The sequence below is a fragment of the Labrus mixtus genome, chromosome 22 (assembly GCF_963584025.1).
Source record: "Labrus mixtus chromosome 22, fLabMix1.1, whole genome shotgun sequence".
In the NCBI taxonomy this organism is placed as follows: Eukaryota; Metazoa; Chordata; class Actinopteri; order Labriformes; family Labridae; genus Labrus; species Labrus mixtus.
Window position 1 is genome coordinate 10,054,626 of NC_083633.1, and position 140,380 is coordinate 10,195,005.

The 140,380-nt window shown below is 39.9% G+C and overlaps 5 protein-coding genes and 1 long non-coding RNA gene across 8 annotated transcripts; 3 read left to right on the forward strand and 3 right to left on the reverse strand.

Moving 5' to 3' along the window:
* The first annotated feature begins 2,172 nt into the window (after positions 1-2,172).
* On the forward strand, positions 2,173-36,308 carry gsap (gamma-secretase activating protein). Of its 3 annotated transcripts, XR_009665995.1 has the most exons (33): positions 2,173-2,496; positions 3,182-3,252; positions 4,163-4,219; positions 4,307-4,376; positions 5,373-5,420; positions 5,537-5,625; positions 5,996-6,065; positions 6,181-6,230; positions 6,560-6,670; positions 6,813-6,869; positions 6,978-7,024; positions 7,212-7,297; positions 7,959-8,036; positions 8,153-8,239; positions 8,476-8,568; positions 8,755-8,923; positions 9,345-9,435; positions 11,311-11,380; positions 13,486-13,565; positions 13,732-13,812; positions 14,136-14,258; positions 14,380-14,435; positions 15,839-15,870; positions 18,013-18,074; positions 19,643-19,738; positions 24,081-24,151; positions 24,363-24,463; positions 25,868-25,987; positions 28,790-28,851; positions 31,490-31,594; positions 33,298-33,394; positions 33,604-35,079; positions 35,735-36,308. XR_009665995.1 is itself a non-coding variant. In XM_061029623.1 (32 exons), exons 1-32 carry the CDS (start codon positions 2,409-2,411, stop codon positions 33,702-33,704), a joined length of 2,619 nt encoding a protein of 872 aa, XP_060885606.1. In that variant the 5' UTR covers positions 2,173-2,408; the 3' UTR covers positions 33,705-36,308. The 3 variants fall into 3 exon arrangements, 2 of the variants coding, with proteins under 2 accessions (XP_060885606.1, XP_060885607.1); XM_061029623.1 differs by having other exon boundaries at positions 33,604-36,308; XM_061029624.1 differs by having other exon boundaries at positions 24,369-24,463; positions 33,604-36,308.
* On the reverse strand, positions 20,039-21,222 carry LOC132956274 (uncharacterized). Its single transcript, XR_009665996.1, has 2 exons — positions 20,909-21,222; positions 20,039-20,154 (listed from the first exon to the last, which is right to left on the reverse strand). It is a non-coding gene; the product is annotated as an uncharacterized LOC132956274 (long non-coding RNA).
* A 1,664-nt stretch (positions 36,309-37,972) lies between the features above and the next one.
* Positions 37,973-98,655, reverse strand: ccdc146 (coiled-coil domain containing 146). The gene is made up of 23 exons (XM_061030423.1): positions 98,529-98,655; positions 82,434-82,612; positions 66,576-66,658; positions 65,454-65,669; positions 62,736-62,793; positions 60,796-60,878; positions 60,496-60,589; positions 60,322-60,395; positions 59,109-59,336; positions 58,911-59,000; positions 57,801-57,897; positions 56,542-56,634; positions 55,308-55,475; positions 54,473-54,561; positions 53,216-53,380; positions 52,731-52,806; positions 52,075-52,223; positions 51,744-51,972; positions 42,560-42,670; positions 42,166-42,303; positions 41,540-41,665; positions 39,708-39,830; positions 37,973-38,205 (listed from the first exon to the last, which is right to left on the reverse strand). The coding sequence occupies exons 1-23, from the start codon at positions 98,653-98,655 to the stop codon at positions 38,005-38,007; spliced, it is 2,997 nt and encodes a 998-aa protein (XP_060886406.1). The 3' UTR covers positions 37,973-38,004.
* On the forward strand, positions 70,796-81,318 carry fgl2a (fibrinogen-like 2a). Its single transcript, XM_061029625.1, has 5 exons — positions 70,796-71,645; positions 72,429-72,633; positions 77,787-78,006; positions 79,368-79,538; positions 79,629-81,318. Exons 1-5 carry the CDS (start codon positions 71,052-71,054, stop codon positions 79,942-79,944), a joined length of 1,506 nt encoding a protein of 501 aa, XP_060885608.1. The 5' UTR covers positions 70,796-71,051; the 3' UTR covers positions 79,945-81,318.
* An 8,263-nt stretch (positions 98,656-106,918) lies between the features above and the next one.
* lrrc17 (leucine rich repeat containing 17) lies at positions 106,919-132,497 on the forward strand. The gene is made up of 5 exons (XM_061029353.1): positions 106,919-107,323; positions 117,811-118,194; positions 119,271-119,769; positions 126,790-126,945; positions 131,552-132,497. Exons 2-5 carry the CDS (start codon positions 117,919-117,921, stop codon positions 131,992-131,994), a joined length of 1,374 nt encoding a protein of 457 aa, XP_060885336.1. The 5' UTR covers positions 106,919-107,323; positions 117,811-117,918; the 3' UTR covers positions 131,995-132,497.
* Positions 132,498-133,122: 625 nt separating this feature from the next.
* Positions 133,123-139,618, reverse strand: LOC132956135 (ras-related protein Rab-19-like). Its single transcript, XM_061029354.1, has 4 exons — positions 138,674-139,618; positions 135,383-135,566; positions 134,034-134,137; positions 133,123-133,957 (listed from the first exon to the last, which is right to left on the reverse strand). Exons 1-4 carry the CDS (start codon positions 138,866-138,868, stop codon positions 133,769-133,771), a joined length of 672 nt encoding a protein of 223 aa, XP_060885337.1. The 5' UTR covers positions 138,869-139,618; the 3' UTR covers positions 133,123-133,768.
* Between the last annotated feature and the right edge of the window lie 762 nt (positions 139,619-140,380).

Below are 140,380 nucleotides of genomic sequence, written 5' to 3' on the forward strand. Positions count from 1 at the left end.
TCATTTTGGAACATGATTTATTGTGGACAATTTATAACTTAATTGCCACAGTATGAAGTTTTGTGGAAGAAAGAAAGGACAGGTGACTAATAGACAGAGTTAAAGCTTTGAAGTCCTTAAAAATGTTTTATAGCATTGCTAAATTACATTCCCAGTTGCATTAGGAATAATCAGGGCCGTAACCAGGGTTTAGAAAATAGTGATGTCCAGAATGTTTCTTTTGATGTCGTATTCAAGGAGTTTCAGGGCATGCAAAATTCATGCCCAATGATACCCTCTAATGCAACCCAAGCTATACATCCGACCGACAAAAACTCTGAGCTGCTGTTGGAGCTCGTAATGCTGTGGTTTTCAAAGTTTTTCGCTCATGCCCCCCCCCCCCCCCCCCCCCCCCCCCAAAAAAAAAATAGGCCCTATTTGCTGTTTTATAGTTGGCAGGGTCTGAGGGTCTCCACCAGAACATTTTAAGCACTATACATAATGTTTTCTGCGTTATGATATATTTTGTATGCACAACTTTGTGCATTTCCAGACAACTTTATGATTAAGATCTATTCTTGCTATCCTTTTTGTGTATTTTTCAAATCTCCTTTAGTGTTCATCAGACGCATGTTTGTTTTTCAATGAACACACACACAGTCCCAACCAGGACAGAAAAACAATCTCACACACGCACACACACGGTCCCCACTAGTGTAGAAAAAAAACCACATAGGCCTACATGTACAAACAATCCCAACGTTTTAAAAAAACCAGGATTTAAAAAAAAAATGAACACTCACACAGTTAAGAAAAAAAAAACACAGTTCAACCAAAAACATATAAGGCTCTGTATCTCAAAAGCCGCACCCCAGACCGTTTCATTATCTTCTATTCCCCTCCTGCTCTTCTGTATGAGTATTTCAAAGTAAAAGCGATCTGGCACTTCAAACATTGATTGGTAACAATTTTTGCTGTCTTACTGTTTTAGAAAAAAAAATTACCAAGGTCCAAACCTTAGTAGTTAGGCCTACTGGTTATGACCATGGTACTAATGTTGGGACCTCTTTACCTTAAATGTTCTTTCAGTTGTGTTGCACTGACTGAAACTGCAGCTCCCTCTGCTGCAGGAACATAGTATAACATACATCTGCTTCCCTTATGTGAAGTATAGAGCTTTTACAATTTGAGAACTGAAACTTAGCTCACTGGGTGTTCATTTGTTTACATTCATAGATATTTTTGGCGTTGTTAAGCAGATTTCATGTTCCCAGAATTTAGCCGCATTTGTTCAAACTCATGTTCAGCCTCATTAAAGGCCATACACAATAACAGGTGATTTAGTGTGCAGTGCTTTCTGTTATAGCTTAACACAATAATATATAAAAATGTGTCCCTATACTTTTATTTTCCCAACATCAACAAACCAGAGTTCATGTAATCAACATAGCCTTAGCCTGCATGAGACTATGTTGCAGTTAGATATGTCATTTCTAAAGGGACTCAAAATATTATCAAAAGCATTGACATGACTGAAAATGCAACAATTTAAATATTCAATAGGGCTGCAGTTTGTTTATTTTCACTAGTATTTACCTAGACTCAGGACATTTTATGAATGAGTCCCTTTCATAAAATATCTTAGGAAAAAAAGAAAGTGCCATATGCACAGATATTCCTTCTATGCAATTTTGCCTGTTTTAGTTGACATTTTAACACATTTTCTTCAGACGTTTTTCTCCTTTCTTTTATGTGTTGCTGAGGTTTTTGGTGAGCCACCGGATTTCTACCTTCTCTTCTCGTGTTAAGGTGCATAATGACTAGTCTAGCCTACATATCAACGCACATAGACGCAGCCATTGTTTACGATATGACGACAAGTTAACCCGCATAGGTACCACACACACTTTGCAGAAGCTCAACTTTAGAGTTACTTTATTAACAATTGATAGTCAAACACTGAATGCTCACCAAAGGAAAGGTTGTCTGCATGAGTGTATTATAGGTTTGGCTGTCATAGATATGTCAGAGCGAAGAGCTCGGTAAAGCCTGTATGTGTCGCTCATTCAGCGGGGTGGTGTGACATTCCAACCCGCTGGACTGATACTGTCCTCGGCCTATGGTAACGAATCTCCTCGCTCCTTGGCTCCGGGGAGGAGGGAGGAGCTAACTGTGGGACAGCGTGACATTTCCGCATGTCAATAAAAAATACATTTCTCCAGTCAAGAAGAGGTTTGTCGATCATGTGAATAGGTGCTGTACCGCTTTTACATTTAGCCTACTCAAAGTTACTTTGTAGACTTTCGGTCACATGATGCCCAGCCTGAACAGTCACCAGCTGCCAGGTGCTGCCTCTTCGCAAGCAAACAAAACGCATTTTAAAGAAGGGGTTCTTATCTGAAAGAGAAAGGATCCTGAAAACTTTAAACATGCTGAAGTTCAAGCAAAAGTTCGACCTGCACAGAGAAGTGGAGAGTGACATCCTCAGGAAGGAGGCGTCGGTCTGCAGGGTGAAAGGTGAGGTGTTCAGGTACCCACGACTAACTTTGCTTCTTTATTGTCCTGCTCTGTTGTTGACATACTAATGCTTATCTAATTGCTTGGAAAAATAGGTAGCTAAAAGCCTTAAAGTGTTTGGCCTCTTTAACAATGAGGTTGAGCTAACCTGAGTGAAGTCTATACGGTATAGTGTGTGTTATTAGTTTGAAATGAGTCTCTTGTAAAGTTAAAATGTAGAGGACTTTCTTTGACAATCAGCTTTAGCTTCTAAAAATGAAACTAAATAAATAAATCAAATCCCCTATTTTAAAAATGGCACGTTTTGGCCAGTAGATGGCGGTAGTTACTCTTCATATTTCATCTCTAATTACCATGTAAATAATATGATTAAATCAATCCTTAAAATTAGTAGACTTAACCTACTAAAAGGGAGTTTAATTTTAAATGAAGATAGACTACAGCTCTTAAAGTAGACCTACATTAAATATCTGTTGTTGACTTTAGTACATAACATCCAGTGCTTTAATTGAAAATATAAAGCTGGTGAATGGGACACAATACAAATCCTGCCTACACATTTGGACACTTACACAAGTAATAACAACATTGAGAAAGATATGTTTTTTAATTGTCAGGGCATGTTGTCATTTCTTAAATTATTGTTGGCATAATATTGGTTATTGTTGCTCTGCTGTGCTTGCAGAATACTCTGGAGCGTTGGACATTCGTATCCTGAACATTGAGAGAGACGGGGGCATCCTTTACTCCTGGAAGGTGAGTTTATAGTGAAGGACTTTAAAATCCATCTTATTTACAGAGTCAGGAGGGTTTTTTTTATACACAGTGATATTTTTTGTAATCCCAGATTTAACTCTTATATGTGGAAATTAGGAAAGAGAGTAAAATTCAAAGTGCTAATTAAAAGCACACATTGTAGTAACCTTATCTGTAATATTAACAGAAAAACACCTTAAAACTGTGTTTCCTTCAGTGTGACATCTGGCTCAACTTGACATCTCTAATAAACTCAATGCTCATACTATTCTAAGTAGATGAAACCGTTTGGCAAACATCGCTTGTGTGATGTTTTATCAAACATCTTTAGTTATCTGCTTGCCCTCATTCCCCATTGAAGTTGAAGTGAGTGATCCAAGACACCATTTTTTTTAAACAGCAGTCATTTTTCATCAAATGAAAAAAAAAACCCACCTTATTTTGTTGGGCAGATTTCTCTACGTTCATGATTGACGTATTTGCTCATTTGGAAAACTGTGATCCTTGCTAGAATTTAACGTACATTTTCACTGATAGGCACAACAAGAGTCTGCGGGTTTAGCAGGTTAAAGACAGCATGCAGCCTGCAAAGAGGAAATAATCTCTCTGAAAGTGCAAGGTTCACAGTATTATGCACGCCTTGCTGTGCCTTTAGTGTCAGCATAGATGTCGTTTTAATTTAGAGGCAAAAAAAAAAAAAAAGATGGATTCTGGTTTGAAGTGCAGCAGGTTCAGTTGGGATAATCAGCAGGGTAGGAAGAGGTCAAGCGTGACGTTCCACAGGTATCAATGTGATAAAGTCACTAGTGGGAAAGTATGTCCGCTTCGTCAGGACAGATTAGGATTATTGAACTCTGCGGTTTGATTGATTTAAAGACACATGGCCTAACTCTTGGATTCTATTCTTCAGGGGGCAACGGGGACAACAAGGATCGGGAAATTTGACTCCAACACTAAACAGAACAAGGTATTGTTTGTGTGTGTCTCACCTGTTTTATTTTATTTTATGTATGTGCACAATAGTTCCAATGTGGATTTCTTTTCTCTCCATTAGCTCCTGTACACATTTGACAAGCAAGTGAGTGTCAGCAGCTGTTCCCTGAACAAGGAGGAGACGCTGTTAGGTGAGTCTCTGCAATGTTACAGATAACAAATCCAAATCAGCAGACATTGTATGTACTGAAATACAATACTGTATTTCATCCTGACACCAAATCAGTCCATGGAGTGAGAGGTTCACATTGAACAAACTCTGAGTCTGACCCTGACCTCTGAGTGGATTCACTCTCCGATGGGAAATTAGGGAGTTTCCAATTCCAGCACAGCTGATTTGAGTTCATTCAATCAAATCTGAGTGGTTTCACTCTGAGTTCAGCACGTGCACCACGACTATAAAAAGGCAACATTAATTGAGCCCTGATACGACAATTCACCATGGCAACAGGTGACAAAAAGAGGTAACACAGCTGCAGCGGCAAAGGCCAGAGAAGTGGTTTGGGAGAACATTTCTGCTCAAAGTCAATGCATATGAATGTGGTCTATTCTGGGGCGGCTGTAGCTCAGTTTGTAGGGTCTTGGGTTTTGAACCAAAGGGCCACCGGTTTAAGTCCCCGTGCAGGCTAGGTCTGGAAATTGGCCTGGTAGCTGGGGAGGTGCCGGTTCACTTCCTGATCAATGCTGAGGTTGCCCTGAGTAAGGCACCAAAGCCCCAACAGCTCAGATTTTAGCTTCACAGACTCAGTTACACATGATAAGTGATTCAGCTCCCTCTCTTTCTGGAACAAGCTCGAGTTACCCCTCTTTCTCGGGTTTGAGTGATCTCCCTTTCTGAAACAGAAACCCCAGAGTTTCCCTCATTTCAGTGTTGACAGACTCAGTGTTTCCACCAAACCTGATTTTTAAAACAGACGTCTGACCTGCTAAATTCAGGAACCACCTGCAGGACTTATAACACCACCTATAACAAAGGTGGTACCAACAGGAATAAGGCTACAAACACAGCTTTCACTGCAGCTGGGCAAAATCATAGCTAACTAAAACAGTGATTTAACCACGGTGCTTGGAAAATATATTTAAATTAAGTGCTGTGATATTTTCCCTGTGCTTCTTTTTCCTCTCAGCTGTCAGTTTGGCACAAAACACCAGAGGAGAGGAGCGCCTCAAACCAAGTAACACCTCAGATCTCCTTCCCTCTTTTTCATTCACATTCGAATATAGCCTACTGAAATATTCAACGCGATGAAAGCTTAAATCTAATCTCTTCTCACTCTGTCTGTCTTTGTAGTGTCCAAGTGTCTGACTCTTCTGATTGAGATCCATCCCATCAACAACACTAAAGTCCTCAAGGCTGTAGACTGCAGGGTCAAAGTGCAGGTAGAATTTATGTGTGCTGTCTCGAGCCACTTTCATGCAGGGTTTTTTTTTTTATACTGCAGCAACAAGCTGATGCTGCAGCTCGGGACCATTGGAGCTTACTGTGTACAAGTGTCACAGCTCATTTATTTTACAAGCTAGCTGAAAGTGCATTTTTTCTTTCTCAGTTATATCTATTTTTATCATCAGAGAAACACATTAATTATGTCTCCCAGCCACTGTGGATATTCCAGAGGCTTTGCTTGAATCACAACCGTAAAAGAAATGTTTGACGCTCACATTTAAATATGGAGATCAGCAAGCCGTCATCTGGTAACTCGTTATAAACCCCACACTCACACGCTGACTCGTGTTTTCCTTGCCTCTGTAGTTCCTCAATTCAGAAACTGACCGGAGATCAGTGCTGGAGAGCCACCTGCTGCTGCTGACTGAGGACGGATGTGAGTCGGTCTGCGTCTGCCCTTATGCTCCTTCTTACAGAAAACATTTGCATTCTCCGGTGAGAACATTCCAGAAAGTGTTAGAAATTCATCCACGCTCATCTGTGCGTTCCAGATGTGGACCTCTACCATGTTCTGCTGACAAAACAGGAGGGATACAGGGTGGTATGTTGGACTGTGCATTCACAACAGGTTTCATTTTGAACACCTGCTCTTTTGAGGAAGGTGTCAGTGGATTCCTGCTAAGCACATAAATTGTGTAGTGCATTCAGGATTTGTGGTGGTGGGTTCTCTGCTGATTTCTAGCGGTATACATTATGCACATATTTTATTATTAGTAAGCAAAAATGTTTAGGTAAAGGTACAAGTACATATATAAATACTAACGCAATGCTGTAGTATTCAGTTTTGGCCTCAGTCTCAGGCCGTAAAACAAACTGTCTCGCGTCCTCTTGTTGAACTTTGCATTAAATGAATGCGTCCGTGTGACCCAGGTGATGGCCAATCCAGATCGTTTGATCAAAACAGCAGAGCGGATTGTGGAGGATTTTAACTGGGTCCAGTGGGACGGACACACACAGAGACTCTACTATCTTACTCATAATGTAAGACACACACACACACACACACACACACACACACACACACACACACACACACACACACACACACAAACACACCTTACATTAATCTATAAATATGGAAAAACAGCTTTAGATATTTTAAAAAAAAGTATATATTTTACAGGTCAAGTTCCTCATGCGATGTGTTCAGTTTTACCCCAACCATAACTGTGAGACTGTGGTGAGTCATTTCCACGTCTAGTAATTTAAGAAATGGCCAGTCTCTCTCTGAAGCATAATGACCGAACAATAACTTTAAATCATCTTGCCTTTTATTGCTGCCCCACAGTTGGAACTCCCATTAGACCTGCCTGCTAATCCTTTCTGCACAGTCAAGTAAGGAGACAACTACGAGTACAGAAAAAAATACGTTTTCTCAGCACGTATTTGTTTTTGGTATTCTGCGTTTCTGCAATGCTTCTGACATGCCTCCGCAACTAAAACGAGTCACTGTGCACCTCATGTGCTATGAAACAGTTTGCTGTGCTCCTTCATAACTATGTTTGCTGTGCATCCCCGACAGGTTTGTGAATCTGGGTTTTGACCATTATCACATGGAGAAAGCAGAGCAGGAGCCTGTTAGGATGGAAGTGTTCACAAATAGAATAGGTAACACATTCACACACTCATTTAACCACGGTATTTCTCTTATATTACATGCACTTGTTCTTCAGGACTAATTCCATTTGTTGTTGTTTTTCTTTAATTTCTCTTTGCAAAAAACAAGAAAGTAAGTCGAAACACAGAAACAACCTTTGTTTTGTCTACTATACACTAATATGTATCATTCATGGACACAAACTATGAAATAAGTGAATTTTGTTCTCGAGCACCATAAATCAGAAAATCAATCTATGGGACAATGAAATTGTAAGATTGCTGGAAGAGATTGCTGGAAGAGTTTAATTCAGAAAATCTGCCAATCAATATCAGGAAGTGTTTTTAAAAGGTTTAGAATTGATCACACATCCCTTGATAGTATTCTCATACTACTGAAGGTCCACTCTCAAAAAGGGGAGGAGTCATTTTATTATTTTTGATTCCTTCATGAAATTGTAGATTACATCTTTGATTTCTAACTTCCAGAAAATCTTAACTTACTCCTTTTTCAATCCGTTACTGATTTTAACACCCTAATGAACTGATAGATTTTAGGTATTGATATGTAGATACGTATCAGAAATGATTTCATTTCTCATTGATCGTCATAAATAGATGTGACTTGGATGTGTGTGATCTAATATTGCATTGTCCTGTGGTCTGCTTTTAGGAAGCATGTGTGTATGCTACAGCCAACCAGTCAAAGACAAACAGGAGGTGATCTACACTGTGCTTTTGGTGCACAAAGGTGTGTATTTTATACACCGTTTTATATTCAAATACAGTACAAAGAATCCATTTCTCCCTTATCTGAATCTCTTTACATCCTGTTTTTTGTACTGACATTTCCCTCCTTTTTTGCAGACTGCAGCAGAGCCTTCAGAGTATCTCTGGGCAGTGACCAGACACAGCAGAAAGCCACACAGTTCCATCCACTCTTCATTCCTATAGGTCATTGCACAGCTACTGTATAACACACACACACACACACACACACACATGCATAAGAATCTTCATAAATTCTTAGAGTTTGTCTGCCCAAATGCATTCCCTACTTGTGCATTCAAGACAGATGCACAAATACAAACAAGAGTGTGTGTCCTCGTGCAGCTCGATAAATGTCTGGTGTGCAGACTGAATACCAACATGCACACTGACAGTGACGGCTGTGTTATTCCTGTATGTAGGTTACTTCATCCTGGTGTACCTGCAGGGTTATTTCCTCCATTGTATCAACACCAGGCAGCAGGAGATGCTCTGTCACTCCCTCTTTCTCTCAGGTAAGACGGAGGCTTTTCGCCCACATCATGGGTACGCTGAGCGATGCCTGTGCAGCAGCTTGTTTACCAACTGTAGAACTTTTTCCCCCCCTATGTATGTTTAACAAAATTAGAGCTTTTTACCCTCATATGAAGCCAATTTGTCCTGTGTTTAACGTCATCTCTGTCTGCTTCACTCGCCTCAAGGTCCTGATGTTGATTTGGGCCTGCAGTGTCAGTCAGCTAACATCACAGTGTTGCATGCAGAGGAAGAGTCTAACGGTAGTCTTTTGGACCTGGCTACTGGGAGGATTCACTCTGCTGAGCTTTGCCCTGCATACCTGCTGCAGATACTGCGAGCAGACCCTCCTTCTAGGTGAGTATGATGCAAAGCGAGTATTTAGAAAAGCGCTGTATAAATCTGATTTATTATTATTCGTTATTATAACTCCATTCAGAAATAAAGGATTTATGTATATTTGGGGGTTTAGATGCATAAAAGGGAGCAGAAAGGAAATAGATTTCTCCTTCCATGCACCTGAAGACTCTTTCTAGAATAAGAATGTGCTTGAATTTGAATCCTCGCCTGCAGAAAATGATGCATTAGTTCCCCTTTGCTCTGTTTTTGTACTTTTCATGTGTGCATTTTTAAAGATCCACTTTGTAAACAGCACATGCATCACAGTACAGCATCTGTCTGTTGATTGGCTGCCCGTGCGTCTGCGTTCATGTTCTCCCTGTTTGCGTATGCTTGTGTTGTGTAAAAGTAAATTTGCTGTACGTCACCTCCGTCCAAGGTGTCCCAGCAGCGAGAGCGAACCACAGCGCCTGGCCGCCCTCCACTGCCTGCTGGTTTACATGGGAAACAACCCAAACCTGGAGCTGAAGGTACAAATGAAGCCAAAAAAAAAAAAGTTTCAGGAGGACAAAATTATTGTCACACAAAGCACACTTACAATTATGTAATGTTTAAATTAACATCAGGTTGCATTTTTACCCCAGAGACACAACACAACAACAGGGCCCACAGAACACACACCTAGAACAGTCTTTTTCACACAACACAGTGCCATTACTTATTTGTAGAGCTTGAAGTAGTTGTACTAAATATTAGATTTTGTATCTTTCTTTTTTCAAACATTTATTCCAAATGTATCTCCGAGGGTGAAGGCGATATATTTGAAACAAATGCAATTTTCTGCACTTCCATGGGAATTCAGTAGGTGTCAACCTTGAGTTGGAAGTGAGCCGACCGGAGGGAGAGGAGAGAGAGGAGGCAGGAAGATGCACTGACTCTGAAGACAAGAGAAGACAAGGGGACAGAGATCAAAAGAGACTTGAACACTAACAAAAAGAAAAAGGGACAGATATGTTGTTTGGGCACAGTGCTCACTATGACTCAGCCTTTATTAGTGGTGTTCTTAGATTAAGATGTTCCAGCTGCTCTGATAGATTGTAATAAATTCTCTCTTTAGAGGTTAAATGAGTCACCAGCTTCATTAGTGCAGCGTGCACTGGGAAATTGGACACCACACAGAACTTTTTGTATTCTTTGTCGCCTCCATTAAATGGGGCCAGCGACACAAAAAGCGGACACTTTATCAAAGGTGATTGCTCGTGAATATACTTTGCTTTGTTCGAGGCAGTTTGTAACTTGAAGAGAATACTGTGCAAATTGGGTCCCTTGTTCCTTATCTGTCTTCCTTTTCTTCCTCCTCTCACAATGGTTACACAGTGTTTGAAGAAATATCTTTTTGTCAATGTTAGTTTGAATCTTATGTTCAAACAGATGAGATAATGTCAAGAGGAAAAAAAAAAAAGAGAGGTTTTAGGCTTTGAGAATATCTTAGAGGACATCATCGAAGCTACAACGATCCAAGAATTCTTTTCAATATCAAACTGAACATCCACAGTTTGTTAGCATGCTAATGTTAGCTCGCAGCATGGCTTAAGACTCTTTTTCAGTCTTTAATATGCTGTTGTCCATCTTCACTTAGTGTGCAGGTATGCTAGGTATGCTGCTATGCTAAATGAATCACGTTCATAGACCTCCTTGTAGTGTAAGGTAAAAAGTCATGTGACACCAACCAAGACATAACTGAGACCAGAGTGCTCCGAGACCGTGACAAGACCAAGACATTTAGGGATCGAGACCGGGTCTAGGCCAAGACCAAGGCAGGGCAAGACCGAGACCATAAATATCATTGATCATCATCTTGTTTGGTGGAGGTTTGGAAGGTTGTGGCCGTAGCTAGGGGATGAAAATCTAATTATGAATCAATTGAAGTTATTTGTTCTTTTAGAAAGAGGCATTTTTCTTTTAATCACAATAATGACGTGGAAAAAATAGCCTCTGTGCGGTGGTTTTGATTTAAAATCAAGCCTCTGACCCCACTGTGGTAACAGTTTAGTGACGTCACTCAGGCTTTCTATTGATATTTACAGTCCATGTGTAAAACCCGGGTTTTGTTGACTTGATTCAGTCTTTAAAAAAAAGAGGGGGGGGGGAAGAAGTTGTTTCGATAAGTTACAGTAAGGTTATAAGTGCACAGCCAAGCTAACTGTTGTCCCCTGCTTGTAGTCTTTCCCATTAGAAAAGTGAATATGTCACATAATGTCACTTTGCTCTAAAATGAAACAAGAAGATGTGTCCACTTGTCAATCTAGTTAGTAAGGAAACTGAAAGAGGAACATGTTGTACAGCTGCTGTCCCATCACCTCTGACCCCCCCCCCCCCCCCCCGTGTTTCTGCTCTGCCTCCAGATCATCGAATGGCTCTGTGACAATGTGAACCCGTTCGAGTCCTTTGATCAGATCCAGGAGTTCATTCTGGGTCAGTATCAGCTGCAGCATGGGCGACAAAAAGTATCACATCTTCTTCTTCTTCTTTTTCTCCTTTTAGAGTCTAGCTGCACTCTTGCCTTTTTATGTCTCCCTCTGTGTGTGTGTGTGTGTGTGGTTACCAGAGTGCTTACATCTTGTCTACACAAAACAGAATTCTTTCATCAAGTCTGTTTGGCTTTCACATCGCTTCTCGCTGACTTATGCCAGGCGGAGAGATGCAGGGTCTGGAGAGATAGATTAGAGGATGAATTTAGTTATTTTTAGCCAGCACAACACAGCTGTATGTCTATGAGAGAGAAGGAAATCACTGACAAATGCGACAACATTTTGATTCCATATTTACAAGAAAACAGTTGTCAGCGAGGTGATTAGGTAATGGAGCGCCTTCTGTAGCAGAGAATTCTTTTTTTTATTATTTGAATAGTTTACACGTTGTAATTGAGAGACATGCTTTCTCACACACATACAGTAGGCCCCCGAAATACACGTATGCACAAAAACGTGCGAACATGCATCAGTGGAAAGATGTCCGAGTGGGCAGGAAGCGCGCCAGAGGTGTCGGGGGTTCGGTGCCTTGCTCAAGGGCGCCTCGGCGGAACTCAAGAAGTGTACTGGCACCTCTTCAGCAACTTCCATAATTTTGTCAACCCCCGGGACTTTTATGTTGGCATCCTAAATACAACACAAGTAACCGACTTGTTCTGTATCACTGGTGACAATGTGACAGGACTTCTTCTGAGGCCCCTCTTCACACCATGAAATATTGTTCATAAACATGATTTACAAATTGCAGGTATGCCCCCTGAAGACCACAAGGTATCGTTTTAGCCTTGGATGTTGTGAATATAGACCTCCATAATGTCTCTTAATAGAATTTAGAAGCTTAAATTAAGTGAGTTTCAAAGAGATGAACATAAGCTAGAAGCTAACACATTCTGACATATCATTTATAATATTTTAACTTCTCCTCAGTGACTTTGATATTTGTACGATATTCACATTATATTTTATTAATGACTGACTGGTAGTCGATTTGTCCTGTCCACAGCCTCTCCAGAGACTCTGGACTGGAAAAGGGATTTGATAAGACAAAAAAAAAAAAAAAAACAGGTTGTTCTGGCAGTCACAGTTGCTTTCGCCTTTTCTATTAGTTTATCAAAGAAAAACAAAAAGTACAAAGCAAGAAGTAAAATAACAATTAAGACACTAGAGTACAAACTGAGAGCACGCCCTTTGCATCGTAATGCATCAATAAACAAGACAAAAATCCTCCCACTGTGCTGTTAACAACTTCACAACAGCAGGAATAAAGCTGCACAGCTGTATTCCCGGCTTATCCCTTATCCGAAAATTGGCAGGACTGTTTTTCAGCTACTAATCCAGCATGCCAAACTATAGCTTCTCTGTTCCCCTTCCTCCAACAAGCAGGGAATCACAAACACTGACACACGAAACATTGAGATGCCAGGTAAAAACCGTGATACTGAATTACTGTCACTTGGAAACAAACAAACCCAACACATGTAAACGTTCATCCCTCTGTTTCATACTGTATAAACAACCTGATGGTGACTGAGAAACAGTAGACGGACAAACGACAACAAAGATCCCTGTTTGGATTCATCTGTGAACTAGATTTGAGGATTTCTTTTTATTTCTCAGCAGCTTAGCCTTTAAAGACTGCAGCACAGTATCTCACTTGCTCTTATTCAGAAAAGGACACACATTCACCTTAACTATCCCAAATTCTGCAACTAAAACAGCTTCCTCAAATTCAAATTCTCAAATCATAATTGAGCTTTTGTTTTTAGATTGATGCTTGTTGTGTTTTGTTTTGCCTTAAAGAGGCACATTAGGAACCCCACAGTGCAACAACACGGGTACACACATAAAAACATTCTTTACCTCTAAACCTGCTGTTTGGCAAAACAACTGTCGTCAATGTTTGTCTTGTTAATGTTGAGTGCCTTGTTTGTCTCGTAGTCATTTGATGATTGAAATGTTGCAACCGATGTATGGAACAAAAGCCTGACTGTTATGTCTCTATCTCTCTCTCTCTCTCTCTCTCTCTCCCACACACACACACACACACAGCCTCTTTGTACAGGATAAGCTATGAGAAGTCTCTCAGCCTGGATAAAGTCCTGCCTTACTCCTCTGTGTGCGACAAGAAGGTACAACATACACACATGCATAGAGCATATGTTTGAAGCTCTAATTCTTTTATGTTAAACACACACACACACACACACACACACACACACACACACACACACACACACACACACACACACACACACACACACACACACACTTAGTACGTGTCTCTTTGTATTCTAGGAGATACCAGTGTGTCTATCAGAGGTCCCTGGTGTGTCATGTACCATCAATTTACATACTGAATCTGTGTTCAAAGGGAAGGTAACTGTATTCTTTAAATACTTGAAACACATTTTATTATCACAATCAAACTGCTTTATATAATATGTCTGTTGTATTTGTTGTAAGCATACAGAGTTATTGAGCTACTTTTACGGTTTCCTGAACCAGTGCCTCAAACTAAACCAAGACTAGTGTGGTGGGGTCAAGATGAAATGAAAAAAACAGTAATAATGAAACGTGTGATTTTTAAACTAACTGTGTGTGATTGAACTTCATTAAGATGCAACATCCTCAGTTATTTGTTGCAATGTCCTTGCTGTGCCACTTTGGGATTGTGTGTGTGTGTGTGTGTGTGTGCGCAGGCCAGAAGTCTCCAGGGTTTCTGGTTAGAGCTGCAGTGGAACACAGAGAGGACAAAATGTCTGGATGCTGGGCCTAACCCCAGATACAGAACGTCTCACATACGAGGCGACTGGGACGAACTGGTGAGTGTGTGTGTGTGTGTGTGCTCCCAATAAGAATCACAAACAAATGAAGAACACATTGTGTAACTGTTTTGTATTAAGCTAACAAAGTTGCTTGTTTTTTTGTTTTTTTGTGTGTCAGAGGTCGGAGAGGAAACCATCCAGCCACATGACTCACATGCAGGAGAACACAAAAAAGTAGGTCTGCCTCCCAGCGGAGCTTTTGCTAAGAAAAGTAGACACACAGACCTGAAAGTGGAAAGACGACTGCGTCTATGTCTCAGTGTTTTCAGTGTCTCTTTGGTGCAAATAGTTTCATTTTCCCAAGACCTAAAATGAATATTGAAAAATGCTTGGGGTTTAGAAACATTTCTGAATCTGTACTTTTTTTAAATCAACCACAGCCACGTTACTGCTAAACAAGCTCAGCGGTCATTTCTGATTACATCGATTTCCCATAAGAGGAGGTGTTACAAGAGACTGATTTTACTCAGCTCTAAATCCACTGGTTGCTACCGATGGTGTAACTTTTAGATGATAAAAATATGAAATTGCTTTTTGATTTTTCTACAAAGAAAAATGTCTACTTCTTGAGAACTATTGTCAGCTGTGGATTATTACACATTTCGGAGCCCACGTCGAGTATTAATAGCAGCAGATGGTGTTAGCAGCATGAACTTAGAATACACTGTATTGACTTGGAAACATAGGAATCTCTTATTAGTTGGATTGAGTCATTAGTCATCTTTAAAAAACAAAACAAAAGCCTTATTCTCTAACTATGCTGGAGTGCATTAACACCCTATATAGATGTTTGAGTGATTAAGTTGCTTCTTAGCTCAGATATGTTGAAAGTATGATTGAAGAATTAAACAGAGTCTAAGAAATGCTACCCAAGTACTTTTCAGTGTAAAACGACACATTAGTAAAACTCTCAGATCTGCTCCCCCTCCCCGCCCCCCAGATAATTTGATATGTCCTGTCTGGAACCTTAATTGAGCTCATACCTTAATTTTCATGACCTGTTGGGAGCCCTGATAAGTATGCCTCCACTCACTCTCCACCAACGCGTTGTGAATAATAATGTGCATCAGGATTGTGGATGGCATAAGTTAAGTTTCCATTACCAAAGTCAAACAACACAGAAAAAAAGAGCACAAAATCCAAGTCCTCACTAGTATACAGTAACAGGTTATGCTATTAAACCCTCAATACTTACATTGAAAAATACATGATAAGGCGACACTGAGTAGTTTATGATGAAATTTCTCGATGATGGGCACGTACCTGAACGCACCACAGATGTAAACCTGCTCTGAATTACTCATACCTCTCCCCTGTTTGTACTCATGATCAAACCAACAGCTTTTTTTGTTCATAATTAGCCTCCCCTAGGCCAAACTCCAGCACCTGCAAATAAAAAGAAAAATAATAATAAAAAGGTTCTCTCAAAGTTTAGATATATTTTTGCTGCCGACCGCAGCAGACGAGAATTATACTGCCTCTGCTTCCAGCATAAAAAGTAAGACTCTTATTATAATGCTGGCTGGAGGGATTTGTTTTTTTCACTCACAGCTTTCTTCTTTCTTTTTTTTCTGTAGAGTTCTATCAACGGTGGACACCTGGTGTCTGGGTAAGAGACGGCACCAAACACACACAAACACTCAGACGTAAATCCATAGATGCCCCACTCACACATACACACAACACAAAGAGAGTGAGTGTCATAAATCACAAAAAAGAGGTTCTGGCTCGTGTGCTCCACTGAGGTCACATACTTCACGGCCACTGGAGAATTCAACTAAACAGAACCACCACGTTAATTTATCTTGGAGCGAGAGAAAGGGAGGAAGAGAAGAAAGGAAGAAGAGAAGGAGGGAGGGTTGCTACAATTATATAACAGTGTTGAGATGGGTACTTCCTCCCCTTGTCTCCTTCGTTTTCATTCTCTCCTTGTTCATCACGCTCGCTCTCATGATTACAGTGAAGCCGTTATGAATCAAAGACAACACGGGACCTTCCCTAACCTCAGTTCAAATACACATGGATGAGCTCATATATCCACAGACTGCCTCCAATTACTTATGAAACAAACAGTCTCTGCCAATTCAATCACATATCTTATCACTGACAAGACGTTTACCCCTGGTTTTCCAATACATGTTGCATCCCTTGCTGAAATAGTTATTTACAACCCAAGACTCAAGCGGTATATCGTGTTACTTGCAGGCTGTAATTTGATCACATGATAACATGCATGTTGCTGCCCCAATGATGTTCTCATAAATTCACTGGATGCATACATTTAGGTTGAAACAGACATCTTTGTTAATACTATAAAGTCTAAGAAACTGTCACAATGTGTAGTGCAGATACTGTAGGAAGGTGTGCTGTGTTGATCTGCATAGCTGACTTACAGGCAGGTGTGATCAGGCAGGCAGGTCCAGGACTGGTGCACAAAAAAAACATCCATTACCAATTCTATCATTTAAAAATAGCAGACTAACAAGGATGCTCTTGCAATTTAACAGTAGAAGGAATCCAGTGTGCACGGAGTGAGGATACACCGTGAGCGTTTTCTTAAGTGATTTAGTGCCAGCAAAAAATAACTTTTGTGATTAAGTGATATGTCAATATTTTTGCAATTCCAATTGTTTAGTCTGTCAGATATAGGAAGTAAAATGCTTAAAAGTCTTATGTAGAATTTTGCATGATAACATTTGCTTCTTACAGTAGTTCCTTCCCTTCGAGTAGTCAGAAGACTTGAAAAGCTATACCAGCTCGTCCATTTACCATTGTACATCCATTACATCACTTTATTACTTGTTATCCATCTAATAAGTTAATTCATTCATAAAATAATGTAAATAATGTTGTAATATGACCATTTATTTTGTCTTATTTCTTTAGATTTTATTGAACTAACCCTGGCTGGTTACACCTCCTCATTTATTTTGGTATCCTGTGTGTTTCTTGGATAACTGTAAGAGTGTTTTTGTAAAGCTATTGATCCGTTATTTACCACCATGGTGACTTTAATGCTAAAAAAAACACCATCTAGTGCTGAACTGTTTATAACTAGATGAAATTGATGGAACAATAAGCGTTACCAATTTCAAATTTAAATGAGTCCAAATATATTCTGAGTATAGGACGAAACAATTCTCTTACATATGTAAATTTGAAGTGGGTGATCAATTGAAACTGCTGACAGGCATCCAGCGAATGTGGCGGTGCAGCCTGTCAGTAAGCTGGGCTCTGCTATATTTATCTGTAACATAGAACACTAACATCAAGAAGCCTGCTTCTGCGGCTGTGCAAAAGGGATCAAAAAGATGGTGTGTGCAATAATTTATCTACAGTAACCGAGCTGGAGCTTGGTCCACTTTTTTCTTGTGGCTGACATAAGAAAAGCTGCAGTATGCATTCACACTCTTAACACACAAATACACACACACACACACTCACACACGCCCAGAGGGATTGCAGCCTCATAACCCCAGAGCTTTGTGGTGTATTTTTTTAAAGCCAATGCACACTCCTCAAGAAACCATTAATATCCTCGATTCAGTCCTTTTTTTTTTTTTATTAAAGCCATAAACAAGTCAGAGCTTGGGTTTCTTCGACTCCTACTGATGGCCTGTTTAAAGATGTTACTGCAACCGACATACCTGAGGCTACCTGTGGTGTTCATTGGAGTGTAGATGCAGCATCAAACGTGTCTTCAAACAGTTCTGTTGTGTGCACACTCTCACTACTGCCTGGTTTCTTTTAGATAAGAAGCTGGTGCCACTCTTCCAGGAGGAGGACCAACAACAGAGGGCGCTCATAGGCCTGGTGAGAGAGACAGATGCTGAAAACAGTCAATGGCTGCATCATATGCACACACTAACACTGCTAAAATTATGTTTTTTTTTTTTTTTATGTTTGGAACTCTGCATGTCATTCTCCACACTCTCTCTCTCTTTCCCCCATTTTTTGACTCTATCCACGGTCCTATCGCCAAATAAAGTTATAAAAATTCCCCCAAAATAAACCTTTAAAAAGAAACTTGGAATGCACAATGCTCGCTCATGCTATCATGGCTAAACGCTAACCAATAGCTGCAGCCACTTGAGTTGTACTGTCAACTCATAAATAAAAACCTCATTTGCAATCATCAATCTTTATGCTGATGATATTTTTGCTCATTAAGAAGCATCAGTACTAATTTCAGTCTGTTTCAAAACCAGCTAAAAAAACTGCTCACTGGAGCTTGATGTGCGTTTTGTGTTGGACTGTTTGGGTGTCTTATACTTCATTTTTTGGGCAGATCGTCAAATGCATCTTGAAAGACTTAAAGGATTTTAAAATGAATCATTCAGGCAAAGGATCAGCCAATCATTCATTCATGACAAAACATGGGGGTATTTGAAAAGCAGGAAGTCCTTCAACTATCTCAAACGGCAGTAGCTCCAACCCTGCCAGTCAAACTCAAAGAGCAGGATGAGAATAGGAAATAATGAAACAGCCTGGGATGCTGCTTTTGAGATATAGCGCCTTCTGTGACGTCCCTTTGTTGAACTGTGTTTTTTTTTCTTCTTCTTCTCTTTACTGTAGTAGAAGTAGATGATGAACAATGAAAGAATAGGTGCATGTTGAAACATTCCTCTGAAGAAGGATTCAGATTGTTGATATCCAGCAGTTCAACAGCTGCTGTAGGTGGATTGTTCCTCTCACATGGGCTGATGATATATAGACCTCTAAAGATCCATAGTGAAGTGCTGACAGCTGGTGCTTTCCCTCCGTAGTCATCTTTTAAGGTGAAACTGCTGTTACGCTTCAGATGAGTCGACACTTTAAAAAAAAAAAAAAAAAGAGGGCGTTTTAAGGTCCCCGTCTGCAATTTTTTCTCCTCCTGAACGCTGTTTGATGGACAATTTCATATCCTCCGGTTTTCCCCTTTACTCAGCACAGTTTCTAAAGAGCAGATAGCTTCAATTTAATGGAGTTCAGGCTAGATGCTAGCAGTCGCTCAGCTATTCTTAGAGCGACCCAGCCCTCCTGTCTCTGTTTTTTCTCTATACGTCTTCTTTCCCTTTCACATCTATCCCTCTTTTTCCTCTTGCCCTTTTTCTTTAAACTAGTTCTAGACCTTCACTTTCACGTTTTTTTTACTCCTCACATCCCCTATTCCTTTATTCTCTACCTCTTCTTCCTCTCTTCTTTTTCCCTCTCTATGGTTAAATCAATTTAAGGACACTGTAGTCGAGGGAAAAGTCGAGGTGAACTCGATTTGACCCTGCTGAGTGCACAGCAAAGTATGCTTAAACACACACACACACACAAACTCTTACCTAAACACATCTTCACACACACACACTCGCAGAGAAAAATAATCTGCGTTTTGTGTCTTGAATTTTCAGACGGTTGACAAGCTCCGCGAGCATCTGAACAGACACCTGCCTCGACTGGGGAAGAAGAAGATTGACTCGCTCGTTGTCAACTACGTCGCCAAACTGGTTGGTACACCGTGTGGGCAGTGTGTGTTTGTGTGTGTTGGAGGGAGAGAAAAAATTGAGACGGAGGGTTGTCTTCTTTTTTTTTTCTTTTTTTTCAAAAGGCACATCCTTCTACAAGTTATGTTTACTTAATGTCCGCCCTTAGCCTTTTTCGGTGAAGGTTAAGTGACACTCAGCGCGGATGGCTCAGTGGAAAAGGCAGTGAGTTTTCCACCTTAACCGAACACTTTGACAGAGCTCTCAGATGGATGTGTGCTCTTCAGTGTAGAGAGGCTGCTGGAAGCCATCAGGTGTCACTCCTTTCAAACACACAGCCGCTCTCCGGTTGAAAGATGTGTCCTTAACCAGCTCCAATTCATGTGATTTCATCCCGGGATGTGTTTGTGTCTGGGGAGATTGGATGTTTGTTGGTGAGCCTTTAAAAAAGAAAAAAAAAACGATTGAGCCGTAAAGCGTTGTCAGTAATGCTTCATGTAACAGACTGGAAGACTCATTTCTCCCTGGGTTTTTCTCCCTCCCAAGGTTTAATTTACGGAGTTAAAAAAAAAAAAAAAGAAGATTTTATGTTGCTCACAGTGGAGGAACACACAAGTCAGCATGTCTTCAAGATTCAAAAACAGAGTGTATTCAACCTCTCTTACTCACAGACATTAAACTTTTCAAATCATTCAAAACTCTTAAGAGGAGTTAGTTACAGGAGACAAGAACTCAAATTAACTCTTTATCACACTAATGGAGTAATAGAATGTATGGCTGCTGAGAGCTTTAGTACTTTAGGGTTCTTTTAAGGTGACATGAATCCCTAGAATTGATGCGTTAAAGGAATAGTTCAACATTTTTAAAAATAAAGTTGGATGATTAATCAGCCTTCAAGTTGCTCTTTGGCAGGATCTTCTTAACTTCAGATGGAGCTGTGCTAGTTGATACCACTGTTTCTCATATCCCAAGCTAAGCTAAGCTAACTGACTGTTGTAGCCTTTAATTAAGTGGAAAGAAACTCATCATTGATCTTCCCTTTCTCACGTTTTCCAAAATACCAAATTATACTTTAACAATATAAGTTGTTTTCCATGGGTTACAGAACCTGGTAAGTATTTTTTTAAAAGCACAAAGACAATTTAAACATCATTTCTAGATTTAAATGTATATAAAAGTACAACTTCTCTTTACCTCTTCGAGGCTTTGAAAGCCACACCTCCATGTTTTGTAACCGACCAAAGAGCATCAGGTGGGACCTGCATGACCAAGTGGAGCAGACGTAACCACTCCGCGTCTCGGTACCCTATAGAGAAAGAGAAAGAGGTTCTGTAAAGTCGGTCTTTAGTATTCCTGAGAGGTAAATCCCTTCACAGCTAGGAGCCGCTGAAAGCAGACATACAGCATATATCAACAGAACGGTATTAAATCAGGCCAAGGGTAAGGCTGGAATTGAATAGAAATCAGGATGCACCACGTTTTTGGGACTTTATGGAATTGCAAATGACAGAAGAGCAGAGAAATCCTCCCTGGATCGGTCGATGGCTCGGCTCGGGGGACGACAGGTTCATGAGTCTTAACCTGTGTCTTCAGAATCAAAATGAAAGTAATGGAAATAGGCGTGTCTGTAATCATTTTTTCATTGCCCTGCGATTAAAAAACGAGGTGATCATTGAATTTATTCAGCTGAGTAAAAGTGAAAAAGTGTGTTAGTCGAGGAGCCATTAAAAAAAAAAAAAGCTTTCTGAGACGTCTCTCTTCAAGAACGTCGACTACCTCACCAGCCAGGATGATGTGCGAGGACATTACGCTGAGTCATGCTTTCAAAACTCCGGCTGGTTGTGTTTTAAAGAGTGCCGACCTCTCCTCCACAAATAAAGGAACATCTCCCCCTACTTGTCGCTGCTTATTGAGACTAATGGCTGCGTTGACACACGGGAGAAGTTGGGGGTGAAACAGATTAGAGCTTTTAAGAGCGAGGGAACTTCTCTTATGATACATTACAGCGCCACTGCACATTATTGTCAGACTTACTCATCTTCTGTCCCTGTTGCTACACACAACCCACATCTAGCTCTTTCTCTACCTCAAAGCATGTAAAGAACAACCTGCTTACCGCTGAATGATCTAAAGCATTTTTTTTAATTATGCATGAGGGTGATCCTATAGGTCATTAAACTCTTCCTCAGCAGGGGAGCAACGGCGAGCGAGTAAATCCAGTGTCTTTGTCGAGCCGACGCTCATTAAGACGAATCGCTGATTCCAGATTTTATTCAAATAGAAAGTCACACAGGGAATAGAAAGCCTGAGTCAGTGGCTTTAAATCACTTGTACCCCTTTTGTTCGACTTTCATTTCAGCTTGAAAACATCTTGCCTATATCACTCTGTCCTTTTTTTTTTTTTTTTTTTTTAAGGAACTTTAGGGGCTTGGATTACAGCAGCAGCAAGCACATGATATATTAGCTGGAGTAATCACGAAACTAAATAATGCATTTTGCTTGAAAAGTTGCCTCATTGTTTTCCCCAAAATGAATATTTGAAGTTGGAGAAGAAGTGGTTCAATGCATCAAACATTCACATTATTTGTAGTTTTTTCAGACTGCTGGATGAATAGTTTGCTGTGTTACTTTAAGGGGATTTTCTTTTCCATCTGTGTTGACTTAAACGTTAAATGAATCCCTAAAAGAATAAATCTCTGTGACTTATCCAATGGAAAAAATAACACAAAAAAACACAAGTGGTTATTATTACATCTGGATTGTTGTGAAGCAGAACATAAACAAGATAACTCACAAGTAAGGAGAAAATAACAGGGACATAGACATTAAAAGTGAAATAAATTGAAAAATATATAAAAGAAACCATCTCAATTAAAAAAAGACACAGAATGAAAAAACAAATGAAAAATACAGTAATTTAATTTGAGATACGTTTACATGTGGCTTTTTGTGAAACAATTAATAATTAATAAAAATTGTGAATCCTAGATTTATTAAAAGAGGTAAACAACAACAACAACATGACAACACAGAAACATAGGGAATAAAAAATGAAAAAGAGAAAGAAGTAAATGGAAATAAATGGATACACATAGAAGTCATTGAAAGTAAAAAGAGAAAAATAATCATACAAAAATAATATAGATAGATAGATAGCTAGATAGATAGATGGGACCTTTATTAATCCCTGGGGAAGGTTCCCTCAGGGAAATTCAGATTAGCTGCTAATTCAAATAAACTAGTGAATAAGGAATCATTCCTATAATAACAGCAATACTTATTATAAATATTATGGGAATAAAATCATAAAGAAAGAGGAACAGGACTACAAAGGAAGGGAGGACATTTAAATTGGAAATCATTCCAACAAAGAATTAGAGGAGAATATGACATTTTAACAAAAGGACAGCAAACAGAAACAATTAAATATAATCTCTGTTTATTTCATATGAAGCTAGGAAAAAAGGAAGTAGTTATACGCACATCATGTAGGTGTACAGCAGAGGAGGAAGAAAGAAGGCCTGCACACTTGATGCTCAAATGCCAGAAATGCTTTGGATGAAATGTTGTGATTGAGATGAATTCAGAGGTCATATAACATTAGTGCTAACTATTGTTGTGGACATGCAACATTTTGCAAAGCAAATATGCAAATTCATTTTGTGGGATTTTCCATTGTAATACATTTTTATTAGGGATGTGCAGTAAGAGAAAATGGTACAACCCCCCCCCCCCCCGAGGAGCTTATTATTACATTTGTCCCCACACCTCTTTAATTTTGGTGAAGTCAATTTCATAAGTGAAGCTAATTAAATTTCCCACCCTGAGGTCACAGGAGGACATTTGGAGGGGCTTGTGGAGTGTTTCCCACTGGTGTGCAGGATGTGAACGAGGCAGATTCTTCCTGTTATCGCACAGGAGATGATAGAGCGATGAGTGTGTGTGTGTGTGTCTGAGTGTCTGAGCAGGCAGAAGGCATGTTTCGGACAGTCAAGTGCATCTGAAATGATCCTGGAAGCTGACAGGAGGATTGAGAAATGACGCGGCTGAGCGTGAGCGTTTGCATGCTGAAACCTGAATTCACATCCTGTTCATCTTCGTCGTCTTGTTCGGTGGAAATGAAATTGGGAAGTTGTGGGGAGGCAAAAGAGAAGTGACTGGACCGAATGTGCGTTTCAGGAAACATCATCATAGCAATAGAAATGTCTAAATTGCATGTTTCACAGAATATATCATCGTTGTGCAAAGTTTCCTGTAAATGTGACTGCATGTGGAGGACAAATGTTTCTCATCTCCTTCCCTGAGCACTAACATGTGCATGTCTGTGTGTGTGTGTGTGTGTGTGTGTGTGTGTGTGTGTGTTTAGCTGGAGCTCATCAGACACATGCTGGAGTCAGTCTGGCTCAAGTGTAAACTTGGCCCGTGTGTTTTGTGCCTGTGAGTACCCCTTTCTCGTCCTTTTAAGTCTTTATTTCTAACTAATGTGTTGTATGAAGCGATGACAGAATGTGTGCACCTTCACGCATGTGTGCACCCCCCGCCCCCAAAAACTCCCCGTTGTGTGTGTGTGTCCACATGTGCAAATTGTCGGTGACCCCTCTTCATGTGCGCTTATATAACATTCCTGTCCAAAATTCTTCTGTTTGAGTTCCAGCACGCAGCAGGGTAGTCCGGCTGAGTGGTCTGTGTTTCACTTCATGTTTCGGATCTTGGAAGCCACGAGGGGTCTCTGCCTGCCCCTCCCACCTGGTACCGTCCACACACCAAACACACACACACACACACACACACACACACACACACACACTTACTCGTCCACTTTCAGTTGTTATAAACCAGCCTGTCTCTGCCTCACCCAGAATAACAATGTGTGTTTGCAGTCAGGGACAACAAACCCGCCCCCTTCACTACTAATGTAACCAAAAATATGTTTAACATTAGCATAGTGCAGACATGGGTAAAGAAGAGTGTGAATACATTTTCAATCATTTGAATTTATTTTCAAAATTTTGTCGCATGATCCCCCCCCCCCCCCCGTTAGCGAATCTCATGGTTTTAAAATGAGTAAAAGTTGGTTGGAATCGGGAAAGGACACGAACCAGGACCGTAAACAAGTGCTGCAAGTCTAAGTGTGTGTAAATGTTTGTAAAGGTATTCTGAGTTAACTTCCCCTTGGTCAAAAAATGTAAAACCAAAAACAATTAGATGAAAAAAGTAAAATAGAAACTATCTTGCCTTTTTTTTTTTAATGTTTTTTGTTAAGCCTGCAGGTTGCTATCTTTTCCAATACTTTTGTCCATGTCTATCTCATATAGTTTAGGAGCCGCTGTGGCTCAGTGATAGAGTTTGTCGTCTCTAAACCAGAAGTTTCAGGCGCTCGATCCCCAGCTCCTGCAGCCACATGTGAACGTGTCCTCGGGCAAGACACTTAACCCTAAATTGCTCCCGCTGCTTCGTCTGTGGTGTATGAACGTGTATGAATAGGATTAGTAACTTTACATGGAGGATGGTGGATGTGGTGTGAATGGATAGGTGTGACATGTTCTGTGAAAAGAACAAAGTAGTCAGAAGAAAAGAAAAGCTCTATACAAACTCAAGTCCATTCACCATTTCTATTTAGTTTTACCATCAGCCTCAATTTGTTTAATGCAAATGAGCATATTAGCATGCTCACACTTTCATACGCTCTAAGACAGTGAATGTGGTAGAGACACAGACTGTATAGGTAAACATAATACATGCTGAAGATCAACATTAACTTGCTAAGCTAGCACAGTGATGTAGCCTACGTTAGCATTTTTAGCCTCAGTATATTAGCATACCGACTTGCTGAGCAAAGACAGAGATGGGTGAACATACTGTAATACACGCTGAACATCAGCATCGGTCTTGTCAATATGAGCATGTTAGCTCACTTAGCTTAGACTGTAAACGTGATAAACATTAATAATGTCAATCTAAAAATGTCACTATGCTAACTCACTGAGCTAAGCTAGTAAGTTAGCATAAGCTCTGAAGATGAACATGATGAACATCAGCATTGTTAGTGTCGACGGCTGTCTTGTTTCTACTTCTTTGTACTTTTACTGAACATCAAAAGCTAGAGTCTCTTCCTTTTCTGGACCTGTTCTAACTTTCTGTCCTCCCCTCCAGGCTATCACACCCTGTTATCAGTGTTTGCGGTCCGTGTGCTTCCTCATCACACCTTCCTACAGTACATTGACCACGGTGTGCTGCAGCTCACTGAAACCTTTCTGTCTCGGCTCATGACAGGTACACACACACACACAGTGCTAAATCTTTCCTTGCCTTTGTGTTTGGCTTAACATTTCCAAATATAATTATTTGCAGGGATTAAACTGTTCAATTTACTTTGAATGTCAGCGTCTGTGAGCATGTCTAACACTTTTTGGCCAAATCTGAAGTTCTTCAACCAACAATTTAATAGATTGCTGTGGAATTTTGAAGCTCACTCATGTTTCCCTTGAGGATTAATTGTAACAACTTTAGTGACCCATAACTTTTCATTACGTGCCACCATCTGCTCAAGATTTAATTTCCAACTACTCATGTTTCTGACAAAACAACGACAAAGCTATCAGCATTCCCACAAGCCTTTGCTGTACATATTAGGGGTCAATACAAATATAGGTTATCATGCTCATCTAAGATAGGAAGCTTCTTAACATTGTATGCATCATCATTGTCGTCATGTCTGGTTAGCTTTAACTGCAGCTGAAATATAGAGTTGTATCAGCCTGTCACGTCTGCTGTAAAGTTTTCTTGAACTGGGATTTCTTTAATTTTCAGAACGATAATCTCATAAGAAAAAAATAAAATGTTACATTTCCCAAGATTGGCTCGGGGAAAGGGGAGTTTGAAATGTAATTCAACCGAGGGGAAAAGGAAGTTAACTGAGTTTCACTCAATAAGGCAAACTATGGCAGGTAAACAGAACTTCACAAATACAAAACAAGCTTCTTTGTACAAAATAAATGCTGATCCAAATTTCCCATGAAAAAAACCCCCACTAAAGTAGAGGAAAAAGACTCCCTCCATTACAAAGGTGCAGCACTAGTGAAGCTAAACAACACACTTATAGCTGTGAGTTGCCTCTTCTCTCCTGCTCTTATGTTCTGTCCTTAATTAGGAAGTGGACACAGGTGAGATCAATCACCTGCTGCAACGAGGGCGAGAGAAGCAGAATACCCGGATGTTGTATTGAAATGTACAACATGCATCAGAATTCAAAGCACCAGGTCAGAGATCAAATGAGGGACATCCAGCAGATGGCATTAATGCAACATTTGTGAGGCCAACCGAAATAAAAACCAACAGAAGGAAGAAGAAGGAGAAGACATGATGGACAGCAACGGATATTGTAACAGAGGAAATAATCACAATCAGACCAAACCACACACAGATACCACCAATCATCTTTTGAGATGCTCAAAAAATGTAAATAAAAAAATGAATAGATCTTTTTTTTAGATCGTTTTTAGATGCTACAATGTAGCTGCATTTCCCATTAGCTGGGCGGTTGTTAACTTTCACATTCTAAGACCAGTCATACTACAGACGACTGTTGAACTCAGTATGCAGTACATACTACACACTGGGTTCAATAGTAGTATGTAGTAGGCGGTTTCAAAAGCATATTTAGTATGTTTTAGGGTGGGTGTCATACGATGACAGGAAACACTGTTCAAAGGACAAACACTGAGACTTGGCACTGACATCAAGAACCAAAATATCTTGCCTCCTGTGTTACTCTTGATCTTGTTGTACTTCACAAGATTCTCTCCCATGAAGAGAACAAAGATCCACAACGATAAAAAAGATTATTTAAAGGACAGTGTCCACATGGTTTCAAACTTCAAAGTGGGAGAAGATGATGGTTCAGGACTTTGATGCGTCCTTTGGGATTAATACAATAAATATCCTCGGTAATAATTTTGCTGGGCAGGTGTTCATTTTCTGCCTCATCACAAACACACACAAATGTATGCTCTCTTTGGGAATATTTCAAAGTAACCAGTTTTGCTGAGCCACGTTCCAGATTTCTAAAATGCTATAGTCGCATAAATCATCAAGTGAAACAAACATTTGACATTTCAACCTATTAATCAGATTTACTTTCCCAAAAATCACCACATCTCTTGGATGTGCTGGCAAATCTAGAAGTCAAAATAACTGAATGTTGAAATGCTCACCACTTTAATGCTAACCTGCTAATGTTTTGCAGGTAAAATATTTTACAATGTTTGGTACCTTAGTTACTTGTGTTAGCCTACATTCAAGTGTCATGTATTGAGGAGTGGAAAAATAAATATCTTGACTTTGACAATGTCTTTGTAAACCATCCATTAGTTGTTGAGACGTTGCCAAGAGACGCAAACGTAAACTTGCTAAGAGGATCGAGGAAGAATCTGCACAATGCAACCTCTAAAACAGGAATTATATAACAATACTACAAGATAATCTACCTGATTGGTGTTTAAATATTTTTTCAAATCATACCAAATGTCGTAAAAATACTTCATAGATAGCTGTTAGCATTGCTAATGACCTCTGCTAGTGGAGAAATGAAGGTACTTTTAGTGTGAAACATTACTCAGGTGCAGCAGCTGTACTTATGAGAAAAGGAGTTTAATTATCTGGGAAGGACTCAAATTATAGGATTTATGTGCCCATGTGTTGTCAGTCAACACTACAACAGGTGGGATGCACAGAAAATCTTACATGTACTACATCTCCCCGAATGGTTTGAATGGATTGATCTAACTGCATCTAAAGCCATCTGTGAAATATTTTTAAAAAAGTCGTCAAGCCAATTTAGGAGATCACTTGTGATCTATAAACTTTAATTTATCCCTCTAATATGTGTTTAACACATTGAAATTAGCATATGGGAAGAATAGTTGAAGTTACTACATCTGGGATTTGTTGATTTCTTTACCAGCAGTGTCTTCATAAAGAAGAGAAAAAATGTCTCCTTTTAAGGATTTTGAGATGCCACATGAGAATTTTCTTCAGACAAGTAATTAGCATCATGTCTTCTCTCTTTTTGTTTAGATTTGGACAACAGCGATGCCAACGAGAGACTGAAGTTCAGCGTACTTAAAAGGCTCCCTGAGGTACTTCTGTGTTTATGTCTCTCGAGCGTGTGCAGCCAAAAATATTTATTTAATGCAGGGCAAGGAGTAGTTTGTCTCACATTGGTAGATTAAAGGAGCTCGTACAAACCCTCTCTGTCTGGTTTAATGACACAGAAAAGAAACACTTGGCAGATGAACAGCCATCCACATTCTGACATGCTGTGTGTGACAGGGCTGGAGTCCACGTTGGAGTCAATTTCTCAGCCTTCATGTGAAACAATTCAAGAGGCTATTATAGTCCTATCTATTAGTGAGGGGAGAGTTTTGATCTTTTTTTTTTTTTTTTTTCCGAATGGCTTTCTGTTCCAAAACGTCCCATTCTGGTCCAATTAAGAGTTTGAAGTTATTTTGGGTCTTATCTCCTTCAAGTCCCCCTCAAGCCAGTCACAGAGCACTTGTGTAACTGGCTATGTGTGTGCATTGGGGAGGCTTTAGTGTGTGTTCTGAAGGTAGTTTTTCTGCTGAGTCTGAGGCTGTTTTATGTGTGTCCCTATCTCTTTTGTAACTTTCACGTGTTCCCGTGTGGGTACAATATATTGTGTGTGTGTGTGTGTAGTTCACATTGTGATCAGAGGAATGTTCAGTGTTTAGCTTCTGCGCTCTGTTTCCTGCACATCAGACTTTTGTTCGGTGAGTTTGGCAGGCAGGATAGATTTAGCAGGTACAAAACACACACACACACACACACACACACACACACACACACACACACACACACACACACACACACACACACACACACACACACACACACACACACACACACACACACACACACACACACACACACACACACACACACACACACACACACACACACACACAGAGCCAGAACAGGAGATGTTGGCCCCCTGTAGGAAAATCATACCTTGGCTCAACCCAGCATCCTGATAATTCCCATTATGTAAGATACAGGATGCTTTGCGTCAGGGTCCTGCATCACACTGTCAGGGTTTGTTTTGGCTATAACGACTTTCTGCGGTGCATCATTCTGCTAGTAATACAGCAGCTTACAAGAAATAAACGCAATTTGACAAAAAGTTGTTATTGGAAATTATTTGGTTGCATTGATACGCTCGCCATGGGCTAGGGTGCAGACAGAGCAGGGGAGCAAGTTGCGAGGTGACTGAAACGATAGTTGGGGAAATAGCTAGGCTTCTTTTTGGAGGCACAATGTTTATGTCCTACTAAAAAGGAGAAAGCCCTGGCCTTTTTATTCTGCTGAGGAAGAGGACTAGACGAGTAGCAAAGAAGAAGAAGAGGGTGTGGGTTCATAAAATTCTCAGGGCCCTGGAGGATTTGGCGGAGTTAAGGCTCGTCTAGGAAGTGCAGCTCTAGAACGCACGACACGCATTTCTGCTGCTTTTTTAAACGCACCTGGTACACCAAAACAGTTGTAAAAAAAAAAAAAGAAGCAATTTTTCCAATGTCCCTGTGTGTCTTTAAACTAGAGCCCAGGAAAGTGGGAACCCGTTTGTCGTGATCTGATCTTCCTAGTATTTACATTAAGGCAGTGTGCATAGATTGATGTCAGATGAGGAGGATTACAATATTTACATGATTAAGTGAGTGACCATACATGGACAAATAACCTTGGGGATTCCCTGGCTTCATTAAAGGACACTTGTCACATTATCAAGTAGAGACACTTGAAAAACTGCAGATTTTTGCACTACTGATTTGACTTCAAAACCTGAAGTTTGCTGCTTGATTTCGACCAAACAGCATCAGTTATGTTTTGGGCCTTATCGCCTTTATCAGATAGGACAGCTAAAGAGGAGAGAGTGAGGGATGGCATGCAGTAAAGGGCCGTACTGTAGTTGGATTCTAATCCCCGGCCGCTGCGACGACGACTACAGCCTCTGTGCATGAGGCACGTGCGACATAACCACTAGGCTATTTTTCATGTTTAAATGTACTAAGGATTGGGCCCTGGTTTAGATCGGTTGGTAGAGCAGGCACCCCATGTTCAAAGCCTGTATTAAGGATAACAACCTACAGTTTGTAAGGATTGGAAGTTTCTTCTTTCACATGGTTACTTTTGCATCAATGGTGATGAACAGTACAAATAAACACCTCGCAAAGTTTTAAAATTTTGAACATAATTCTTTTTTTTCTTAAACTTTCAGCTCATTAAAACAGTTATTCTTTACTTGTCCCATATGTCAGCTCATAATGAGTTCAACAACAGCATGAATACTGCTAAAAAAAAAAAAAGTTTGAACACTGGTGATACAATGTGAAAGCATTAATCAGCAGAGGAACTTGGCAGATGTGTTTGTCTGTACTTGCTTCCTCTCACCTCTGATAATACCACCAACCCTTCAAGTGATTCAGCAGCTCCACTTGGCAGCGTGTTTGAAGCTAGACAGAAAGCCGCCTTGAGGAAAAGCTGCTTTCTTTCTTATTGTCAGTCACACCTGTAGGTTGCATTTCCTAACACTGCAAAGTGAGATTTCTCTGGAATAACTCATTAACAGTCAAGTCCTCTGCAGTTATTTTGGGCTCCAGTTAACAAAATAGAAAGGGACAGATGTTCGTATTTTTGGGGGATGATTGTCTACATGCCTAAAAATGAAAACTATATGTTGTGTATGTTTGTGTGTGTTTGTTTTAGCCTGTGGAGCAGAGGATCTACCATATGTGGGACCATCCTGTCAGTTCAGCTTCAATCTCCAGAAATTATGTCAGGACTCTGCTGGAGAAGCACAACAAAAACAAGGTAACAGCCTTGTTCATACCTTGTGTCTCTTAAAGCACGGTGGTCATGTACACACAATGGGGAAATCATAATAAGATGTAAAGAAAAAAACAGAGGATATACAGTATAATGTCTAGTGGTGAAACAGTTGGTAGGTAAGTCAATCAGTTTATGATTGAAATATTATATCAGTCGTGTATTTAACAGCAGTGCTAACAGTCTACAGTATCAAATATGTTCGGCCATAATAAGCCAGAGCTGTGCTTTGACCTAGCTAAAGCCATGCTAACATCTCTAGAAGGATTTACTTAGCCACAGCAGTGTTAGCTTAGATACTATACCTTCTATAAATGACAGTGGAAGACATTTAAAACAACCTCAGTTGACCAAAATGCTTGTCAAGTTTAAAACACAACATAAGGAACTAATGACTGCAAACAAGCTCACATTTAGCTGGCTTGATATTTAGCATGTTAGCTAGTTTAGATTGCTAACATTAGCTAGTTTGCTGCTAATTAGCCTAATTAACAGCAGATAAAGTACAGTTGAGACTTGTAAGGGTAAAGTGCTTTTCTTTGGTCATACTGTCAGCATAATAGGGAGTGGGGTTCAAGTGTGGACCGGGGGTTATCATCCATTTTGAATTTCCCTCGGGATTAATAAAGTATCTATCCATCTATCTATCCATCCCAGAGTGGAACAAACTAGCTCCCTTGACTAAATACACTTTGAAAAGGGGAAATGCAGCACTGCTACCTAGCTTACTAGAAAGTAAACTTTTACAGAGACCAAGTAAACACTCCTCAAAATAAAGTACAACAGCTGACAGACATGATTTAAAAAAAGACAGAAGGCTCAGCAGCACCAACAAACTACACTCTGAGAGAAACTACAAATGGTGAGTAAATCACACAGGCAGGTTCTTGTGATGCTTCTGCAGATCTACAAACCCCACTTTACAACAAGCGCAACCACTGAATGAACCTCTGATGAGGAGATGAGTCAGTACACACAGCTCAAACCTCAGGCTTTATATAGACTCCACACACCTGGTCCTTAATCAGTGACAATTAGACACACACACCTGACTCTGCACTGGGATGATTCCCTCATCAAACTTATTTGATATCAGTATGATTTGTGGTCTGACTGTTGCTATGACAAAATAAGACATGACACCTAAATTCCTGCTGGGATGAATAAAGTATATCTTATCTTATCTTATACATTTGGACTCTGGAAAAACAGGTTAAAGTAATGCTAGCAGCTCTTTGTGTGTTTTGAGCCTACATCATGCTAACATTTGCTTATGAAAAAAACATAAAAAAATAACAAACACAAATTACAGCTAAGCTTACAAAGCAGTTGTAATATATTTTTTGTCTCTTCCTGCAATGTTACAAAACAATATCCCACTTCTGCTTCTTTATTATATGTCTTAAAACAGTGACCAAAGCTATACAGCTAAAATAGAGATACTACACTGAATGTACTTAAGCATGCTGTTGGCTAGTTCCAGTCAACTAATTGGCTGGCAGACTGGCACAGAGAGCTACTAGCATTTCTAGCAATGACAGATCCAGTAAGTTACAGGACATTTCAACTTTATCCAAAATAGGAAACAAGTGAGTTTCTGGATTTGCTTCAGATTTGACTCGACTGTGTGTGTCCTGGAGAGAAACCTGAAGAATCCAGTCATGTGTTTGTTTTTCTTTCCTCCACAGGGATTTGCATTCACCAGCAGAGACAAGCCGGGCTTCACACCCGAGTTTCTGCCTCTTACCTACCTGACAAAGGTACTCTCTGATATAGAAGATCAAGGTAAGACTGTGTGTATGTGTGTGCGCGTGTGTGCGTGCGTGTGTATATGCTGCCCAGTTTAGACACAGACGTCTTTGGAGGATTAAGACAGAATGTGTATGTTTTCTGTGCAAGTTTGGTCAGAATGCGGCAGGAGAAAGTTAGGCAGCATGCGATGATATTCTTACCAAACTGTTTCTTTCTCTGTTTCTTCCTCTTCCTGTTTTCAGCTCTGAACCCTTTTGAGGAGCAGGAGAACATTGATGCTCGGTTCGTGGAGGAGACGGCTCTGAAGCAAACATTAATACTGCTGGGCTATGAGGAAAAATAAAGGATGCGGGGGGGGGGGGGGGGGGAGGAGTGAGTGGAAGGGCAGAGCGAGACGGCAGCGGATGGATGGATTGAAGGGGAAACAGATGAGGGGGAAAATGTGTTTCAGAGAACAGTCATCATCGACTGACTGGGCCTTGAGGACAAGTAACGGATGGGTGGATGATGGAGGGATGGAGGGCGAGAAATGAGAGATGCGTGGAGAGATTGAGAGGCAGAGCGCTTATAAACAAGCTCTCACTGGCTGACAAATTAGGGTGGGGCAGAGGGGGAGATGGATGGAGACGCCCTGGAAGGAAAGATGGAGGAGAGGATGAAGAGCTTTTTTTCCCCCCACTTCTATTTTTTAACACTGAGGATGCTGGGACATGAGAAGAACCGTTTTTTCCCACACAAACAATAATGTACAAAAGGAACCAAAACTTCGAGGACAATAGGGGCCAGTTAAAACGCAATTTAATTACATTTAGAGGGACATACTCTTTCAAATTCCTGTTGAAAATCTATAACCGCAGGCAGCTTTTCATATGAACTCATAAATCTGGGGATGCAACAATCGCGTCCCGTTCCTCTGCAACTTTCTCTCATACAATTTATGAACACGAATGTCAAAAACTGCAAACACACTTTATAAATCATACGCACTTGTTTATCCTCCTCATGCGGCTGCACCCCATCAACTTGATTACATGCTGACAAAAGCTTCACAAACACACGGCAGCTTGATTTGGTCGGTCGCCGGCTGCTGTGCATTAAATCGGATTTCAACACTGAGTTACGCAGAATCATTGCGGCTCTATAACTCAGTGGCACTTGAAGGACTCAAAATTAAAACCCCAAGGAGATATAAGAAAGATAAAGCACAGACTTGAATAGACTCATTACTCTTGATTTGAAATACAACCTGTCTTTAACTTTTTTTTTTTCTTCCCAAAACTAATTGTCAAATTTATGTAAAGCTTTTAAGACGACTGAGATTTAGAAACTCAATATCAGGGATGTGTCTAAAGCCTGGCTCACACTGTGCCATTTCCCCCCCGATTGTATAAAAGTTGGCGTGGCATGTCAGCTCACACTGTACGACCCGATTGTGGAGCACTGCCGGAGAGCTCACACTGTACGAGTGAAATCGAGACGGAGCGTTGGCAATTCTTCATAAAGTTTCATTTGAAAACTTCAACAGACGGCGGTTGGTGAAAGAAAAGGAAGTGGAAGTTGTTGCAGGATAGATGAAAGTAGATACAATCGTAGATATATGGATACAAGTTTCCGAAAAGTGCTGCACTGATGATCTGTACCGAAAACTCAAAAAAAAAAAAAAAAAAAGAAGCCGGGTAGCGGGCTGCTGCTGGTCGCCATGACTACATTCCTCCCTTGTCTCTCGTGATTATATTGTGGTCACACAACTTCAGCCGGACCCTTTTCATGACGTAATTGTCAAGATTTTAAATTCTAAATATCAAACATGTTTGAAATAAATCGCCCGACGATCGCCGGGCAGATCGGGGACGTTAAGATTGGATCTTTGTACCGCTCGCACTACAAGATAATCTGAGCAGATAATCGGTTCCGAGCAGCCTTGAGTCGGGAGCAACCCTGCGATTTTCAGGAAGGAAGAATCGGAGGTCAAATTGGCCCGATTATCCTGCAGTGTGAGCCAGGCTTAGGATATGTAAGAGAAACACTTATTGTTGCCTCTTGTTGAGAGGACAAGACGGGCTCATTTGAAGATATTGCTGCTGCTGCTGCTGCTGGTTAGACACTTATGTTTCAGTACAAATGTATCGCTGTCTGACTGTATCACAAAACCCTTCTCTAAACTCTTCTCATTAGCGTCATATGTACAACAGCAAGCAAACACAAACGTTTGGCTGACTTTACTACATTTTCATTACACTGACAGTGTTCAACTCACAAAAGACAAAATAACACATTACTTATACAAATCACATGTTTAATCTGTAAAAAAATGAAAGTGTTTTGCTACATTTCATACACTCTGGGTTTGACTCCGACTGCCGGAGGATAAAGACCTTTAGCCTATGACGGCTAATGTTAGCTAACGTTAGCCCATACCCTGGGCTGAATTTGTTACAACAGAAAAATATAATACCCAGTTTATTACATGTAAGTTGGTACAACATGGGCAAGCAGACTTTAATATCTTTAAAGTGACTTTCTTTATATAGCAGAGAGCAAAAAACAGTCCTCAAAGGAGTTTATAAAACACCAGATACAGAAAAGACGAAACAAACTGAATAAATAAGAAAATAGAAACAACTCGGCCATTACTCGGCCTGCACGCTCTCACACACAATGAAACATCTGGTGTGAATAAAGTTGGTGGCGATGTTTGTGTGTGTGTGTGTGTGTGTGTGTGTGTGTGTGTGTGTGTGTGTGTGTGTGTCATTTGTTCAGAATTCTTTACGCAATGTCCGAGAGTGTTGGCACCCTGCGAGACTAAATACCAGAGATTATTTACATCTCATGTTCAAACTATTGCAAAGCATTCCTCTGCAAAAAAAAAGGGATTTTATAATCACATATGTTTACACGTTAATAGTTTTGTAAAATGGATTGTAAATAAAGAGATTTTTGCAACAAGTGCACCGCTTGTTTCTCTTTAACTGATGTACTATTGGAGAGCTCGTACGCAGGAGCTTAAAGGAAACGGTTGAGCCTGGGCCATCTTTGTTTCTATTGAATTTTCTTTGAATGCTGAAAAAAAAGAGTATGTTTTACTGTTGAGCCTTGAAATAAAAAATAAAAAATGATTTCCACTCGCAGTGAAATCGTTTTTTTTTAGGTTGAGAATCTCTGCAGAGGAGGTGAGCTCTCTGACAGCACCTGAGTGTTTTGGACAGACTCAGCGGAGTTCCACTTAAGTCAGGAAATGATCTCGGCATCAGTCATACACGCTGAGTCACATTATTGCCAAATTACACCATTATTGTTTTTTACTGAGGCGTTGTCTATATTACTACAGATGTCCTCAATCTTCTGTGGAATTTTTCTTGTAAAACGTGAAGACATCCCTCACATGATTTCCTCCGTGACGCCTCTGTCATGCAGTCAGTGTTATGTAGCTGGAGAATACGCACAAACAGTCAGGGGAACGTTCGTCTGACAGAGCTGACCATCGGCCTGCAGTGGATAATCACACGCACACGTCACTAACCTGCTGCCTTCTTAAAGCTTTTAACACATTTGACTCAGGATGTGTTGTTATTAAACTAAAGAGGTGCTCAAGTTTATTTTCTTCTGCACAGCTAACTGCTAATTTGAAGCGGTTTCTTTGCCACATACAGCTAGGTTACTCAACTGTGTATCCTTTTTTTATCTCACTTTTCTGAGTTTTCATTGATTACTATAAGCTAACTAATAGCATTACAGCATTTAGCCTATTACAGCTGAGAGCTTATTGTTTATTATGAGAAAACAAAACCTTCAGCATCCACAGCTGCACTCAGAAGTAGTTTGTAGCCTATGGCAACCACAGAAGAGTTCCCCCTTAAATAAACTGGGTTCCCAACAAAAACAGAGCTCACAAATCTCGCAAAACATGATCATGAGTAACCGACTCTAAACTTTCCACCCCATTTACAGCTGCACTCTTTATCTGTTTTAGTCCCTTTTTAGATTGCCATCGCCTGTTCCTCCTCATTGACATTCTCCTCTCTCTTCTCATCCTCTATGCGCTTTCATTGCCCAATCTTCTTTCTCTATTTACATTCATCATTTCAGGCGTTATTCTGGCACTCTTAGCCTAGCTTAGAGCTTAAACCTACTGCAAGATTACAAGTGCGGGGGATGAAACGGCAACAAGACTGACAGAGATGTTGAAATATTGCAGTGTCTCTAAAGAACAAATTTATAGTACCTAATGAACCAAGAAGAAACCTGCATGTTGCTAAGGGCCGAAATAAATCCACAACACATCACATGGACATGATGTAGCAAAATACTCAAACATTTTATCTCCCCACTGTACTCTGTTTTGCCTTGTACTCATCTACAGTATTTGGTGTTACAGCAAGCAAGAGTGTAAACAAGCTCTTGCCAGTAAGTTTGAAAAGGGAAACCAAATTACAAACAGATGCAGTCTGCAAGAGTTGCTCCCTAATGACACAAAAAGCAGCAGTATGCAGGAAAGTGAGTTTAAAAAAGGGATATAAAAAAAGCTAAATTACTGCAATACACTGGGAAATAATTGAGTTTGATTTGTCAAGTGTAAATAAAATGTATTTAAAGGACAAACCAAAACAAGACTTTAAACTTTATGAACATATTTGTGTTGTATTCTAGGTCTCTAAGGATTTAAGCGTTGGTTTGCGGATGTGTCTCATGTTGGCACTTGGTTGGGAGGGTTTGAAGGGGGCTTGGGCCCCGTAGGGTTTCGGCAGCGGGAGAGTGTCGGTCTCAGGGATGTAGGCGTTGGGGCGAATTTCGGCTGTGGTGTACTCTCCATTAGGCAACTGGGTCCACTCGACTTCTTCAGCCAGCTAGACACACACACACACACACACACACACACACACACACCCACCCACACACACACACACACACACACACACAAACAGACCAGAGGCAGATTTAATATTTAATGCAAGACTGAATGACCTTGGACTATTCTAAATGTAATTTCCCTGAATTTTAATCTTGGAAATGGAATAATTGAGCATTTTTAAAGATGAAGACGAGTGCAAGGGCAGCAGTAAACCAAGAGTGCAGGAGCGCAGGCTCAAAAGGCTGATTAAAGTTGGATCTATGATTTTAAAAAGATTCATTAGAGAGATTAAAGATTATAGATTATTTGGATTGGCACACAGGGTTTTGTGTTTCTGGGATGAAATAGTGTCCAGACAAAGTGTGCTGATATGGCACACCTACAGTTTCTTTAGTGAAGTACGAACAAATAAGGTCATAAATATCCCTAAATGCAGTCTTACTCCCCAACACGACTCAGATTGTAACCACTACAAAGTGAAAAGTAAAAGACTTGTAGTTAGACCAGAAGTCTTTTAGCACTTGTGATCCCCCCAAAAAAACTGGTAACATCTGAACTCCCTCATATGCAGTTTCTATCTGTGGGTGAAAAATGTCTTTCCTCCTTTATAAGACTAAAAATAAGTCTTTTAGAATTCTGAGATTGGCGGACAAAATTGATTCAAACCCAATACGGATGATGGATCAATTTCTAACCGAAGCGCGCCCCCCGCTGAGAAAGAAATATCTTCCAATGTGCATGAGAGTCCTCTCCCCTTTGACTTTCGCCCCACGACGGCATACAAATGAACTGTTCCTACAGCTCAGTGAGACTTCAAAGAGGTGGCGATTTTTCTCATGCATAGGAACAGTTTATCCGCTGGCATGTGATCTGAGGAGCTTCATAGAAAAACAAGGAATAATAGCTTTAAATGCAAAAAGAAAGGGGGGGTGGGGGGCTGCCAATACATAAACAGGAAAAGCATTTGTGCTATCCAGCTGAGGAAACAATTTTACATTTTAGGAAGGAGCTTATAACGCAGGATTATCAGTGGGTGAGAAGGAAGGAGACAGCTTAATTGTAAGCTCAGACACTCATAAAAATAGGAAGTACCAAAATGTAGTCTGTTTGGACTGATCAGTGTTTTCTCAGACGGGCTGCAGGCAGCTTCACGGGCATCAGACACAGCTGATCCCTGTACAGCATGTGTGTCTTTCTTTGTGTAGACAGCCTCTTCTTGTGTTTGTCTGCCAGTCTGCCCTCCTTGTCCTGTGCTTGTGCTTGTACTCCCTCTAATCTGTGTGAGAGTTTCAACCCACTTCTCTGTCTGGGTCTGTGCGTGCTCAGGTAGGCCGCAGCCCTCTGTCCCCCAGAATCTCAATCGATTCCTGCCCTGAATTATGTCCCCACTCCGCTTCGTTTTCCTTTGTCACTCTATCTTCTTTTCTTGCCCCTCAGTGCTTTCATCAATTCCTGACCAGTGATCATTGTGAGTGTGTGTTGTTGTTTTTTTTTTACCCTCTCTCTCTCCTCTTTGTTCCTCTGTCTCCTCTTCTTCTCTCTAAGCATCCTCTTCCACTCCTCCTCCATCTCGGGGCACGGTGGCAGGCCCTGCTCCAGCTGCTGCTGGCACCTGTCCATCTGGAAACATAACAACATTCACTTTGTATTCCTGTCACTCCTGTCGTCCACTCCGCACTGCCCCAGCTCAATTGGATTGTAACCATTCCCAAAAAAACAGACGGTTGCATTAGTGTCAGATTTTGGGCAAAGTTATACCTCTGCATTTTCTACTTGGGGTTTGTGTCAATGTATCACTGCAGGCATACATCAGCTGCAGGGGTTCCTCAGGTTATTAACACTCTTTGCCTGAAACATTTACAAGGCATGTGGGATATCTTCTCTTTAAGTAGTTTAATTTTACATTAAGACAAGAAGCTGGGAGACTCTCTGTTAGAGTCAGAATTTCAAAACATTTTGCTAAAGTGATTCAGCTTGGGCTGCAGTTTTTTTGCTTAGCCTAAATTAAAAACACACGATGGCTGGTAATTTTTAAAGCGTGTCTTAAGCGTTAGCTCACCCTTATGTTTGATTTAACTGAAGCAAATATGCCGGAGTGAAACTCCAAAGAAGTTCAATGGAGAGTCTTTCAGATCAAATTTCGGTTTTACTGAGTGCTAATTCATGTCTGAGTTTACCCGTCCTGTTTCCAGCAAAACGTAGCAAAAAAACAAAACAAATAAACAAGCAAAATATGCTACAATTTAGAGTACATCTATAAATTAGACATGAACAAACAAGTGTATTGTATTTAGCAGCTGGAGAGCCACATGCTTCCCACAGGACTTGGTGAAGAAGCAAACAGACGATATAGTGAAAACTGGACGTGTAATAATGAACCACATGCTGCTTTACAGCTTGACTAGTAAGAGGACAGGATTTAAAAATGACCAGCTAAGTTCTTTTCAGGTAAATTCCTTATAATAGAGGGACTCTCTCCACTGGGGATCAATAAAGGATTATCTTAACTTAACTTACTATTCAGGTAAGTGTTACGACAGTGTTAATGTGTAGTATACACCACAAATACAGATTATTAACTTAGCTAACAACTGAAAAATGTCCCCTGTTTAATGTTATTTTTACAACTCAGAGCCACTATATAAGGTTCACTTACTGTTAATATAGCGTTGAGTCTTTTGAACATTGCTAGGAGTAAACAGCTCAGTTCGATTGAAGGCTAAATGCTAACACCTTGCTTAAATGTAAACAACAACAGAACTTGACTTGGTTGCTTTGGATACAGAGGTTGCTAACAGGCTCCTGGTGACAATGTAAGCTCCATTTAAAAAAAAAAAAAAAAGAACTTGTGAAAGATTCTATAATGAGCTTGTGCAGCAGTTTGACATCATAGTAGCTCTTCTGGAGTGTTTGATCGATTCTCAGATTCTGAGTTAAAAACAGCTGCTCTCTGTGACTTTTAGTAATGTTGCTAAATATGAAGCGTGATTCCCCGGTGCTTCGATTTACTGTGTTAGTGGTATTTCAATTATTTCTTTTGTCAATGTCTCATTTGTTATGGAAATTGTTATTGGATTTTTATTTTGTCCCCCAGTGTTCGCCTCTTCATCTGTCTTTCTTTGCAAACAAGCAAATTAAAGGGTTGGAGGTAAATCATGGGACATTTCAAAATCAACAACAACTTTTCTTGTTTTGTTTGATTGAGTTCAGCGGAGAGTAACAGGATAAATGGGAAAGACAGCGGGAGACTGAGCTCGATCACAGTTTTTTTGGACTCCAGACCCACGACATTGTCGTTAGTGTTATGAGTGACTGGGACCTCCTCCAACCTGCAGCTCTTTCTCTTTGATCTCCTGCTGCAGAGCCAGAGTGACAGCTTGCTTCATGGAAAGTTCTGCGGTGGCGGCCATCATGCGGTGGTTGGTGTCGATTATGTGAGCTCGGAGCTCATTCAGCTGGAGGCAAAAAAACACACACGGAGATATGGAGGGATTTCACACTCAACATATGCTTAGATACAGAATTCTTGTTTAGACTGACATTAAATACAAATTATGAGGCTAGTCATTATAGTCTTATCTAGGCCTGTTTGGTTAAACTATAGTCCTCCTTTTGTAGATGTAGGTGTATAAAATACATGTTAGAGTCAATAAGTCTTGTTCCAGAAGCTTGTGTTGAGGCTCTTTATAATTGGCAAGTATGTAAGAGGCATATGGACAATCAGGCAGAGAGACAGGAAGAGCAAGTACGAGGAAATCCTAATGCTTGGTGAACTCCTTAATGCCCTCTGTGTGCTCCTCACATGGACTGCACATGCTCCTTCAACAATGTGTAGAGATGAAGCCTGCACCGTCTGCGGACTAACTATTGCATGATGAGAAGTGTTTGTGTTTATTGTATAGTTGTGTCTGCTCCAACTGATCCTTCTCTCTGAGTGCAAGTGGATCTTGTCTACCTTCTTTGCCAGTGAGAGTTTGTCCTGCTGGCAGCTCTCCGCCTGCTCGCTGAGCGGCTTCGAGAGCCGGGTCAACTGGTCCACGAGGAGTTCTTTTTCCAGCACCTGCCTCTCCCGCTCTGCTAGATTCACCTCCAGCTATACGTGAGCAGAGACACAATGATTATGTTCCTTTTATTCATGAACAAAACGGTAAAAATTAAAGAATGATGACCTACGTTTATAAATAGGTATAAGGTGCAGGGCTGGATAGCAAAAACTACCTTACAGTATATACGAAGTTTGCACACACACACACACACACACACACACACACACACACACACACACACTCTCACACACACACACACACACACACACACACTCACACACTCACACACACAAGGTTGCGTACCTGCTCGATCTTCTTGACGAGTTCAACAGGGGAGGGGTCTTTGCCTTTTAGCTCTTTGTACTCTACTGTTCCATTCAGACGCTCAATCGTCTTATCTCTGGCTTCTGACAACTAAAAGACAAAGAATTAGAGATAGAAAGAAAACAAGTTGTAAGTGAATAGTGTACTCATAAGATATAAATACAAACAGGCGTCATACAAAATGGAGCTTTCAGGTCACTGTGATTGTAGTCGAGCAATGAAAATAATTCAACAGCTGCAAAAAGGACAACCCCCTACACATAAATAAATAAGTAAACAACATAAAAGTATAAAAGTAAGACGTCTATAAGTCAGCTTCCGTCTGTGTCTCGAGCACCTTCTTGTTATTGCACAGTGGGAAAAAAAAGGCTTAAGACATTTCTCAGCGAAATGAGTCTCCGACATGGAAGCTATTTCAAAATAGGTGACGAGCTACAGGCAAAATGTGATGAAAGAAACCACAAATTAAAATACCAGAGGATCCCTCTAAGGGGTCACTTTAAAAAAAAATATTCAGACATCCCCGAAGACGGCAGAAATAGAAGAGTAGAAAAGGATACACAAGAAAAAGGAGGCAAAAAGGCCAGCAGGAGGACAAGAGAAATTAAAGTGAAGTAAAGGGGACAGTGTAGGAAATGTTGGATTCAGGCCTTGAGCTGACACTATTATCTTGAAACCGCCACAATGGCTGAGTGAGTGGATTAAAATGGTAAGGAATGTAGTAGCACTCTCGTATCAGCCCGGTAAACGCTAAGCCTCCGCCAGCCTCCAGCTGCTGATTAGCTTAGCTTAGCGCCGAGGGTTTCCGCAAAAAATAGTCTTGATGGTTAAACATTTGTTTGTTTATAAGAAAGCTCTACACTGCATCTTTAAATTAATCTATCAAGCAAAAATGTCAAACATAGAGTGATTGAAGCACTCAACTCTTTCTGGTTTTCTTTCATTCATAGTGCAGAACTTTAAACTCCCAGAGCTTCAAAAGATAGCCAATATGTCAGGCTGGACTTTGGGGTAAAAGGGGCATACATTTTGCATGAGACCTCGAGACTCTTTTGATTTGATGGAACGGTGCCGTAAATAAACTTGATGATACAGAATTCATACTCATGGTACACAGGGAATGATATATTTCCGGGACTTTGAAAGGTAATGTAAGAGGACATAAAAAAGAAACTTGACGCTACGCGGTAAATAGGAGTTTGTGAAAGCAAGCACTTCAGAAACTCATCTCTGGTGCATTTGATGCCATTTCATAAACTAAATAATTCATCAGCCCTATGAAAACATATTGAACTCATTTAAGAACAGAAAGTGATCTGTGATTGCAGCTCTAAAAACCCATAAATCTGAAAGAGGATTGTGAGCCATTGCAGCTCCTGGATTCACCTGGTCAATCAGTAGGTTCAAACACAATGAAGCATATTTAATGCAGATTATAGAGACAAATAAAAAAGAAACGTGGTCTTTTAACCTGTGCTAAGACTAAAGATGGAAATCAGCAATTAAAGTAGCCGCCGTATCTCAACAGGGAAGTTAATGAAAAAGCCCAATGGCCTCATTGCAGCGGAATGAATGTAGCGTTTACATACAGATATAAGAAGCTGGAATGATCAAGGAACCATGACAGAAGGCCATAAAAGGGACGTAAGCAGAAGATAGAAGGAGGAAAAAACCTAAAAAAAGAAAGAAGTGATGCACAAAAAAAAGATGCCTGGAGAGATTGGAGAAGAGGATAAAGATATGTGAAAGCATTGATTGGCTGCATAGCAGTGAAGAAAGAGAGGAGCAGGGAGGAGCAGAGGAGGAAAACAGGGTGTTGAAAAATGTTGTACACAGGCGGTCTGACCTGACGTGACCCGGCTTATGAAACAGCAGCTTCTCTCCACTCGACCGTACACAACCTGTGTGTGTTTACGCGCCTGTATCTAATGCGAGAGTTTATGCGGCAGGCTTGAAAGACAGCGTGGAACAAAGTGATGATTCCCATTTCCCCTCCTTTCACGGAAGAGATTAATGAAGATTAACCGCCGACATCCCCTTTAGAGGATGCTTCCTACCTTGAAGTCACATGACCCCCATCTTAACTTTAAAGTATGACTGTCATGTGATTAAATAGAGTGTTTTGTAAGGCTTAAGTTACAGATGTTCAAGAAAAAAAAGAGATGAGAGGCAGACAAACGCAGAGATGGAGATGCAAGGGGAGCAGATGTACACGGAGAGACTGATAAAAGGTTGACATGCAGAAGAAGATAAAGTGAACAAGAGCAAAGGAGAGGCAGCATAAAGCCCACAGTGAGGAAATAAGAGGGAGAGAAAGGTTGGAAAAGAGAGGGAGCGAAAGGTTGGAAAAGAGAGAGAGAGGTGGTATAGAGATGTGAAGGAACAGGAACTAGGGTCGAGCAACAGGGACCAGGGTTATCTGCAGTTTTCACTGAGAGCATGACTTTGGTGACAGCTCCTTGTTCATGATGTGAGGAATAAGGTGCATGCTAAGTACGTTTAGTAAAAGTCAGATAAGGCAACACAAATGGGCAAAGTGATCCTACTTCCTGCTCGTATTGCAAATATAGGGTGTTAGAGTTGTTTAAAATCCAACTATAGCCACACTTTTTATTCTTATATTTTTCAAATCCTCATATTGTTAAACAAAGAAAACACTGTTTTGAGGACATACTGTATTCAAAAATAATGGGCAAGACTTCCCCAGGATAAGGCTTAATTGACATTAAAGGAATGTCTTTATTTTAACAAGCCCACATAGCATATAAGTATCACAATATCCTTTTACATGGCACTTTAACAACATTCAAAAAATCACACCAGTTGTGTTGGAGAAGTCATAATCCACTCAGAAGTCAAAGACAGCTCGATTATATGCTTTTTAAAATATTGTCACACTCATAAAGCTAAGTTGATGGATGCTTGGGAGCTACAGGGTGGAAGCCAGCTAGTAGGTCTGCACTACATGAGAAAAACATGTGATAACATTGTTCGAAATGTCATTTTAAATATGAAGTGTAATAAATGAACAAATATTAAGAGTTTAAAGTAGTTATAACACACAGTTTACATATTGTTCATGTTTTACACACAATATCTGTGTTTGTAACATGTGATCATCTGACTGCAGAAAAATGGCATTAAGAATGGCCTTTGTACTCAGGCCTCCTCCCATTAGATATAATGTACATGTTGAGTAAGAAAGCATTGTTTGTTTAAAAAAAAACATTTTTCTTTGGACTTTTTCATTTTGACTTTTGCAAAGTGTTTGTTGCAAATGCTCATATCGGGGTTACGATTAAGATGTGCTATATACACGGCCCCACCAGTAAGCTTCGTTGAGTTATTCAGCACTTGATGAGTCAAGCTCCTTCACAGTCAGTTTGAAGTTCTCCCACAGTATGTAAAGAAAGAGGGGAGTGGCTAGCATTAGCTATCTCTCCTTCTTGCAGGGGCGTGTCCCCAGGTGCCACCCCAAAATCCTATTATTGGCTATTTACCTTGCTGAAATGGGACTTATGTTGAAATCCACTATTCAGGCTGTGTTGCAACTGGCAGCTCGTAGTATTCAGTTGCAGATTTTTGTTTTAAATTGTGACTTTGGACATACATGTTGTTTTGAGTCTTGAGAAAAGAAGATGTACACGTTGCCATTATCTTGTGTTACTTGAAAGCGGATGTGATTAGTGCAGACAGAAGGGGTAAATTAATGCTCTTCATTCATATGTGTGCACACAAACTTAAGGCCCCCCCTGCACAAGTCAGTGCCCTAGTTGGGCCACCCAAGTCCAAAAAGTCTGGACACGCCCCTGCCTTCATTAGCATAGTTGTGGTAATGGCCTAAAAACATATTTGATGGTTCTAAGTAAGGGTATAGAAAGAACTGACATTGTTAGAAACTGTTTTTCAATGTGTCAATCTCTTATCTGAGAGTAAATACAAGCCCCAACCATGAACCATTAGTGGGCCAGCTTAGACAAGCAGAAACTGCAAAGACCTAGTCCACAACAAAAAAACACTAAAAGTCAAATTGTTGTCATTACACTGATTTTTTTTTAAACACCTTTATAAAAACAAGAATTTTGGTTCTAAATATTTTCATTTGACACTAAAAATAAAGACAAAAGATCAATATCCCAAAACAATGCAACCTCAGCTGTGATTTCAAGAGGGGCTGTTGGATTTGTGAATGTATGTACATCGGTGCCTTTCCATGAGATACTGATTTAATGCAATACCGGTGCTAACATTGTCAGTCAGTAAGCTGCCAATAATACAAGACTCTCTGGAGAATGTGTATGTAGGGGGGCCTATCACAGCTGAAAAATAGATCAAACTTCACTTCAGTGGAGTAATTATAGCTCTGAAAAATCAATGAATACATTTTTTGCTGTTTGTTTTGAGTGGTGTATTGATTTGGTCAGCTAGCTTAATGCTATGTTGCTATTGAAGAATAAATATTCAGGGTAAAGAAACCTCACTGCATTAGAGACGTTATTTATGTCGGAGCTTTAAATGAAGAATGACTTTTTCAAACTGTGGGAGAGTGTGCAAATTTCCAAGTGTGTGCCCACTCCTGACTTTTGAGTTTGATTGATCTGTGTACCACCCTCATACGTGACAACCTTAAGCCATTTAAACAGTGCGTGATGGATGGACGTGGCCCGTCTCTGTCACTCTCCTTCTCCTCTATCCAATAAATCTTTTTTCCACCCTCTGTTGTGTCCTCGTTCTTAACATTTTCATTGCCACCCTCCCGCCCTCTGTTTGTATACACTGATGTTTGTCTTTCTCTTTGTATTCATCTATCTCTGTGTCAGTGTCTGTGTTCTGCCTGCCTGCCTCTCTGTTTTCTTCATCTGACACTCAAAAGCATTCGCTGCCTTCTTGGCTCATGAATGCTGTAAACTGTTGCGCACGTGGCAGCAACGACGCAGAATAAATTAGCATATGATCTCCATAATTTTGCTCAGTTAGTTAGTTAGCTAGCGTGATGGTTAAAACAGCTGCATAATCAATGACAGAGTGCGCGCTTAACAGCATAAGATTAGAAAGAATTAATGAACTTATTTATATACTGTTTCTGAAAAGGAGGTTACAAAGTGCTTCACAGTTAGAGAGCGTAAAAGACAAAGGGACAGATCGGTGAAGCAGAGAAGGTCAGTAAAGTAAAACAGCAGTAAAATCAGAATCATAATAAGGTTATGTAAGGTTAATTAGCAGAACATGTGAGCAGAGGAGCTGAACAGAACCTTTATAAGCCTCAAATGAGGAATAAATTATAATTGGATATTAAATTATGCCTTTTATCTTTGTTTCTATAATACAAATTTGACAGCATGTCACTTAATATAAGACACAAATTCCTTCTGAAAGTATTTACACAGGTAATGACAAACTGAAGTTATGACCAAGTCAGCTGTTTGCTTTGCTTATAAGGGTTCAACCTGCAGAGGGGCTGATTTTATAGAAGTGATCATTCTGATCATAATATCTTTAAAAAGATGAATACATTTACAGTGTCAGTTGAGGGAACTGATGTGAACAAGTATGAAAAGTTAACAGGTATTACATACACTGTGGGTTTAAAGGATAAAAGCAGCCCTGACAGTCTGAATTCCTGAGGCGAGTCACACCAACAACAAAAAAAAAAGAGTCAATTTCAGTCTCTAACTGGGGCGCAGACAAAGTTAAAGGTTAAATTGAGGCTGTAAAATGACAGCAAACCGAGTGCCAGACCGTGCATCACCTTAAAAGTAATAAATGATTGAATATGATTTAGAGAGACGTCGTCCCGAAAGTGAATACGAGCAGCCAAGGTGTGCATGTTCTTTCCATCTGTAAAGCCAGTGTATAAATCATATTAAAAATCTGCTGCGGGGAGTCTTGAGCAGCTGCTGACTCCCTGGTGGTCCGACTATATAAGATGCTAACACTGGAAAAGTGCAACAATGCTATGACTATATAGTATGAGGGGAAACACATTGACTTTGCACAAGACACCACTCACGGCAGGTTTCCCTGTGGTAATCAGCTCCAGACAGGTTGGGCCAAGATTTAAGAGGGACAGACAAACGATATGACTCACCACCTTAGGGACGCTGCAGTACGTCAGCTCCTCCCTGATGTAAATCCTCCATTACTGACTTGAGTGCGTATGTGCATTCTGAGTCTAACTCCTGGTGTTTGTGATATTATGTGGCTTCATATAATAGAAGTACAGCTCGTCATTAGAGGACTGTAGAGCGGTAGGTACTCAAATGTTGCCGCGAGGCAATTATGACAACTTCCCCAACACGGCACTGATCTGAGCGTGTGCACTGATGCGTGCGCTCACCTGTATGTGTGTTTGAGCTGTCAACGCACCACCAACTCATAAACAAGTAGTAAATTCAAAATCTGACACCAAGCTCTGTTTATTTTGCGGCAATTAAAATTCCTCTGAGCAAATGAAAGCCTCAGAGTATATTGAACTTCAATAGTCTCACAGATGGCCCGATTTATCTTTGTCAAAATTTCCCATCAAGAGGAGGGGGGGGGGGGGGCTCTCCGTCTGCAATGAACAGATAAACCGGTCACAGATGAATACAAATACAAAAATATACAATAAATCGACAGCAAAGCAGCTGCATGGAAATTGAATTCGCGTAGAGAATGAATTCACAGGGAGGATGAATTGAGGAGGCAGGCTTTTTTGAAAAGAGGAGCGACCCATGTGATCTACATTTTTTTTGCACCCAAGGGAGGTAGACGGCTGCGATTTAGAAAATGATTTGCTATTTACTCACAGGACGGAGAGAGACGTGGAATGAGTGCATGGATGAATGCATCACTGAACAGATGAATTGATTAACTAATCAGGATGCTAACTTTTTTATAATGCGATTCTGCAACAGTGCCATGACAAAGCTCTACCAAAGCTACCTTTGTACTTTTACATTGAATCTGTGGTGGTGTAATATTGCAGGTGGGATTTTACATTGCATCACAGTGTTGCACCAGAGGCAATGCTAATTAGTGTCGGGATGCTAAAATACACACAATGAACAGGCTAATATGCAAATGTTCATCAGGTACAATTTTTTAAAGCAGGTTCATCATCTTAGTCATGTCATGTCACTCCCTCTGATAGCTTTTAATATATTTCAGTCTGGACTCAAGTTGTTGACTGACTAACCAGCAGGCACTCATTGCCATTCATAGAGCAAGCTGCTTGTTGGCTAAAAAAGGAGAGAAGGTTGGAATGTACCGGATCTTTGGCCAAATGCAAGGTCAAGCAGAAAACAAAAAAGGGAGAAGAGAAGAATGTGAAAAGGGAAGGGATGTTGGGCGGGACTTTCTAGTAAAAAAAATAATATATATATACCACAATAAAATAATTCAAGAATGCCTCAAGGGGAAGAATAAAAAGAGAGTGTAGTCTGATAAGGTGAGGAGGGAAAGAGGAAAGAAACAAATCATATGAGACACAATGGAATACAACAGTGAAAGAGAAAATATGGCACCAACAAAAGGCGTGTTGTAGCAAATGATAAACAGCAGAAGGAGTAAACAGATGGAGAAAAGGGAAAGGGGCGTTTTGTTTTTGTTTTTGTTTTTTTTGAAAAGCAACACATGGTGAAGCCTGTTCCAACACTGCGTTCATCCAAAAAGGCAAAAGACTCAGATGAGAGAAGTCTGGTCCAACAGAAAGTCAAAAAAACACTCCCTCTGATCCAGAGCAGCAACACACCCATTCCCATGACGCAGCCACTGGCAGGGAAACGCAGCGTGTGTGTGTGTGTGTGTGTGTGTGTGTGTGTTTGCCTTTCTCAAATCTCTCTCCTTCAATATGTCTGTCACTCTCTAAGTAATGCAAAGATGCTTGAGTGTGTTTGTGTTTGCGTCTGTTTTTCTACGTGGAACTTTTGCTGTGTGGTTGCTTAGGGGTGTCTCGATTGGCTTGCTTCTTCTTCCTCTTTCTACGTGTTTGTCTGAAGAGTTAAGTTAGCATAAGTTTTGGTTCCGTCATTGATCGTACGTCTGAGAGCACTCGACCACAGACAGGTCACCTAAGAAACTATTTTTGAGAGGGTCAGCCCCCCGAAGGCTACAACATCAGTGACATTCTTTAAGCCTTTGTTGTACAAGTGATTCAGACTCTGTGCTTGCTTGCACCAGTTTAACATCAAATCTGCACATGTCAAACTTTTCATGTGGATTGCCGTCCAAGCAAAACACTTTGGCTGATTTTACTGCACGCTAAGAAGAATAAATGATTGTCATCTTGAACTTGTACTTAACCAGTCTTTCTGGAGTTCCCCTAACTTTACAAACACACACACATAAAGCTGAACAATAACCTGAGACACTCACATGTATAAACCATCATGTACAATGAGGACTTTTCCCTGATTTCACATAAATCACATGTGAGTGCTTTTTTTTAACCAGCTGCAGGGACACACAAACACATAGCTGGAAAACATTTAGGACATTTTGCACTTTTGGACACTAATATGGATACAAATATACAGAATTTGCCAGAAAGTCCAAGGAAATCTTGCTCATTTACACACACAAACACACACACACACACACACACTGTGCAGCATTCATCATCTGATCACACCAGAGAGGAACTAAATAACAAGAAAAAACTGCTTCCAGATAGGAATATGAATTCAATAAGTACTGGATATATTGTTGCACATGTACTGCATATGTGCAGTGCATGGTTATGTCAATGTAGCTTCTGGGAACTTTAAATCCTCAAGTTTTTTAACCTCTTATTCGACAAGAAATATGCAAAGATTCACAGAAAGAAGAAGAAGAAGTGGGCGTATAGAAACTGCCACCGAGAAACTGTCATCAGTGTTCAACAAAAGAGGAATGAAGGATTGCCATGAAATTTGTCTTTTATCCATCCTCAACAGTTTCAAAGATTGCACATCTTTCCGCCTACATCTGTTGCAAGTAATTAGTTTGCAGCTCTTAAAGTTTACACAAAGAACTTATTTTCAATCATGCTTGTTTTCTATGTTCTTTCAGTGTACGACTGTGGATGAAAAAATAAATCATAACTTGCATATTATGATGAATTTAATATGCTGAATGGCCCCAAAAGAAGCACTTTTCACTTGTATCTGTGTAAGGATGTTTACTTTCTGGTCAATTCTCCCACCTCAATCTGCAGCATGGTGATCTCGTCCTCCAACTTTTTCTTTAAAGGCACCTCCTTCTTCTTCAGCTCCGTCCGTCTCTTCTCCTCGTTTATCGCCAACTGTAGGTCTCTCATGTCCTTCTCCAGGCTCTCCAGTGCCATGTTGCCCTTGGTAACGGCCGCCTCCTGGATGTTCACCTTTTCATAGTAGCTGAATAAAACCTCCTCGTGCTCCAGCAGCTGGATGCCACTGCAGACGACACACACAGGGTACAGATCATATTTTACATTTCTTAGTCTTACAACAGCTTTCATGCAGCATCTAGTTAGCAATGCATTATTATTAACATACAGGGAATTGCGGCGCTGTATGGCTGTTTCTTGATTGCGATTTATTTCCAGAAGTGTTTGCTCCTGGAGGTTGATCATCTGTGTGAGTCTCATTGACTCCAGTTTGTTGTCCTCAAACTCTTGACTGATCTGATGGTGCTTCCAGGCAGCCTTTAGCACAAAATAACCACAAACAACACACACAAAACAAAACACTTTAAACACACATTTGTCATTCTTAATTAGGAAAAAGCACTTGTCTTGGCTAATGTCGTCGTCTTTTACGGGCTATGGAATGAACTTACACTTAAGGGTTGATAAACAACCGCTGCAGTAGACAAGTTCACTAACTCTTATAAACTGAATACTGGGCGTTGCTTTCTGAACATGTTTTATGTAACACACAAAGATTAACAAAGGGGAACTTTGAGTTGGGCTCCTAACTCAAAAACAGGGTTTAAGTGTCCGGCCAGAAATCTTCAGTGCTCTCCAAACGTCTCAACAGCCGTTTTTACTCTGCGTCTCTGTTCAACTCTGTGGCCCCCTGAATCACAATACTCCATAAAACTTGTGTAATCAATCTATTTAAACTGATAATCAACAACGGATCCTGGACAGCGTGTTTGGACTTCTCTCATGCCGATGTGTCTGTGTGTTTTAGTGGGTGTGTGTCTTGACCTTGGAGATGTCATTGTGCAGTTTGTCCCTCATTTTGGAGATATTTGCGATCTTCATACGAGCCTTTGTGAGTGATCTTAAAAAAGATGAACACAAAAAAAAAACACAGAAAAAATGAATCTCAAATGATTGACAATAACATGGATGCAGATATAGCTTCAATGATTGGTTAATGAGAAATGTACTTGTAAAAAGATAACAATAAAGAGCTGTAAAGATCTATTCATTTTTTCAACTAATGCAGCATTTCTGGAAACACTATTAAGGTTCAAATGATGTATATTTCTTCATTTTTGCAAAAGTATGTATTATTTTACTGTTCATCTTAGTCCTACAAATAGACCCTGTAGCATCACTGAGAGTAAATCTACATTAAAAAAAAGGTAGAAAATGTGGAGAATCTGCATCAGGTGAAAAGGTGTTGAGAAAATCTTTTTCACAGACCTTCAGTGCTTCTCTGTAAAAACACACGCCCACACACTCACCTGTCCTTGTTGATGGCGATGGTGCGTTGGATCTCCGTCTCATTTTCCAGCACCTTGACCTGCTCCATCAGCTCTGTGATTGCCTGGGAGGCAATCTGCTTCAGCTTTACATACTTATTCTTCTCCTCCATAATCATTTGGCACAGCTTACAATACTGCAATACCCTGAGGGGAGAAGCACTGATTAGTGGAGAGGCCATTGTGGATCTGGATTACGTGATTTAACGCCAATCAAGGGACCTTTGAAAAAAAAAAATCATTAATGGTTACATGTTGCTTGATAGAATTTATGTACTGAATAATGCATATCTACAGCCAATGAGTATTTTCAACTTCTGACTTAGGTGATATAAAATGACCAGACCACATTATTTAAATAGTTAAAAATATGAGGTTTACTAAGATAAACATAGTGAAACAACTCTATCCGTGCTCATAAAATGATAAGTTTATCAAAAAGTTGTTATGACAGAGCAAAGTTTAAATGCATTGTGACATTTCATTCATTTCAGTTCACAGTTTGTGCAAAACATGTGAGTTGTGAACAATGCCTGCTAAACAGGAGAACAGTTTTCTCATTATGATTATAGACAGAGCGTACACAACATTTAATTATCATCCTGCCCTGGTTTTTGCTCGACATGATGCAGCTATCGGAGCAGATTCCATGTCAAGTGCATCCACATCAGAAGCCGTCTGTGGTGATGCACACCCTAATTGAATGCTGTGCAAGTGTCTACTGTTAAACTGGGTGGTACCAGTCACATTAGTCTGTGTCTGTACACTGAAGTATGACCAATTAGAAAGTTCTGGTTTCCTGCCCAGGCAACATGTGCAGATGTCTGAATTAATTGTGAGCCCAGCTGTTACACAGATCAGAGCACGCAAACAAATAACAAGGGAATCAGTTATCATTTGAGAAACGAGTCCCATCAATACACCGAGTACAGGAATTCAATCCGCGCCATTTCTGCTGCTGCATGTGATGTGAAAAGCAATCATTTAGGCATTTATGAAAATATCTTTTATATTAAAGTGACATCTGAAGGTTTATCTCTATAAAAAAGAAAAAAACTAACAAGGAGGGACTTAATGCCAAAGGCAGGAAACATGGAGACAGGCAGGTGATTATTCTTACTTACTACTGCCTATTAACAGATTAGTAGTGTCTTTGTAACTTCTTCATCATGACACAGGCCTTTGTTTTTAATGAAAGGTGGCTGACAAGGAAATAAGAAGAGGAAACAACAGTGACACCTGCGCTGCAGCATAGTACTCAGTTTGTTGTGGTCCATGATGATTAAGGCTTTTTCTTGCAGCTCCTGCTGGATGTGCTGGTTCAGCTGCTGTGGATGGAGTTACACAGGTAAAATTACAGTATCATCACTTCCATGTGGGCGTGTGTGTGTGTGTGTGTGTGTGTGTTTGTGTGTGCTCATAAAACATCAACCTTCAATTGTATTTGTGGGTTAGCAATTTTCAGTGATGTAGCAGCTTTTCCTCTGACAGTTTTAATGCATAAAAAAGGGAAGCTTAGCAGTCCTGACTTAGTGTACAGATTTTTCTGAAATAACCAACATTTCTTTGGAGCCTGTTATTGATTTGGGTTTTATCATTTACTAATCAGGTATCTGTTAATGCAAGTGTAGCTGTAAAACATTATTTTGAAAGGAAAAAAGAAGTTACTTTGGATTTTGGTTGGAAAGAGTCCAATTTTTGAAAGTAATTCCAGATGAAAAAAGAACCCCTTGGACTTTAGTTTCATTTTTGACTCAAATTGTCTGGTGTCTACACATTTTGCGAATCATACTGAATTTGATACATTATGGTGACAGAGATATTGATAGGGAAGTAAAGCTCAGACATTTTCACTCATCATTTTTGGTTGCTCTCATGTCACATAAAGAGTGCCTAAAATAAAAAAAACCTACTTTAGCTCCTCTTTGATGTTTCTGACACATTCATGCATATAATATGCATGAATGTGTTTGCATAAGTGATTCAATGTACAAATAAAAACATCAGAACCTATTTTAATTGCACATTTTGTGTGTCAATATGTGTTGTGTGTGTCTGTATGTTTGTATTAAACCTCAGCCCTAAGCCGTTCACGGTGCTTCTGGCCCCTCTCCTCGGCTTTGATCTGTGTCAAACATCGGAGGTTATGGAGTTCTTCTCGGAGGCAGTTTGACTCCTTCAGCAGCTCCTGAATCATCCCGTACTGCTGCTTCTTTCTGCTCTCCTCCTCTGCTACTGATAGCTGGGTTGGAACATATTAAGCATCGTTTTGAGTTGAAAAATGTCACAACTGCATTTTGCCTAACGGCAGATCGGCAGAGCAAAGTGGACTAAGTGTGACTTAATTATAGGGAGCTGGATAGAGGATAGTTGTTGAAACTTTCCTGTGCAAATGAAGAACTTTCCCCATAGTGATCATGTAGAAAAGGGTAAGACTGAAAACATTTTTAAAAAAGTTCAGAATTTAAATTTAACTCATTTAAAGCTCCTGTGAGGAACTGTCTGTTTGTGTTGTTTTTGGCGCCCCTTGTGGACAAAGCTGTACCTTTTTTTCATTGCTTTTCTGATTTTGTCAGTACAGAGAGAGTTTCTTACAAGAAATCTCATCATATTTCCTTTTATAAATCAAGGGGCGGCTGTGGCTCACATGGTAGAGTTTGTTGTCTCCATCTAACCGGAAGGTCGGGGGTTCAATCCCCACTTCCTGCAGCTACATGTCCAATGTCACCTTTGGAAAGACACTTAACCCCAAGTTGCTCCCACTGCTTTGTTGGCGGCATATGAATGTATACGGATGGTATTAGTTACTTCTGATGGTCCCTTAACATAGCAGCTTCTGCCATCAGTGTGTGAATTGGTAGGTGTGCAATGGGCTAAACAAGCTCAAGTCCATTTACCATCAAAAGTATCACTCATTGTGAATGATAGCTGTAAAAAAAAAAAATGCTTCTTCAGCGACCTGGAAATCTTTTTGCCTGACCCCTAACCCCCTCAGCAGGGGTTTGTTGCAAAAAAGAACTACATTATATAGAAATCATCAATGTTGTTGCTGATGGTCTTTATTACTATTGTAACTCACATACATATCGAGTACTCAGTATTCATTTCAGTCTGTTTCATAAGGAGCTACAACCTACTCACAGGAGTTTTATAAACTCAGTTTTATAGATGTTTAATCAACATGTACAAGAGTACATCTTCAGAGTAAAAAATACAGACTCAACAAAGAAAGATCTGTTAGAATTAGTGCTACTTTACATTCCACAGTCGCTAATGATGATGTTTCCACCCACACATGTTATTCCTACCTGTGTTTCAAAGCTGACTCTGAGAGCATCCACTTCTTTCTGAAGCTCCATCCGCTGCTGAATGCTGGTCTCTCTTTTAGGAACAGCCTCCAACTGGAAACCCAAGTTGGAATATCAATTAAAAAACCAGTCTGTTGAAATTGATGATGCACATACACAAACTTTACCGACTGTCAGCTTTGGGTCTTGTTAAGAAAAAGCTGCACATGTGTAATATGATCTGTTTCTGTGGTTTCTTTTTCTACTTATTGAAGAAAAATGAATCATGGATATCCAGTAAAAAATTATGAAATACAAATCAAATCTAGTCTCGTACTGATATTAATCATTGATGGAGAATAATTAATACTATACATCAATGTTTCCCTGAGTTTTCAGATAGTTGTTGGATCAAGTGACACTGAAACTCTGAAACTGATAAATAATAAATGCCTTTAGGGGTCGCGATGGCCCCTCTCTGCAGGGTTTCAGGCCTTTGTGTGCGTAACATATAACGCTCCATATTCAAAGAATATGAGTCCCTGGTAGACCAATAAGACAGGCTCAGTAGGGTTAAGACTTTCTAAAAGGACAATGCGGTACCATCATTTGCATTCCAAAAGCAAAGAATACGCTCAGCAGTTTAAATCAGTATATGCAGTCATGCTGGGTTAAGTTTACAAGACAATATTCTTAAATATCAAAGCCATCAATCACATCCTTCTTCTGGAGATTAATGACGCATTTATGTGGTTATCCCGCAGACTCCACGTCTGAGCCGTTACAGTCTTTTTATTTATAATGATTTACTGCTCATGTGAGAGTCGTTATTGATTGGCAAATTAGCCGAAACGCATGAATGACACTACACCGCTGCTTTTGTTTTTCAATACATGTGGAATTCCCAAGCGTGTCATCGAGATTTCCTTTCATATTACGCGTCTGTGAGATGTGCTGACACATTTCCCATGACTGTCCCTTTTCCTTTCCTTCTCGCTGATTACCCTATGAAAACTGAACATCTGTAAAATTAAAGGAAGCTTCAGAATAATCAAAACAGCCTCGCTGATTTAATGTGGAGATTTACTGTCACCGCGACACTTTCACCCTCGAAATGTTCCCACACTTGTGCCAAAGCCGGGGAACATTTTCTAACCAGCGGTCAATACCAGTCAAAAACATAACTTTGCCAACTGTGCTCCAACATCAGAAGTTTACTGGTAAAAATTAAGCAAATGCTTCTTCTATACGCTTATTAAAAGTGGTAATCTACAGGTTACCTGTGCGTGTAGTTCATTGGAGATGGACTGTGTGTGTTCTAGCTGCTCAGTGGCAAAAGTCAACGCCTGCTCCATCCTCTTTAGGGCTTGCATCTGCCTGAGGAAAAAACACACCTTTTAAATATTGATCATAATAACCTCCCTTGCATTTACAAACACATATAAAGAAAAAACATTTATAATGGGCTTTTAATAAGGGTTGACTTTGCTATATCATCAATATTATATTTTGATATAAAAGAAATACAGCTCTGATGAAGCTCAGAATTTAAAACAGCACTCATTTTTCACTCGAGACTATTTCACTGTATCAACCTCGACTTATAATGATGGACCTTTTGGATGTGCAGGAAACACATTTAATTTATTAACATTATACTGACTGAACCTGTCGCCGTGTCTGAGATTTAAATTATCAATGAAGTTACAACCAGTGGGTCATGCATAAACAAGCCCCACAGCCTCTCTTAATGGGGAGACACACTGATCATTTCAGCTGCTGTGGGATCACTGCAGGTGTGTAATAAACTCCAAAATAACCTGCATGTATTCCCAATGCACGGTGATAAAACTACAAAGCACGACTCACGACGACACACAAACTGCTGCTGGACAACACAGCATGTTAACAAGCATGTAGGTGAACACACGTGCAAGCTTTTTGCTCAAAAACGGAATAAATCATCAGGACTTTATTCAAAGAATGAAGAAAAAACAATAACTCAATCTTATTCGTCAATAAGTCAGAGTCCTCCTCTACATCTTCCAAGTCTGAATGCAGTAAATTCTCGAGTCCGAGTCTAAATCTGAGTCATCGGTGTTCGAGTACAAGTTGAGTCAAAAGTCCGGAAAATCAGGACTCAGGTCTCACAACACTGGCAACAACTACTTCAGATGTTGCTATTGGCTTTTTGAAATGTATCTAAACAGTCTTCAGTAGATGGAAAAATGATGCACAGACTGAAAAGATTTATAGAAACACTTAACTGCAAGGAGCACATATTTCTTAATATTCTGACTTTATTATACAGTGTGTACTTACTGAGATGTATTAATATGTGAGGAGTCATTTACATTTGCAACAGAGCTTGCTTTGACATCATCCTGTACCTGTTTTTCTCCCTGAGCTGCACAGCTTGGCTCTCATACAGGTACTTTCTGTCACACAACACATTCTGCATCTTCATTTCCAGGATTCCTCTGGTGAAGAAAAACACACAACATGTGACAAATGTGTGATTAAATCACATATTTTTCTTGTAATTTCTAGGTATCCATTCTTTTTTTTTAACGCCCTGGGACTCATACCTGTTCCCAGTTAATTCAGCCTCTTCCTCCTGTTTGACCTCTTGTTCTTTTACCAGCTGTCTGCCCTCCCTCTGAGTGGCCTCTACTTTGACCCGGAGACCCTCCAGCTCCTCATTCAGCTCCTTCTTCCTCCTCCTAAGAGATTGGTTACACAGCTCCACCTGCTTCACGTGCAGTTCCTTTTCGGACATCTCTATATTTAGCGCTTCCATTTTCTTCATTGCAGCTCTAATGTGTTTAGGAGAATAATAAAACATTTCAAGTTGTACAACAGAAGACCAAGAGCAGGGTATCCACTGTGACTCTTCTCTTGCAATAGAAGAGTGCACATCTTATGAAATAACAGCATGTGTATCCATATTTTACACACTTCCCCCCAGTGCCCCTCAGCTTTGTGAATTTCAAATTACAAGTCATTGCTCACACGGCTCGTAGAGACAGTTCCAGTGCACCACTTGCAAGGCTAATATTAATTTGAAATAAACATAAAAGAGACTGCAGAGAAGCTTCAAGTGGAGCCATTCTCTGGTGAGGAAGCTTTTGGACTTCAGCTGCACTCCAGCTTCAGCAGCAATAAAAAAATAATGATGTATGTTGCATATGTTGGCCTTTAAAAAAGGAGGAGGACTTGCATCTTTAAATTATTAAGAGTTTGGTCATTGCAACAAATTTTCCTTTATTTTTTGAGTCCCTCATTTTGACTCAAATATGCATATCAGAAGTTGTACTATCCATAGAACATCAAAAGAACTTTGGCTGTAAAGAAACAATTCCAAGTGGAAACCAAACAGCAAGAACAAACCTGGGATCTGCTGCTTCTTGCAGGAAAATTAAGCAAATCTGTAGCTCCAGTTTTGCACTGATTGTGTTTGTTTTTCTGTCCTACATTACGCGGGATCAAAAGTTTACAATGAGCAAAAAAAACAATTAGCTGCAAATTCTGCTCTCCATTATGAAAGCTCAGATCTCATCCGGTTTAATCCAGTTCTTTTGTGTACAGGAGATCAAAAAAAAGGGAAGGAGATAGATTATAGAGGGATTTGTGAAAACAGAGGGATTGTATGAATCAGGGAGTCATTTTCTAAAGATATTTCTTTCTCAGTGTTGTGTCCCTTAAGCATCACAACCAGCTCATTTTTATTCCTAGTGTTACAAATATCAACTTTGTTCTTCTTTCCAAATAAAAAATATGAAGGTGTTAAAATGTACTTACTCCCTTTTAGAGTTTTTCCTCTCGACCTCCTTTAAAATCTGGTCAGGTACGCTAATGAGCCGCACTCTCTCAGCCTACAAACACAAAAAAGAAATGTAAGACAGCAGATTTGTTTTGCTATTGATGTTTTGCTGTGAGCTATGTCAACTGACTCACACATATACACACACACACCTCTTTGAGCTCTGTGATCTCCATCTTGTCTTCCAGCTCCTTCTGTTCTTTCAATATCTGCGTTTCATGGGCTTCCACGTCTTCCTTCAGACTTCTGTGCAGGGATTGAAGGCAAGACGGACACATAAAGATTCATTATTTGAATCATTTTGACAAAAAGCTGTACATCTTACAATTATCAAGGTAAAGAGAGGCTCAGAAAAAGCAATGCAGTGAAGGTTGAATATGGACGCCTGCAGGCAGGGCAATGTGGGAAAACTGCATGTGGCTCACTGAACATATATACATAAGATAAAATACCTGAGTTCCAGTTGTTTCTGGGCAACTTCTTTCCTCAGATCTTCACCTTTGTCCTGCAGGGCCTTTGTTCGGCTCTCCAGCTCCTTGAGGACAACCAAACAGTAAGAACTTTAGATCAAGTGGTAGACTATCACATCGGTAATTAGGGTGAGTCAAGGTTTCAAAAGCACTTTTTGTCTCATCCTAACGCTTACATGCTTTTTTTCTAAGGCTGATGAAATTACTTTTGTCCTTAAATGCTTAATTTTTCAGCCTTTTTAAGAAAATACAATCATATATATTACATGGTTTGGTGGTTTGACTTTGTGGTCATCACTATTTTGTTATTTTTTGACCCTGAAGTTACTGTACTAAATATGTCTGAGGGTGAGATAGGACCTATGGGTGATGGGCTTAGAACCTAAAGATCAAACCTACAAACTCACAAGAAAATGTTAACTTGGGTATAAAACAAGTTAGAAGTAGGGTCTTTTTTTCCTCACAGACTTCTTCACAACTAGACTTTGCAACCAGATGACTGACCCCCCTGCTGGCCAGTAGAAAGAATGCAGTTATAAAGGGACTTCTTCAGACCAAGAGGCTAGATGTCGGAATTTGAAACTATCTGTGGTAATAAACAATGTTTTGGTAATGTAACTATTTCTATTATTAACATAAACAACAGCTACTTTAACCCGCTGTTATTAATTCAACTTTGATGCTAGTTTGTGGCTTTATCCATCTGCTGTAGAAACAGTGAGAAATGTAATGTGTGAGGATTAATAAGCTTTACATTTTGCCACATTTGTTGTGTGTGTGTGTGTGTGTGTGTGTGTGTGTGTGTGTGTGTGTGTGTGTGTGTGTGTGTGGGTGTATGTGTGAAAGAGAGAAGAATGCAAACTCCCCCTCGAAACCTTGAGTGTTTTATTAGATTTAATCCCACGCTTGATTCTGTAGGTCCAATGGGAAAACGTCTCATAAATGGCCCTATCACACGTACTCTCTTTTACATTTGCACAATAAATTGCTTGAACTGTTCCAGTGAGCAGTTTTTCCTACAATAACTTGAATATTTGATTCGATCAACTCAGCACAAAGACAGGTATTTGTAGGATAAATTGGTTAGGTTCCTGCTGTAAGTTGTTATTTAGTTTCATTTCTTTGAATCAATCGTAAAATTAAATGCCACCTTGACTTATAGGAATTGACGGGGGTTTTGTTTTTTTTATAGACTTTGGAAATTACACGAGCCCGAGGAAACGAAAGCAGAATTGTATTACATTTGGAATGTTTGTTTTTTGTAATCAGTAATTAAACAGTGGTTGCATAATTGGAGCCCAAAAGGGTCGAAAATCCAAAATATAATTAAAGCTGTTGAATTTATTCAACAAGTTCCACACAGCTCAAACTGTAAGCTTCTTTTGCCAGCAGCCACACAGGCGAAAAGAACATTGAGTGAAATTTTGATGACGTGAGTGTGAATTGTGAATGCATTCTCCTTCAGATCAACCTAAGGGTCTCATGTTTTTATTCTGTGTCCTCTGATCAGATTATCTTTTTTCTTAACACAATAACTGATTTTTCAGTGCTGATGAATGACTGATATTCATATAGATTTTAAAGAGTAAAAATTAGTCGGTATGCTATCAGCTAACGTCCAAGGACTAGCCTAGGGCTGTTGTGTGAGTAAAGCTTGTTGTCAATTCCCCTGTAAAAAAATGCAAGGACGAAATATTTTTCAGCTCATCTTAAAGCCTGAATGGGAGACAGAAATATGAAAAATGTTTTACATTTCAACAAATAGCTCCAAAAAGAGCCATTGGCAAGTCATCATATAGAGGGATTAAGCATGAATGGAGGCTTAAAGCAGAAGTCATATTTATCCCCTCTGAAGACCTGCTGTCTCAGTGGTAATCCAGAGACTCTGAAACTACACCTGGATGGTGCAATGATGAACTTACAGCAGGTTTGGGCTGAATCTCATTCTCCCTCTCCAGATATTGCTTCTCTTCCCAGAGACTGCAGAGGGGTGAGGTAAGGTGAGTGGAGGAGAAGAGAGGAGAACATTTTTTAAAGAGAAAACAAAATGAATGTGTTATCAAGGGAAGTAAACAACATGGTACAGGTTCTGGGTCAGCAGAAAAGGGAATGCAATAAGGGGAGAAAAGGCCTTAAAAAAATACATTAATGTGCAGTTTCCAGCCGAACTAAACTCGTGCTAAAAACTCCAAAAAGTTTATTTTAATGTGCAAAACATTATTCTATGAATTCTTCATCTTGCTGCCTAGATGCTTCTTGAGCAGTTAATTAAAGTCAGTTTGAAACAATTTCCAGTCAGCTCCGTCATTGTGAAAAACCTAAGAGTGGCACAACATGCACAGCTACACATTTCACAACGTAAATGATATTTATCTTCCTGACAAGTTGATGTATTTGGATATTAACAGACACACAGAGAAAACTGGGAAAAAGTGCTGAATTCCTGTGAACCGGTTTGGCTTAAGATAAAGGACTCAAAAATGTTTAAAGGCATATTTGCATGGCGAGCATCTGTCTGTCATATGCAGGCCGCTGGCTATTTGGACAGAAGAGAGAAGAAGGGAGAAGATGTGAAGAAGAGTCAGGAAGATATAAGACCAAATGTGTCCAAAGAAAGAGATGATGGGAGGGCAGGAGCGCTCACGACCTCAAAGCTGTCACAAGTAATGTGCAAACTCAGTGTTTAATATTGTCTATAACTGCATCCTCAGAGATCACTCTTGAAGTGCTTTTCATTTAATAGTTCAATTACTGCTGTGCCTACAGCTCTGAGCCTCAGTGTGTGTGCTCTGCAATCAAAAATCACTGTATCCTACCGATCATACCCACTCAATACAGAAGTGAGTTTATGTGCTGCGTGTGTCTTCACCTCTTGAACTTACTGACACTTCAACTGCCTTCACTGCTAAACATTTAGAATCTGTACTCAAATGACCCAAATGTTAGCATTGGAAGTGTTACGGTTTCTGTTTGTAGTAGGTTTGTAGTCTGAGTTGTATAGACCAATCACACATCAGCAGGCTTTGTATGGAGGAAAAACAGTCTGTATAGGAAGCAAAGTTAATCACAAAAAGAAAACAGTTTCTCTCTCGCTTTCAGCACCTACACATATTTGGCATAACAAATTTCTATACTTCCACTCACTCAGATAGTTCAAATGATATCAGCAGTTGTCATTGTCAGTTGTCAGATAATAAGTGTCTTATCTCTGGTGCTTTTACTGTGACAGTTATTTTCAACTGTTGAAAAGAAAGGAACTAAAGAGAAAACACACTTTTATACATATTTCATACATATTTTGCTGTTTAGTTTGACTTTCTTAAAAAGAGAATCCATCCACTAAGTAAGAAAATAGCTGAATTCTTTATCTCACCATAACCTTAAAGCATTTGCAACCTGTAAAAAGAGGTCACAATGAGTCATTGCATATTTTTTAGGGGTCATGAGCTAAAATGTTTGGGAAACCCTGCTGTATGTTCTCTTGTTGCTTAGCAATGTTCCAGTAACATCCCTTTAGCCCTTGAAAAGTTCAGTTTATGTACAAAAAAGGAGATAGTAGAGGTGGGTGTGTTATTTTCCACTTGTGTGTCCGTGTGTGTGTATGTGTGTTTGACCCTTTGGACACACTAACATGGTCGTTGAGTGAGTTTTTGGTAGGAAAAGGAGAAACCTGTAGCCGAAAGAGGAAGATTGGCTGCAATGAGAAAAGAGACTCGTGGGAAGAGAAAAGACAGGATTAGGGTAGAGGAACAGAAATGACTGCAGGACTGACGTCAACGAACAAAGAGATCTCCTAGAAAAGTAAACACGTAACATGAAATACTCTTTAACCTGCTTATTGTATCGTGAATTCTGTGCATCACTTATTTCACTATGACAAAAACCTTCACATACATGTGGCTACTGAAACAAAAACAGGGAAACCAAAGCTGTGACCAGAATGTACACAGACACACACATTCATCTGCAGCGTTCTCTTTACTATGTACCTGGATGTATGTGTGTGTGTGTGTGTGTGTGTGTGTGTGTGTGTGTGTGTGTGTGTGTGTGTGTGTGTGTGTGTGTGTATTTCCTATTTGTGTTTTAGTTGATACTATTTCACCTTCACCTTCCTTTAAAGTCAATGCAAGAAGGCTTCCTCACATAGCTCCCCTCAGTGTTTGGTCCCTAGTTGTTTAACTGTTGTGTGTGTGGGTATGTGAGTACGTGTGTGTGTCCACGCATGCATATACTCCCCTACTGTACACAGTACACACCTACTTCTCCCTCTAACACCCCAGTTTCACTTCTGTGTTCTGCCCTCACTCTCCTCGGTCTCTTGGTTTCCTGTTAGTGTGTGAACTTCATCTCTGTGTGTTTTGGCATGTGCGTGTGTGTGTGTGTGTGTGTGTGTGTGTGTGTGTGTGTGTGTGTGTGTGTGTGTGTGTGTGTGTGTGTGTGTGTGTGTGTATTCGTTTGTAAGATTGACAAAGCTACAGACAAATCTGAGTTTGTATTTTCTTGGATCAAATGTCATTTTCATTTCTTTCAGCTGATGCTCGATCAGTATCAGATTGAGAATGAACACGTAGCATGACTAATAACAATAATAATGGGTGCGTGTGTGTGTTGGTGTGTGCGTGTTTATATACACAGCTCACCATTTCAGTTTGTGCTCCGTCTTGTACTCTCTGTCCTCGGCAGCTCTCAGTTCATTGTATGCCTGGAGGAGCTGCCGCCTCAGTTCATTGACCTCACTTTCAGGCTGCTCAGAGGTGCTCTGCTCCTCTGCTCGCTCCAGCTCGGCCTGCAGCCTCTCTAGCTCAGCACGACACCTCTTCGCCTCCCCCAAAAGCTTGAGCTCAGAGTCCTGGCTACTGTCGGATCAAACAATGAAACAAGTATGTGGTATGCAGACGCTTTTGAAGCCTTGTCTTTATACATTCATATGCATTCAGAGATTCCAAAAGTAATGTGAAACAGTGCTGGGACTCCACTGTTATTCCATTCCTTCAAAGTTATGTGATAAGTTGAATAAGAAAAAAAACTACTTTCATCAACCAATTCAAAATATTAATATTGGCAAATAATTTTTTATTTATTTATACAACAAGATAAAATGGAAATTCAGGAAGCTGAAAAGCAGCTATGAGGGGGAAAAAAACGAATTACTATAAGATAAAAACATATATCTGTACAATATGCATGTAAAAAAAATTTTTTTTCCTGATTTTTAAGATTGGACTTTGTAGAACTGTGCCAATACAATTAAACATGAATGGTTTTCTTCTCTTGTTTTCACAAGAAATTAAACAAAGATCCGTCTTGTTTCCACATGCAAATTGGGGCTTGAAAAGTTAATTTCACTTCCTCAATTATGTGCCTTGGTTGCAATTTTCGGAGTCAGCGTTTCATTAAGAATTTCATGGAGCTTAAAAAGAAATGTATTTTGGAACCGACTACAACAGTAATTTTTGCTCTTCTGCTTCTTTTTCTAAGGATTCCAGTGAGTCAGGACTGACATCCAATGAAGGTTTCAAACTGCATCTTAAGAAGCCAATAGCTGATGGGAAGAGATGCTATTTCTTTTCGAGCCACATAGGAGAGGTGCACAACTACATCTGATAAGAAGTTAAAGTACTTTTCAAGGACACTTGAGGTGGATGGATTCTGGCTGTCACAATAATTGAACGTCCCTACTGTGCTGTATTCCCAGCATCTTAGCAGGCATAATGCACCTTCAATATGAAACAGTGGAATTTTGTTCTAACAGGAAAACGTACCTCTTTAGATCATCATGGAGAAGTCTGTAGCTGGATTTCAGTTTGGCCACTTTGGTCTGACTGATTTGGCCAGACGACAACAACTGAGAAGCACAAAAATATAAAATATTATCAACCACATGGACACACAGAAGACTTTTTAAAGAATAATTTGCATGAAGTACCATAAATAAATGACTTTGTATCCACTCTAAGGTATATTTTAAGATTGTAAACAACATTTTTGAACACTCTGTCAGCATAACATTGGTGGCTGGAATTTATAAACTCCTCCTGTCCAACATCAACATCTACAGTCTTTAACTTTATTGAGATAAGTTAGCAACTAATTGCATATTAGTGCAGATCTTTAGAGTTCAAGCACTACACTGAGACAGTCTTTCATTCATTTTTGCAGATATGGACAAACTGATAAGTGCTACAAAATAATTCCGGGTCAAAAAAACTGGACAGAAATCTTTGTTTTAGACTTTAATTTTAAATAGATGTTGGTTAAGCCATACGTTTTGGACTCTCAGTCTTCCCTCAGAGTTTTCTGTACACAGGGGGAAATATGAATGAAAGCATATTCTCTAGAATGTGCTGTTCCTCCAGGAGAAAATATTCAATACGGCAATATTGCAAAGAGCCACAAAAGATTCTAACCACTAAGCAGTTTTGTTAACATTTTTCTGAGACTAAAATTAAACGTCAGGAGTAAGACAAAGAAATGTAAATCACTAGAGACTGCAAGAGTCTGAAATCTCATGAAAGTTGAAACTTCTATGATGAAAAAAATGATTCATTTTAGTTGCGCTTATACTGGTGTATGAAAAAGCCCTTTTATGTGTGTCTGGACTAGCCAACAAAGGAAGCCCAACTCCCTGATGTCTGTAAAGATTTACCCTAAGCTGAGCTGAACACACTTTTATCAGCACAGCAGGTATCACAGTATCAGAGCACCTTACCACAGAATGAACAAAAACCATCTGCAGAAATCTCAAAAGGGGAAGAAGAATCTTTTAAATTGGCTGCCTAATGACAGGTAGATAGAATTCTTGAGGTAATAGGGACCATTAGCCTTGATGTAATTTGGAAAAAAAGTTGATTAAAAAAAAAAGATATAACGCTCTGAAGAAAAACACAATCAAAGAAAAGATCAGGTCAACAGCATTGCCAAAAGACCAAACTATCACGTAGTGTTGTTAATTTCTCTCCGAGGCAAGATTCTGTGTGCGGTTGTGTGTGTGCAGCAATGATGGAAACAGAAGACAGGTGTTTTTCTCCTCTTATCTTCACCACCAGGTTGGAGGAGTGGGGGGTGGGGGGAGTGATGAGGGATAGCCAGTTCTGTATCACAGCGCTGCAGAACAGAGGATATCGCAGGTCGGACTGAGTAACGGCGATGAACACACACATACGCTCTGATTATACACACAAGCGCGGACTGATAACTCACCCCTACTTCAAACATTAGCTATAGCCGATTACGTTCATAGATTCATTCCATTACAGTGTTTACCGCACTGTTGTCAAAATGTGCTCGACCACGTTTCAAGGGCTCAAAAGGACAGAGATATTATTGTTGTGAATGCTGCAGATAAGCGCTGTGGTTAATATGATTTGTTCAGATGTTTTTTAGTCTGTTTGTGTTCGACAAGGTCAGGTCACTACAAGAGGAAACAGCTGCACAATATTACATGATCTGCATTTAAAACACTTTTAATTCTCAGACTCTACATCTAGAAATGTAAAGAGAATCATCTGGTCTTAACTTGTGTCTTTAATTGCAACCTTAGTCATATCATCTTATATGGACTCTTTAGGGAACCAAAAAGAAGAATTTAAATCAGATGTCGAGGCTGCCTGACACATCAAATATGGCCGCTGTCATGCTTTCAGCAGTGTGGATGACATTCCAGGGCTGCAACAGACTTCCTGGCCGTACACCGGGCATTTATCGGAGAAGAAACAGCCTGAAGCGGTCTCGGGCAGCCTCTCTAATTCTGCTGCCAACACTTATCTTCAGCAGTATAGAGTATTGGAGTCCTTTTTTTTTTTTTCCGTATGGGATTGCTGCAAAGGGCTCACACGTGGCAGACCATCTTTGAAGTGAGACAGACAATGACTGGAAGATATTAATGCAGGCACATGGACACGCACACATGATACCTGTGCTTTTACTAAACACACACGCACACATAAGGGAGCATGTGATCTGTACAGCATAGCAGCAGTACTGTATGTGTGTGTGTGTGTGTGTGTGGTGGATTGGGTAACAAAAAGAACCTGTAGGCTTTAGGATTCTTCACCCTCAGGGAGAAAAAATAATGACCAGAGAAGCACAGCATTGAATTCCACTGTGTGATGGAAAAACTATTTCTCTCTCCTATATGTCCCGATATTGAGAGTTTGAATTGGAGTCGAGCCTACAGCTTGATAGAATCACTTTGTTACAAGTTTTTTTTTTGTGCAGTGTTATTTTCCTTTCTGGAGCTGAGAGCCACTTCTGAAGATGAAACCCATTATCGGAAAACTGTGTCACTTCTCTGGAAATATGACATGTGCATGAGACATTGTTATCCAAACAAAACACGAATCATGACCTGTTGCTATAAATCACATAATACACAGAAACAAAAAGCCATGTCCTACAAACAAATAATCAAGTTTACAACAAGACTCCAAGTGGGCCAACATCCAGAATCTACAGTCACTGTGTGAGGATGTGAATCGAAGAGATGCTCACTTTGCTGAACAAACAATTGGATTTATTAAGACGACGCCTCGTAAAAAACTGCCACAAGTATGTATAATATTTGTGGGATACTCTTGGTGCAATGGCGACCAAAAAGCCACAACATTGCCACATCATTACAGTCAAAAACAAGTGTATTGTTTATTCATGACGTTGTTATTGTCTCTTTGTTTTGTTGCATATCTCAAACTACTCAAACTCAAATTGACATGGTTTTTGATAACTATTTAATTAAGTTTTCTATGGAGAAAGATTAAAAACTAACCATGGCATTTTTGGATAGACTTGTGAAAGTATTGTAGATCAGGATACACTCTGATTCGTATTATTTCTTTTTTAGGGTCGTAAAAAAAAACTTTTCTGAAACATTTATAATTACAAATGTCATTGTCAAATGCCAAGGTTACAAACAACACAGAGCTGCTGTGTATCTCAGAGAGACAGCTAAATGCTAGAAAATAATTTAAAAGAAACAAATGAGTACAAGCGGCATACAGCTTTGATTAATGCCATCCACACCGACAGCCGGCAAGGTGGTTTAAGCCAGCAGAGCCATTTAGTTGAAAATAATATATATACTGTATACACACACTAGATAGAGGATGTTTTGCATTTATTTTAGGAACAAGATGCAGGCGTTTCGCTAAAATGGTTTTATAATTTCCATATTTTGTTCACGCTTGAAATGAAGAGCAGCTGTGCCATTTCTGTCCATGTTCTCTGACACAACACAGAACAGTATAGTGTCAGATAAAAGAAAACCTTCGAAGATGCATATTACTTTTAACATAATTTAGCCGACTAAGCATCTGCAAAATATCCAGAAGGGAAATCTGAATGCGAATTGATAGTTAATTGTTTATCTGGTGGTGCATAGGAATATTTATAATCAACAAGGTATCTATCAGGAGTCTCTTGTTCTTAATTTAAACATCCTGAGTAATTCCAGAAAACAATATGTTATACTTATTGAAACAAACCCTCTCTATTGTTGCTGCTGGCTAACCATTGATTTCACAGTGATTGTGTCCACCTGAGCATAATTCACAACAGGACAGTTACTGGTAGGGTTGAAACAGCTTTTTCAGTTGAATCTAAACCAGGTCAGATGATGACAACTCACAAAATTGTGTCTTGCATGCAGCCTTCTAAAAACACATGAAAATCAACAAAGACATCCTTAAATGTGGATAGTTCCTGTGTACTGACTCATTTTGCTCTTCAGGGAAATGTACTGACTCCAAAGTTGGCAGGACAGAAGTTGGGACCGTCCACTGACTGCAGGCAAAGCACCCCCCCCCCCCCTTTCTTCCTGCCCCTTTTTCTCCCCCTCTCCTCCAAACACTTTTGCCTGCATCTCTGTGGTTTTTCCACAATGCTGCTGATATGGTGCTTAGAATTACGCAATAGTGCTGCCCCTCCCATCTCTCTCTCCTATCTCTCTCTCCCTCCCTAACGCGTCCTGATATTAATGACACAGCTATCTGAGGCAGCGGCAGTTCCCCTGCGCGCTCTCTCTCCTGCAGGCTGTGCTCATTCACATACTCTCACACACACACACACACCGCAAACCAATAGGATACTGGACACACACTCACATACTCCTATACTTTTAATCTACAGCTGCAGGCACTGATATACACTCACACTGCGATCTGCATTTAGAGAGTTTTGAGGTTATATCAGAAGCAGCTGACTTTAAAAACAGTTATTTCTCCATCTGAAATCTCACTCAGAAAATGAGGACAATTGGGATTTGCGTTTTTGCCGGTCTCCTGCTGACAGCCAGCTGGGCAGCGGACTTTGCCGTCAACTCACACCAGAGATGGGATGTTAGAGGAACTCTTCCTTTGGGATCTGAATCTGGTACCCCCTCCTCCTGTCACATGAAGCTGAGACCATCCGGCCAGTGCGGGACCTCTGGGGTCGGGGCAGAGGACGGGGAGGACTGCCCTTACCAGCTCACCCTGCCTCCCCTCACTATCCAGCTGCCCAAGCAGTTCAGGCTGCTGGAGAAGACAATGAAGGAGCTGCAGAGCTTGAAGGAGGTGGTGAACAAGCTGAAGAGCGGGTGCCAGGAGTGTCGCGGCACAGCACGAGGCAATGGAGCTTTTGGAAATCAGCAAGCGGACCAGGGACAGTTCCACATTCAGAGGGACACTGGGGGAGAAGTGAGGCTGGACCTGACGGGACAGGAAGGGCTAGGTGGGTCCAGTCAGGAAGAGAGGGGAGATGGGATGGTCCCTGGAGCTACTGTGGATGTTGCTGGACCAGGACATGGCTCTAATTTTGGGAGGATTACACCGAGCCCGAGCACTATGCAAGAGATGCAGGTATGAAGTACGGTTAAGTCTTAAATACAGAATAAAGTAAAGACATTAATAATAAACACCTGATTGAAATAAGCAGGATTTTACAAAGGGATAAGATCAGTTTTCTCAAACATTCTGGTTTAATGCAATGTGCATGTATTTTATAAAATCATTATTCTTTATTCTAAGAATTTCTTATGACAAATGTTGATAAAAGTTATCAGTGTGCTTAGTCATCCAATCCTAAATCAGGACAGGAAATAGAAAATGTTTAAACTGTCCCACAAAAAGATATAGTCGAACAGTCCTGTGGCGCTGCACCAGGTTCTGTATTTCAGAGAAAACCATGTAACTCAGTAACCCAGCATCATTAACAGTTTTATAACTCTGATTTAAACAAATTAAACAAAGAATGTGCTTTAGAAACACTGAAGGAATTATGTCACCTGATTCTGTTTAGCCAAATGTACCCAGCTGTAATGTAAACAGGTGAGATGTTAAAAGGACCTGTAAAGTCCTACCTGGCACCCATCCACCAGGGAAAATTCCTGATATTATAAACAGGGTGGATAATCAGCGTCAGACACCAGCCAAACGGCGGTAAATTTTAGCTCTGTCTGCTTAGTTTGTTGACTCTCACAGCCACTTTGGCAGACGGCCAACCATCACGCAGACTCGTTTTGTATTCTACCATTCTAATTGGCTGGTAAAAAACAATGAAGGAGGCTGGTGACTTCAGTAATCCACCTGCTTTGTATTCTGTGCACACAAGTCATTCTCTCTCATCGCTCCGGCCTTTCCCAGGTGAAGCTGAATAGGATGTCAGCCAGCCTGCGCAATGCCAGGAGCCAGATCTCGGCTCTGCAGGGCCGTCTGGAGGGGATCAACCTGCTCAACATGGACAATGTGCAGGACATGGTGGACAGGAGGGTGGAGAACATCACTGGAGTGGTGAACAAGCTCAGTTCCACCTGCACCAGCCAGTGTGCAGTGCAGAACACACCTCAGTGTAAGGCTGCTTTCAATATAATTAGTTTGTCTTTAACAACAATTTTTCATTTCAGCATTTCAGTATACATGTATTCTCTTTGACTGAACCCCCACCCCAATTTCTTTGTGTTTCTGTTGTGTTATTTCTGTTCCATCTTTCCTATTTCAAAAAGATGCCTCCCCTCTCTCCTTTTCATGTTTCTTATTTTCATGACACCCTTCCTCTATTTGCTTATTTTCTCTTTGCTGCTTTCCATTCCCTTTAAATTTCAAACTAGGGGTGGAACAAAATATCAATACGGCAAAATATGGTCGTCCTGACTTGTGTGATACAATCATCGAATCACTGTTGCCAAGGATGGATTTTTTTTTTAATTGAAAAAGAATATGGCACTCTAAACAAACTTCACTGCCAATTTGGCTCACTTTGGCGTCACTTCTTCATGATTCCTCACAACGTCGCCTCCGACATAATTAAGGGTAATGTGAACGGAAGTTATTTGGCCAAAGACGCAATTGGCAAGGGGATCAAAGGAGATGACAGAGGTATAATTTCAGACATTAAAGAAAATAAGTTACATGATGAAGCATGATAAGAAGTGAAACTGACACCAAATTGCAGTAAATAAATACATTAATCCTGCCCTTAATCTTTTTAGGGTAATTTTATATTATTCAGCTGATCAAATATCTTCATGCATCATTGTATGAACTTCTTGGAAAACAGTAATCATTGTATAATCACTGTATCGTGATGTAATCGTTATAATGGGCAACATATTGCATAGTGTATCATAATGTATTGTTAAGCATCGTATCGTGAGTTACACTGTGATGCCCATCCCTATTCACCACATATGTTGGATGTAAAATCCTTCAGCACATAACAGGTAAGTCTGTCATCTTGGGTAGTTGCTAGGAGATTTTTCTGGCATGAATCAATCCAATCATTCCTAAGTGAACATGGTGACTTCAGTAATCAGTCCAAATGGCCCAGCTCTGGGTGCTCACCTTCACCCGATGTGGCCTCTCTTTCTGGGAAAAGGGATGTGAAATCATTGGGTGACAATTACACTAAAGTACACAGAGTCTTTTCTGTTTTTGTTTCGACATGCCTTCTCAATCAAGTATATGAAAAAAATACTAATTTTTTTATGCTAGTGTGGGTACAGCACCATCTATATGTCCTTTACATTTTTCTTAGTAGTGCCTCATACGGCTAAGTGCAGCCATAGCAAAAATCACAACAGCAAAATAACTTTAGGTTGAGGTCATGCTTTGCACGAGTGAAGCAGTATGACAACTAGGGTCAAAGTGAGAATTCAAATTACCCCTTATATAACAAATTCAAGTGCTCTCACATTCTTATACTCTCCATATGGACAAACTCAAAAAGAGGGGAGAGATAAAAAAGAAAGAAACAGAGACTCCTTGACTTCATGGTGAGAACATGTTTAAAGGGTTTCTTCACTCTGTCAAGAGGGAGTGGAAAGATTACTAGTGGAGACTAATGATGGAGACTTTTCAAAAACTGTATCTCAAACTAGCCGAGCATCACAAACAATCTACTTTACATTGATGTAAAAGCTTATTTGGATGAGGGCGCAGTTGAAAGGCAGGCTTCTTTTCAGTCTGAAACTGAATTATATCCTGGTATTGCATGAGTGAATGTGACACTATATTGGGGCTTTTATGTTGAAAACATGCAAGCTTATTTCTAAGTAGATTAGCTGGGACAGTGGTGTGAAGGGAATCCCGGCTTTCTTCATCTTCCACTGTGTTTTCTTCTCTCCTAAACTTGCCTCTCCTTCTCCCTAAGATCTTGTCCTCTTTCCCTTTTACATTTATCCTCTGTTCTCCATCATTCCTATCGTATCTTAACTCTTTTTTCACTTCACTTGCTGTTACGTTCTCAATCTCCCTCTCTTTTTAATCCCCTTTCCGAGTGCCTTACTTCTGCCTCTACCCCCTGCCTCTCTCTTCCTCTGGAGGTCATGCTCTTGAGTGCTCATTCCTGCATAAAACAACTCGCTCTCATTATCTCTCGACGATGACACAAGGAGTAATGTGGGCCAATTTCCCGACATTAGTCACGGATGGCACACAGGGTCGGAAACGTTTGTGTTTGTACATCAATCCTTCATGTTTAACTCGAGAAGATGCAGATCATTCTGTTGCAAGTCAGAAAAATTGTGCCGGTTTGTTATTAAGTGGATTAAGACAGGAGACAGCTGTTGTTTTCATGGAAACTCACCAAAATACTGATAAGAGATCTGCAGTTTTGCAACATGGGTATAAATTATGTGATTGCTGTTTTACTCAAGTAACTCTAACATGCTTGAAAAGGCATAAGGAAAAAGATTAAGAAATGTTTGATCCATTACATATAAAGAAAAATAACATGAGTCATTCAAAAACGATATATTTCCAATTTAAACTTTAAAACTATTCTAAATTTATGCCCCACCCTCCACTCTTGTACACAGTGCAAAAGGACTTATAGTGAAAAATACTTTCCAGTTATTTATTACAATGTGAAAAGTGCTTAGTGGAGCAATTCATGGCGTAATGGCTCTCCTGACTCCTGAATACTGAAACCATCCAGCTGCCAAATTGACGCTGAATCATTAATCTAATTACTTGTTAAATAGAGATTTGCACAAACCAAATTAAATGCTGTTTTCATTGAAAGCAGGAAATGCAGGCATGTCTTAAAAGTATTTAACTCTAATGAATATTAAACTAGATAATGTTATTAGGAGTGGTCTTAGGCAGATTTCTTTGTGTGGATAGGATCCATGGCGAGGGGTCATTCAAGAACAAATGTAAACCACTTGCAAACACTGTACAGGGATTTAGAAAGTAGCTGCACTAGTACAGCTCATTAGGCTACAGTACTCAGGCAGTTCAAACTACATTTACACTCAGTGGGGTAACAAAAAGGCATTTAAGGACACACTTTTTCCCTTCCTTTACTCAAACGATTCTGCACCAAGCTTAAAAACACAACAGGGCATAAGCTAGTGCAACACTGGCATACATTAGCTGGACATTTCAGTAATGTAGGAATGCAATTTCACCGTCAAGTACGTTTGTCAAGATGCTTTTATCACTCACAGCCTTGTAAGCATTTATTCCAACCTCTTTGCCAATTTCCCGACCCTGCCCTAAACACTACTCTTCACTTTCACTCCTGCAAGACATACGAGGGCCTTGAGGTGAATGGATAGCAATTCTTGTTGCTGTTCAGCTACATTAACTCAATTATAAACAAAGAGAATGGATGCCTGGTCCGACACATTGTCAGGAACTGCTCGACTGCGCACAACTTCCTTGAGGAAGGGTGTTGCTTTTTCATGAGAGTTTCTGTCAAAACAGACAGCGGTATTCAATACAAGTCGTGTTTGTGGGGAAAGATTATACTATCACTTTGGATAGGTGTTTCCTTCCAGTACAGCTGCTAATCTAAGTTAACAACAGGGAATGTTTTCCCGATAAGAGTCTTCTTCCTTTTATGCCAATCATGTATCTGTGTGCAGTCAGTCAAGCAAGCAATGTGGTTTTAAAACAGTGGGTTGTCTATTAAAGCAGGCCAGTAATCAGCCTTTAATCTCTCATGGAAGTTAGTTAGCAGGCAAGAAAGCAGGCAGAGTAATCAGCCACCCAATTAACCATTCATTTGTCTCAACAGCCGCCTCAACAGTCTGAAAGCAAATCAGGCAGCAAGTCATCAGTAAGAGGCTGATATCACAGTTATTTAGGTCAGGCAAAGTGCCAGATGTAGTTAGATGAGACGGCTCCCGTCTGTCCTGACATACTGAAGGTCCGGTTGGACAGATGGGGACAAATTAGTAGAGCAAGATGCGAAGGAGGAACGACTTTCAGATACTTAAAAGGAAGGAATTGATGAAATTATTCATATTTTGAATGCAAGGCAGACAAGGGTTAAATATTTTTGACCTCACACTTAACTTCAAGACTGCCTTCTAAATCTGCTGCCATTCTGTACCTTGTAAAGAATGGGTAAATATAAAGAATGTCGATTGCTGAAGAGTCAAAGGAATTTAAGACATTTAAGGTGCTTTTTAGTTTTGACGTTTCTTCTACAGTAGTTACAATTGCCTTCTAATTTAATCTTTAAAAGGAAAACAAATGTCTAACCTTGCACTAAAGGCTCGAAGGCACCATGATGGCACTCAAGGAAACACTTTTCAGTCAAGACTTCCCTCCTTGTACTCAAAGAAACCTGACGTCTGGGCTTCTGTAATCAGTGCCCCCCCCCCTTTTCCTTGCTCTTTTTATAATCTACCAAACGCCTAAACAGATTTAACAGCGTGACAAAACTGTATCAGCAGCGGAGTGCGCCAAACAAACTCTGCATGCAGCCTGCCCAATGTCAGGATGATTTTAGCCCCAGGTGCCGAACATGCAGGGAGGGGGTACGCCTCTCTAATCCACTTTTACACTTTCCCACGTTTTGACAAGTCTGTTCCTTTCAATTCCCAAATGCTAACTGACAGGGGCCTTTGGACCTCAGTTACTGGTTAGGGTCAGTGGCCTGCAGCGCGACACAGGGGACAGGAGCAGGAGTTTGCAAAGTAAGTGAGCAGGTATAAAAAGAAATTAGGGAAAAGATCTTGGAAAAGTAGCGAGGCTTGATGAAATGGGCCTGTGGAGCAGCACAGGGGAAGGTCAATTACTTTTATCCTCCAAAAGTAGCTTTTGTCCTTTATTTGCTTTCATGTCGGATACAAAGTGTGATTTTTTGAAGGGGACATTATGTTGAGAACCGGGAGATAGGCTAAAGTTTGTCTAAAATGCTTGGATTGCGATTAATGCCTTGATGCCTTCTGAACTTGAGCTTGATCCCTCGAGGAACCGGGGAATATTCTGGTAACAGATTGGCTAAAGAACACGCTGAACTACTTTGTGATGGAATAAACTGCCCCGGAAATTAATGCAGGAATGAGAACATCCAAAATGGTTAAAGCCGGATTTTGCGCTAACTTATCGCATTCTCTTTTCCTATCCCTAGCTTCAGGGGCTTTTTCTATTAATGCCTCATGGTTGAGGCAGAGAGGTGCCATATAAAAGATTGAAAATGATACACCAAATGGCCCTTAAATACTGCCCTCTCTTCTTTTTATCCTTATTCTCTTTGCCTTCCAACAGTCATCCTGGCCCCTCGGGACTGTTCTGACTACAATGTGCTGGAGGCGAGGAAGAATGGTGTGTACCGCGTGACCCCTGATCCCCGCAACGGGACATTTGAGGTCTTCTGTGACATGGAGTCTTATGGAGGGGGATGGACCGTGATACAACAACGGCTTGATGGGTCTGTCAGCTTCAATCGCACATGGACAGAGTATAAGAAAGGCTTCGGGAACCTCAGGTAACCAGCTCGGGTATAATTTAGGATCACCTATCTTGAGATGTCAAAAGATTTGGGAAAACTGTAGACTCAGGCTAGAGCCTGTCAAGTCTTAGATAGAAGAGGCTGTCTATAAAAGCCTCCAGCAAAACTGAAATTTTATTCTTTTGTTTTCTTTGAAAAAATGTACATCATTGTTAAATAGTGCACATACAGTACTTGAGAAATGTGTTTACTTGATTTTTTGTTTGCATGATTAAATATTCAAACAGGACAAAGGTAGAAAAGAGAGGAGTTTTTATATGGACTTTTTTGGATGACTGTAGTGCTACCAACCCAATTGACAGGACAGTTGATGTTTTTTGGCACTGGAGCACCTTTTGATATTATAAATCACTATGCCTTTGGGGATGGTATTCTAAAACACCTGAGTAACCATTTAACAAAACCATTCAAAAGTCAAACTCAACTGCTACAAACAAAACATCCACTGAGAAAGTTATCATATACTCTCCCACATCCATGGACCAGAAACTGGCTTTTTACTATCTTCTCAGACACACTTTACTGGCACCTACCATCTGCTCAGTTAACAAAAGGAGCGAGCTTAATTGACTCAAACCTTTTTAAAATAAATCATCTAGGATACAACACTAATTAAGGATTCTAATGTTATTTATGACAAGCACATTGTATCTATTAGCACCAAAAGAGACCCAACCGTGCTGAAACTTTAACAGAAGGCATTTGTTAAAAAACAGCTTCACACTTGCCCCCACCACTTGAGAGTGCCCAGTCCCTCAGCGCTGAGTAGACTTAACGAAGCACACCTGCTGTCACTTTGACTGATTAGTCACACCTGTTCCCACTGTCGCTGATTGTCACATGCAAAGAACAACAAAGTTCACCACTGAAATAGAACTAAAAGATTTTAATTTAGAGCAAAAAAAGTTTTGATTTCAGCTCAAAAGGAAAATTACAAATAGTTATATTTTGGAAGCAGGACCCAATGAAAATATAAGGAAAGCTAAATTTCAACACTGACTATATTCCGTTATTGCAGCACTCTACTATCACATGATTCATTTTTGTTATCTACCTCTCCCCTCCTGGCAGAATTTTACGAGGGAAATAACCCTAGACACCTCTTGATAACCATGCCTACAGATCTAGTATAACCTCCCACTGAAAGAGTAATGTCTCCTCTTATATTTCTTTTACTGTCACATCACCGTCTCCTCTCTTCTCACCTGCTCGGAGGAATACATTCAGTTGAAGCGACTGTGTGCATTTTCTAATCAAGTGTAGAAGCCCGTTCACAATCCATCTTTCAGTGCTCATTGTTTTTCTCCCTCCTTTCTCTACTTTTCCCTCTGCTGTAGAGGTGAGTTCTGGCTGGGCAATGATCATATCCACTTGATGACCAAAGCCAAAGACATGATCCTGCGTATCGAGCTGGAAGACTTTGAGGGGGTTCGAGAGTATGCTAAATATGACCAGTTCTACGTGGCTAATGAGTTTCTGCGCTACCGGCTGTCTATCAGTGGATACAGGTACAATATCTGATTCTTTGAGTGCATGCATATGAGATCATATTACCAAAAAGGAGGGCTTAATCTTATATAATTGACTTGTCATTCTAGTGGCTCAGCTGGGAACGCCATCAGTTTCAACAAGCATTTCAACCACGACCAGAAGTTCTTCTCCACGCCCGACCGCGACAACGACATGTACCCCTCCGGAAACTGTGGCGCCTATTACAGCTCCGGCTGGTGGTTTGACGCCTGCATGTCCGCCAACCTCAATGGGAAGTACTATCACAAGAGGTACAAGGGGGTCAGGAACGGGATCTTTTGGGGAACATGGCACAACATGTCAACGGAGTACTACCCCACCAACTACAGGCAGGCCTTCAAAACGGTCAAGATGATGATACGGCCCAAAAACTACGCTCCTTAAAAGTCCGGATAAATATTCATGAGTAAAGTCAATTGGAAAGATACACCGACAAACATAAAGAAAGACAGTCAGAAATGGAAAAACACTCCAGTCAGAATCTCATACACATAGTCAGTCATGCATACGTGTACACCTAAAAAAGACTATAAGCTCTGTAGACAGTTTGGATGCAGTAAAAACTAAAATAATTAGGAAACTGAGCTATACCTTTTCCCTTTTTAGTGAGTATGGCCTTCAAAAATGTTGAATTTAAATGATCCCAATAAAGGACAGTGGACTATAAATGATGATGGACTAATAAAAATATCACCATACATGCTGTGTAAAGGCCAGCCCCCTATAGGGGCCATAATATTATATGGAGGGTTACAATGAGAGATTTCTCACAGTTTCTCTGACATTTCTCCACTTTCTGTTCTGCTGCCTCCTGATATACACCCAGCGGAGATGCTGCACAGCACACAGAAGTAGTAAAAAGTAATGAGCTATCATTTTCCTCGCTCTGAATGGTTTAATAATTAAAAGCGGCCACTCAAGTGAGGTATATGGAAGGTAATGATACAGCTTTGAGTGGGACTGAAATTCATTGTGAAAGACTTCATGTTGGGGTTCAAACTGTTTTTTATTGTGTTTTTTTTAAAAGAAAAATAGAATTACAGGAAGTGCTTTGTGCAGCAGTGCTAAAGTGATAGTTTCTGTGTCGTTTATTGAATAACACCAGGACACTTCAACTAATGTATCATCATCCTGAACAATATTAAATATCCCAGTGTAATAATATGCAGCCTGAAAAAGATTTATATTGGATAACTCCCAAATGCATCCTGGATTATTGATGCTTTAGTAAATTGTTCTTGACAGCAGCCTCAGAGAGGGACACTGTTACAAGAGAATAAAACATTTCCAATCCTGATCTGTAGCTGCTCTGAGGTACAACACATTTCCTGATGCCATACACCAGTTTTTTTTCACATATCTGAAAAAAAAACTAAGGCCTACCAGACTCACCACTTGTACAATACTGCTGCCTAATGTTAGAAAACTGTATTGCATCATTTAGTCCATTCTATACACACTGTGAATGGGAAGGACGGGGAACGTTTTGCTTAAAGGACGTGTACAGTATTTATTTTATTTTGTGAGGTATGATAGCTTTTATAAAATACATAGGGCATACAGAGCAAGGTTCAATGATTGTTGATATTTGAGCAATGATAAAGACTGTGCATTATTGTGACCATTCATAGTACTTATGTGTGTGTATTTGGAGCTTTGTGTGTGTACAATATTGATCTTTTCTATCAGTCATATTCAGCTGTCATGCCAAAAGATATGCACTTTTTATATCAAAAGATGAATAAAGTTCTAATTACATGGCGGTGTACATTGAAGTGTTTTGTTGTTTTAGATCAAACTTTTGCCTTGTTTTTAAAATGATTTTTATTTTCTTGTAACCTACTGATTAATCTACACACAAATGTACGTTGTGCATTGGTCTCCAAAACTCTGCAGAGTTTGTAGTTGAACATTTAGGGCTATTTAAAGCATTTATAAACCGAGGGATGAGTCGCTGCATGCACATAAAAAAAAAATGAGTTAAAGAGGTGCAGACTCAATAAAGCAACTCAATAAAAGAATGAGTTCAAATTAACTCCACAGAGGATAAATGATCAAACCATGTGCCTGTGACTTAATGTCTTTTTTTCTTTATGTGATAATCAAATTGATAAAAAAAAAGTTGTTTCAGGCATAGAAGCGAGGTAACGAATGAGGAATGGAAAAGTAACTAACTACTAGTTGAATGTATCTAGTTTAATGGGGAGGAATAATACCAAAGTAACCAGGGAACAAGTGAGGAACAAACTACTAGTTATACTTTAGTTCAGGGGAGAAATTTGGGATTTATCACAAGGGGAAAAAATTAGGAAATAACTACAAGCAAACCATTGTACAGTTAAAAAACTGGGTGTCGCAGCTAAGGAACAAATGAGGAATACATAAGGAATTGACTTCTAGAGAACAACTAGTTAATTACAAAGTTGCTAATGGTAAGTCTACTAATGGTTCACTATTAATTAGTCCCCATTTCCTGGTACTATGGATCAAAGGAGGAACAAATGAGGAGGTAACTCCTCTTTATCATCAGCCAATGGGAAGAAACATTGACATAGTTAATAGAAACAAATGAGGAGTGAATTGTTAACCATTAGTTGACCTCCTCCATATCTATTTATATTTGTATCTATCTATATATATATACTATTATATTCATTCAAGAATCGCATGTGTTTTATGGTGAACGTCCTGATACAAATTGATCCAGCTCCTGTATCATGTTCTATTCTAAACAGCAATTTCACAGGAAAATGAAACAACAGGGGATTTTTCACAAGCCTTGTGTAATGTGTGATAAAACACATTAGATCCCTAGGACACGACACAGTTTTTTTTTTTTAAATCTTCATGTTTTTCTTGCTTAAGAGTCTTACCTCATCTAGGCACTGGAAAGCAGGATTAGCAGAGACAGCAGCTCTAGGAGAGGGCTGCTCCTCCGGGAGTGGAGCATCAGGTGCAAGTGCCACCAAAGGGATGTTGTCTTTTTGTTCTTCCACCTCATCTCCATCTCTGTTAGGAGGCCTGTTTCCCTGCTGCTCCTCAGATAGACTCACTAATGTAAAACACATAGACAGTTACAGATTGACCAGTCTGTTATGAGACTACGGTTGACTCAGGGTGAATTTATAGCCCTTTTCCTCAACCAGTAAAAAGTAAATGATATGTTAACAAGAACATATAGGCCAAGTACTCAGAGGTTGAGTTTTACAAATGAAATAATCCTTTATTTAAAAAAAGAAGAGGTATGTCACTTTAAGGTGAAAACAAAAAGCATGCAATATTTTAGTTTTGTGACTATAAACCATTTAAACCCACTGTTAAGTCATTGTTAGTACAAATAAAGCAGAAAAGTATGCAACTGTTTCTCTCGTCGTTGTTTTTCTAGCCTACTATATGCAAAAACTGATTTAAAATAACAAAACCCTGAAGTCATGCAGCGACAGTCGAACATGTTATAAAACCCAGGAGAACAAACAAACGTACAAATATCAATGCAGTCGACTTACTTTTGAATTGTAAGACGCTTGACACACTTTCTCAATGCTCGGTTATTTTTTTCCTACAAAACTGCAAGACTATGTGCTTTAAATCGTGTAAAAACCGCTAATGTTGATGTTAGCAAAACTCAATCACAGACTTCTCTCGCACTTCCTCGAGAGCGTTTTGCGGTTACCATGGCAGCGACGCAGCACGTCCCTGTGCTGCAGTGAAACTCCTCATTTTCACATCGGTTGTCCTATCATAAACTGTTTAAAGTGTAATTATTAACAGTCAATTGTTTGCATGTGAGCATTAGCCTTCTTAGATTCTGCTATGTAGATAATCAACAAAGATGTAACAATGTTTTAAACAAGCGCATAAATCCAAAATCTTACTTTACACTTGCAGTGTCTCTCCAGCAGGTGGCAGTGTGTAGCAATTTACTGTGATATATCACCAACATTTGTCATGCATTGGCCACACAGCAGCATCAAAGGGCTGCTGACTGAATACTTTGAATGCAAATGCTCTAAAATTAAACAGTATTCAGTTGACCTGAATACAAGGTGAAGGAGATGGTGATGGTGAATATTGCTTTTCTTCTGTTATCTATTTCCCCACAGTGCACCCTGGGAGCTGGCATGGTCCATTTTTCACTCCCTGGAACAGCTGCAGGGATGCTTTATCTCAGGAATGTATGTGCATGCCAGTTTATATGAGTTTTAATACAATATAAAGAAGAAAGAGATCCTTTTGGATTTTTTTTTGTCAACAATCATTTGCAAATTAAGGCACAAATAAACTACAGGCTAATAGTAAAGAAATCATAGATGCCTGAACATAACATGATTGATGCCATGTCAATCCCTTCCCCTCCATGGTGTTGTAAGCCTTGAATCTTTTGCAATAATTTCAAGGGGATGTACGCACTTTGTTTCCTCCTTGGCATGTTTCTGATGTACCTTGTGTTGATTGTCTGTCACACAAATCAGCCTCCTCTTCAAAGGCTGTTTTCAGGGTTACTTACATGGTAATTCTAGACTAAAACACACCACATGGTCAAACATATGGTGCAGGTACATATGGTGCAGGTACGTGCAGGAAACATGCAGAGAGGGTTCAAATGTGCACAAGTTCTGACTGCAAACACACAATTGAAACAAACTCCCTTTTATGCATTTGCTTACATGCATATATCAGACTTGACCTTAATGAGTTTACTGAGTTTAACTGGCTCAAGTATATATACACTATACACTATGCAGTTTGGCTATTTTGGCAGAAGGGACAAATACTTTTTTTGTGCACATAGTTAAATAACATTTTTTTTTTTTTTTAGTCTTTAGCAGTCTTTAGTGAGTGCACTGCAGTTTTATTTAACACATTACCCATAGTTCGGCTTCTGCTTTAAGTTCTAAAACTCTGGTCAAATCATAACAGTGGCAAGCTTTTTATAATATAATTCATGGCACCCCTTACATGTAAACATGAAAAGCTTTAATGATTTATTTTTATGCTGACCAGTTTGGTTATTGATGTCCTTTTTTGTTCTTGATGCAAAACAAATTACCCAAATAGAAAGAGTTAATTCATTCATGCAGAACGGAGATAAAATAAAAAGATTTGGTTTGATAAACAGAGGGGTAATGAATGTGAGTTTTATGCTCTTTGTACATGTAAAACCAAATTAGACTGCATAGCAGGTTGTTTAATGAAAATTGTTGATAGGATCATTTTTTTGCCGTTCCTGTTGAATCCAAACTAACCCCTCTGGACTTTGAGAAACTGTTTTTGAACTGAAATCAGGTTCCCAAATTAACCTTGAATCATCTCCAACTGTCTGGCTATTCCAACTTCTAATTCCTGGCAGACTGCAGTTTACTTTCTGATGAAATATGCCCCTCCATTTGCTCCTTTTATTTGTATTACCATTTCTGGCTAAATAAACCCCAGTGTAATAGTTATTTTGGGGCAGAGCACTGGCAAAAGAACAAGAGTACCCAGGAAGTGTCCGAGTTAATTGTTTGATGCTGAGTAAGTCGTCAATTTATTTGATTTATTGACATGAACCATTCCAGTGCCCTATAGATATTTTCAGATGTTGCTTTACTCTTTAATTTGAGTCGGTTTTTAAAAAAAAAATGCTGACTAAATGTGTTATAAAAGTTGTTTTGCCATGTTTTCCCGTCAAGCCAACCAAAATTGCTGGTTTGAGATTCATGAGCTGAGAAGTTTTTTTTTTGTTACATTTCACAGAAACTGCTGTGAAGTTTAACGATCTGCAACAGATGTTGATGATGCATGTTGAGTCAGTTAGATAGCAAAGAGAAAGACTGGAATTACACAGACTGTTGTAGAAGTGTGTGCCTGGGTAACAGCAGTTGAGATGATAAGTTGATAACACAGATACATTACATCATAATACATTGTTATGGTGGTTATCATGGCATTGTACAGAAACTCATTGTCCACTGAACCAGACTGAGTGTTGGTGAAAGCCTGATATTTGATCTAGTACGATTTGGTTCATAGATTTGTTTCATCAAAACATTTCCAATAACTGTGTTTGACTGCCAAAAAAGGAATGATTTAATACCATCAGCCTCTGCTGTGCTTTGTATGTGAAGCTAATGAGCAAATAATGGTACACTACAGGCCAAACTGCAATTTTGAACATTGTAAACACTGAACCTTCTAAGTATCAGCATATTAGCGATGTAATGTTAGCATGTTGACATTAATAATAATAATGCATTTGATTTTTATAGCGCTTTTCTAAGTACTCAAAGACACTTAACAAAGAATAACAACAAAACAGTGAACACAAAACAACAAAGAAATAATGTAAAAGCAGGAGGATGAGAACAGAGTTTGTTAGTGGTTGTAGGCGATGTTGAAGAGGTGAGTTTTTAGGGATTTCTTGAAGGTGGAGAATGAGGGGGAGTTTTTTTTTGGGAGTGAGTTCCAGAGGGTGGGAATGGCGATGGAGAAGGCCCTGTCCCCCCAGGACTGATGGTTTGTCCTGCAGAGGGGGGGACAGGAGGTTTGCGTCAGCAGACCTGAGAGTGCGGGTGGCAGTGTGCCTATGGAGTGTTTTAAAGGTGATTAAACTTTCCTTTTTGATAAATCTTATAGTTAGGGCTGGTGCTGGTGTAGACCAGCTCTTAGTTATGCTGCTATAGGCTTAGACTACCGGGGAAACTGGCACCCTGAGCTCCTCTCTCTCTCTCTCTCTCTCTCTCTCTCTCTCTCTGCATATACAGTACATCATATTACTACATGTATCTATCTATAAATCTCAGTCACTAACCACCTACTTTCCTGGGAGCTCTTGAGCTCTCCTAGGCTCCTCAAGATCGTCGGTTGACGGCCTGCCAGAACAACCCCCACCCCACCACTACCCCCTCCCCTCCCCACCGGATTGCTGATGGACGGTCTACCTCCCCCCACCCCCTTGCTCTCTATCCCTCTTCCTGCAGCTTATTCCATCTCTCCCCCTATCCCTTTCCAAGCCCGGCGCAGTCTAGGCCTGTGAAGACTGTGTCGTCATGAGCCGGGGATCCGGCCGAAGATTTCTGCCTTTTAATAAGGCAGTTTTTTTCTTACCACTGTAACTTTTGCTGCTTTGCTAAAGTGCTCATAATGGATAGGCCGGATCTTTGTAACATAGCAATAAGTAAAGTCTTTTTACCTGCTCTTTTGTAATGTTAACAGACAAAGAGTAAGGTATTTTACCTGCTTCTTGTAAAGTGTCTCGAGATAACACTTGTTATGAGTTGACGCTATACAAATAAAAGTTGATTGATTGATTGATTATGAGGAGTGTGGATACGCTGCGATGGGGAGCCAGTGGAGGTTATGAAGGACGGGGGGGTGATGTGTTCAGTGGCATTTAGGGTCAAAGTATGACTGTGCCGCTGAGCTACTACCACGGCATATTAAAAGAAGGGTAACCTCTGCTGCTAGTTTCATTTTTTGTGTGAAATGAGAGCAGGAGCAGGTCAAGAAAAACAGCAACCACAAGTCTCACATTATGTGTGGGCATGCCCTGTCCTGCCCTGTCCATGTGTTTTTGCTCCATAGTTAGTCTGTGCAAACTCTGGAAAAAGTTACTGTATTCTCTGGGGGATGTGTCCAGATTTCTGTTTTACTGCTGCATTGTAGTCACAACAAACTCAGCTTGAGGATTGGGGGTAATTTTACAGCCACCCCTCCACCTCTTTTCATGTGCGGCTAGTTGTAGGGAGACTTAAACATTCTAATTAAAAACACACACACAATGTGCAGCGTTCTTTTTCCATTCCCTAAATCTGCTGTTTCAATTCCTCTTGTCAAAGACTTTGTCCTTCAGACAACGTGTCTTTAGAGGTTTTATAAACAGATGTTTAGAGTCCCATAAAACCTTAACCTGCTTTTATTGAAGCACAGACTGATCATTTGTGCACTTTAAAAACAGAACTAGTCCTTCAGAGGTATTGACCTCAAAATTCACAGATTATGAAGTCATTTCACCTGGAGGACAGAAACATGAATCTCCACACTGTTCTCGTTTTGGATCAAACTCAACTCTCTTTTAAGTTCTGTAAAAATATTTTGCACCAGGTAATCAGAGTTAAATAGACTTCCTTAAACATAAATCCCCCAGAATTTGAGAACTGTGTTTGGCAATCTTTGAGTGGTAATTCATTCCTCACAGTCTCTGCAGGATCCAGGGAGAATCCAATCTCTGGTTGTGTGTCAGTGAGCGGAAGCCAAAAATATGCCCCCCACTGCTTGAACCCCTCTGACTCACCTCTTTACTGTACATGCTTCTTACAACAGCAACAAAGGTTCGACTTGTCTTTCAGTATTTTAAATTCAACTAATGCCACGTTTGTGAGCCAGACACAGCTGTTGTCATTTTTAAAATAATATCTTGACTCGTTTGGCTCAAGTGTGGCCCTTTGAGGCGGTCTAAATCATCAATTACGTGAACAATAGCTTCTTTTTGTTCAAAGCAAATTAATTAGGACGTGTGGACGTGCAAATGTTTCAGAATGTGTCAAGTCATAGGATTTTATAAACAGGCCACAAGCTTGAACTGTAGACTGAGTAAAAAGATTAAGTTCCCCAAAAGTGAAGACAAACATTTTAATAGCTACCTCTAATGGCTGGCTGCACTATAGGTCATAAATCCCGCCTCCTCCATGTTAACAGATGGGACATGGGTCCAACTACAAAATCAAAATAAAAGTCAAATACATTTTGAAAGTTTTGGGTAGCAGAAGCTTCACCAGCCAATCCCTTCTCCACCAACACGTTTTAAAACGACGTCACTAGCGCATTGCGTCAGTACCATTCACTGGGGGTATTTTGAATTCTTGTACGGTGGGAGGAGGTGGAGATGTGTCGTCCATCTTTATATAATGGCAAACTTTTGGAATATATCATATCTGAATAAATGTGATGTTAAACCTTTTTATTTTATTTTAGATGATACCATCAAGGGTCTATTAATGTCACATTTAGTCATGCAATGTTGGTTATTTAAATTATATATCATTTATAAGGGCCGCCCAAAACAAACACATACACATCTGTCAGTTACACTTTACTACTGGACTACACGTTACAATGCAACATGCAGGATGTCAAACATGCAAGTTCATTACATTTACAACCTGCGAGACTGCTTCACTATGTTTTTATGAGATATTCCTTTCAGCACTATTCCAACAGCACCTGGTTGCGTGTTTAAGTAAATGTGTGTGTGTGTGTGGGTGTGTGTGTGTGTGTGTGTGTGTGTGTGTGTGTGTGTGTGTGTGTGTGTGTGTGTGTGTGTGTGTGTGTGTGTGTCTATACTTAGGAACAAATTCTCTGGCTTTTTGAAGCCTTGATTGTTGAGATTGGCTATAGGGCAGGCCTCTGGGATGAGGTCATCTTTTCATTCTTTTCCTCATTCAGGAAGTCTGCACACATGGGCATATAAAGACATAAAATAGAAGATATTTATGTTCTTTTATTCTATTCCTACAGTCTACAATTGCCTAACGAAAAAGAAGAGGTGCAAACTTCAACTGACAATGAAATTCAATATAGAAGATTTTAAAATTCTGATAAGAGTTGAGTTGAAAAAAATTGTTCTTATATTAACTGGTTACATGCTGTTCTTCTCCATGGTATCAATATTGTCCCACTAATGAGGAGACAAGGGGCCTCTTGTTCTCTTTCTACCTTTGATGTGGTGTTTCTCTGTATTTTACAGAGCCAGACCCCGTTCCTCACAAGGCCTTCTTCGCTTCTAAGGGGAGTTCATGTGGAGCTGCTCATGTAACAACTAGCTAATCATCCGTGGCTAGCTTGCACTTCGTGTCCAATAAAGTGAAACAAATTGCAAACTGCTGCATGGATATTTGCATGCAGGTATAACCGCACGAGAAAGAGGAGGCCTCATTTAGCCTTTTCTGCTTCAGTTGGGTTTCATAATGCAGTTTTAGCCCAGCGGGTAATTCATACGCACACTTATGTTAGCTGTGTCTTTTTTTCCTCAAAGAAATGTGTGTTTTTCCATTGTCTTCAAAATAAAACCTCCACCTGCCAAGTAAAATTTTCTGAGTTAATGAAGCTAATCTTACCTTTGACACGAAACAATGACTGTATTCAGTGTCAAGGTATACAAATTCTAATTCCTGGCAAAAACCAATGGAAAAAACTATATTTAAAAGATAATTAGAAATTGGTTCGGAAGCTTAGCTCCATGCTAAATAAAAGCTTAATCAGCTTAAGATAATGCTTTTTTTACCTCAAATGCCCAGTCAAATGATTGCTCACTGGAACCCCGTGAATACATGTCTTTGTTCACATGGAAGATGTTGGAGGATTGCAGAATTGTAACCAGTAAAACAAAGTCCAGCCATAAATGGTAAAAAACAAACAGTAATTCATTCAAGAGTCTGATTTTTCCTATTATTCTACACATTAAGACAGAAATAGACTTTTTATTACTTAAATTAAAGTCAGATATCCCTGTTTGAGTCTTCAATGTCTGATATATTCTGGGTAAAACATTGGCTGTTAGCGCTAGACGTTAATTGATTCCAGGTATGTGACCCCTCATGACCTCTGTGGTGGAATTTATCCAAGCACACCCTACAAATGTCCACAGGGATTAGAGTAAAATCACAACCACCTTCCAGTTTCCACTGAGGAAAGCATACAGATCCCTGTATCCATCTTACTGCTTTCAACAAACCTGTATGGATTTCATGGTCAAAGAATTGGGGCTAAATTGGCATACCTCCCAAGGGTCCTCAAAGGTCACACTACCTCAGATAAACAGGCTTCCATTTGGAGTAGAAATAAACATAGAGGGTCAGGTTGTCTCAATCTGTCACAAGTTATGATTCACTTGGACTTCTAGCAGAGAAACACTAAAGTTATGTAAACATTTTCGTGTTTGGTTTGGGATTAAAGTTAATCCAGGTGGTATTAAGGCTATTTTTCAAATGTGCCAAGACCCTTTTCTTCTCCGTCTTTATCCATAAAATTCCCAGATGCAGGTTCCTTTAAACTGGCATCTCACCCGACTATTACTGGTCTTCTTGAAGTGATTAGAGTGGATCAGCGTCTTGCTATAAATTCACATCTTTTTCAAGCAGCACACATTATCAGACTTCATTACATTCCCAAAAGATGCTGTTCCCTTTTCATGTAATCCAGATGACCAAAGTCTTGCAAATAAAATGACTTTGTCAGTGTGCTGGCCTTTAATTAGCAAATGTTAGCATGCTTACAATGTAGACTAAGATGATGGACATGGTAGGACATGTATTCCACCTGGTCATGGTCAACATGCTGCCAAGGGACTGCAGATGTAAACTATCTCTAAGCTAACTCTGGTACAATGCATCAAATGGCAACATTTATGTTTTCATTTTGTACATGGACCCTTCACAAAGAAAATTACATAAATAAAAAATGTTAGAATTGTCTTGTATGCCTGTTAGCATGTTTAGATTAGCATTAACTCCAGTAAAGCCTCAGAGGCGCTTTCATTGCTGACTCTTAGGCGCACTCACACTAGGCAATTCATACTTCATTCTTTGCCAAGCACGCTTCACCCCTAAAGTCCAGTTCGTTTGACGAATGTGAGTGCTCAGATCTGTGCTCAAGCACGGCACACTTCCTTGGCCCTGGTACGCTTGGAAGAGGTGTGTTTCGGCACGGTACAGTTCATGCACGAACACACGCACGGGAAAACATGGACAGCCTTCCATTATCGTGAAATCTCGGAAGGTTTGTTGAATAGAATAGGTTAACAAACATCCTGGAGCAGTGTGAGTACAGGCCAGTGGGGGAATGGGGGGGGGGGGACAATTGTGCTTAAGCACGGTACGGCACAACCTTGCCTAGTGTGTAATCTTGTTTTGTTGTTGTGGTTCTGGGTGAAAGTTGTTGCAAATTTTATATAGTTAAAAATCATTTGGGGTAAAATAATGTTTGTTATCAATTTATTGTTACTTTTTCTTTACAGGTTTAGAATTAACACAAAAAAACTAGTAGCCATTTCTGACATATAGTGGTCAAAAGTACAATATTTGCCTCTTAGGTGTTGGGGCAAACGTTTTAAGTACTGCAGCAATAAAAACATTTTGTTCATTCATTTCATATGTCTGTGTGGTATATAATACAAGGGAAAAAAACAAAACAGGGAGAGAAGACAGTTATTGGAAAACAGGGAGATGCATGCATGTTACATCACGTCAGAAGTGATTGAATCACCTACAAACATCTGTAGCTGACCCATCCTTGAGGGTATTAACCTCTTTTATGAGAACAATGGAATGTCGGGAGAGAAAGAAAGAAAGAAAGAAAGAGAAAAGCTCCATGATCTGTCTGTAGCATAAGTTAACTTTCTTGAGAGTTGCAAATTGCCTGTTTAGAAGGGTGGAAGCAATTAGCGTCATCTGTTCAACAGATCTAGAAGATAGCCTCTCATTTACATACATGTTCAATTTGTTACAATAAGCGTGTGTGTTGTGTGTGAATGCGTGCTCTCCGCAGAAATTCGATGGAAGAAGACTCCTCCAGGGTTTCCGCCTGGTTTCCTTCGCTTTCATCCCAGCCACAGTCCACAGACAGCCACATCCTTGCAGAGGCAGCCCTCCATGGTCGAGATGGTTAAAGTCTATGGAAAATTTACGAGACAGATCATGTCCTATTTTCTGTGTTTAGGTTTCAGTCGGTTCTCTTGTTTTGGTGTGTTTATACCATATGTGCTCTTTTCTCCTGCTTTTCTATCCGTTCTTTAAAATGTCTTTCTCAATTTATCACATGAGAGTAATTCTCTCTTAGTTTCAGATTCACTTTAACTTACATAGTTGACACACAAGCATACACAACATATCTGCTAACCTGTCTATCTTCACCAGTAATAATGATAACAACAAAATCTGTGAGGGGAAAAATGGCCATTTCAGATTTCTGAAATGCCTAAGCTCATACAAGCCCTTAATATCATCTTTGTTGCCGGCTGTTTCAATTGGAAACTTGTGGTCACTATCATGGAAATACTGTATGTGTGTATAACACACACAGAGCCATCACAGGGATACAGTAATACATTATATATCATATGGTTTTCCAGTAAATCAGCATTGAATATCCCTTTGATTTTAACTTCAGCAGTTAAAGTTCTGAGCTTAAAATTGTATATCTGCTAGTATTTCATTTTTTAATGTTCAACTCTATCATACATCTGAAGCCCTCACACTACTACTTTTCTTTGTTTTCATTTTCTGTTTGACTTCAAGTTAAAACCACAGAGGCAGCCTATAATTTTCCATGGATGCTGGTGCCATCCAAAAGAAGGCACACTTTTTTCTCTCTTTTATTGCATGATATACTAAATCCACAACTTATTTTATTTCTGTTTTTTCCCCTCTTCTATGGTCTAAAACTGCTTCTTTGCAGAGCAGAGTTTTTTTCTGTTTTGTCCTCAGGGAGTAGCCTACACCCCAAAACCAAAATTACAGAGTAGAGTCAGACTGACTGAGGGGGAAGGAGGGAGTTCTTGTTGTAGTTTGGCTCTTTCAGACATCTCAAATTCATGAAAACTGAATCTCAGTCTCATAAAAACATTCCCTTTCTGCTAAAGTAAGACAAAAACTAATGTTTGGAGAAGACAAAAACAACTTTGTTTGAAGTTTGTGTGCCTATATCAAGGAAGATGGCATCCACTCCTATCTCTCTGAGTCTCAGAAAAACCAGTACAATTTGGACCTTGAACCGACCCCCCACGATGGCGCCGGTCCTCACACGGTTAAATGCATTTCCAAATCCTCCAGACTCCTCTATTAAATGACCAGTTTAGTGAGGTCTTAAAACCTCACCACAGTAAAGTAAGTGGTGCAAAACGTAACAGGGGCACAGAGGCCATCCACTGGACCATAGACCTAAACCAACAAGGACAAACGAAAAAGGGCAAATGGAATTGGAAATAAGCTGCTAATGTGACATCCATTTTACTAAAAAGTCAAGAAAGCTCAGCTGTTGAGTGAAGGTGAGCAAATAGGAGCAAAGATACTGAGATCAGGGAGTAAATATGCAGCCTCAGGGTCAGCTACAAGGCTCTGTTGGTGACCTTTGACCCTTCTTTCAGGTGGGTGGGATGTATGCCAGTGTTTGAGCATGTCATAGCTATGCAAAACAGCACACATGACTAACAAGCATGTCTGGAATCATTTGAGCATATTAGTTGTGAAGAAGTATGTGGGATCCCTTCGAATACACTTTCTGAATACAATAGCAGTACAGAGACAAATGTAGGTACCGTTATGTGATTCAGTCTGCAAAATAAATGTGACATGTCAACATTTTTAATGCATAACTTATCATTTATATTTAACATGTTATTACATTTTGAAATATACCATGCATCACACTTATTTCCTGAAGGATTAATAAACATTATAAGCCTGTAAGTTCCATCTCAGTTCTTCAATTATTTTAATTGTTTTTTTTCTGTGGTCAATGTTCTTGAGTGTACTGCTTAATACTGGTTAAATTAAAATATGTTCATCTCTGTAAACAATCGCAAGAGACAAGGATTTAAGTGACTTCTCGGAGTATATGAGTCTGAAAAAAATATATTTACTTAGTAACACTTTTTGTTTAACAAGATTTATTTTGGGGGGCTTTATTTTAGAGATAGGACAGTGGACAGAGTCAGAAACCAGGGGGAGAGAGAGTAGGTAAAGGCATGTGGGAAAGGAGCTACAGGTCGGATTCGAACTTGGGCTGCCCACTCTCGAGGACTATAGTCTCAGTACATGGGGCGTGCACACTAACCGCTATGCTACCAGCACCCGAGTTGCCCATTTTCTACCCTTGGATTGGACAGGATACAGGTCAGCATACTTACAGCAAGGCTACCGGTGCCCTGATTTAGTAACTCTTAAAACTCTTAAAAATGTCTTTAATCTGTGTAAAACGTTTTCTTATGTGCAGATTCTCTTAAAATATCAAGAGTGTATAGTATGGTTCTCTTTAATTGTTTTGCTTGTATTTAAAAAAAAAAAGAAGAGACTTTTGGTCAATTTATAGGTTGCAACCTTCTACAAGTGGATATCATGTTAGTGCCAAGCAGGAAATGTTGAGTTGATATCATCTCAGGCTAAGCTGCTTTCTGTGCTTTATTTGATGTAGCTGAAAAAAGGTTGACATTTTTCTGACCAAAATACATATTTCCTGTCTATATGCTGGTTTGTCTTTCCACCACAAGCCTCATACAGAAAATAACCAAGAGTAGCGGAGGATGAGGTGTAGTTGGACTCATGCGGTCTGACAAAATAGGACAGATCGAAGATAAAGTGGCAAGTAAATATGTTGACCTCTCTGACTGAAAATACAATTAATGGTAGATTCGTTTAACAGTATAGGTAAACAAACATCTTTGGAATCCACAACAGTTACTGCACTGAAGTACAATTTAGCCCATTTTGCAGGAATCAGTCCCACCTACTGGTGAAAGATGTTAAATTGGATGCACTGAGCGAAGAGGATGCAAAAAAAAAAACTTCCCTTAATCCTGCCATAACATATAATGTTAACTTGATCAACATTTAAATAACATTACTGCCAATGAGCACTGACTGACAGTGATACTAAAGAAGCTGCTGTTAGCTAATAAGCATTCAACTTTAATACGATGTTGAAGAATTTCTTGCTCTTCATTTTGATCATCAGCATTACGCACCCAGCCACATTGAATATACATAAAGCTGTCTATCTTTTGTAGACTTTCATCCTGGCAGCTGTTTTAAGGGAATGATTACTCTACTAGATATGTCAACATCACCGAAGTTAAATTCTGGCAAGGACTCTGCTGTTTTTTGCCATTTGAAATAGTGTTACAGCTGCTGGTGCGCAAGTAACCCAAAACTTGCAGTTCATCTTAATATCTTTGTTTTTCTGCAGTTGATGTTGAAATGCATCCTTATTTTTTTGAAGAATGAGATGCTGTCACTCATTACTCGCATTCAGACACACACATAAACAGATACATGCCGTTACCACACTGCTGACTATCAGTGCTTGAAAGCAGACGGTCCAATAAGAGATTACTCTGTATAAGGGTTGTGTTTTTTCCTGAGCGCCTGAACAAACAAAGGAAATGGTTTTCAGAGACCTTGTGGGAGCTTATGTGTTTTAAATAAAAGAAAGAAAGCAGCAGGACCAGAGGAACAGCACTGACAGCAGTGCTGAAACTCAGGATGAGGAGCAGCCATGACTGTAGATCAAGCTGAGGAGGAGAAGCAGGAGGAGCTGCTGTTACATTCAACTGAAGTCATCTTCAGCAGTCACATCTGGAGAAAAAGTACAGAAAAACTCATTCAGAATTGAAAAGATGTTCCAATGTAATCTCAACGGGTTCAGAAGGAAGAATAAAAAACTCATGTTAGACAAGAGTCCCTGTGTGGGGAAAGAAGATAGAACTCTGCGGCTACACAATCTGGAGATGCTGTCAGAGGCCTTCAAGCAGGGGGGCTGATATGTGAAATTCCTGACTTGAGGAAGAAGAGAGAAGAAGACTGTGGAGGGGGCGGACAGCTGCATGTGTACGGGTTAACTAAACAGGTCTTTCTCTCCTCCAAATGGTCATTCCCAAGGCTCTGCAAAGTTTGTTGGAGTGGAGTTCTTAACTGCCTTGTTTTGCACATAATATAATGAAGGGCAACTTGACATATCTTGTTTGTTGCTTCAGGAAATAGAAAACCGCAATAACAAAAAACTACAACTCAAGCCGCCAGAAAATAGTCACATTTAACAACTCTGAGCCAACTCTGGTATAACAAAAATATGAAGAAGTTACACTCTTAACCCAGAATATATCACTTTACATTTTTAGTGCATCAAAGCGCCAGTGCTTTAATCAATGAGTGGGCGGGGCTACACCATTCTGCAGAGTTTGAAAGATTGTATTCTTACTACTCAGCTTAGTGGCCTGTTTTCTTTTTTTAATATATATATTTTATTTTATTTTATTTTTTTGGGGGGGGGGGGCTTTGTGTCTTTATAGTACAGATAGGATAGTGGATAGAGTTGGAAATCAGGGGGAGAGAAAGTGGGGAATGACATGCGGGAAAAGAACCACAGGTCCGATTCGAACCCGGGCCGCCCGCTTTGAGTACTATAGTCTCAGTACATGGAGCGCGCACACTAACCGCTATGCTACCAGCACCCGAGTTGCCCATTTTCTATCCTTTGATTGGACAGGATTTTATTTAGGTTGCAGTAATATACATTTAAAACCAGTCGCTAACTAAACCCATTAGAACGTATTTCCCCCTGTGAGATTCATGTGTCTGGGCAATGTCTGGAACTTTCCTTGGAAGCGTCAAAAGTTGATGTATGAAAGAGCAAGTACAGACGCAGTCTCTACCTTATTGTCCAGAGATTTTCTGGAATGTATGTGCTTGCTTAAATATCTTGTTGTAGTTTGGTGCCCCTTCTTTTTGGCTTTGTCCTTGTTGTAAGTGCATACATTTGTTTGTCTGTGCATGAGAGTTCTGTAAAAATGATGAGTCAAATTCCCTGTATGTGCCCACGTACTTGAGCAATAAACTGATGCGGGTTCTGGTTTTGCCTAAATCTAAAAACACAGCCAGGCCTGACTGAAACATGTAGCACTTTGTAAAACAAGAGAATCTTGATGAAAAACATTGGCTTTGGATAAGACTGACTAAAAGTTGAGTCAAGCGACACGGCCTACTGTGCAACTGGAAACTTTGGATCAAGGAAAAGGAGTAAAGCAAAGAGATGGATGGTTAAAGGATGACGTTTTGCTAGATGTTTGGATACAAAAAGCCAAAGAGTAAAAAGAGGACTTCAGGATCCCGGGGAGGATCTTGTGCAGTAATCGTTAATATGCTTTCTGTGGAATGAGCTCAAGCTTCACATTGGCTTCGTCTGGATGTTCTTACAGAAAATGAGATCAGTCATCTGACTCGCACAGTCACAGTTTGACAAAACAGTCGGTCTTAAGTTATTTCTAGTAGTTTTAAACAACTATAAATAAAGCTTATTCACTTGAACTGCAGCGATGAACGATTTGTAGAGTGTTAAGATCACATAAACTTGATGTTTCAAAGGCTTCTGCAGCACTCTTTTATTATGTCAGAATGCCCTTAAAAGTATCCTTGTTTTAAACAGAACACTCATTTTGATTTATTGATGATTACATTCATTTTACAAATATTCTTAATTCTTAAGAGTTCTCATGAGTTAGGTATGGTAAGGCAACTAAAAGAAACATTGAATTTCTTCATCATTGGTTCTAAGGTTAGGTAAGGTCACTATAAAAGCATCACAATGTGAGATTGTGTGTGTGTGTGTGTGTGTGCGCGCCACTTTGTGTTATAGCCGCTATAAACAGCTAGCGACAAAAATAAATGTCCCACAGACTGGCACGCCATCAGAGCACTGTGACACACCACAGCCTCTATTAGCGGTCGAGGGTTTATGGTGCTGCCATCCTATTAAATCACAGATTGCAGCTAAAGAGAGAAAGATAGAACCTCTATAAAAGATCCAATTACAGAAACATGCAGTTAAACAGATGAAAAACCTCCAAGTGTTATGCCCACGCCAATGGTTTTTATAAAGCAGCAAAAGAAAATGAGTCCAGAGAAAGTTCCTTTCTTTAAGTGTCCTGTATCTCAAAGTGACTCGTGACTGCAGCTTTCAACCTGGAGATGTCGTCAGGCGGTGACAAACTTGATGTTTCGACCCTAAACCTCAAAATCCTCCAGTTGGTGGTTTTGCAGCGATGGCCAGTTTCTGCCCATCTTCTCCTGGTTTGCAGCTCATCTCCTCCCGCCTGAATCAAAGCCATCAGGAGGCTCTCTCTGCTGCCTCCCCCAACCTGTGAGGAGCTGCCTTCCTCTCCCTTCCTACTATTTCTAGGGCTGTTACCACGCAGACTGCTCGGGGAAACCCCTGCAGCCAACTTCCACTGGGAATAGCCAGGCCTGCCACCCTTTTATCCCTGCACAGCTGGACCAGGTCACAGTACTTGGTGGCTTTCCTCTCGGAGGCCTCCTCCCAGCCACCTTCCCATGGGACTGTCAGTTCCATCAGGATCACATCTACTCATCCACTTCCTCTTACATCTGACAGCTGTGTAAACAGGATTTACTCTGTATGAATCAAGCATCACTTCAAAACTTGTTCCATCTTAGTGTAACAATTTGCATCTAAAATAATTCAGACAGTACTTAAAGCATCTACAATCAAAACACTTTCTAATTTAGAATACTAAACACAAATACAAAACTAGAGCATTGCTTCTTTTGTGATCTCGTAGAAAAGCGTTTTATATATGCAGATGATTATGTGTACTATCTTACAAAAGACAAGATTTACTCAAACAAAACAGGCCTCAGATCTCTAGAACATTCTGGTGCTTCTACAGCATGGGATTTTAGATTAACTCGACAATAAATTATTTGGGCTCCTGAGGGCAGTGACACATATATATACGAAAACAGGAAAGTGCAGGATCTACATTTGAACTGTTATTAGCAGGCCAACACATGCATTATGTTACGACATGATCTGTAATTATGGTGACACCTGGTCTTACTGACTTTGTGTTCTTTCATTTCAGTTCTGCAGCACAGATGAATCACACAGAGTTGTTTGGGCAACAGAGATGTAAAAACACCACAGACTTAGAGAAGAGATTTTGTGTGTAAAATGGAGGAAAATCAAAGCGCACAGTGATTTTTTTATAGATAGAAGAAACTATGGAAAAGTACAGGAGATGGTGACAGTAGGTAGACTAAGTAGACTAAAGAAACACACCAAAAGTTTGCAAAACTTCTGATCCAAATTATGAAAGGACTACATATACTCATGCAGCCTTTAAACATAGAGATAAACTTTGGAGAGACAAGATTTAAAAAAATTATTAGATGTTGTATGGTGAATATGAATATCAAAAGTAGAAGACTAAAGTGAAAGCAAAACGCAAAGTGTTTTTGTGATTATTTATGAAGACGTATGTAAATGCAAATTCCAAAATATGAAAATCAATCTACTTTTGTATTAACTTAAGCATCAAACTAAAGAGCAGTAAAGATAATACCCTTACTGTTCTTGGAAAGAAGTGATGATATTGACAGTGCCCGTGTGCGATTGTGTTTAACCAATGCAAATAAACACTAATTATTACACGGGACAATGCACATAATAGGTTTTATGAAAGGATGAAGGGCCTTTCTGAAAAGTTGAAAGATTTTCAACTTGAGCACTCGGAGCGGCCACACAAAAAAGGCGGAGCACTCGGAAAAAAGACGCTGGGCACTTTGTTTTTCTCCGGACAGAAGCTTGCTGTGGATGCGCTCAGAAAAAAAAAAAAGGTTGGACGCGCAGCCTTACAGAGCAAAAATATGATCCTTCACTGACTTCCATTTAGGAATGCTGCTAGAAGTGTTTCAATTTGGTATTAAAAGGTTTTAAAGTTGTTGGTGGTTTACATGGGTTCTTCCACTGGATCTGGACAGTAACACAAACAATATTTTGCTATTAGCGAAATTAGATTTTCTATAGGAGGGGCCAATTTTTGGATGTCATTTTAATGTTTGATTTCTGTAATGGACAGGACCATTACATCAGGATAAAAGCATTGGACCCTGATATGAAGCACACCAGCTGGAGATAGCTTCATCTTTTTCTCAGACCTTGAATGATTACACAACACACACATTCAGCCAGTAGGTTACTACTACCAGACTGGACATCTACAGAAATAATAGTTTTTGATACATTTAAGAGACTACATTGAGTCAGTATGAGTCATCAGATGGAAATCAGTTGAGGTATTGGAAAGTTTTTTTATTATTAGATTTAATTCAATGCAATCTGCTCTTTATATTCTCCTGCAGTCCTCAATTAATCCATTTCATCATCCATAGCGTGGGTTAGAGGAGCACAGGGGGTAAAGATTCCTCAGTTGAAAAAATTAAAAGAGGAAGAAACTGCCAAGAAGTGATGTTCACTCTTTCCAGGATGCTGTCATCTAGAGACGCAGCGGTGGAATAAAGTAATATGAGGTGATAGGACATCAGGGTTCACATATTCTTTGGGCTATGAGTTACAGATATAACCATATGGTTTCAGTAAACAGAGTAAAGTTAATGTTTGGCAGATGCACAACTGACAAACTAAAGGCAGGGTTCCATTCAAAAGGAAGTAGCTTGCATGAGAAGAAGATGATCAATTGCACAAACACGGTTGAAAACACAGACTTTTAGACATTAGAAAAATATATGAAATCTTGCATACTTTCAGCATTATCCGGAGACTAATGGTTTCATAAAGTAAAAGCAGGAGAGTTTCAGATGACCCCACATGCACTCGGTTTGATCATAGACTGTAAAGGGTTTGATGCAAACAAAAGTCTTTTAAAGGCTGCTTTCTTTAGGCCTCTTTCTCACAGGGCCGTCACAATTCATTACATTTGTTTGAGCCTGCTCACTGGAAATTAATTGGGCATAGATCCGAACCATTCTTGACAGGGAATCTAAAACAAGAATCTTAAACCAGCGTAAATGATTCAGTGAGCGAGTTGTTATTGTCTGTGCGATCCTCAGTATTGACATTTCACACTATGGAAAGTTGATTCAAAATAGTCATCAAACTGTCTTCAAGGGAAGAAAGTAGGACCAGTGTTATGTGCAAACTGCAAGCAATCACTGCGTAACTAGAGCTAGAGCTTTTAAAATAGATCTGGGAATACTGGTTTGCTAAAAAAAGTGATTATCATCTTGGTGTATTTTGAGTTGTATTAGGGTAATTGGATAAAGAAAACATTTTTCATAAGTCAGATAAGAGGGAGTGAAGGCACAGAGGGAGAAAGTATCACTGAGCAGGACGTTCAAGAATGTGTTGGTTGGATTCAACTTGCAGGCTTCGTCTGCTCTCAGAAAACATCCACGGGAACTGTATCTTCTCTTTTTCATCTCACAGTCCTTCACGTTTCTTGTAAAGTTTTTTTTTAACAACTCAAAATGGTTAGATCTTAAACTAAAATGTCATTCTTGTTGAATTCACTCTGGCTACATTACATTAGGCCTTATTTCTCTTAGACATACTTTTCTTTTTCCCCCCCCTTTTTCATGTCATATTTTTAACGAGACAAGTCAAGATAAGGTTTTATCCCTTCTCACTTTCTCATGCATGTTTTGACAACTGCAGATAATGATATATTTGGAGCAGTCGGTGCATTTAAACTGTACTCTCTGAGCTCCTACTTGTTCAGCTTTGTCAGATAATTATATGGTAGAAAATGTAACTCATACAGTAGCACCACAGCAACAAATGATGACAAAAACAACTGTTCATCAGACCCGTGAAGTTGTCCAAACCCTGCCATAAAGCAAACTCGTTAAAGCTGCAGGCTATTGAAGTCCGCTCCTACAGACTTGGCAGCGCAGCACAGAGTCCCACAAGCAGCCACTCTATGCAAATGTGTTTTACATGAATATACCTCCTGTCGCTTCCAGCCTCTGAAAACATGGAGCTTCCTTTGACTAATGTTTGCTTGGCAGTGGATATATCCGGAGCTGGAGAAATAGTCTTGGTGACCTCAGGCTGACCCCCCCTCAGGGAGAACAGTTATGTAGCATTTAGGCTAATATGACTTTAATTTAGGCTGCAGTCAGGTCTGCTAAGGGTTACACAGGCTGGATTTTGTTGGTCCAAACATTGAGGTCAATTTAGAAAACCAGAAGCAGATTTTAATGCATGTTGTGCATTATCAAAAAAAGGCAGTGGTCCGAAATTCCCAGTCTAAAATGTGTTAACATTGAATCCTCACTAGAGTTGTAGCAATTAGTATGAATGCATTCTTCTTCAGCGGGACTTTATCACTTTGGGTTCTTAGGGTTTGGAATCTGTCTGCAGGGAGACAGACAAAAGTTTTATTTCTGTTATTATATCACATTAGGGAGTACAGCTAGCAGCTATGGTGATTACGCTGAAATGGGATATGGTCATTGAGGGAAAGGGAGAGCGGGATGATGAAATAGCTGATATGACAGTTTTAAATAATCGACTCAGCCATTACCACCAACATGTGACATTTTTTATCTGTCGAGTTTTTATTATTTAAAGTTGGGTCAACTTGACACTGGGGGATATTGATATTTCATCACTGATTTCAGTGAACTTTAACAGTACAGTCATGGATGGCGATTGATGTAAGGTATCTACTGTTTATGGGAAATATGAATGTATGTCATCGTTCAAAATAAAAAATATTTTTTTTGCCACATATTAGTTTCCTCATCATTGGGAAGGCAGGTTTAAGTTGTAACGACTTTATTCGTTTAATAGTTTCTATTGTACATCCAGCTGACATCATTTGCAGTCGGATGGAGTCCTGTATCTGGCCACCTAATAAATTGAGGTCCAATCATTTTCATACATCTGGTTTGGTCTTCACTAATTTCTACAATCTAATTACGTTCCATAAAATGGTAGTGCAAAGGACAAAACCTTTTGCCTGAGTGATGTCGACCAATCACATTCTGTGGTTACATGTTTTGGTTACTTCAACGCTGTAGGAAAACTTTCATCATGGAGTGCAAAATATGCAAAATGCATTTGCCAAATTATTTATGGCTCTCCTTACAGCTTCCTTTTCAGAGGAACAATTACAGAGCAATTAGTCTGCTGTCTTCAACCAATCACAGACGAGCCCTCTGATTAGCGTCAATCTGATGCAGGTGCAATCAATTTCCCAGGACCTGGAGTTAACGAGTCTCAGCTACGCTTTAACCAAAACACGAAGAGATTCAGCCAAACCAGCCATAATGTTAAGGAAGTAAATTTGGTACACATTCCTCTCTGTTGAAGTTATACAACAGCCAAAGTCATTAAGAGCCGCCTTTGAAGTGAGCAATCACCTTGAGATAATGTATTAAATAAGTACTGCTGTCTGATAAAAAGGAAGCCATTGTGCAGTGCTTTGGTTAAGAAGAGATTAAGTTTAAAGTTTACAGAAGATGGAGGGTCATCCAGTTTGTCTGGATGTTCACATTTAAAATGCCGTGTTTGTGTCTGCATGTGTTGCTCCAATGTGATTAAAGTCTGTTGTGGATTGGGTCCAGGTAGAGGAGCAGGGGACACTATCTGAGAGAGAACAATATTCAGAAAGACATCGAGAAACAATTCCCACACAGAAGAAAGACAAAAAAGAGCCAAAACAGAGAAAAGTAGAGTTAACTGATAAAACATGTGTTTAGGATTAAATTGTTTCCCAAAACTGATAGAAGAAATTATTTTGCAAAAAAGATTATTAGTACTTGTATGATAACAGTTTTTAGCAACAAAAATACAGGGCAAATGCCTTTAATGAAGCTCTAGCTCAAGTTCAGTCAGGATGACTATATTTGCCTTCACGGTTGGGTTTATCTCTCATTCATCCCTCTCACGCACGCTCACTCACATTTCCGCTGTCATTTTCTGGGACTGTCATTGTGTTATCAGCTGTCTCGTCAGCATCAACATGTTTTCCCTGTGGCGAGCAATGGATGTAGAGGAAATGCAACTTCAACCTAATTAGAGGGCAGTTTTTATGTTTACATTTTGTAACTGTCACCACTGCTCCAAAGCGTACCATTAGCTAGAATGAATTATAAAGGCATTGCTAGGAATTTCCTATCACCCAGGAATACATTGGTTTATATTCATTTCAATGAAACAACTGAGACTTGGGCAAAGCTTCTTCTTTTTTTTTTATCTATAATGGATATAGGATTTTTTACAGATAACAAAGATTACAAACATGCCATGAAGAACCTGTCCTAACAATTTAGACATGTTCACACATTTGGCTTTCTTTTAAGATTTATTTCAGCCTTTATGTAATACACAGAGGCTGTAAAAATGCGTTGAAAGGATGCACTGAGATTTTCAAAGAATGCGTTTGAATCGATTTAACAAGGCACACGTTTTTCATCTCCCCAATGGAACAACAGCTGGCCTGGCACACATACAGCTCGCCTTATCTCTCAGCCTTGGCAATACAAAACACACTCAAGCAAATGCACGCTAGCTTTGACGTAGAAAATCATTTTTTTTGCAGAACCCATTGTGTACAGAATGTCCTTTAGTCCTTTTGTTTTAAATGGGAGTACTGTCCTTAGCTAAACAGGCAAGTTGACTATTTTATGTCTAACCTTTGACAGAAGAGCTCAGGTCTCCTTTCTAGCTCCTTCTACTTAAAACAGTTGTCCTGGTGTAAGTGCCCACAGGCCGTTTTAAGTGTTTGCCAGTAAACAATCCCTTTAAGCCTGTGCAGAATGGTGGTCCTAATATGGAGCTGTTTCACTCAGTGCTGCTCTAGAGAAGAAAAGAGAGTAGAAGAGGAGAGAAGAGAAGGGCTTGCAGCATCAACTGATTAGCAAGGCTTACTGTCCTCTGGCACCGTAAAATTACACAAATGCCCCTTATTAATAGACTATAACTATTTAAGTGGGAGCTGTTTTGTGTCAGGAAGGCCAACTGGTTCATGTTAGTAACAACTAGAAAGTATTTGCCACTGTGGGAATTTTCTCTGCTCGACGAGTAAATATTGTCTACAGATGCACTGCAGTGCAAAAATGATTATACAAAAATGTAGCCAGGACAAGACACCATCAAAGAAATGACAAACATAGCCCACCAAACAGAATAAAACAGATACATCATCTGAACCAGATTATCAATGCCAACTAAATTAAGTTTGTTGTTTACAGGAAAGTACAAGTCAGCGATGCTTGCAGCAGGCTATGTTTTGCCTTTCTAGCTTTCTAGCTAAATGTTAGCATCACAGACACTGCTAACATGACCCTAGTACAATACTAGCCTATTTGTTTAGCTAGCTATGAGGCACTTTCAGTTCTAATGTAGCCTAATGTTTAGCAGAGGGCTATTGGTTTTTGCACTTTTATGTATTTTCTTTCGAAGCAAGAGCTAGAAAAGCAATTTTTGCTGTTTTTTCTTGGCATTTACAGCAGCCAATAGTGACAACATTAAAACAAAAATACAGTGGCGACCCATTACTGCTAGCTAGATAGCTTTAAGGTCCTTGTGAGTCATGGGGCAAGGATAAGGTGACCATGTGTTCTCAAACTCTGTGTCCTGAGTAAGTCCCAACAAATAGCTATAGCCTAAACCACTAATAGTCCCAGTTTTCAACAGTCCCTGTCCTGGTTTAACCAAAGGAAATGCCAAAAAGTAAACCATGCAACACTTTGTCTGTAGGCTATATGTCATTCAACCACCTTGTGTAACCATTGCAGGTCAGCGACCTCAAAATAGATAAATGCAATTCTTGTGTTTTGTCTTTACTGGTGTTATTTACATTTTTCAACTCAAGTTTTGGTTCATCTTGGGATACATGATTCTTCATCTGCTGAGGCACTTACCACGGGGTTGAAAGGTGCACTGATGAAAAATCCAATTCAACCATGAGCTCATACATGTGGGTGTGCGGTAAAATTAAAGTGTGTCTGTATTTGAAGGTTTGAAAATATGGTCACCCTAGGAAAGGACTGAACATTTTGAGAAACTGTTTCATTTCCTTGAAATAAGTATATACCCATCAGTCTGAAGAGTCTATTTTGACAAACTCTAACATATAATTAAGAATTTTCCTTCTGGTGCCCGATATTGGAAAACAGGTGGCAATCACTGCAGGACAAATGTGAAAAACAACAACTTTGATTTCAGGGGTCTTTAGAACTAAATATAATTGAGGCTTATGGGAATTCAATATATTAGGTCATTAAAAGTCGATCCTCTATCGGCATTACCTTTTGGCCGTGCTAGCCAAGTTGCTTTAGAAAATAAGCATGGCAGATTTAAACATTGTGTTTGTTGGTACCACCTCTTTCCCTTTTGTAAAGTAATGCATAACATATGGTGTTTTACACAAAATCTTAAGAAACCACAAGTGTTGCATGCAACATGCTTAGTAACATTGTTCAAGTCCTAATAATGGGGGAAACAGGAGAGAAGAGATCCCCCACTGGAACTGTGATCAAAGGCAGATGTTGATAGTGGACTGAGGCTGTTTTTGAACAAACCTGACATTTACATTTAAAGCAGCTCACTTTTGTTGGGAGTACAAAACAGTGTTTGCAGTGGTTGGTGAGTTTTAGTCCTTTGGCATCCAGATGTCTGATTTTTTTTTTCTCTCTCTGTCTCTCTCTCTCAGTTTGTCAGCTCAGTAAGCAGCAAATCCTGGAGGAAGTCCACCAGTTCAATAAAGGGGACCAGTGCAGGGTTGCAGCCCTCCTACATGTGTGAATGTATGTGTGTGTACTGCTAAACCAGACTCAGCCTCGTGGCTCCTTTGAGAATCAGCATTACTTTGCTCACAGTCTCTCTCTCTTCACATGCTGTCGATCCAGCTGAGTGGGTGAAAAAGAGAGCGAGTGAGAGAGACAGAGAGAGAGGTAGCTTGTATAAAATAGCAGTCAATCACTCAGCACCATCAGCAAGAGAGAGAGAGAGAGAGAGAGAGAGAAAGAGAGAGCGAGTGAGTAATAGAGAGAGAGAGAGAGAGAGAGACCCTGGAGGAGCAGCCAGTTGTTCGTCCCTCACTCCAGGCACTGAGTTTATAGGCAGCCAGGCAGATTTTCTTGGCTTAGACACAGCGCTCATGACAGGATTAGGAGCCGGGGACGTGGGACCAACCGGTGATCTGCAGGTCCTTGTGGACGAGCCAGAGCCAGATTATTTTCCTGCACAGGTAGGACTTTATCCTTAAAACAGTACAAAAGTGACAAAGGTGTATCAAATCGAAAGAGCAAAAAGCTGCTGCAAACACAATACACACTCTATAGTGCAATACTCAGGGAATTATTTTTGGAAAGTTTTTTTTGGCATCACAGTTTTCTGGGTGATCAAATCTGCCTGAAAGCTAGGAAAAGTCGACAGCAAATTATTCTGATCTTGATACGAAATTTTTATTCGGTCACAGAATATGTAATAAATCAAAGGACTAACTGACCTCCTCATTTTCTGATTCCATTGTTCCCTAGACATGGTGACAGGCATGCTCTGATAGTGTAGACAAAGAATGAAAACAAGTGGATCATGCTGAGAGCTGACTTAGTGCTTTTGTATGATTCATTTAAGGAGAACTTAAGTAAATGCAAAAACAAACAACAGTAAAGAATGTGTTCAGTTTCAGATATTTATGTAACCGAATACAATTTTAAGATCTCTTGGACCGCTGAGGAAATTGAAAACATATGAAGATATGAATGAACAAAGCCAAGCTGCAAAGATGATAGCCTGCATAGCAAACATATTAAACATAATTCATCACATTTCTCTGATACACAGCATTTGTTTAAACATGGGGGAATGCATTCTTCTTATTATTCTTATCAAGACACTGAAGTTGCATTTTGTTCAAGCTCCAAATAATTTCATAAGCAAACTCACTTTGGAGTTGAGGTCTTGCAAAGTTTATGGACGGGTATTGCACTCTAGAGTTGATTTCAATTTCCTCTCAGCGGAAGATAAGTCCTGCAGCAAAGAAATCATTCAATTTGGGGATGCTTCCTGTTATTGTTATGTAACTGGCTGGTTGTCCCATCCACCATACTTTAGGGGCATTCAGTTCCCTGTGTAGTTCAACAGAAAGTGCTAAGCCCCACTTGATCAGAATGAGGGGTGAATTTACCCACTTGGACCCTCTTTACTGTGAGAAACAACGGTTAGTCATCTGCAAAATGACTCATTTTCATTGAATACATGGGCCATTCTTGTATGAAAAGGAAAAAAGATACAGGGACTCTGGTGTTAGCTTTGATTCAGTAGATTAGCCCAATAAAAATGTTGGCTGACATGCCAAAAATCTTAGAGTGTGATTTTTTTTAAAAAGCAAGAAGAAGTGGTGCAGAGCTTATTATACAGGTTTAATGTGTAAGGTTCATCAAGCACCAGTGTGTGTTGTGTGTGTGTGTGTGTGTGTGTGTGTGTGTGTGTGTGTGTGTGTGTGTGTGTGTGTGTGAGTACTGATGAACATGTTTGGGGTTACATGCCCCATGTGTAAGTTTCAGTAAAATTCCAGACTCATGCAGTGCGGTGTGGAGCAGTGTGTGGTTTCACTCTGGAATCCTACAGTCAGGAAAAAAGGGAGGAAAATAAAAGCTTGACTTGCAAGATTGGTCTCATTACAAAGTGCGGGAATCCCTTCTACTTAAATTTCTGCTGTTTCAGCTTGCAGCAGTTTAGGTGGCACTCTTTGGAGTAAGAAAAGCAGCAGAATATAGGGCTGGATGTGTGTTGAGGCAGATGTGTCTGGAACCAGTACAAAGCAATCAGCATAGCTTGTTAATGGGGAGACATTGTGTGTTTTTTTTTTTGTTTTTTTTTTTGGGGGGGGGCATGTGTGAGCTCTGTTAAACATCTCATGACAGTTTATTAACTCCCATGGTCTAATGATGCAGTTTGCAAAACATTCAAAATCTGACATATTTCAGCTTTATAAATGATCCCCTGCTTTGTGTTTTATGACGAGTGTTTCATAGTTATCAGTTATCAGAGCATGATTAAACACAGCCAAGAGACAGAGGGAGACCACACTGATGCCTGCATAACGTCAGCTGAAATCTCAAAGTTGTCACAGAGATGAATGTGCATGAGACGATGACCTTTTTTTAAGGGTTGTAGATGCTATTCTCGGGGTTTGTGTGGACTCCAGAGAGTATCAGGAAGCTAATTTCTCATACAAGAAACAAAAACAAAAGCCTGAAATTTGGCTTCTTTCCAAAAGAAATAGGTTTTTTGAGTTCTTTGCATTTGACCCTTTTTTGAAAGTGTCACCGTCTCCAAACTTTTTTCCCCTCTCGCCTCCTCTTTCCTGCAGAACTGAACGTGTCTGGTTCCAATTAGGCTCTCAGGGATGTGTGAGGGGTTCTCTCTTTTCTGCTTGCTCCCTCTGCATACACAGTATACAGTATGTCTGACTGTGTCATTGTATCATCCTCTGCTTTGGGCTTCAGGGCTTGGGGTTAGACTTTTTGTGTCCTTTGTGTCTCTGTTCTTAATACTGTCATTCTTTCATTCTATTCGACTTCTTTGTTATAGCTTGATGGATGGTCTTTAAATTGGTAACAAGACTTTTAGTCAAACATGTGCTTTACATTTATAGAAAATAAAGCCTAAAGGAAACAAAGTAAGCTTAGTGGGAGGTTGCTTGCAGTGTAAAAAGCCTTCACCTTTGAGCTAGGATCTTGTTCTTGTCCTCAAACTCTCCTATACTGTAATGAACTGGATGGTTTGTAGCTGAATGTTTTACATTCTTCAGTAAGTAACTAAGGAGAAAAGGCAGATTTATTTTTTTGGAACCTCCACAGCTTGTTCTCACTTTCTCTCTCGAACACAGTGGCTCCTGTGTTTCTGTCTGTTTCTTCTGGAGGTCTGAACTCCTTCCATCCTCCAGTGGCTTGTCCAGTGTTATTGGAGCATGGAGGCAGCCAGTGCAGTTTGGGAATGTGCAGCCTCAAGACTTTTCTAGTAAGAAGCTGTGACATTCTCAGAGTACTCAGATGTGCAGCTTGATAAGATTTGGCAGTTTTTGAATGAATTACTTATTTCTCAGCCTGGTTTGATGTGGCAAAAAGTTAGCGAACAATCCAAACTTTTAGAAGCTACAGAGCTAGCTAGCTGTGACAATAGCATTCATTTGCTGACACATTGGTCACTTGGTGAATACAATGTGAGTGTGAGTCAACCAAAACAGAAATACCAAAACAACTTACTAAAAGCCTCTAAACTGCCCCTAAACACCAAGGTGAAAACAAGAGTTTGATTGTTGTCTTTCAGTTCATTGTGTTCAAGTCACGTCTTCCAATTTTGCACAGCCTGCGTGAAATATTGATTATTGCAGCTTTAAGCCAGGAGCACATGTGTTTTAGCCTGATTATGCAATGTTCTTGCAGTGCTGGGAAAAAAAGAGTGGAAGGTCATTTGCGGTTTCGGATTCATATCAAGACCAGTCATAACAGTTAGAAGGGAAGTTTATTTGAATGACTGGCATCTGGACAAATCCAAAAGGGATCATGTATTTTGACCCAAACATGTAATCCAAGAAGGTTTACTGTATTGTTTTTGAGTGCTGTTGGCTGTTTCCCCAGTTGTGTGTTCCTGGTTTGACATAAGATCAGAAGTGTAACCTGAAACCCCTCCAAAAATAAAAATAAAAATCCTACCGGTAGAATTCCCCTTTAGCTGACACATCATTGTGTTTTCTGCCCCATTCAGCTTTTGACATTAATCTTGTCTCTGGGTCTTCTCTCCTGTCTTTCACTGTTCACCCTCTGCTTTCTTTTCATATTGAAACCTTGTTTGCATGTGGTTTTCAAACATGTGTGCTGCCTCCATCTGTATTTCTCTTATTGTCAGTCAGTGTTTCCTTTCCCACCCCCTCTTCCTGATGTAGGTGGCTTGTTATGGTCTAAGAAGCCAACCTGCCTTTGCCTCATTTGGTCTGCTGAGACCAAATGACCCATCTGATCCCGTAGGCAGCTTAGACGACATACACAGAGGGATTCAGATGTGGTGAAGTTGAATATGTGCTGTACTAGAGTCCAAGACAAAATTCCCTGAGGTTCACATGTTGTCTCTTTGTGTGTGGATGTAAGATTTAATTCCCTCAGTTCATTCCTGCAGTTGGAGAGCCTGCGTGTAGGTTATAAAGAACTGTTTTATATAAGTAAAGTGCACTTTTTCCATACATTTGCACTTTGACTTTTGCTCCTTTGGATGTGAAATGTAACTTCCTTTCACCTCGGAAATGACACCACTGAAGTCCTGGCAAACCACCTGGATAAACCACACTTTCCAATTGGCTTTGCAAAACCGCCATGAATTATGTATAGATGTGTGCTACTACACATTCCTAAACTGAATCTTTAACATACAGTATATTGCTTGACTTTGATGTCTTATGAATAACAGCAATCAGAAAAGAGTTTGACAATGGAAACTAGTTGCTTTAACTTACAAATAAAGGCATTTTAAAGCTGGCACAGCAGGGAGACACATGCGGTTCAGCTGGAGATGAGTTAAGTTTTAAGTCCCCACTCCCTGCACACACACACAAATTCCAACCAGCGATACAAACACCGCAGACATTTATCCAGTGGTTTGTTTTGATTGAGAGGACACTTGTGCTCAGGATTTGCTGTCCCTTTCTCATCCAATAGACTGACTGTAAAAAAAAAATTGTGTTGAAAAAACATTCCGAAGACTTAATGCAAATGACCCAATGGTGTGTCGTTGTTTATGAAATAGCTGAGCAAATGGAAAAGCCATTAAGAGTCCCGCCAGTGCCAATTGGTAACTGAATATCTATCACAACTGATGACATTGTCATACTTTCACTATTACCATGGCATTCATCTGAAGCATTTACTGGCAGTCCTGTCTGATTGTGGTCTCCCAGTGAAATCTACCTAATGTGTTTCAAATGTGAAAGGACTGAAAACTGAGCCAAAATGTCAACAAACAAAAAACATCTAATAATTAGCACCCAATATAACCAACTAACTACTTACTGTTAATAGAGTAACCCAGAGGCCTTTTAACAACTCTCTTGTTAGCATGCAAGACCTTGTGTAAACTGAAAAAAATGATAAAACTGTCAGCCAAATATGGCACTACATAAAGTGCTGAAGACTGGAACTTACAGAAGTAACTCACTTTTCAGTCTGGGGTTTAGTTTCCTTTGGATTTCAGACACATGAAAAAGTAGTATTTGTTCAAAGAAAACATATCTCACCCAAGTGTTTGAAAAAAAAACAGACGTTAGCTAAAGCCTAGATGGTGAACAGACATACAGTAAGTAAGACATTTGAATAGGTAGGTTTGTAGTATTTGTAAGGTAGGTTACTGCACAGCACTTTGAGTAGCTCTGTGACGTCTTAGTTTTGCGGAGCAGGGCTTTTAGTGAATTGCTAACATCTGCATGCAAACATGCTCACAATTCCAGTGGAGTGTCTTATGTTAAGACTGACATAATATTGACCATTTTCATCTTCTTCAATTACTAAGTTATCATACTATTGATAAAGAGCATACAAAGTAGTTCTTTGTATTTAAAGCTTAATGCTAACTTGCGCACGCTAACATGCTCACCATGCCAATGCTGACAAGTGTAACCAATGTTACGCTGTCCTAATGTTTGCAATGTTCATCTCCTTCATATACTGTCGTTCTGTTATCTAAAATAAAAAGTAGTGATCTGTGCTTTTTTGAGCATGCTAACACCAGAGCTGCCAAGTCTCACGCATTTACCTTGAGAGTCATGCAACTGAGCATCTTCACATAATCACCCGCTTATCCGCTAATTTCACACAGTGAGAAGCATGAAATGCCCCTCTTTTTCCCCCTTCCAATATATGTCCTCACTTGCTGCTTGCTGTACTTTGGGCCATATTCTGCCATTGATTGACTTCCCAGATATTAACCCGAAGCAACCATCAGTCTCATGCCCAAATCTAACCAACCCATCCCAAACTGAAATGTATATGAATGGGATAAGTTACTTCTGATGGCCACTTTACATCGTGTGACATGCATTGTAAAAGCACTTTAAGTTGTCAGAAGACTTGAAAAGCGCTATACAAGCTCAAGCTCAAGCCCATTTACCATTTACATCTTCCTGTGCTAAAAAGCTTCTGATTCCCTAAACATGCAGGTTTTCCTATGGTGCAAAATTAGACATATTTAGCTACCACATCATACCAACTAACTAACTTTTAGTCTCGATCAGTAGACTACAGAATAAAGTGGCAGCAAGAAACCGTCTAAATGGTGAAGAAGAAACTGTCAGAAAACCTGAAGGCTTTCTGCTGGACGTGTACAAGCAGAGGGAGTCAAATACTTTGGATAAGCATTGACTGACCAGAGGGAGCCTGGAAGCTAATTCAAGCTGGTATGGACATGAGGTGAACCACAGGGATGGGCCCTGCCTGAGTGGGCTTGTTATGGTCACAGCTGGAATGTGTCTTGGATGCTGCAGTCTAACCGTGGCTATACTTTTCTAAGAAGGGCCCCTTCTTCCGAACAGCTGTGAAGTGGAAAAGATCTGAGCGGTACCAACATGGGTCCAAAAGGTTTGGGGACAGTTAATTAATTACAGAAGGGGGAAAAAAATGAAAATAGAGAGAAAAGGTCATGACCATAAGGCATGTTTGAGGCTAGTATATTTACATGTGGTTGTATTCATGTAGCTAAGGCATTTTTTAATTTTCAAATTAACTACAATGACTTACTGATATTATAGATTTTAAATAGATCAATTAATAGAAGATCCTTAAAAGGGAAACGTTATCTCCATACAACTGCACTGCATGATTCAATTAAAACGGTACCCCTAGGGTTTGATATTATGTAAATGCTAATATGCTAACAAAGGTAGGGATGAAGAAGACTGCAAGCAGGCAGACAGGGATGTAAAAAATGGAAGGATTCAAACCCTTTTTTTTAATTCAGCAAATGTTTGATGAGCAAGGACGTGCTTTGCGCACATTTGGTAGGCTGGTATTGTACCATTACACCTGGAAACAAGAGGTTACGTAAGAATTCAAAGAGACTTTTCATGTTATGAAGGTTTATAGAAACAGAAAATAAAATACATTTGTAGTTGTATCAATTGGAAGCATGATGTTCATCCCTTGGGTTAACTTGGATGTATGCCACAGAATTCTGTGGCTGTTCTTCAGGTTTCTGATGACTATTTTAGTGGACCCGTCCTTCTATTTGTTTTTGGATGATACTGAACTATGCATTTGCTCTTAGCCGATCCTATAAATCTTGTAATGTTAGTGCCATGCTGTGCACTTAGCTGCACTGATCCAATGGTACAGCTGGATCTCAGTTCTGTATATAAACAACCCGTACCAGACCAAATGACTTCACCTGAAAGCTGTTATACAGAGAGGATGTGTCTGGGTCCACTCACTCAAGACCCCTCTCCATGCTTTCCCCATCATTAGAGTCTAGTCTGGTGTTTGTAGTGGCACAAGTCTTGCCTTGTGTTGAGGCATGTCTTTCATCGGGTCAATGTAACACAGACAAAAGAACATTGTTGCTGTAGATGTACAGTAACCGTGCACCTGAACACACAGAGAAACCTAGAGGATAAGTGGTCTGCTTGTGCGAAAAATAAACAGAAAGAGAATCTGACAGCTGGTGGCTGAAAAGGTCCGATTCATCCAGTTCCTGTTTAGTTGCAAAGTGTTGTTGCGAGAGATGGCTGGAGTTAAGGGAATCTAACCTCCATGTTTGCCTAGTTTATTACGATTGCTAGTTGGACAGTTGAGAAGCGCCAAATGGACTGGAAAGATCGCCCCTTTATACATTCTCAGCTGCTTCTGTCTGTAGCTAGCTAACATGCCCAGCCTGTGATTCACAATGGAACGACCCCATATGCATTGACGGGCTTGTTCCACTGTGGGAGACACTGGAAGACTGTGAGGGGGGTTGCGGTTTGGCACAGTTGGACTCAGTCAGCAAGTATGTGTATGTGTGTGTGCGTCTGTGTGCATGCATATCTTGGCAGACCAGAAAACTAGAAAACATATACATTAACCCTACAATTGACTTATTCAGCACACATTGAGATGTAAACAAGTGGCAAAAGAAGTTACAATAGCCATCATTATCAGGCTTTAAATTAGATTATGTCTAGACTTTAAGGATTTCATATTTGTGGCAGATGATAGCTCCGATCTTTGGCAGCACAAATGACAAGAAGTTATGGCTTCAAAGAAAGGAGACAAAAAGACAAAGAGGGTGTAAGTCAAACAGCTGTCACATAGCGGTTTCATAATAGTAGTTGTGCCAAGAGTTTGATGAGTGGTTTAATTAAAGCTACCACCAACAGCCAGTTAGCTTAGCTTTGCAAGTTCTGACTTTTTTTTGCAATGGATGGATGTGCAAGCATATGTCATGACAATTTGCATTTTTTCAATGGATTCAAGATACAGAAAGAAAGTGGTGGGAATCTTAAAGACATCCAGAAAGAAGCACATTAGGAAGAGTCAAAAGCCAGGGAGGAAGCGCGGTTAACTTCCAGGCCTGTTTAGTTGAAGGAACGAAACATGCATGGGGTTTCCCTGAGAGAAAACAGCTCTTCATCACAGCCACATTTTAACCCTAAACATGTTAACACGTAACAAATGTCTGCCTTTTTTCCCCCTCCAAGCCCCTTTTCCTGTTTCCTCTACCCACTCACCCTTGCAAAACGTCCCCAATAATTTTTCCAGCATGTGCAGTGTAACCACTAATGTCCACGTGTCCACATGCTACTATGACAAATTCCTGTACATGATTTTGTTTTTTAACACAGTGATTTAGATTCTCTTTTGTATGGACTATTGATAGTCCAGTTACTGTTAATGTATTGTCTTCTTTGTTGTATATGGCCAAGAGTAGCCTCAGAGATGTCACCTGTTGGTTTTCTGAAGAGGCATTCTGAAGCTTAACCATGGCATCGCCATACTGAAAATGCCATCTCCACTAACTCCTCATCAATCTAGTTATAGGCAAAGAGTGAAAGAGTGGAGGCAGGTCTTAAGCCTCCTAACGAACAGTAACTACTGTACATGCGCACTTGTCAGTCAAATTAGAAGATGAGCTATTAAGACCAAAACAGTTATTTTTCAACCAGGCGCTGAACATGCTTATATCTGCTGTAAAAAAAAGGCATTTTAAAAGGGTGTTTTTGGAGCATCCTGGGCTTGGGTTAGGGTTAGGTTAGGGTGTCATACACACAATGAGTCCCCCCACCTGTCAATAAAGACAGGTAGTTTTGTAGGGAGTCAAAGAAAGGCACTGGCCGACGTTAGTTAAAAGTCCTGTCTTCCTGATTACTTGACTAAGTATGAACAGGTTTAGGGGTAAGTCCCAGGGTAAGGCATTCAGAACAGTGTAATGTTGATAACCAGCTTCGTATGACTGTTAAGCACATGCTCTCATGTTAGGGTTAGTGGAGCCAGATAACTCAAAGATACCCTGGGTATGTTGAACTCACTTCGTAGTATAGGCCCCAGGTGTGGGGAGTATAGACTCTTGGACTCCAGTGCTCTGTGCTGAGGTAGTAGAGGATCTCCATGTGTTTTCTCTCGTTGTCTGTGTGTGCATATACACAAACAAAGAACTTTTGGTGAATTTGTTTTAATTACTAGTCTCTCATTGAGTAACTTGGGGTGCTGGGTAGTTTTGTTGCCATATCATTTTTATGGCCTCCCTTGTAGCCTTTGCTATTTGTTCAGTGTTTTTTGGGTCCCCTGGACGATTCTGGTTCGAGTCAGCTTCTTTGCAGCAGCGGTTTAGTTAATCATTTTCGGTGCATTTTTAGAAGGTTGTTTTGGCTCTTTACAATTTCACTGTGTTCTCCCCCCAAAGCGATAGATTGGCTTTTTGTGGTTATCCTTCTGGGATAACTTAAAGACACCCCTGAGTCTGAACCATTGTCCCACTTCCCCCTTTCCTGACAGTGTCAACTTGAGCAGAATATTACTGCCTTTGAACTGCCCTAAAACACTGACTGAAAGTGACGGCAGACCGTGATCCTGATACTAATGTTAGAAAATGTAAACAAGCTAATTTTAGCTAATTAGTGCTCGCTTATGTTTTGATGATTTATTTCTTGCCCTTCACTTCTCAAACGGCAGCATTATTGACCATGCATGGTAGATATAAAAAGCTGTCTGTACTATTGTAGGCTTTTGTCTTGCTGGCAGCGTAAGGAGAAAGATTCTCCACCTTATATATGTCGATATCACTGCAGTGAAGTCCTGGCAAGGACTTTTCTACTTTTTAGTGATTGAAATAGTGCCCTGGGTGCTGTATAAGGTTTGCAAGTGCCTTATGGGTTATCACAATATTTCGGTTTTCAAGTGATGTAAATGTGTTGCTTTGAAGAGATAATAAATGAACAAGCCTTTTGCTGCAGCTCCACATGAATGAAAGCTATGAACTGACAACAAAGGAACAATTTTCATTTGTAACATGTTCAGTTACAAAAAACAAAAAAATAAAATGAGTGCATGTTGGAATATATGCAGATACACACAAATGTATGCTGTTATATGATATAATGTAAATGGTTAAATAAGATCTTAGCAAGTGCCTGCAAATGTCCTATGAAACATTAAAAACATTAAAATAACCTCTTCCTCTCTTTCCCCTGCTTTTTTCTCTTTCCAAACACAGCTGTGACCAGCCTCTTGTGTGCTGTCACACCAAACCTCTGACAGCCGTCTTCCAAGGTTGACCTGATTACTGAGAGGCCTCCCTTCCTCTCCTTTCCTCTCCAACATCATGCGTCTCCTCACCACCCTCCTTCTGATGCTGCTGCTCCTCCGGTCAGCCGAGCCCCGGAGAGGCCCACGGTCAGGGGTCATGGAGCGGAGCGCCCTGGGCCGTGTACGGGGCAGAGGCAGGGCTGGAGTGATGAGACGGCAGACTCAGGAGTGTAAGGAATACATAGAGGCTGGAGAGAAGTACCTGGACTGTCAGGACCGGCAGCTGACTACTGTGATGCAGGACTGGCCTAAAGATATTCAACATCTGCTGTTGGCGAGAAATAAGATTCAGGTACACCCTGACTCTCGTGAATTTAAAGAGACAAGAGACAGAAAAGTCTAACAATAACCAACATCTTTTGAAATGTCAAGTACAGTTTTGTGGAACAAATGCATCAATTTCCTTCAAATTTACATCTCAAGCTTCTTACTTTGACCGTAAACCCCTCCAGCATGTTGATACCCTGAGCATCTGTGCACCATTTATTTGGACCCAGATCAAAGACACATTTTTCTGCGATGTGTGTTTAGCTTTTTGCATGTTGGAGACAGCCCACAGGATGTATGTGTGTGCCACAGGTGTTGAGAGAAACAAAACAAAAAGCCTTGCCAGCGAAGTAATAAGTATTAGGAGATTAACGAGATATAAACACTGATTAAAACGGTCAAAAATGAGTGCAATTACACTTTATTTTTGCCCCATTTCACTTCAAAGAGCTGACTTGTTGAATGAATGAGTGGTGAGGTAAATAATGAACATACGAGGGTTTAGTTTAAGGTGCATCTTTGGCACGGCTGGATAATTGCATGTTAAAACTACGATCTGAGTCCTAAAACTTTATTCTGCAATTTGTACTTAAAGCTGCATTATATATTAAAAGGTCATATGAGTATTTCTGATGTGAAATTTTGTGCTTCCAATTTCAAATGCATCGAGAACTAAAATCTTGATACTGTACTGCAATCCCATTGGTTCTTATTTTAGTTTTTTTTCCGCACAATTTTTTGCATTTCCCGTTTTTACTATTTTGGTTCTGCTGTCAACACCCCTTCAAAATGGATCAATAGTTCATGATAAGCTGTTGTACATATACAGTAATGGAACTTTAGAATTTGATAACGTGAACCTGTCTCACCTGATTGGATTAAAGTGATTGCCGCTTGGTGGTCATTGGCTTTTGCTTCTAATAAGTGATTACACCTGTGAGCGTTTTAAGGAAAATCAACGCCTTAAATCAGTGCAATTTGAGTTGCATACCTGAACTATAGCTTGCAGGATTTGCTCCATTTATTGACAGCAAAAGTGCAACAAGAAATATCTTTTGACAGCAATTACATAGAAACTAAACATTCATGTCCCCCTTTTAGGTTTTGAGGGACAACATGTTCTCCCAGTTCACCCAGCTGAAGAGTCTGGACCTCCAACAGAATGACATCTCCATGGTGGAGGACGGCGCGTTCAGCGGCCTCTCCCAGCTCACCACCCTGCTGCTCCAACACAACGGACTAAAAACAGCCTCTGAGGAGCTCCTGCTCCCTCTGCCCCACCTTACCTACCTCCGTATCTATGACAACCCTTGGAGCTGCGACTGCTCATTGGACAGCCTGATCAGGACCCTGCAGGTGCCGAGCAACCGCAACCTGGGCAACTATGCCAAGTGTGCAGAGCCACTGTCGAAGAGGAACCAGAAGTTGAAGAAGTTGAGTGTGGAGTCGTTGTGTAAGAATGACAACCAGGTGGATAGCAGGCCAGGGGGTGGAGGAGGGGGGCGACCGAGGCCTCCACCAATCAAACAGAAGCCAGAGGCGACATCTATGTGCCACACCTACATGTTTCCCAAACCTCGGCTGGACTGTAGTAGCAAAGGTAGGACTGTCAAGTTGTGTGTCACTTTGATATCTTATATGATGTCATTTTAAAATGTTGAAATGAAATGTTACACAAACTCTAAAGGATGTTTTGATGTTTGGATATCTCATGACACAACTATTCTACACATGATGCGTGAAGAGTGAAGTTCATTTAAAGCAGCTCTACGTTGGTGTACACACCACCAGTCTCATCAATGTATCATTTCAGTGAAACTTGGAACACAAATCCATTTCCTCCTCAGGATGAACAATCAATGCATAACATACAAACCTAAATTCCACACATTGTATTTATTTCTTATCAGCGATGGTTTAACTGTAGTGATTGGTAAGTGATTTTGTGCATGTGGATTGTTGATTGTTTTATTATTTTTAGCTTTTGATACGATGGAGGCAGCTGCATGTGTGCATCGTATTGTATGGTATAGCATTTATAGGTGCTGATGATAAAAGGTAATTTTTTTTCCGCTTGCTCAGCACTTTTTAGTCTAAATTAATCCTTGCTTGTACAATGAAATTTAGCAAGAGAAAACTTCAAATGTTTTCTTTGCGATGAAGCCCAGCAAGCAGATTAATGTTTGTTTAATTAAGACTGAACCTCACAGGGGGGAGGAAAAGACACTTGGCTGATCCAAACTCTTTCTTTTCCAAAAAATTGGCACACAGAAATAGCAATTTGGGCTTCCATGCACGGAGCACAACTTTCTAGGACACATCTTACATTTTATTGTTTGAGGTCGGTGTTTTTGGTGAGCTGGATTGTGGTGTGTTTGTGTTCATGTGTGGTCTGTTGTGATGTTTAGCGCTTCTCCGATTTCTGCAAACACAGCTATTGCATTGTATTCTAATTTGAATCATGCATTTCTTAACTTTCTGCAGATTCTTGTTCTCAAACTAATTCAGAAGGCAGTAAAAACCCCCCCAGCATTGTAATCTGGTAGTCTTTTATTTCAGTTTAGTCTCTGAGCCAGCGTGGGAAGTCAAAAACTGCAGAAAGGATGAAAACAGGCAGGATTTAATCAGTACAAAAGCGTTTCCAACTTTGTTTCAATTCCTCCGCTTTCACATCTGGCTCTTTGTGTAAAAATGCCACTATGAGGCTTCTATCATACAGGCTCTAACTTCTCCAGGGCTCCATAAAACTTTTGTTTCAATGTCCCTTTTCAAAGACAGACCAGAGGCAGCGAAGAAAATTTCTCAAATTCGCAGACAAATCACTTTTTGTTGCTTTAATGTGGGCTCTTTATTCTTCATTGCTCTCTCATCTTCTCCCTTTAGTCCGTTTCCTGTCTCACCAGCAATCTTTATCTCTGTCTCGCTCTCTTCTTCAAAGCACGAACACGACCCCTTTTGACGCCCAAATACCATCTGCTGTCAACACACAGAACTGAAAGATGGTTTGTGTCTATGTTTGAGACAAGGGGAGCTCCCAGATTTAAACGAGCAATTGAATGCATCTGTAAATGGAAAGCTTTTGCCATTCACAGAAGGCAATCTTTCATAGCGCCTGAATGAGCCAAAACCACACAATGCTGCGTCTGTGTTGTGTAAATGCTCAAAGATGCGTTTTTGCACATTTTCCATAACTTTTTTTTTTTTTTTGCTACAGAAGGACGTTTGAATCATTTCATTATCTGAACCACTTTTTCTCACTGATAGATTCTCCCCTTCATCTATGGACATGTTTTTCTCTTTTTTAATGCCTGGTTATAACTCCACATCCTGCCTCCTTCTACATCATGCCCCACCATGAAAGTGATACGTGATGTGTGAATGTTGCTTAATGTACTACAGCTGCTGTGCGTGATGTTCAATGCATGCTTTCTATGCTTTTGGTTTACAAGGACCCACATATAGTGGAACTGTAAGCTGAGAGCAGTAAAGGTTTTTCTCTTCACTGCATTCCAGCGCTTGTGTTTTCATTAGCTGCATTGGTTTCATTAACTGTCAATCATATTGGAATCTAATCACAGATACCCTCTTCTGTTCAACAACCTTTTACACATGCTGGCAGAGAAGTGACACTCTGTAACATTTCTAGAGATTCTTTTGGGCCTTTTATTTGACAGGACAGTTTTACAAAATCAGTTATCTTTATTGAGACTATAACCCAATTATATTTGACAAATTCCATTAGAAAAAAGACTTGAATGAGTTTTAATATTAGTTAAACCAGTGTGAAAACGGCTCTTATACATTACAGGTGCAGACGGACCACTGAGGGAATGCTACTGTCAAAATCATGCTAGTTTTCTAAAATGACAAACCCTGCCTTTAATCACAAAATGAATTTAGTAATTAAGTATAAGTTTTAAGTGGAATAAGTTTTATTGGAATAATGATGTTTCCACAAACCTGTCAAGTAAACACATGATGTCAGGAAAGACCACTAGCCAAACCTTAGCTTGGCTTGGTTCACAGTTTGTTTTGAGCTAACCCTTTCATCCTGTTTTCCCCTCCTCTCTAAATGTCTTCCTTACTCTGGTCTGAAGACTGTTTCTCTGAGGTGAACCACAGCAGATTTCAGGCTCCACATCACTCTCCCTATGACATACTGAGTGGTTAGCGTTAGTATCGGAGCTCCTAAGGCTCTGTTTCTCAAAGATGGAACTTGGACTTGTTACTCTGTGGTTATAACGATCAATTTAAAAATGTTTAAACCTCACACTGGACAATTTACTATCAAAAGCTTGTATATTTATACCGTAGTCACAGTGAAGCTATCTTTTAGTCTTTTACATCTAATGTTTAGAAATACTGCTTAGAATAAAAAACATCAGACTACAGTTTGTATGGTCTATCCGAGAAAACTCATAGTCAAGCTTCTCATTCGTAGTATTTAGAAAAAGTTATAGCCACTATTTAGAATTAGATGTTTACCTGTTGGAGAAACCTGGCATCTCAAACTCAAAGAATACATGTCTCTTGACACGTTCAAGCTACATTTTTTTACTTTGAGGTCAAGTCAAAGTGTATTGTTTGTCTGAAAAGTATTTTTTATATTTTTGTGTATTTTAAATAGGCCTATAAAACATAACCATAGCATTAACATATAAAGTGTATAGATACTGTATAAGTAGGCTTATAAGACACTAAATATATTCTGTATATGTAACATTAAAAAGTCATTAGAGTTAGTTTTGTACACACCTCTTGTTGCTTGGAAACCCACCTACAGAGGGGTATTAAATGTATTAGCCTGCCTTTAAGACTGGGCTCAAGGTCATAAAGTCATTGGTTTCATATGTAGCATAAATCCTCCATCGGAATGTAGGGCCCTTTGAGTAGGCAGCAAAAAATGGACTGTGTGTGTGACTGGGAATCAGACAGATCTCCACACACACAGTGCGTATCATATTAAGTCAGGGTCTCCCTGGATTACTTGGACCACAGACAGCAGGCAGCTTGTCAGTAAAAAAATAAATAAAAAAATGATTTTTCCATAATGTAATGTAAGCTGGATGCAGAGGTGGAGAGCATGAATGACAAAGAGGACAGTATCAAACATCACTCTCTTCTAACAGCAGGATTTAGCTGCTGTCTCCTCCCGTCTACACTCTGTGAACTGTACAGCTGTTATGAAATAGAACTGATGTTTCACTTCTGGGGTTCAGGGTTTCCCGAAGAATGATGACTTCATGCTGGGGTGAATAGGTCTCTGAGACACTGTGAGAAAAGTCCATGGGATATAAAAAAACCCCACTGAAACCAATTTCTGGGTTATTTACAGAGAGATGGAGATCATTCTTGTTGTTTATTGCCAAGATTTGGATGATAAGGTTATGGTTAGGACTTTGGAGTTCAAAAATTCAATGGAATGTTTTTTTCATTATTTTGTAATTTCCAAGACACTGGTGATATGGCAGAAAAAATAAAAAAGATGCCAACACATGCACACAGATGCATTCTGGATATTTTCATCGTAATTTAAAACATTCCTAACTTATTTTCCTTCTACCTTTACACATCTAGATGTTATAATATATGAGGTTAAGCAATTAAATCATGAGTGACCTCAATAACATGTGTTAAAAGTCTAGAAGCTATTTAACATTTGAACCGACACACCGCCACCTAAAGCACATCTAGTGCTAAGAAAAACACATCAAGAAATCAGTCCCCCTGTCAGACTCTGGGGCGGGGGTCCAGACCACAAGAATTTGCAGCCATATGCAGAGCTGACCCTCGAGTAATCATGTCAGCACTGTGACAAATTAACTACTTCCTTTTCCCCTGTCCAAACAGCATGCTATTTATACTGCACCATCAGCTCCAATAGGAATAGTTAAAGCTGCACAATTGAAATGCATGTAATAATATATTTCCCCATTTGCAAAAGGAATATTTATATGAAGACAATTTACAGAATATATGGTGAAAGAAAAGAGGATAAACAATTAGACTTTTAACACTTAGTGTCATTTTGAGTGTTAAACCAGAGCCTCTCAAGGAGGATATGTAAGTCCAGACTCCTTCTAAATCATGGAGGTAGCTTAGCTCAGTCCATTCAAACTATGTAAATACTGCTGTGCATACATTACAGCTTACAAGTGTTTAAATAATGGAACCTGCGCTAGATTTTACGACTAAATTGCTGAATTGACATTTCAACTAAGCACAAAGATAAAAACAAGTTCTATCATAAAGACTCCAAGTCAAAATGATTAATTATTTGTGTTTAACTTATGGTTAAGTTATACACAACCCAGTGCTCTTCTTCCCAGGTGGTAGAAAAGTACTTCTTTTTTTTTTTTGGACAGTAAAGTTCAAGAGGGACAGATGTTCGCATGAGTGTTGAAGTAATGACTTCAGCAGATTTAGCAAAAACCCGGTTCTGAATGAATGACTCTAGCTTTTCTTGACATGCTCTCTCTCTCTCTCTCTCTCTGCATGTTCCTCCATCCCGCTCTGAGGAGGGCCACAGATGTTAGAGTAGGAAAAGGGCTATTGACTTTATCTTAAATATGTGCTCCATTAAGAATCACAAGATACCCTAAAGGCCCCTGATAGAGAGTTTGACTTCCTAAACGCACACTTCAGAGAGCAATGCCAAATAGAGGGACGGGTGCAAAATCTAGAAAATAAAGATCAAGATAATAACGGTTTTATCCCCCTAGAGATCCCTACAGTACATCTTAGCCTTCTGTCACTGTTGCAAGGACAGTGTCAGAGATTCTCCGTACTGTAAAACCCCAACAGACCACAGCTGCATCTGTCTCAGACGCAGAGCTTTTGTTGATTTGTTTTTGGCTCAGTAGTCTGTAGTCTGATCTCTCTCATGTGCACCTGGGAGTTTGTGTCTTGAGTAAGAGTTTTTCCAGCGTTTTTTAAATCCGAAAATCTGCTTGGACAAAGATGCAGACACATGTACACCAAAGGCATGATGGGTATCCCTACAGACCTCAGGTTCTCACTGAAGAGTGAGCTCCTTTTGAACTTACAGTCTGCAAAATGTGTTTCTGCAGCATCACTGAACAATAATAATGACATATCCTGACTGCACTGGATACATCTGTGTGCATGCTGTATATCTTTTTGTCCTGTGTGTGTGTGTGTGTGTGCAATGATATCCCCTTAGTGCATGATGATTTACAGCACCATGTCTCCATGATAAAGCTAGCTACAACATCTGTAGCCGTAAACCGTGTGCATAATGACTGCACCATCTGCTCCATAAAAGTCTCCATAAGCACTCTAACGAGCACATTATAAAGTCTATGTAAATAAATACCTGCAGGAGTCCACACATATGCACCGTCTACAAAACAAAAGGTGATTTTGTATGAAAGTAAACACCGCGTGATTATATCGCAGTCTGTAATCACTGGTCAAACATTCCCTTGTTTCTTGTCTACGCAGCCGTTTTGCAGACCGCTTTGAAAACAATCACACATGATCATTTAGACGATCCAGGACGGGATGCACAGGCCACCTACTCAGTTCTAACAGAAGTAATTTATGACTGGAAAAGCAGATTAGATTTCAAATGCGATTTGTATATCTTTTTTACTGACAGTGACAGGGGTTGCGTATCTTATTTAAGGGCGGCTGTGTCTCAGTTGGTAGAGTCGTTGTCCCTTAACCGGAAGGTCGAGGGTTTGATCCCCAGCTGGGCAACATGTCCGATGTGTCCTTGGGCAAGAAACCCCGAATTGCTCCCGCTGTTTCGTTGTATGAATGGGATTAGTTACCTCTGATGGGTACTACATAGCCCACTGCCATCAGTCTGTGAATGGTTAGGTGTGACATGCAGAAAAGTGCTATATAAGCTCAAGTCCATTTACCATATCTGTTGGAGCGAGAGACACATTTTACTTACTGAAGCTAAACTCAAAAGGACAACTTAGGCAATCAGACCTCGTAGAGTTAATCTGTTTTTTTTTTTAAATCAGGTATCTAGATTCAGCCTTCAGCTCTGTTGTTTCCCCGCTCTGGGCCAGAATGTGTCGACAGTGACAAATCTCCATTTGAACTGTCCAAACTCTGCAGGAGTGATTGTGAAGCGTACCTCAGCGTGGGATTTAAACCTCCAGAGAGGATCTTTTTATCAAAGTGGGAATATGTAGGAATCCCCGTTTAATACATTAGAACCATCAAACAGACATTTTGACGGTGTTCCCAGACGCACACACTCATATTTCCCACCTTGTAAGAGAGTGAAAACACTCTCCCCTGGCACTGACATGACTTATTGTTATACATCGTATCACAGTAGACACCATCTTGAAAAGTTTAAACATTTCTGCTAACCCACACAACATCTTGAAAATATATCAAAATGCAGACACATTAGATTTCCTGCACTTTTATGATTCCAGGAATTGAAGGTCGTATCCTGATTTCATTTTACTGTCACATATGTTTAAATCCTGTAAACCAAGAAACAGGAATGATTCTCTATTTGTTGTGTTTTTCAATCTTTACAAACCCAGCATGTTTAACTCTCTCACTCATTTCGACACACCTCTTTCTAGAGTGTGAAGGACTTATGTTTCTTGTGTCTCCTTCCTTGCAGATTTGAATAACATCCCGTCCGACCTGCCGTCCGACATAGTCAAGATGGATCTGTCCAGTAACAGCATCCAACATCTCAGGCCCAAACAGTTCCTGCTGTCTAAAGACCTCAAGCTGCTCAACCTCAGCAGCAACAACCTGCAACGATTAGACACAGGTAATACAACAGCTTCTGAAACCTCCAACACACACACAACATGGCATGTCCACACATTACAATAAAATGTATTCTTTTCTGATTGTCTGACTTTTGCTTCCGTTTCAATACCGGTTCAGTGTGTAAAAACCATCCCTGGGGCGCTGGAGGCTGTAGTCCTCCAAGCGGGCGGCCCACGTTCAAATCCCACCTGTTCACTCCTTTCCTGCATGTCATTCCCTACTCTCTCTCTCCCTGATTTCCAGCTCTATCAACTGTCCTGTCTCTCCATTAAAGGCACAAAATGCCCAAAAATAAATCTTAAAACATCCTTAACATCTAAAAAAAAAGGCCCGGATATTGCATATTTTTGCCAATTCTGAGCATATCCACTCAGTCATTACCGTCAGGCATTATGCATGAAGAAACTCAGGGTAATTCTCGCTGTCTTTCAGCCTTCATTATGGAGAAATCCCAGAGGATTATGGCTGTATCTGACTAAAATGACTTAAAATAATCCACAAAGTCATTAATGTTGCTGTGTTGTTCTCTGATGTGCGGACGCAGACTCGACCGAGCGTCCATTCTATTTTGTTTTATTTGACATTTTTTTGAGTCTCCCTGTCTTGTAAATGAAGCATGCTTCATAATCACATGCGTTGCATTACAACATTATGTACAAGAGGCAACCGTGCTCAGGCCCAATGAGTCCTGGAGCAGTGTGAGGGTAGGTCCAGTGAGGGACGGGGAGGGGGGAGAATCATACTTACGCACGGTACGGGACAACTTCGCCTCATGTGAGCGTGCCAGGATAAAGGTTTAGTTCAAATCTGAAACATTTAACAACACAGGTAACCAAATGTACAGCTGTCAGGGCCTAACAAAGATCAATCAAATGTTTAAGGTCTTTCATCAGCGAGACACGAGATAATTAAGTGCTCCAAAGATCAATATCTGTTCTGAATACTAATTCTGCCTCCGTGTTAGTGGAGCGCCATTAAAAAAAGTGCACACTCATTACTCTCCAGGCTAATGATGTTTGGGCTCATTCTTCCTGCCCAGGCGGGAAATCCGTAAAAAACACCCTGTTATTTTTTTCTTTCTTTATTACTCTACAACACATGTAAACAATCTGCTGCAGCTCGCCTCAGTGTGTCCAAGACTGTTTGGAAACTGGAGAAGGGATTCAGAGTTTTTTTTTTTTTTTAATCAAAATCAGTGATAGCCATGTGACATGTGGTCTCAATCATGGTTTCTGCTTCTAATCATCCTCACATTCGGAGTAAATAGTGTAATGATGTGTAATGTATAGAATCATTTTCCTAAGGTTGTTTTAATGTTCTCTTTCCATGTGGATGAAAAGGAACCCTGAAGAAAAACACAAAAAGGCTTTTATTATTGGCTTTAGACAGTTTTTGTGCCAGGCTGTTAGGATTTCCGCCTCGCAAATTCCCTGAAATAGAACAGCAAATTTGGAATACTTTAGACTTTACTAAGACTGATGACTTCACTCTTCTTGTCACAATGTGTGGACCCCACCTTTCTGGAAAGGGTAAAGCGTGCAACAATATTCTTAACACCCTTCATGTCACTCTGGACTGCATTGTCTTTTTTTATTACTAGTTGTGAAGCGAGAACTTTGCAGGAGACAATCTTTGAACAGAGGGACTTATGCAACGATGAGATCTGTAGTTATGGTGATGAGAGACTATTTGTTTATTTGTTGTGGAGACTTGTTGCCAAGATCTTCCTAGAGCTGGGAAAGCCTGAAGGGGGTAAATCCTGAATTTATCACCTCTGCTGAAACCGAATGGGTGTTATGTTGATCCTTTGTTCACTCAGACCATTTTTAATGTGTGCGCAATAAAAGTGAGAAAATCAATGACAGGAACACAATAGTCATGAGAAAGAAGAACGACTGGATTATGGAAGAACTGAAAACTAGCTGGGTGAAGAGTTTTCATTTATGCTATATTTTAGACATTTTGGGAAATACATGTATTGGCTTTCATGCTGAGTTAGATAATAAAAAAGATGGTAGTCTACCATTCTTAATATGTACACTAACAACCGGTTAGCTTAGCCTAGCATGGAGTGTTAAACGTGCAAGACCTCCACCTTGACTGTACTAGAACATGGATTGTAGTGAGAGGAAAGGATGGAAAACATGTGCAGGATATAGATTATCAAGAAAAAAAAAGAATGTTTCAGGCTGGCTGTAAAAAGGAGAAACACTAAAAATCTTAATTTTGCAAGTTTCTATTCAGACAGTAATTTGGCCAAAAATGATTTTAAAGAAAGCTCTCTTTACATCACCCTGGAGTGTGAAAACACAAACACAAAGCAACCAGTTAGTTCTTTTCTTTAACCTCTTGTGTCCTCTTACCTGCTTGTTTGGCCAATCAAGGAGGAGCTCTGTAATCAGTGTCACTCTGATCCAACCAGGTGCAATCAATCTGTTCCACCTTTAGCCAGAGTCAGTTTGGCTTTCAAAAAATTACTTAAAAAATGTACCCACTCAGAAGGCACGAGTTATATACGGGATGATGAAGACAATAAATGAATGACCAATTATTTGGAATTTACACAACATCAACACACACACACACAAACACAACCATTCAAAGTGTTGAGTTCCCCAATATGGCTCCATATTGGGAATGGAGGAGTTGTCTCCCCAAAATCTATTACAATCAACACACCAGTCAATCTAAACTCAAAATTTAACACATTTTCTTCATTTCAACCAGACACAATTGCGAATTGAAAGTTTTTATCTAGACCTAAAAACTAGACTGAAAAAATAGTTATTATACCACTGAGGCTTATAGAGTATATGTGAAAATGTGTTCGCTTTGGATGTGCTAGCAGAAGTGGGCACAGTTTCTCAAAAATGTCCATTAACCTGCTAAGAGGCAATGACTTTTTTTTTTACACATATGTTTGTATTGAAAATCTACAAACAATAGAGACTTTTTTTCATATATTACCACACCTTATGGCCCCAAATGTGTTTTCTCATAATCACCGACATATACACAACTGTTGTTCTGTGTGTATCACTCATGCCATATATTGCTAGAAAGCTACAATTCTTGATTCCAAAAAACATTTCTAGATCCAACCAAGAGAGCAGCCACAATCTACGCTTCTGTCAGACCACTGACAAAAAATTGTCTTTCTGAATCCTTTTTCTTACCGTCTGTACTGTACTCTTCTCGTCATAATATTCCAACAAAAACGGTCCTGTTGCATTGACAAGGGATTGGAAACACATTACATCCATAGATCCATAGATTGCTTCGCTGTGCTACTTCATGGGTTCTGACCTTTTGATTGACACCCCACTGAACCAATTAGGACCTTCCATTCGCTGTCCCTATAGGCTTCTCTATTGAATGAGAGCCTGAGTAGAAACAGGACTTTCTTTCTCTGCCCTCCATAGTCAGAATTCCACATGATACAGATGTGTCAGTGGAAAAAAGGGATAAACGATTTTACGCAGTGTCGTCTCTTCTGAGAGTCAAGAGCAAATTACGTCATCTGACCAAGCACCATCAAACTTTGCGTTCATTTTATTAATTAATTGTAGGACTACAAAAAACTAAATTTCCTAAATGACATGAATTGAATTCGTTGCCTTGGAAATCACAATAAAAATAGACCAGTCTGGGCTTCTTGTAGCTAATGAGGGTTAAATGAAGAAGAAGTAAATGAACAGTTGCAATACGGGGAGTAAGTCTCATGAGTCCAGAGATAAGACATGAGAAGAGGGGATATAACATCCTTCCCCCTCCCCCATCCTTCCTTTCCTAGAGTCCCCTCTATCAGGGCAATCTTCAGGGCTGAATGATGAGATTGCATTAGCAGCAACATCTAAACTGGAAAATAATCTCAGAAAAAATGAACGCCCCCTGGATCTGTCTTCTTTCCTGTCTCTGTCTCACACATGTCTTTATTGTCACTTTGTCTACTTCTATTATGTACCACACATTTCTCTCCTCCTCCCCCCCCCCCCCCCCTCCTTCTCTTCCGCTCTGTAAAGATCAAAGCCAGTCTCAAGGCTAGTGGACAGCATGAAACAGTCTCCGCTGTCCCATTACACAGACTGTAACAATGTCTACCTCCTAAAGCCACTGTCGAGTCCCTTACATATAAGACCAGATGTATAAGACTCAGCTTCAAACAGTTATGTTTTATTCAATCAAAATGAAGACAGCTCAGGTCAACTGATCCACCCACATTTAAATGTTACATGTTTAACCTGGCAACAGTTTCCATGGGGAAAAACACTAAGAAAACTCTCTATTTTCTATCTTACAGGCTGAAATAGTAGACGAAAAGTTAGCGGCTAGCTTGTGAGGAAACTGAAGCATTCAAGAGCCCAATATTTAGATATTTCTTTTAGTAAATGGTATAGATAAAAATAAAAATCCCTTGGTAAATACTTGGTTGTCAGGGACAGGCATGCTAATGTTGCTCAATGTGTACTGGTAATGCAAATAAGCAACTGTTTGCATGTTCAGTTCAAGTTTGAATAAACAACACAAACAACCACAGAGGAATTATTCAGGTGTGATGGCACGAGTTACCAACTTATTCAGTTCTGCTTCTCTGCCCCTCCCAGCTGCTTTCGCAGGCCTGCTGTACCTCCGCGAGCTCGACCTGTCCAACAACAGCCTCCATTACTTCCAGTACGGTGTACTTGAGGACCTCTACTTTCTACGGAAGCTCACGCTAGACAACAACCCCTGGATCTGCGACTACAACATCCACTATCTGATCTATTGGCTCAAGCACCACCCAGGCGTCTTCTACACCGGCCTGATCTGCACCGAGCCGCGGGAGTTCAGGGGCTGGCGCGTCGAGGATTACGTCAAGACCTACAACGGGGAATGTCCCAAGGATAGACAAACTGGAGGTGTGGATTCGGGACAGGGGGGGCAAGGGGGGACAGACAATGAAGCTCAGGAGGTTGGTGGGGAAACGGGTGATGGGCAAGGCGGGCGTCTGCCTCAGCCGATAAAAGAGAAGAAGAACAACGGGATTGAAATCATCAGGCTGAGTTAAATACGAGGTAGATCCATGGACTGTTGAGAGGCGTTGGATTAAGATTGAGGTCTGTTGACGGGCTGAAGTATGGATTTAAAAAAACGTAGATTCATAGATTTTTCTTTTTTATTTGATTGTAAATGTAACAATTTGGGATGCAATTCATTTGTGGTTGTCTTTTTTAGTAGTTCTTTAACAAAAAATAAACTTTTTTAATAAAAGGATTTTTAATTTTCAATCTGATAATTCTCTGAAGTTATCCTCTCGGCCAAGGTAAGGTAGAAACAAACTTTTGTTCCCAATTCCAGTCTGTATCAGATCTTAAAACTCCCTAAAAAGATGTCTCTTTGACTTTACCACACACTAAACTAAGTGTGCTTTTTTTCTCCTGCTCTGGAAAATTTGATATTGATCCACTTTGTTTTATTATTAAAGTTGTTTTGGGTCTTTTTATTTTGACTAATGTATGACAATGTCAGCTTGTTTTTCTGGAAATAAAATTGGGTTTATTTTTTCTGTAAGAGTGTTTTACTAAATTATGGACAGACATGATGAAAGAAAAACAGACATTATTGAACTTACCTACAACACCACAAGTTATATATGACTATAAGCAATCATACAATGACACAGAGTTGAATAAGGTTGTGCCCATTGATAGATACACTGAACTGGGAATCCACCAAGTTGCACGAAGACAGAAAACTATCAGTTACTGTATCAAATTATGGAAATGGTCTAATATCAGATCTTGACAGTGATGGAAACTTCAAGTCAGTCAATGTCAAGGTTGTTTATAGGTAATAATACTGTTGAAAAAAAACGTGTTAGCATGCACCCAAGAAATTTAAGTGGACAATTTTCACTTACTGTCAGATAGAGCCATCTGAAGATCAAATGTCAGTAGATAACAAAGATGAATATATTGGTTTTGTTGTGAAAGATTGGTGATTTATTGCCCGTCAAATGGAGCAGGATTTTCCTTCTGGGTGAATGACATCAAGGCTGATTAACTCTCAGAGTCAGACAAACATTGCAGCAGCTCCAGCTGTTTATTGTTCCTTTGTCTAAGAAGGCAAGGAGCAACCAGCCTGCAGGAAGAGGTTATGTGTAGCAGCAGAGCGGCCTCTAGTGGTCACAATGATAACTTGATGGTTTTCCTTTATTTCCAACTTTGCCCTGCTTCATCGTGTCAAATGAAAAAGAAGAATCAATTGAGAACACATTCACAGCCTGTTACAGACATTATTGACACTGTAAGACAACAGTATAGTGTAAGTAAGAGAAAGTGAAACAAACAAACATGTCACAGTCTTCTGGCTTGTAGTCGACCCTCCAAGACGGTTTCCTTCAAGGGGGACAGCAGCAGAGGATCACAGCTCATCATTGAGACACCACAAGAAGTCACTTGGGTTGAATTCTCAGTCTTATGCACTGCTGCAGTCCTTCCTTAGCTTTTCAAATGTTTAAGCTTTTTCAGCTTTTAATCAGCAGAGTGAAGCTTGAAGACAACATTTTACAAGACAAAATAAGATCTTGACGTAATTAGCAACTCAATTGTTGCTTTAGTTTTAAATACAGACTTTCCTCTTCTTGTAGCAGTCCCTTATAGATCGGGTTCTCTGAAGTACTGAATTGTCAAAACTTCCTCAGTCTCTCATATCAAACACTTGGGATACAGTGGTCTTGATTGATGAGGTCTTTCCAGCCACATTTCACATCTTGGAGCCTTCTCCCATCATCAACGCACGGGACATTTCTTTTCTTCTTCCCTGGATTTCCCCCCTCGGAATCAGCAACAGTCCTTCTTCTCTGGCGGTGTGTAGGCACTGACGATGCCGTTCACGGGCCGAGAGTTGGACCTGAGCAGAACTCGAGGGTTGTCGATGCCTCCGAATTCTCCCTGGTGGACGCTGAGGCCGTTTCGAGCCAGCAGCTCTTTGGCCATCATCATGAAGGCTTCTTCCACGTTCTGACTCTCCTAGACGCACGAACAGAGGGAATTCTTATACCAATTTCAACAATTTTTTATGTTGTTTTATGAAAACACTTATTACCTTTGCGGATGTTTCTAGGGCAGCTAGAATGCCCCTGTCATTAGCCATGCCGCACGCTTCCTGGAACAGAACCTGACGCTCCTCCTCCAGGTCACATTTGTTTCCTGGATATATGAGAGTATATATGCTTTGAAGGAAGTTGTTAACATGTACAGGAGAACAAACTCGACTATATTTATGTGTTTTCTGGATGCGTCCAAAGCCTTTGATAGGATAAATCACAGTAAATTATTTATGAAACTACAAAACAGAGGCCCCTTATTTGATAAGAATATTGCATTTCTGGTATTTGCATCGATCCATATGCGCCTGATGGGGCAGGAGTATATCGGCACCCTTTTCAGTGACCAATGGGGTCCGACAAGGTGGAATTCTGTCACCACTTCTTTTTAATATGTATATGGACGATCTCTCTGAACAGCTTAAAGCTTGTAAGGCTGGTTGTATGGTGGGAGATAGAATTGTTAACCATTTGATGTATGCTGATGACTCAGTAATCTTGTCACCTTATAGTGCTGGCCTACAGCAACTTTTAAGAATCTGCTCGAGTTATGGAGTGCAGTGTGACATAAAGTATAATAGTAAGAAGACCGTTGTCATGATCGTAAAAGCAAAGGATGATCGAAAGCATAATTTTCCTTCGTTCTTTATCTCTGATCAAGCCCTGAGTGTGGTAGATAAAGTCAAATATCTGGGACATATTATCAGGAATGACTTGAGTGATGATGATGATGTGCAGCGTCAGTGCTGCAAACTGTACGCTCAAGCTAATATGCTGGCACGTACATTTTCAATGTGCTCAGACAAAGTTAAAACTGAGCTGTTCAGAGCTTACTGTACTCCGCTATACACTGCCCACTTGTGGTGCAATTATAACAAAGCTAAAGTGAAAAAGCTGCAGGTGGCATATAATGATGCATTCAGAATATTTCTGACCAAATTTCATGCTCTGCTGAGAAATGTTATGTTCAAATTTATGTGTCGATTAAATAACTCAGAAAATGTCATTATAATGTCACTGACCCAGCCCAGACTTAGCGACACAAAGTATTCCTCGTGTTTCTGGAAACACTGGTGTAAATGTCTCTTTGTATTGTAATCACATGCAGTGATGATACCCCTTTGTTAATGTCCTGTATTTATATATCTGTGCTTTTTTATAACGATATGGACCTATGGGTCTGAAGTAAAGTATAAAGTAAAGTAAATAAGGACCTTAAAAAACATAAAGAGCACTCTCCATGAAGTAGTCGTAGTCTGAGGTCATGACCTGACATGTTGTTAATGCATGTTGTACCATAACAATGGAATCCAAGATAACAGAGTTGTAAAGTCACACCCACACCCACCTATAAGAACCAGCACCACATTGGTCGCTCCGTAGGTCTCCACCTCTCTTATCCAGTGGTTCACTGAGTCGAAGGTAGAGCGCCGTGTGATGTCATAGGCGATGATGGCGCCGTGGGCACTGCGGTAGTAGCTCTGGGTGATGGTGCGAAACCTCTCCTGACCCGCTGTGTCCCACACTTGCATCTGATACACACAAAGACGAAAAAACAAGGCATTAGCTCAAATGAAATAGTGGATGTTTGGTTTACATGCGCATGAACAACAACAGATTGTGCTGATGGCTGTTTTCTGTGTTTGTGTACTGGTTGAGGCTCCTTCACATCCCTCTGCAGAGTATTCCCTGAGCATCACTCACCATGGTAACAAGGTAACTGCTGCCATGCTAACAAAAGCACACTAATCAGCTAGACATATTTGACTGTGTTGACGGTTTCAAACATGTCATTTATGACTTTGTATTAACAAAATCTAATCTCACAACTTCACTTATAATATCATTTAGAAAGAAAATTAAGATTAAGTGTTTTTTTTTTCCAGATAAGTAATCAAAGCAAACATGTTCGTCATGAAACACAGCTTTGATACGAGTCACATTTAGTATATAAAAAACATATACAGCTTTTACTAGCTCTATATAGTATACAGGTCTTAACTGTTCTCTAGGTGTAACTACCTGAAGTAAAATATACTGGTTTCATTAAAGGTGCGCTATGGAGTTCTGGTAGAGAAATGTGAAAGTTGGAGAAATGTACAAATGATGTGGTATATGTTCATAACTCTATACACAAACTGTCCTCAGTGGAAAATGTGGTCCCTGTAACACTGTTTGAAGATAAAATGATACGCGAGAAGTAATTGTGGGGGGCTCGTAACAGTGAAACCGCAACTCTCCTGGTAGCTTTTTAGCTTCAAGCAGTGTTCCAGGGAACCATTTTTTCTTTGAGTAAAGTTTGTGTATTCAGTACAGGAAATATAGCAGAGAATTGTTTCACTTCTCCAACTTTCAAATTTCATCATCAAAACTCCATAGTGCACCTTTCAAATAAGCAATTCAAACAAGTTATCATTCCTGTGCAAACAGAAAGTTAAGCTTTAGCTACCAAAGTTACAGCAGTAGAAGTCCGAGATGTCCTCAGCACTGGGCGGCTCAGTTACATGTAGCCTCAGGCTTAGCAGGCAAATTGTTGGTTGAAGCACACAGAAGAACAGCTGTAGTTGTTAGGACTCATTTGAACCCTTTAATCTTTATGACTCCCAAGGACATCAGTTTATTGTGTTACCTTTTACAACCTCATGCTGACCTTACAAGGTGTGATTAGAATAGCCTACTTTGGTATTGATTTATTCTGCCTGCATTTCTTAAAATAAATTAGGATTCTTTTAATTTGCATACTATGTAGAGTTTATGATGTGTAATGCTTCTTAAAAAACCTTAGCTGATCTTTCTAACATACCTTAAATGTTTAACCTTCAGTCACTGAATTGGCTCGTCAACAAGATATTACAGTTAGTGAAGGTGTGGTTATGTGTTGCGCAACAGACTGCACCTCCCTCCGGCTCAGACAGATTTACAGGAAAAAAACCCATTTATGGTTTGATATATTAATTCAGAAAGTGACTTTAAAGGGCAATCTGGGCAACCTTACCCCGTAAATGACACTATTTATTAGTTGTATGGAGGATTTCAGACATGAAGTACTTCAGTTGTGGACTGACTTTTGATGAATGCAGAACAAAGGACTTTCTACTGGAGTCATTAACTTCTCTATCTATCGTAATTACGGAAACAGAGAAGTCATTCCAGGTTTATTTTGGTCCGCACAAAAGCTCAAACAGCAGAGAATCCTGACGGACAGGTCCCACATGTGAAAAGCTGGTCTGACTAGTTTTTGGATCGAGTCTAACCAACACTGTAACCTTTCTCACTGTGGTGTCATTTGACTCCAAAATCCATTACAGTACATCTCACACTTTCTAGTCACTTTAAAAGGTTGCTATTTCAAATTAATTAAAAAACTTTCCAAAAGTAAATGACTAAACGGTCTGTTACCGTGCTGTGAAGCTTGTCACTGTCAGAGCCAGCTGACTCCACAACAGCCACCATAAGTATCAGGGCATGTAGCTGGCATTAAAGTGGCAGTATGAGGGTCACTGGTTCATTTAGTTAAATATAACCCTTTCAAAGACCTTTCTAATGCAAAGTATAATGCAAATTAAGAAATCGAGACAACATGACCTGAAATAACATATTTAGAAAGACGTTATTCCCTCAAGTATAAAATAATAACTCCATTAGGCCTTCTCAGGACTTTTGGGAAACTTATCTTTATGTTTTTTATGACCTTTTTAGACCTGATGATTTGCACAACTCATGTTTTAAAGTCCCTCTTTAACTATTTTCTCACTCCAAGCCTGAAGTTACATTTCCACTAAATCACCACTTCCAACTTCTGCCTTCAGAAGGAAAGGGTATGTAGTTGTCTGTGCAAAGAAACACATTTTGACCCAGTTGCCATCAAATATCTAAATCCTTAAGGACATGTAGAAGTCAGCCTGCTACCTCACCCTGCTTACAATTTGTTATTGTTTAACACCCCTTCAGTATTTATTCTAACAACTTGGTGCCTTGTTTTGAATAGCTCTGCTGTGTCTGTTTTGATTCTGCTTTTATTACATATACTGTCTGTTGTGTCTTTAACTGTGTTTTGTGAGTTTTAAATTTGCTAGTTTGTGAATGCATGTGCACATTTGTGCCATACACAATGAAATACAAGGAAATACACATTTAAAAGACACATTTCTACCTCTGCAAGCAACAGAAGACAATGAGGTATTTTCTACTCTATTCTTTTGAATGAATGAATTGTACGATACGATATGATATGATGCAATACGATACGATGTGATGAGAAGCGATACAATACGATGCGCTGCAATACGATACGATGTGATACAATACAATACGATACGATATGATGCAATATTATGCGATACGATACGATGTCCCCATGAGGAAAGATTTTGGACTTCAGTGCTTAACATATTTTTCTGCATATCTTGATGTAGTACTGTACTGAAGCCATTGAAATAGTATAACATGAATTTCATTTATTTTGAAAGGTCCACAATCTGCTGGTTGAAGTGTAAGGTCTGCATATGGGGGATGTGATGATCTTTCCTTAATATTTAAAGTACCTCCTTGACACACACTCAAGCATACATCTCTAAATGTCCACGCTTTTACATCTGCTCAAACGTTCATATCCAAATCCACCACTTACACTACTAACCTTGACTTTCTTCCCCTCGATATCCAGGGTCCGTACACTGAAATCCACTCCGATGGTGTTCTGCTGCCTCTCGTAGAAAATCCCTGACTTAAAGTTCTGGACCACGCAGGTCTTTCCCACGTTAGAGTCTCCGATCAGAATGATCTTAAACAGGAAATCAAAAGAGTCATCATGCTCAGGTCCCGGGCTCTGCATGGTGGAGAGTTTGTTCCTTGATTCCCCCCTAATACTGTGGGTCAGATGGTATGTTGAGGCCTTGAGATGCTGGGTTATCTTTATGCTCCAATAAAAAAGAAAAACTCTAGGAAGTTGAAAAGTTTCATTTCCAAAAGATCCCCAAACTGACAGTGTGTTACTGTTTCTCCTAATGTTTAAAGACCCTCAGGATAGATTTCCAACAGTGAAGTAAATGCAGTTACATTTGTCCACATGCAGCCTGAAAAACCAGTTTGGGGCTGTGAAAAATGTGTTTATGAAGATGTAAAATGATGCTACTCACAGATTAGAAAGCACCTGAGGGTACATTTTCAAATACAAAATCCTTTAAAAAGAAATTCTCCCCATCTGCAGCCTTTCTATACCGTCTTCCAGTCTTCCCCTTGGACCAAACAGTCAGTCTCTGCTTCTCCTTTCACCTCCTTCTCAGGTGTTGACCAACTTAATGGCCCATAGCAAAATACAACGTGAATACACATCCCATCTCTTTCTCCTTCTACACTCCTCATGTGGCGTCCGTCAAGCAGGAAAAAAGTTACTTCCCTTTAAATAAAAGAGAATTTAAGAAGATGCTCGTCTTTAGTCCAGGTATAGCTGTCCAATCCACCTGTTCTCTCCTTTCACACACGTGTGTGTCAGCTCTCTCTTTATCTCTCTTCAGTCAGTCTTTTCCTGTTTCTACTAACCTCCAGCCTCACGCCTTTCCCTTTCTCTCTCCCCCTCCCTCTCTCTCTCTCTCTCTCTCTCTCTCTCTCTCTCTCTAGCACCTGTAGAACAATAGAAACTTGCCCTACCTGTTCTGTAAGAAGAGCCCTGCCCCTTCTTTGCTGCTGGTGGATCATGGGAAATGAAGTAATTTAGCCAGATTATACATTTGAATCACAACAAGTTCAGACTCAAAGAACTTTTAATTCAAATTGGGTTTTACAGCTGCCCTCACAAAATATGCCAAATCTGGGATACAGCCATACAAGAAGGAACTATAAATAAATAGTTGAAGATGCAGATTTTAAAAACGACTATCACTACTTATAAGCAAACAAAAATTATGTTGTGTACTTTTAAAAAGCAAATTTCAGATAACATTTTTTGAAAAGGATAGAGTAATATTGGTTACATTCTTCCATTTCTTGTTAGAATAATAATAATTCCACTTTATTGTGGATAAAATAAAAATATTTTTCTTATCCTTACTCTATATTTTAATGTAAATATAATCTCAAGCTGTAGCCTATAGCTGTACAAACGCATCTTTAAATTCATCAAAGCTGTGTTATACCTTTACAGCTGCACAATGACAGGGCAGTATTTTAGACATATAAGTTACATCAAATAGTGCAGACATAATCAAGATGCTCTACATTTTTTAACCAGAATATTAAATGAGGTTTGGTTGATTTGAACCTCATAGCGTCTCTCGGGAGAATACAGAAGCAGCAGGAGAATCTAAATTTTGGTTTGAACATGAAGCATAAGATGCTGTGAAAGGTA

What these genes read in the sequence shown, in the direction of transcription:
- gsap (XM_061029623.1), top strand. Translation starts at nt 2,409, where the DNA reads ATGCTGAAGTTCAAGCAAAAGTTCGACCTGCACAGAGAAGTGGAGAGT. An exon ending in CCAACACTAAACAGAACAAG is followed by an intron (nt 4,220 to 4,306) that starts GTATTGTTTGTG and finishes TCTCTCCATTAG; the next exon opens with CTCCTGTACACATTTGACAA. An exon ending in CAAGGAGGAGACGCTGTTAG is followed by an intron (nt 4,377 to 5,372) that starts GTGAGTCTCTGC and finishes TTTTCCTCTCAG; the next exon opens with CTGTCAGTTTGGCACAAAAC.
- fgl2a (XM_061029625.1), top strand. Translation starts at nt 71,052, where the DNA reads ATGAGGACAATTGGGATTTGCGTTTTTGCCGGTCTCCTGCTGACAGCC. An exon ending in AAAGGCTTCGGGAACCTCAG is followed by an intron (nt 78,007 to 79,367) that starts GTAACCAGCTCG and finishes CCTCTGCTGTAG; the next exon opens with AGGTGAGTTCTGGCTGGGCA. An exon ending in CTGTCTATCAGTGGATACAG is followed by an intron (nt 79,539 to 79,628) that starts GTACAATATCTG and finishes TTGTCATTCTAG; the next exon opens with TGGCTCAGCTGGGAACGCCA.
- ccdc146 (XM_061030423.1), bottom strand. Translation starts at nt 98,655, where the DNA reads ATGGAACTGACAGTCCCATGGGAAGGTGGCTGGGAGGAGGCCTCCGAG. An exon ending in CTCCATGATGATCTAAAGAG is followed by an intron (nt 65,670 to 66,575) that starts GTACGTTTTCCT and finishes TTGATCCGACAG; the next exon opens with TAGCCAGGACTCTGAGCTCA. An exon ending in AGTACTATGCTGCAGCGCAG is followed by an intron (nt 53,381 to 54,472) that starts GTGTCACTGTTG and finishes TTCTCCCCTCAG; the next exon opens with GGTATTGCAGTATTGTAAGC.
- lrrc17 (XM_061029353.1), top strand. Translation starts at nt 117,919, where the DNA reads ATGCGTCTCCTCACCACCCTCCTTCTGATGCTGCTGCTCCTCCGGTCA. An exon ending in TGGCGAGAAATAAGATTCAG is followed by an intron (nt 118,195 to 119,270) that starts GTACACCCTGAC and finishes TCCCCCTTTTAG; the next exon opens with GTTTTGAGGGACAACATGTT. An exon ending in CCTGCAACGATTAGACACAG is followed by an intron (nt 126,946 to 131,551) that starts GTAATACAACAG and finishes TGCCCCTCCCAG; the next exon opens with CTGCTTTCGCAGGCCTGCTG.
- LOC132956135 (XM_061029354.1), bottom strand. Translation starts at nt 138,868, where the DNA reads ATGCAGAGCCCGGGACCTGAGCATGATGACTCTTTTGATTTCCTGTTT. An exon ending in TGTGGTGCTGGTTCTTATAG is followed by an intron (nt 134,138 to 135,382) that starts GTGGGTGTGGGT and finishes TCATATATCCAG; the next exon opens with GAAACAAATGTGACCTGGAG. An exon ending in CCCTAGAAACATCCGCAAAG is followed by an intron (nt 133,958 to 134,033) that starts GTAATAAGTGTT and finishes TCGTGCGTCTAG; the next exon opens with GAGAGTCAGAACGTGGAAGA.